This window comes from Grampus griseus (genome assembly GCF_964374135.1).
Source record: "Grampus griseus genome assembly, chromosome: 3".
NCBI lineage: Eukaryota > Metazoa > Chordata > Mammalia > Artiodactyla > Delphinidae > Grampus > Grampus griseus.
Window position 1 is genome coordinate 123,762,400 of NC_139019.1, and position 144,179 is coordinate 123,906,578.

Consider the following 144,179-nt stretch of genomic DNA (forward strand, 5'->3'; position numbering starts at 1 on the left):
CTTGATTACTGTAGCTTTGTAGTATAGTCTGAAGTCAGGGAGGCTGTTTCCTCCAGCTCCGTTTTTCATTCTCAAGACTGCTTTGGCTCTTCGGGGTCTTTTGTGTTTCCATACAAATTGCAAAATTTTTTGTTCTAGTTCTGTGAAAAATGCCAGTGGTAGTGTGATAGGGATTGCATTGAATCTGTAAATTGCTTTGGGTAGTAGAGTCATTTTCACAGTGTGGATTCTTCCAATTCAAGAACATGGTGTATCTCTCCATCTATTTGTATCATCTTTAATTTCTTTCATCAGTGTCTTATAATTTTCTGCATGCAGGTCTTTTGTCTCCTTAGGTAGGTTTATTCCTAGATATTTTATTCTTTTTGTTGCAATGGTAAATGGGAGTGTTTTCTTGATTTCACTTTCAGATTTTTCATCATAGTATATAGGAATGCCAGAGATTTCTGTGCATTAATTTTGTATCCTGCTACTTTACCAAATTCATTGATTAGCTCTAGTAGTTTTCTGGTAGCATCTTTAGGATTCTCTATGTATTGTATCACGTCATCTGCAAACAGTGACAGCTTTACTTCTTCTTTTCCAATTTGGATTCCGTTTACTTCCTTTTCTTCTCTGATTGCTGTGGCTAAAACTTCCAAAACTATGTTGAATAAGAGTGGTGAGAGTGGGCAACCTTGTCTTGTTCCTGATCTTAGTGGAAATGCTTTCAGTTTTTCACCATTGAGGATGATGTTCATTGTGGGTTTGTCATATATGGCCTTTATTATGTTGAGGAAAGTTCCCTCTATGCCTACTTTCTGCAGGGTTTTTATCATAAATGGATGTTGAATTTTGTCGAAAGCTTTCTCTGCCTCTATTGAGATGATCATATGGTTTTTATCCTTCAATGTGTTAATATGGTTTATCACATTGATTGATTTGCATATATCGAAGAATCCTTGTGTTCCTGGAATAAACCCCACTTGATCATGGTGTATGATCCTTTTAATGTGCTCTTGAATTCTGTTTGCTAGTATTTTGTTGAGGATTTTTGCATCTATGTTCATCAGTGATATTGGCCTGTAGTTTTCTTTCTTTGTGACATCCTTGTCTGGTTTTGGTATCAGGATGATGGTGGCCTCGTAGAATGAGTTTGGGAGTGTTTCTCCCTCTGTTATATTTTGCAAGAGTTTGAGAAGGATAGGTGTTAGCTCTTCTCTAAATGTTTGATAGAATTTGCCTGTGAAGCCATCTGGTCCTGGGCTTTTGTTTGTTGGAAGATTTTTAATCACAGTTTCAATTTCAGTGCTTGTGATTGGTGTGTTCGTATTTTCTCTTTCTTCCTGATTCAGTCTTGGCAGGTTGTGCTTTTCTAAGAATTTGTCCATTTCTTCCAGGTTGTCCATTTTATTGGCATACAGTTGCTTGTAGTAATCTCTCATGATCTTTTGTATTTCTGCAGTGTCAGTTGTTACTTCTCCTTTTTCATTTCTAATTCTATTGATTTGAGTCTTCTCCCTCTTTTTCTTGATGAGTCTGGCTAATGGTTTATCAATTTTGTTTATCTTCTCAAAGAACCAGCTTTTAGTTTTATTGATCTTTGCTATCATTTCCTTCATTTCTTTTTCATTTATTTTTGTTTTGATTTTTATGATTTCTTTCCTTCTGCTAACTTTGGAGTTTTTTTGTTCCTCTTTCTCTAATTCCTTTAGGTGCAATGTTAGGTTGCTTATTTGAGATGTTTCCTGTTTCTTGAGGTAGAATTGTATTGCTATAAACTTCCCTCTTAGAACTGCTTTTGCTGCATCCCATAGATTTTGGGTCGTCGTGTCTCCATTGTCATTTGTTTCTAGGTATTTCTTGATTTCCTCTGACTTCTTCAGTGATCACTGCGTCATTAAGTAGTGTATTGTTTAGCCTCCATGTGTTTGTATGTTTTACAGATCTTTTCCTGTAATTGATACCTAGTCTCATAGCGTTGTGGTCGGAAAAGATACTTGATACAATTTCAATTTTCTTAAATTTACCCAGGCTTGATTTGTGACCCAAGATATGATCTATCCTGGAGAATGTTCCATTAGCATTCGAGAAAAATGTGTATTCTGTTGTTTTTGGATGGAATGTCCTATAAATATCAATTAAGTCCATCTTGTTTAATGTATCATTTAAAGGTTGGGTTTCCTTATTTATTTTCATTTTGGATGATCTGTCCATTGGTGAAAGTGGGGTGTTAAAGCCCCCTACTATGAATATGTTACTGTCGATTTCCCCTTTTATGGCTGTTAGTATTTGCCTTATGTATTGAGGTGCTCCTATGTTGGGTGCATAAATATTTACAATTGTTATATCTTCTTCTTGGATCGATCCCTTGATCATTATGTAGTGTCCTTCTTTGTCTCTTCTAATAGTCTTTATTTTAAAGTCTATTTTGTCTGATATGAGTATTGCTACTCCAGCTTTCTTTTGGTTTCCATTTGCATGGAGTATCTTTTTCCATCCCCTTACTTTCAGTCTGTATGTGTCTCTAGGTCTGAAGTGGGTCTCTTGTAGACAGCAAATATATGGTTCTTGTTTTTGTATCCATTCAGCCAGTCTGTGTCTTTTGGTGGGAGCATTTAGTCCATTTACATTTAAGGTAATTATCAGTATGTATGTTCCTATTGCCATTTTATTAATTGTTTTGGGTTTGTTATTGTAGCTCTTTTCCTTCTCTCGTGTTTCTTGCCTAGAGAAGTTCCTTTAGCAGTTGTTGTAGAGCTGGTTTGGTGGTGCTGAACTCTCTCAGCTTTTGCTTGTCTGTAAAGGTTTAAATTTCTCCATCAAATCTGAATGAGATCCTTGCTGAATAGAGTAATCTTGGTTGTAGGTTTTTTCCCTTTCCTCACTTTAAGTATGTCCTGCCAGTCCCTTCTGGCTTGCATAGCTTCTGCTGAAAGATCAGGTGTTAACCTTATGGGGATTCCCTTGTGTGTTATTTGTTGTTTTTCTCTTGCTGCTTTTAATATGTTTTCTTTGTATTTAATTTCTGACAGTTTGATTAATATGTGTCTTGGCATATTTCTCCTTGGATTTATCCTGTATGGGACTATCTGTGCTTCCTGGACTTGATTTGCTATTTCCTTTCCCATGTTAGAGAAGTTTTCAACTGTAATCTCTTCAAATATTTTGTCAGTCCCTTTCTTTTTCTCTTCTTCTTCTGGAACCCCTATAATTCAAATGTTGGTGCGTTTAATGTTGTCCCAGAGGTCTCTGAGACTGTCCTCAGTTCTTTTCATTCTTTTTTCTTTATTCTGCTCTGCAGTAGTTATTTCCACTATTTTATCTTCCAGGTCACTTATCCGTTCTTCTGCCTTAGTTATTCTGCTATTGATACCATCTAGAGCATTTTAAATTTCATTTATTGTGTTGTTCATCATTGTTTGTTTCATCTTTAGTTCTTCTAGGTCCTTGTTAAATGTTTCTTGCATTTTTTCTCTTCTATTTCCAAGATTTTGGATCATCTTTACTATCATTATTCTGAATTCTTTTTCAGGTAGACTGTCTATTTCCTCTTCATTTGTTACATCTGGTGGATTTTTATCTTGCTCCTTCATCTGCGGTGTGTTTTTCTGTCTTCTCATTTTGCTTATCTTACTGTGTTTGGGGTCTCCTTTTTGCAGGCTGCAGGTTCGTAGTTCCCATTGTTTTTGGTGTCTGTCCGCAGTGGCTAAGGTTGGTTCAGTGGGTTGTGTAGGCCTCCTGGTGGCGGGGACTAGTGCCTGTGTTCTGGTGGATGAGGCTGGATCTTGTCTTTCTGGTGGGCAGGTCCACGTCTGGTGGTGTGTTTTGGGGTGTCCGTGGACTCATTATGATTTTCGGCAGCCTCTTTGCTAATGGGTAGGGTTGTGTTCCTGTTTAGCTAGTTGTTTGGCATAGGGTGTCCAGCACTGTAGCTTGCTTGTCCTTGAGTGAAGCTGGGTGGTGGCGTTCAGATGGAGATCTCTGGGAGATTTTTGCCGTTTGATATTATGTGGAGTTGGGAGGTCTCTTGTTGACCAGTGTCCTGAAGTTGGCTCTCCCACCTCGGAGGCACAGCACTGACTCCTGGCTGCAGCACCAAGAGCCTTTCATCCACATGGCTCAGAATAAAAGGGAGAAAAATTAGAAAGAAAGAAAGAAAAAGTAGAAAGAAAGAAAGAAAAAAGGGAGAAAAAGTGGAAAGAAAGTAGAAGTAGAAAGAAAGAAAGGAAGGAAGGAAGAAAGAAATGAAAGAAGGAAAGAAAGAAAGAAAGAAAGGAGTGAGGGAGGGAGGGACGGAGGGAACCAGGGAGGAAGGAAGGGAGGAAGGAGGAAAGGAAGGAAAAAAGAAATAAATAAAATAAAATAATATAAAGTAAAATATAATAGTTATTAAAATAAAAAAATAATTATTAAGGAAAAAAATTTTAAAAAACAGACGGATAGAACCCTAGGACAAATGGTGGAAGCAAAGCTATACAGACAAAATCTCACACAGAAGCATACACATACACACTCACATAAAGAGGAAAAGGGGAAAAAATCATAAAATCTTGCTCTCAAAGTCCACCTCCTCAATTTGGGATGATTCGTTGTGTGTTCATGTATTCCACAGATGCAGGGTACATCAAGTTGATTGTGGAGCTTTAATCTGCTGCTTCTGAGGCTGCTGGGAGAGATTTCCCTTTCTCTTCTTTGTTCTCACAGCTCCCAGTGGCTCAGCTTTGGATTTGGCCCCGCCTCTGCGTGTAGGTCGCTGGAGGGCGTCTGTTTTTTGCTCAGACAGGACGGGGTTAAAGAAGCCGCTGCTTTGGGGGCTCTGGGTCACTCAGGCCGGGGGGAGGGAGGTGCATGGAGTGCGGGGTGAGCCTGCAGCGGCAGAGGCCAGCGTGACGTTGCACCAGCCTGAGGCGAGCCGTGCGTTCTCACGGGGAAGTTGTCCCTGGATCCCGGGACCTTGGCAGTGGCGGGCTGCACAGGCTCCCCGGAAGGGAGTTGTGGAGAGTGACCTGTGCTCACACACAGGCTTCTTGGTGGCGGCAGCAGCAGCCCTAGCGTCTCCTGCCCGTCTCTGGGGTCCGCGCTTTTAGCCGCGGCTCGCGCCCATCTCTGGAGCTCCTTTAAGCAGCGCTCTTAATCCCCTCTCCTCGGCGCACCAGGAAAGAAAGAGGGAAGAAAAAGTCTCTTGCCTCTTCGGCAGGCCCAGACCTTTTCCCGGACTCACTCCCGGCTAGTGGTGCACTAACCCCTTCAGGCTGTGTTCACGCCGCCAACCCCAGTCCTCTCCCTGCGCTCCGACCGAAGCCCGAGCCTCAGCTCGCAGCCCCGCCCGCCCCGGCGGGTGACCAGACAAGCCTCTCGGGCTGGTGAGTGTCGGTCGGCACCGATCCTCTGTGCGGGAGTCTCCCCGCTTTGCCCTCCGCACCCCTGTTGCTGTGCTTTTCTCCGTGGCTCCGAAGCTTTCCCCCTCCGCCACCCGCAGTCTCTACCCACGAAGGGGCTTCCTAGTGTGTGGAAACCTTTCCTCCTGCACAGCTCCCTCCCAGAGGTGCATGTCCCGTCCCTATTCTTTTGTCTCTGTTTAGTTTTTTCTTTTGCCCTACCCAGGTACGTGGGGGAGTTTCTTGCCTTTTGGGAAGTCTGAGGTCTTCTGCCAGCGTTCAGTAGGTGTTCTGTAGGAGTTGTTCCACGTGTAGATGTATTTCTGGTGTATCTGTGGGGAGGAAGGTGATCTCCGCGTCTTACTCTTCCGCCATCTTCCTCCTCTGCAGCCTTTTGAACACTTAGGCTCTAGGCTTCCATCCAGAGAGTGCCCATCCCGGGTCCTGTTACTGTTTATGCATCTCTCCCTACCCCCGACCCTGCACTGGTTTTGGGAGGTGGCAGGCACTGAGGTGGCCCCCAGGTGAGACCCTGGTATCCGCAGGGGATCAGTGAGGGCCCGCGTCTGGGGGGATCTTAGAGGGTCTCTGAGTTCCACTTTTAAATTATTATTCTTTATAGAGAGTTGTCTGTAATATCTTTAGCAAATACATCTTGTAGTTAGTTAGCTGTCAGCCTGCTGGACTTGTTAGAACTGCACTTTGGAAAGTAGCCGTGCTACCTATCTATATCTGTATGCAATTTCATTTTTCAATTAGAATTAATACCTATAATACTTAGGGTCTATGTAACAGGGTCAACAATAAAGATACTCCATTCTGTTGCTACTAAGATGAAAGTATGCATATGCTTATTTATTATATTTATTATTTCTCATCGTATATGTATATACTTGACCCAGTGTATTGGACCATTTTTCCATTCTACTTTGTATAGAATAGGAAGAAAAATGTTGCATTGTGATAACTTACATGTTTGTCACCATTCCCCCCACCCCTAGACCACACACATTGATGAATTTATGTTGGTATACTCACTGTCTAGAACTCTATCCAGCATACAGCACTTGCTCAGTGACTGCTTGTTAAAGTAATGAACTTTGTGAATGAATGACAAAAAATAGCATGCCGTTACTTTAATTCTTACATCCTTCACAAATGATTATTTTCTGTCATTCAAGTTAATAAACCATGGAAATGTATTTATTGTATTGTCACTCTAAAATATCAGGTCTTCAATTTTAAGGGAATTTATGAAGCAAATGCTATCATCTAATCTTGGGACTGAAGCATTCCTTCAAGTGAGTCCTGTTGCCACACTGGAGATAAGCCCATGTATTGGCCTCTAGTGACCAGTGCTGTTTTCTACTCAGCATGTGTTCCACGCTTCTCCTAACAGAAGGCTGATTTTGTTCTCTATTCATTTATGTGTTCTTTTCCACATTGGCAGACACACCCTAGGCCTCATCATGACATGGAAATCCTCAGTCCCCAAGATGCAAAACTAAAGTCCCTTTTCTGATCAGATCACCTTCTTTCTTTCCCACTAACTACCACTTTCTGCATCTCTGCTCAGTGGCCAAAAACCCATCATCCTCATTATCACTACCGTTCCCAACTAGTGAGTGCCTACTCTGTGCCAGGTCCTGAGTTATAAGCACTATAGATATTATCAGCAGTCCTTATGTTACCATCACCTTTTCACAGATGGAGCTAGATTAAGTGAAATGTGTAGGGTCCCATGGATATGAAGTGGCAGAGCCTGAATTCAAACTCAGTCTGTGTCTAGCTTTAAAATTCTTACTCTTTCTGCAGTGCCAAGTGGAGGAATAAGAAGATATATTCACAAGCCAGGATGTTGTCAAAGTCCAAGAACTCACATAGATTCAACATATATTCCAATAGGTAAGTCATAGCTAAATTATGTGAACTTTGAAAGCAGAGATGAGTAGGAAGATTTTTATTCTGAAGCTGGGAGGAGTCATTGGAAGACTTTTGAGGCTGGAAGTCACAAGGTAAGATTAATTTAAAAATTTTTTTAAATTAAGACAGTTTTTTAGAGCAGTTTTAAAATAGCAGCAAAATTGAGGGGAAGATACAGATATTTCCCATATACCCCCTGCAACATCCATATGCATAGCCTCCCCGTTATCACCATCCCCTATGGGAGTGGCACATTTATTACAACTGATGAACCTGCATTGGCACATCATAATCACCCAAAGTCCATAGTTTATATTATAGTTTACTCTTTGTGTTGTACATCCTATGATGTACCTATGGGTCTGGACAAATGTGTAATGACACGTATCCTTCATTATGGTATCATACAAAGTATTTTCACTCCCCTAAATATCCTCTTTGCTTGTATTATTCATTCTAAACACCACCCCACACCCAACTCCTGGCAACCACTGACTTTTTTTACTATCTCTACAGTTTTGCCTTTTCAAGAGTGTCATATGTCAATAGTTAGGATCCTACAGTGTGTAGCCTTTTTAGATTGGCTTCTTTCATTTAGTAATATGCATTTAAGGTTTCTCTATATATCTTCATGGTTTGATAGCTCATTTCTATTGAGACTGATTAATATTCCTGCTTCTGGATGTACTACACTTTACTTATCCATTCACCTACTGAAGGACATCTTGGCTGCTTCCAAGTCTGGACAGTTATGAGTAAAGCTGCTATAAACATCCATTGGAGGTTTTTGTGTGGACATACATTTTAAACTCCTTTGGGTAAATACCAAGGACAGTATTGTTGGATTGTATTGTAAAAGTATGTTTAGTGTTGTAAGGAACTGCCCAACTCTCTTCCAAGGTGGCTGTACCATTTTGCATTCCCACCAGCGATGAATGAGAATTCTTGTTGCTTCACATTCTCACCAGCAGTTGGTGTTTCCAGTGTTCTGGATTTTGGCCATTCTGATAGCTGTGTAGTTTTAATATGTTTTTTTATTCATTGTTTTTATTCACTGTTGTTTTAATTTGCATTTCCCTGATGAAATATGATGTGGTGCATTTTTAAAATATGCTTATTTGTCATCTGTATATATTCTTTGGTAAGGTCTCTTTTAAGGTCTTCAGCCCATTTTTAAATCAGGTTTTCTTATTGTTGTTTTAAGAGTTTTTTGTATATTTAGGTTAGCAGCCCTTTATCAGATATCTTTTGCCAATATTTCACCCAGTCTGTGGCTTGTCTTCTCACTGTCTTGACATTGTCTTTTGCAGAGCAGAAGTTTTCAATTTTGGTTATCTACAGCTTATCAATTATTTCTTTCATGGATCATGCTTTTGGTATTGTATCTAAAAAGTCATCACTGTACCCAAAGTCATCTAGGTTTTCTCCTGCATTATCCTCTAGGAGTTTTATAGTTTTGCATTTTACATTTTAAGGTAATCTTTCTATTGAGTTAATCTTTGTGAAGGATGTAAAGTCTATGTCTGGATTTATTTATTTTTTGCTTGTGGATGTTCATTTGTTCCAGCATCATATATTTAAAAGACTGTCTTTGTGCCATTGTATGCCTTTGCTTCTTTGTCAAAGATCAATTGACTATATTCATGTGGGTCTATTTCTGGGCTCTCTGTTCTGTTCCATTGATCTTTTTGTCTTCTTTTGCCAATCCCACATTGTCTTGATTACTGTAGCTTTATAGTAAGTCTAAGCTTTATAGCATCTCTCTTCCAACTTTGTTTTACTTCTTCACCATCGTATTGACTATCCTGGGTCTTGTGTCTTCATACAAACTTTAGAATCAGTTTGTCAGTATCTACAAAATAACTTGCTGGACTTTGATTGGGATTGCATTGAATCTGTAGATCAAGTTTGGAAAAACTGACATCTTTTTTTTTTTTTTTTTTTGCGGTACGCGGGCCTCGCTGTTGTGGTCTCTCCCAGACGTGCAGGCTCAGCGGCCATGGCTCACGGGCCTAGCCGCTCCACGGCATGTGGGATCTTCCTGGGCCGGGGCACGAACCCGTGTCCCCTGCATCGGCAGGTGGATTCTCAACCACTGCGCCACCAGGGAAGCCCCTGACATCTTGATAATACTGAGTCCTCCTATCCATGACTATGGAATATAACTTCATTTATTAAGTTGTTTAAAAAATTTCATACATCATGGTTTTATAGTTTTCCACATATAGATCTTGTACGCATTTTGCTATATTTATACCTAAGTATTTCATTTTTATGGCTGCTGATGTAAATGATATTATGTTTTTAATTTTTTATAACTTCTTTACTGGAGTATAATTGCTTTACGATGTTGTGTTACTTTCTGCTGTATAACAAAGTGAATCAGCTATACGTATACATATATCCCCATATCTCCTCCCTCTTGCATCTCCCTCCCACCCTCCCTATCCCACCCCTCTAGGTGGTCATCAAGCACCGAGTTGATCTGCCTGTGCTATGCGGCTGATTCCCACTAGCTATCTCTTTTACATTTTGTAGTGTATATATGTCAATGCCACTCTCTAACTTCGTCCCAGCTTACCCTTCCCCCTCCCTGTGTCCTCAAGTCCATTCTCTACGTCTGCATCTTTAGTCTTTATTCCTGTCCTGCCTCTATGTTCTTCAGAACCTTTTTTTTTTTTTTAGATTCCATATATATGTGTTAGAATACATTATTTGTTTTTCTCTTTCTGATTTACTTCCCTCTGTATGACAGACTCTAGGTCCATCCACCTCACTACAAATAACTCAATTTTATTTCTTTTTATGGCTGAGTAATATTCCATTGTATATATGTGCCACACCTTCTTTATCCATTCATCTGTCAGTGGACACTTATGTTGCTTCCATGTCCTGGCTGTTGTAAATAGAGCTCCAATGAACATTTTGGTACAAGACTCTTTTTGAATTATGGTTTTCTCAAGTATAGCCCAGTAGTAGGATTGCTGGGTCATATGGTAGTTCAATTTTTAGTTTTATAAGGAACCTCCATACTGTTCTCCACAGTGGCTGTATCAATTTATATTCCCACCAACAGGGCAAGAGGGTTCCCTTTTCTCCACACACTCTCCAGCATTTACTGTTTACAGATTTTTTGATGATGGCCATTCTGACCAGTGTGATGTGATAGCTCATTGTAGTTTTGATTTGCATTTCTCTAATGATTAGTGATGTTGAGCATCCTTTCATGTGTTTGTTGGCAATCTGTATATCTTCTTTGGAGAAATGTCTATTTAGGTCTTCTGCCCATTTTTGGATTGGGTTGTTTGTTTTTTCAATATTGAGCTGCATGAGTTGCTTGCATATTTTGGAGATTAATCCTTTGTCAGTTGCTTCATTTGCAAATATATTCTCCCATTCTGAGGGTTGTCTTTTCATTTTGTTTATGGTTTCCTTTGCTGTGCAAAAGCTTTGAAGTTTCATTAGGTCCCATTTGTTTATTTTTGTTTTTATTTCCATTTCTCTAGGAGATGGGTCAAAAAGGATCTTGCTGTGATTTATGTCATAGAGTGTTCTGCCTATGTTTTCCTCTAAGAGTTTTATAGTGTCTGGCCTTACATTTAGGTCTTTAGTCCATATTGAGTTTATTTTTGTGTATGGTGTTAGGGAGTGTTCTAATTTCATTCTTTTACATGTAGCTGTCCAGTTTTCCCAGTACCACTTATTGAAGAGGCTGTCTTTCCTCCATTGTATATTCTTGCCTCCTTTATCAAAGATAAGGTGACCGTATGTGCGTGGGTTTATCTCTGGACTTTCTATTCTGTTCCATTTATCTATATCTCTATTTTGTGCCAGTACCATACTGTCATGATTACTGTAGCTTTGTAGTATAGTCTGAAGTCAGAGAGCCTGATTCCTCCAGCTCCATTTCTCTTTCTCAAGATTGCTTTGGCTATTTGGGGTCTTTTGTGTTTCCATGCAAATTGCACAATTTTTTGTTCTAGCTCTGTGAAAAATGCCAGTGGTTGTTTGACAGGGATTGCATTGAATCTGTAGATTGCGTTGGATAGTATAGTCATTGTCACAATATTGATTCTTCCAACCCAAGAACATGGTATATCTCTCCATCTGTCTGTATCGTCTTTAATTTCTTTCATCAGTGTCTTATGGTTTTCTGCATACAGGTCTTTTGTCTCCTTAGGTAGGTTTATCCTAGGTATTTTATTCTTTTTCTTGCAGTGGTAAATGGGAGTGTTTCCTTAATTTCTCTTTCAGATTTCTTATCATTAGTGTATAGGAATGCAAGAGATGTCTGTGCATTAATTTTGTATCCTGCCACTTTACCAAATTCATTGATTAGCTCTAGTAGTTTTCTGGTAGCATCTTTGGGATTCTCTGTGTATAGTATCATGTCATCTGAAAACAGTGACAGCTTTACTTCTTCTTTTCTGATTTGGATTCCTTTTATTTCTTTTTCTTCTCTGACTGCTGTGTTTAAAACTTCCAGCACTATGTTGGATAATAGTGGTGAGAGTGGGTAACCTTGTCTTGTTCCTGATCTTAGTGGAAATGCTTTCAGTTTTTCACCATTGAGAACGATGTTGGCTGTGGGTTGGTCATATATGGTCTTTATTATGTTGTGGTAAGTTCCTTCTACGCCTGCTTTCCAGAGGGTTTTTATCATAAATAGGTGTTGAATTTTGTTGAAAGCTTTTTCTGCATTTGTTGAGATAATCATATGGTTTTTATCCTTCAATTTGTTAATATGGTGTATCACATTGATTGATTTGTGTATATTGAAGAGTCCTTGCATCCCTGGGATAAATCCCAGTTGATAATGGTGTATGATCCTTTTAATGTACTGTTGGATTCTGTTTGCTAGTATTTTGTTGAGGATTTTTGCATCTATGTTCATCAGTGATATTGGCCTGTAGTTTTCTTTCTTTGTGACATCCTTGTCTGGTTTTGGTATCAGGGTGATGGTGGCCTCGTAGAATGAGTTTGGGAGTGTTTCTCCCTCTGTTATATTTTGGAAGAGTTTGAGAAGGATAGGTGTTAGCTCTTCTCAAAATGTTTGTTAGAATTCGCCTGTGAAGCCATCTGGTCCTGGGCTTTTGTTTGTTGTAAGATTTTTAATCACAGTTTCAATTTCAGTGCTTGTGATTGGTCTGTTTATAGTTTCTATTTCTTCCTGGTTCAGTCTTGGAAGGTTATGCTTTTCTAAGAATTTGTCCATTTCTTCCAGGTTGTCCATTTTGGTGGCATATAGTTGCTTGTAGTAATCCCTCCTGATCCTTTGTATTTCTGCAGTGTCAGTTGTTACTTTTCCTTTTTCATTTCTAATTCGGTTGATTTGAGTCTTATCTCTTTTTTTCTTCATGAGTCTGGCTAGTGCTTTATCAATTTTGTTTATCTTCTCAAAGAACCACCTTTTAATTTTATTGATCTTTGCTATTGTTTCCTTCATTTCTTTCATTTATTTCTGATCTGATCTTTATGATGTCTTTCCTTCTGCTAACTTTGGGTTTTCTTTGTTCTTCTTTCTCTAACTGATTTAGGTGTAAGGTTAATTTGTTTATTTGAGATGTTTCTTGTTCCTTGAGGTAGGCTTGTATTGCTCTATACTTCCTTCTTAGAACTGCTTTTGCTGCATCCCATAGGTATTGGGTTGTCATATTTTCATTGTCATTTGTTTCTAGGTATTTTTTGATTTCCTCTTTGATTTCTTCAGTGATCTCTTGGTTATTAAGTAGTATATTTTTTATCCTCCAGGTTTATGTATTTTTTACAGATTTTTTCCTGTAATTGATGTCTAGTCTCATGGCATTGTGGTCAGAAAAGATACTTGATACGATTTCAATTTTCTTAAATTTATCAAGGCTTGATTTGTGACCCAAGATATGGTCTATCCTGGAGAATACTCCGTGAGCACTTGAGAAGAAAGTGTATTCTGTTGTTTTCGGATGGAATGTCCTATACATATCAATTAAGTCCATCTTGTTTAATGTGTCTGAAAGCTTGTGTTTCCTTATTTATTTTCATTGTGGATGATCTGTCCATTGGTGAAAGTGGGGTGTTAACATCCCCTACTATTATTGTGTTAGTGTCGATTTCCCCTTTTATGGCTGTTAGCATTTGCCTTAGGTATTGAGGTGCTCCTATGTTGGGTGCATAAATATTTACAATTGTTATATCTTCTTCTTGGATCGATCCCTTGATCATTATGTAGTGTCCTTCTTTGTCTCTTGTAATAGTCTTTATTTTAAAGTCTATTTTGTCTGATATGAGTATTGCTACTCCAGCTTTCTTTTGATTTCCATTTGCATGGAATATCATTTTCCATCCCCTCACTTTCAGTCTGTATGTGTCCCTAGGTTTGAAGTGGGTCTCTTGTAGACAGCATATGTATGGCTCTTGTTTTTGTAGACATTCAGGCAGTCTGTGTCTTTTGGTTGGAGCATTTAATCCATTTACATTTAAGGTAGTTATCGATATGTACGTTCCTATTACCATTTTCTTAATTGTTCTGGGTTTGTTATTGTAGGTCTTTTCCTTCTGTTGTGTTTCCTGCCTAGAGAAGTCCCTTTAGCATTTGTTGTAAACCTGTTTTGTTGGTGCTGAATTCTCGTAACTTTTGCTTCTGTGTAAAATTTTTAATTTCTCTGTTGAATCTGAATGAGATCCTGGCTGGGCAGAGTAATCTTGGTTGTAGGTTTTTCCCTTTCATCACTTTAAATATATCCTGCCACTCCCTTCTGGCTTGCAGTTTCTGCTGAAAGATCAGCTGTTTACCTTATGGGGATTCCCTTGTATGTTATATGTTGCTTTTCCCTCAACCTCTTTTAATATTTTTTCTTTGTATTTAATTTTTGATAGTTTGCTTAATATGTGTCTTGGCGTATTTCTCCTTGGATTTATCCTGTATGGGACTCTATGCACTTCCTGCACTTGACTGACTATTTCCTTTCCCATATTAGGGAAGTTTTCAACTATAATCTCTTCAAATATTTTCTCAGCCCCTTTCTTTTTCTCTTCTTCTTCTGGGGCCCCTATAATTCGAACGTTGGCACATTTAATGTTGTCCCATAAGTCTCTGAGATTGTCCTCAATTCTTTTCAGTCTTATTTCTTTATTCTGCTCTCTGGTAGTTATTTCCACTCTTTTATCATCTAGGTCACTTCTCCGTTCTTCTGTCTCAGTTATTCTGCTATTGATTCCTTCTGAAGAATTTTTAATATCATTTATTGTGTTGTTCATCATTGTCTGTTTGCTCTTTAGTTCTTCTGTGTCCTTGTTAAATGTTTCTGGTAATTTCTCCATTCTGTTTCCAACATTTTGGATCATCTTTACTATCATTACTCTGAATTCTTTTTCAGGTAGACTGCCTATTTCCTCTTCATTTGTTTGGTCTGGTGGGTTTTTACCTTGTTGCTTCATCTGGTGCGTATTTTTCTGTCTTCTCATTTTGCTTAACTTACTGTGTTTGGGGTCTCCTTTTCTCAGGCTGAAGGTTTGTAATTCCCCTTGTTTTTGGTATTTGCCCCCAGTGGGTAACATTGGTTCAGTGGGTTGTGTAGGCTTCCTGCTTGAGGAGACTGGTGCCTGTGTTCTGGTGGATGAGGCTGGATCTTTTTTTCTGGTGGGCAGGACCGCGTCCGGTGGTGTATTTTAGGGTGTCTGTGAACTTAGTATGATTTTAGGCAACCTCTCCTCTAATGGGTGGGGTTGTGTTCCTGTCTTGCTAGTTATTTGGCATGGGATGTCCGGCACCACACCTTGATGGTCCTTGACTGGATCTGGGTCTTTGCGTTGAGATGGAGATCTCTGGGAGAGCTCTCGCCAACTGATATTACGTGGGGCCTGGAGGTGTCTGGTGGTCCAATGTCCTGAACTTGGCTCTCCCACCTGAGAGGCTCAGACCTGACCCCCTGCCGGAGCACTGAGACCCTGTCAGCCACATGGCTGGTTTTGTTACCACCCTCTGGAGTCAGTCCCTAACAACAGTCCTCCTGCCCAGTGTCTCTCAGGACAATAGAACAAAACTGAGCTCAGTTCAGAAACAAAGGAAAGCTTCATTCTTTGATTGAAGAATGGAGAGGCACAAGCTTATGCTCTAGAGCACAAGCTGCCCTGTGTTTTTAATTTTAAATTCAATTTTTCATTGCTAGAATATAGAAAAGTGATTGATTTTGTATATTAACCTTGTATCTTGCAACCTTGCCATAATCGCTTATTAATTCTGGGAGTCTTTTTATGATTGTTTTGGATTTTCTACATAGACGATCATGTCATCTGTGCACAAAGATAGTTTTATGTTTTCCTTCCCAATACCTTAATTTTTTATGGAACTGTTACCGTTTATTAAGTACCTACTAAATCCTAGGAATTTTCAAATATTTTCTAATTAATCCTCACAATAATTCTATGAAATAGTTTAATCTCAACCAAGTCTCAGAAATTTTAAGTAATTTTTTGGTTTTCATGGCTGGTAATGGTGGATTTAGGCCCCATAACCTAATCTGTATTTTTCTTTACTTGTCGTGCTTCCCTGCTTGTAAAATGTTCTAGAAATGTAGATCAGACAAAACTGTGCAAGATTTGAGGTTATTGGAGGCAACTAATGTAATAATTAAGGTGAAAGTGGTTTATAATGTCTGAGACCAATGTTAATGACAGAAAATGTTCTGCATGGACCAGGGAGTATTCATAATTGTAAACGGATTAAGGAATTTAAATTTTGGGCGAATGAAAAGTTTCCCTTATCAGCAGGCAGTCACTGTCTTTTGATACTTTATCATGTATTGTGGTTATGAAAATGTATAAGGTACTGTCTCTGTTCTGTTAGATATACAGCTATGAAAACAAAAGCAAGTCATAATTTAATCCTTAAAATAATGTGTCAAATGGGTGATCAAGTCAATATATATATGCTAGAGGAGGTTAGAGGAGGGAGTGTTTCCTGAAGCCAGGTGGACAGGGAAGGCTCTTTGTAGCAGCTGGCACTCTCCTGCAGTTCAATTTTAAGGTAGTGGGCAGACTCCATGATTGATGCTCTTCTTCCATAATGTCATTACATCATAAAATTGGGAAGAAAATGAAGGATCAACTAATCCCACTTTCTCATTTCACCAATGTGGAAATTAGGGCTCAGAGAAGGCAAATTTTTAGAATGTAGCTTTTTTTTTTTTTTTAAACATCTTTATTGGAGTATAATTGCTTTACAATGGTATGTTAGTTTCAGCTTCACAACAAAATGAATCAGTTATATATATACATCTGGTCCCATATCTCTTCCCGCTTGCGTCTCCCTCCCTCCCACCCTCCCTATCCCACCCCTCCAGGCGGTCACAAAGCACCGAGCTGATCTCCCTGTGCTATGCGGCTGCTTCCATCATCGGATGAATGGATAAAGAAGATGTGGCACATATATACAATGGAATATTACTCAGCCATAAAAAGAGACGAAATTGAGCTATTTGTAATGAGGTGGATAGACCTAAAGTCTGTCATACAGAGTGAAGTAAGTCAGAAAGAGAGAGACAAATACCGTATGCTAACACATATATATGGAATTTAAGAAAAAAAAATGTCATGAATGTAGCTTTTTTGATGATAAAGTCAGTACTCAATTCTAAATGTATGTGGCTTTCAGATCTTTGTGCCTTAACACGTCTTTCCTTTTCTATAGGCAATTGTTTCCTTGGAAGATCTCAGAAAGAATGAGCTCTTTCGTGTTTATGTCACTGTTTATATCTAGGAAATTTGATTTAGGAGTTGAGTTGTCTGCCTCAAATACTTTTTAGAAGAAGGTGGGGTGGAAATAAATTAGCAAGTAAGCATAAATAGACATGAGTAGTCCTGGATAAAATGACATTCTTTAAATCTAAGGAAATCCTATATGATGAATCATACTTCATGCATTTCACATTATAATTTGACCTTGAAGAGTTTTGTGGCTATTAAGGACAGTGTGATTTCGTTCTTAAAAAGAATTGGTGGGTGGGATCTGGAATGGAAGAGGAAGAGAACAGTCATTTATTGAACACCTTTTATTTGCCCATTATTGGGCTAGATTTCATTTAACTTTAATCCTCTCATTATTCTGTGAGATCAATGTCATTATTTCTCCTTCTCTACTAAAGAGGTACAGAAGTTCATATACTTGTTACGTGGAGCAGGTTGGCTCTAAAGCATGTGTCTTTTGCTCTGCAGTAGTTTACTTTATACAGTCTCCAAATTGGGTGGAATCTTAGGGTTCCTCATCTGTAAATGAGAATGTTATTACCTTTTTCATTTATATCCCATATAGGAACAAGTAAAACAGTCTTATTATCCAATTGGCTAAAGATATGAAAGTATTATGAAAAATATTACACTATTATTTTCAGTTAGAAGTGTGAGATCACAGCCTGCTGGCATTAAAAAATTTTTTTTATTGAAGTATAGCTGATTAACAACATTGTATTAATTTCTGGTGTACAGCAAAGTGATTCGGTTATACATGTATAAACATATTCTTTTTCATATTCTTTTCCATTACTGTTTATTACAGGGTATTGACTATAATATTTCCCTGTGCTATATAGTAGGACCTTGTTGTTTATCTATTTTATACATAGTACTTTGTATCTGCTAATCCCAAACTCCTAATTTGTCCCTCTCTCACCCCCTTTCCCCTTTGGGAACCATAAGTTTGTTTTCTATGTCTGTGAGTCTGTTTCTGTTTTGTAAATAAGTTGATTTGTATCTTTTTCTTAGATTCCACATATAAGTAATATCAATGTGTCTTTCTCTGTCTGACTTAGTTCACTGAGTATGATAATCTCTAGGTCCATCCATGTTGCCGCAAATGGCATTATTTCATTCTTTTTTATGGCTGAGTAATATTCCATCATATATATGTACCACATCTTCTTTATCCATTCATCTGTCGATGGACACTTAGGTTGTTTCCATGTCTTGGCTATTGTAAACAGTGCTGCTATGAACACTGGAGCGCATGTATCTTTTCAAATTATAGTTTTTTCTGGTTATATACACAGGAGTGGGATTGCTGGGTCATATGATAGCTCTATTTTTAGTTTTTTAAGGAACCTCCATACTGTTCTCCATAGTGGCTACACCAATTTACATTCCCAACTGTTGGCATTTTAAGTCTGAAAGACAGCACAATAGCATGGCCTCTGTGGTCACACATTTCTAGGTTTGAATCCAGTCTGTGCCACTCTCTAGTTTTGTGACTTAGGTTAAGATTCTTAGCCTCACTTTCTAAGTTTAAAATGGAGATAAAATATCACATAGGTCTATGGGGAACATTAAATCAGATGACAGGTGAAAAAGGTATTAGTTAGTTCTTTAGGCTCTGAGGAGAAGAGGTTTTACCCAAGCTACCTCTAGTAATGGGAATGAATTGTGAGGATATCATGTGGCAGTAAGAAAGAAGGATGATAGACAGAAAGTGTGGTATATACATACAGTGGGATGTTATTCAGCCACAGAAAAGAAAGCAGTCCTGTCACATGCTACAACATAGACAAATCTTGAGGAAATTATGCTAAGTGAGACAAGACAGACACACACGGACAAATACTACAGTTCCACTTTTTAAAAATATTTATTTATTTATTTAATTTATTTGGTTGCACCAGGTCTTAGTTGCAGCACATGGGCTCCTTTGTTGTGGCTGCAGGGCTCCTTAGTTGCAGCAGGTGGGCTCCTTTATTTGTGGCTTGCAGGCTCCTTAGTTGTGGCATGCGAACTCTTAGTTGTGGCATGCATGTGGGATCTAGTTCCCTGACCAGGGATCAGACCCAGGCCCCCTGCATTGGGACTGCAGAGTCTTATCCACTGTGCCACCAGGGAGTCCCTATATGATTGCACTTGTATGAGGTATTTACAGTAGTCAAACTCAGAAACAGAAAGTAGAATGATGGTTTCCAGGGGTTAGGGGGAGGGGGAAATGGGGAGTAATTGTTCAGTCATGCATGTTTTAGTCATGCAAGATGAAAAAAATCTTAAGAGATCTTCTGTACAACATTGTGCTTACAGTTAATACTGTACAGTACACTTAAGATTTTTTTAAGAGGATAAATCTCAAGTTATGTAGTTTCTACCCAATTTGAATACAAAAGAAGAAAGAAGGATCCTAGGGGAACCATCAAAAGGCTTTTGGAAGACCAAAAGTAGTTCAAATAAATGATCCGATTGGAAAACTGACAATGTACTTAAGGGACCTACAAAGCTGAGGTGCCAGAGTTTTATTTTTTAAGGTTTTAATATTACGTTACAATCAGTGCATAGTCATAAAGGTAAAACTCAAGTGTGTGAATTGCTATAGACATGTTTTGGTGTTAAGTAATTTTACAATTTTTTTCAATTGCAGTATAATTGCTTTACAATGTTGTGTTAGCTTCTGCTGCACAGTGAAGTGAATCAGCCATACACGTACACACACCCCCTTCCTCTTGGACCTCCCTCCCCACCACCATCCCACCCAACTAGGCCATCACACAGCACCAAGCTGAGCTCCCTGTGCTATACAGCAGGTTCCTACTGGCTATCTATTTTACACATGGTAGTGTATTTACGTCAAACCTAATCTCCCAATTCATCCCACCCTCCCCTTCCCCTACCATCCACACAACTGTTCTCTACATCTGCCTTTCTATTCCTGTCCTGCAAATTGGTTCATCTGTACCGTTTTTCTAGATTCCATATATATGCGTTAACATACGATATTTGTTTTTCTCTTTCTGACTTACTTCACTCTGTATGACAGTCTCTAGGTCCATCCACATCTCTACAAATTACCCAATTTCATTTCTTTTTAGGGCTAAGTAATATTCCATTATATATATATGTGCCACATCTTTATCCATTCATCTGTCAATGGACACTTAGGTTGCTTCCATGTCCTGGCTATTGTAAATAGTGCTGCAGTTAACATTGTGGTACATGTGTCTTTTTGAATTATGGTTTTCTCAGGGTTTACACCCAGTAGTGGGATTGCTGGGTCACATGGTAGTTCAATTTTTAGTTTTGTAAGGAACCTCCATACTGTTCTCCATAGTGGCTGTATCAATTTACATTCCCACCAACAGTGCAGAAGGCTTCCCTTTTCTCCACACTCTCTCCAGCATTTATTGTTTGTAGATTTTCTGATGATGGCCATTCTGACCTGTGTGAGGTGATGCCTCATTGTAGTTTTGATTTGCATTTCTCTAATAAGTAATTTTACAATTTTGAATTCCATATTTTGTAGACAACTGTGTCAATATAATTGCAATACTTCGAACCCCTGCCTTCATCTCTGGGAACAATAGATTTTCTTGCCAACCCTTTCATTAGATTTATAAGTATATTTTAAAACCACAAGCTTGCAGTATCCTTTTTAAACAAATTTGATAATTTTTCTTTTTACTTTTTTCAAAATATTACACATAAAGCTTGGCTTATTTCCAGTAGTATTACCTATTCAATTTCATTCTAAAATGTCATTTGTGTTACCTTTGGCCAAGTTTTTAAATAATATTTCCTTATTGATTATATGTAGGTGATAAGTTTCCAGTTATTATATTCTCTAACTTATGAAGGTATATCAGATTACTCTTCAATTTGGCATGCCAAAATTTGTCCATATCAGCAAATATTTAAAGCAGAATAGGTAACCAAGATTTTCTTTAATAGAACATTAATCCAGTATACAGACTTCCTATAAAATATGTGATGTTTAAAAAAATCATGTAGAAAGAGCCATGAGAGATAAAGCAGAATGAGACCCAAGATCCAGGTATTGTGCCTTTTACATTTTGGTCCCAATATCCTTTTATAATTGTATCTGTCAGTATTTTCAGTCACCTTTTGTCACAGTTGAATTAAGCGCTGCAATATTACTTTTCCTCCAAATATAGTTCTCCTGAGCCTCACCCATATACCTATGTGTTCAGACCATTCATCTCTCAAGGTTTTTTTTCAAATTTCATGTCTCCTATAATCCTTTTCTTAATATTTCAGCTGATAGTCATTTTTTCATTCTAAATTCCCATGCCGCTTTATCTTTCGGCAGTTATCACTTTTTATTTCAAAGTAAAGCTATATTGGGCATGTGCCTTGTCTACTCTATTACAAGACCCTTGAAGGCAAGACTTTTATCTGATTCATCTTCAGTAGCTTCCACTGACTTTGAAATTGATGCTCAGTAATAACTCAGCAAATCGATGGGTTTGACTGTGCGTGCTGCCGAAGCAAGCACAATGAATGAATAGTTTTGGTAGAGCTAATGGAAAATGAAAAGTGGTCTTTTTTTTTTCTTTTTTTTTGCGGTACGTGGGCCTCTCGCTGTTGTGGCCTCTCCCGTTGCGGGGCACAGGCTCCGGACGCACAGGCTCAGCGGCCATGGCTCACGGGCCCAGCCGCTCTGTGGCATGTGGGATACTCCCAGACCGGGGCACGAACCCGTGTCCCCTGCATCGGCAGGCGGACTCTCAACCACTGAGCCACCAGGGAAGCCTGAGAAGTGGTCTTTAAAAATGAAGAAAAGGGGCAGCAAATCTGAATAATGTGTTCAATGAGGATAATACAATTCTTCACAACATGAGGAATTTTCAACAGATACAAGATTTAGGATACCTCCGAGCAATTGAGATGCAGGGGGAAAATAGGGTGAAAAGTCCACACTTGGTATCGTTGTTATTTTCAAACTGTTTATACTTCTTCCTTCTTTCATTTTGATTAATAAAATAAGTACATACTTCTTTGCAGGTACCCCTCTCCAAGATTTTAAAACTTATGGTTTCTGCACTTGTAATAAAAGGGGAGGCTGGGTGAGGCATATTAGTCCTCCCATCTCTGGTTGAAAACAAAACACTTTTATGTATTATGTATGTTATGGTTATATTCAAGATCTTATTTTAACAAATTTTATTTTTTTTAAATTGAATTACATGTTGCAAAGACAGAAATGTTCCAATCTCCAAAGAAAGAACAGAAGACACTTAGGAAAGTTCTAAAGAATCAAGAAGAATGGAAGATAGGAAAGCATTCTCTGGAATGCAAATTTAAGGTCGACCATGGTTTTAACAGTGAAGAGAATCAGAAATAGAAATAAACCTTTAGTATGTGACCAGCTGTGAACTCCTAGGTAGCTTAGTGAAGTTTCACCAAAGGTGAAAAGTCACTGAAAAAAGATCCTTGGAAGGAAAGGGTCTTGAAGTTAGATCTAAGAGAAGTTCAGCTCTGGAAATGCTAATGACAAAATAATGATTGGAAAACATGGAGGAAACAGAAAGAAGGACAAAGTAAAATGTCGAGTATTCTACATCTTTTTTTTGAAAGTGGTCCTTTCTCTGGCAAAAACGGGTTATTGATGGATTCAACATTTGTTCATGTACTCTACACTCAGGTGAGGATTTGATTTTTAAAATAAGAAATAAGAAAGTTTCCAATCCTGTAAGACATTAAAAAATAAGTATCACTTGGCTTTTCTATCAGTACATTATACCCTCTGGGGGCATAGCAGAATCCCTTGTTCCAGAATCAGCTGTATAATCACCAAGATAATTAATGAAGCTTTGAAGCTAGTTCTGGATAATAATTCTAGAGTAGAGTCTCTGAACGCTCTGTTGGCATTTTAGAGTGGCTAATTCCTTGTTGGGGTGGGGAGTGTTGTCCTGTGCATCGCAGGATGTTTAACAGCATCCCTGGCCGCTATCCACTAGGGGCCGTAGAACATCCCTAAATGTGACAACCAAAAATGTCTCCAGACATTGCTGAGTGCCCCCTGGGGGACAAAATTGCCTTTATTTAAAATAGATTAAAACTAATAAAAATGTAAACTAGCGGTCAAACCCCATTATATAAAATACTATATATGAGTCTGAGTTTGTTCCCTGGAATACAGGGTGATTAAAAAAAAGAGTCAATCCCCAAATCAGGCATGAGTGAGTGATTGAAAAAGTTGTGGTTTGGGAAAAACACATGGGGCTAGGAGTCAGGAGAAGTGAAATGAGTTCCAGCTGGGCCAGTCTCTAATTTTTTGTCCTTGAATCTATGGCTTCCCCTTGTCAGGACTTACCGATAAAATGAAGATATTTGGGGGCTTCCCTGGTGGCGCAGTGGTTGGGGGTCCGCCTGCCGATGCAGGGGACGTGGGTTTGTACCCTGGTCCGGGAGGATCCTGCATGCCGCAGGGCGGCTGGGCCCATGAGCCATGGCCGCTGAGCCTGCGTGTCCGGAGCCTGTGCACCGTGACAGGAGAGACCACAGCGGTGAGAAGCCCGCGTACTGCAAAAAAAAAAAAAAAAAAAAAAAAGAAGATATTTGAATATACTAGAATACACCACAGCCATTCCTGTTCAAAGACTATGATAAGCTTGTGACTATTCATAAATGTACACACACCTGGTTCTTTGGGTATTGAACTCTCTCAAGGACTGGACACTCAACAGAGCTAAGTGTGTTTTCTTGCCAGAAAACCTGAAAGGTTTTCAGTCTTTCTTTCTTCCTTTTGCAACAGGATTCACCCCATGTCTACGCTCACTGTTTACTTCCACGAGAAATGGAAGGAAAGAAGTGTGCCCTGGCAACGGCATTATTTGGCCCTAAGATGATATTCACATTTTCCACCTCTGGAGAAGAGGCCTGGGGCTAGGCTGTTTGGGTTATGCAAGCACCTTTTGCTGAGCTCAGAAACATAAGCCAAGTGGGCAAGGAATCAAGAGTGAACTTCCACGGGAATTTCGGAGCCCATTTCTGTCCACTTGCCTCTCTTCCCAGAAAACCAACATCAGAGGATGTTCTGCATTTCTGCCCTAAGTAGGCTGCCATTTTCCCATTGCATCACAACTCTAAGAGGAGAGATTATTCTGACTCCCAAGAGTTGTTTTCAGAGCACAGCAGTTAATTGGGCAACAAGACAACAGGGTGGAGTGCTACTTTATTACTCCGGATGTCTCCACACCCACAATGGATTTGGCCTGGTGCCCCTGCCAGCCACCTTCACAGCAGTGGCATCTTATAATGCAGCCACACCCAGATGATGACAAATTGTATTTTTTAAGGACTAACTAATTTAAAAATTGCACAGTCATTAATCTAGGGGCAAAAAAATGTGTTAGCTCTTCCCTCTCTTCTTTCCCAAACCCCACATAATTGTTTGAAATTTTGAGATGTAATGAGCTAGCCTTTTAAGTGAATATTCCTGATAAAATAGGAGTTGAGGCAGCTTGAGGCACATAATACCAATCTACACCAAGAACAGCAACTAGCTTCTGCTCAGCACCTTATAGCTCATGAGTCCTTCCACTAGTACTGTTTAATTATATCTTTATATAATTCGCTCTTGATATTGTACATTCTATGGGTTTGGACAAATGTGTAAATGTATAATGACATGTTTCCACCATTATAGTATTATACAGAGTAGTTTCACTATCTTAAAAGTCCTCAGTGAAGATATCTTTATTATATTGGTTGATACACTTCATCAGTACAGTGTAACTGGCCTACCTTCTTTTCATTCCCTTTGTTCATTTCCCAATGTGCCTCACATCATGAGTAGTTTAGGAATGCAATCTGTCTCACTTCAGCTAAAAGTGAGGACTGGAATTAAAACACAGACTTCCTAATTCCACATCAAACACTATTTTGACTTCATTCATGAACTTGCAAATGAGCTAAAGGCATAAGAGGGACTGGTAATGGTAAGAAAAGGCATTCCCTCCAGTCTCATCCCCTGCTGGATAATAAGACATTTCCTCTCTTTTAAGGAGGGAAAATGTTTGAAAATTTAAGAGCTTAGAATGAGCTCTTTGATTTTCTGAACTATTTAAAAAGGTGTCACTTCTTTTTTTTTTTTTTGCGAGGACCTCTCACTGTTGTGGCCTCTCCCATTGCGGAGCACAGGCTCCGGACGCACAGGCTCAGCGGCCATGGCTCACGGGGCCCAGCCGCTCCACGGCATGTGGGATCTTCCCGGACCGGGGCACGACCCCGCGTCCCCTGCATTGGCAGGCGGACTCTCAACCACTGCGCCACCAGGGAAGCCCAGGTGTCACTTCTTGGTGGCTCAGATGACCTTTCAGTCCATCCAGCCATGTGTGGTTGTTGTTCACTGAGGGTGACCCAACTCCTTACAAATGCTGCACCACCTGAATGAAGTACAATATGTTGTCCAAAGGAAGGGGCACTAATGAGGAAATGACTCCTTCACCCTGGAGGCTATTAGTTGTACCCCTAAAATTAGCACTGGTTTTTAGCACTTCCCACAAAATATTCAATACTTTAAAAGACCCGGAAGTGGATTTCCCTATTGTGATCTCTAATTCAATGTAGCCAGCAGGCTAACAAGAAGACCTTTCTAACAACAGATAACACTGTGCACTCTCCATACGCCAGGTACTATCTAAAGGCTTTACATAAATTACCTCACGTAATCCTCATGGCAATCATGTTACCCTTCTCAGGTTAGTGGTGAAGAAATTGAGACAGAGTTTAGGTAAATTGTCCCTGGTTACACAGCAAAAAAGCCAGTTTTTAAATCCAGGTAGCATTGCTCCAAAGCCCAACACAGTTCTAAGTTACATCTCCTTTGCCTCTCAAGAAAGACTTCAGCATGTATAACTTGAACAGCTACCAATAATAATAGTTGCTTTAGCCTTTTCACACAATCATGTCAATCTGCTCAACAATTCTGTCAAGTGAATGATACTCTTATCATGATTTGTCTGAGATCAAAATGCTAGCAAGTCACACATTTCCAAAAACCGCTTGTCTCCTGTGGTGCAGATTGGAGAAGTAATCTTCTCTGTCCAGACACTGTTGGGATCCACCTCCAGGAGATGGTCCAGGAAAATCCTGAGACACTTTGCTTTAGCATTATGAAGTGGGGGTTTGGAAGGATGAAAATCTCCCCCACCCCATCAAAGTAAATCATGACATTTACAGTTAGATCATATCGCTTAGGGGATGAAGGTACTGAGGATGTGTGGTTTTAATTGAAATAATTAGGAAAAATCATTCTATTTGTCTTAGCCCTCATATCTTCATCTGTAAACTAAAGGGGGGAGTTGGATGACTTTCAGTGTTCTATCTAGCCCTAAAATTACCTAACGAATTTATAGAAATAGCATTTTCATTCTTAAAAATAATACCTACTTGGTACAAAAAACTTATCAGACAAGGAAAATGAAAGGAGAACATTAAAAAATCATAAGTAATTCCACCAGAGATAATAAATGTTAGGATTTTCTTGTAAATCCATTTCTATCTTCCTTAATACTTAAGTGTATAAATGTTTTTAAAATAGTATGATATTTAATGTCAGTTTTTTTCCAAAGTTAAGTTTATTGAAGTGAAATTTATAAAGGCAAAATTTAAACTTTTGGGTGTACAGTTACATAAGTTTTGACAATCACTTATGTAACTACCATCACCTCAAAATATTTTCATGTGCACCTTTGTGGTCAATCCTGTATCCTCTCCTTTGATTCATAGCCCCTCGCACCCTCTGATCTGATTTCTGCCCTTGTAATTTTGTCACTTTAAAAATGTCATATGGGGACTTCCCTGGTGGTCCAGTGGGTAAGACTCTGTGCTCCCAGTGCAGGGGGCCCGGGTTCGATCCCTGGTCGGGGAGCTAGATCCCGCATGCCACAACTGCAACTAAAGATCCTGCGTGCTGCAATTAAGACTTGGTGCAGCCAAATAAATAAATAAATATGTATTTATTTATTATGAATATTAATAAATATTTCATAATAAATATTTATCATTTCATACGAATGGAATTTTATATCTGGCTTCTTTCATTTAGAATAATGTTCTTGATGTTCACCCATGTTGGAGAAGGTTCATTTCTTTTTATTCTTGATTAGAAATCCACTGTAAGGATGTACAATAGTTTTTTTTTTAATCCATTCATCAATTGATGTACATTTGGGTCATGTCTGTTTCTCAGTGATTATGAACAAAGTTGCTATAAATATTCTTTTGTAAGTTTTGTGTGAACATATGTTTTAATTTTCTTTTGAGTAAATACTTAAGAGTGAGATTTCTGGGTCCTATCGTAAGTACATGGTAAACTTTATAGAAAGAACATAGGATTTTGTAATCTACATTTTTAAAAACTTTGTTTGGAATTTTGCAAAGATAGTACAAAGAAGTCCTGTGTACTCTTTACCCAATTTCTCCCAATAATTAAGTCTTACATAATTATACTACAAAATCAAAACTAGGAATTTGATTTTGATGAAATGTGTGTGTGTGTGGTTCGATATTATTTTATCGAATGTGTAGTTTTGTGTAATTAACACATCAATCAGGATATACAATTTTCCATCACCACGAAGACCTCCCCCATGCTACCTCATTATAGTCACATCTACACCCCCCACTCCCCATCCAACAGCCATCATTAACCCCCGGCCAATATTAATTTGTTTTCCATGTCTGTAATTTTGAATGTTATATAAATTGAATTACAGTATGTGCGTTTTGGAGATAGCCTTCCCTTACTTAGCATAATGCCCTTGAGATCCATCCAAGTGGTTACATGTATACATAATTCATTCCTTTTTATTGCTGAATAGCATTCCGTGGTGCTGTGTACTAAAGTTTGTTTAACCATTCACCTACTGAGGGACATTTTAGTTGTTTCCAATTTGGGGCTATTACAAATAAAGCTACTGTGAATGATTGTGTGCAGGTTTTTGTGTGGATATAAGTTTTCATTTGTCTGGGATAAATGCCAAGATGTGCAACTGCTGGGTAGTATAATTAGTACGTGTTTAGTTTTTTTAAGCAGCTGCCAACTTATTTTCCAGAGTGGTTGCACCATTTTACATTCTTACCAGGAACGTATGAGAGATCTGGTTTCTCCCAATACTTGCCAGCATTTGATGGTCACCATCGTTTATTTTAGCTACATTCTGACCTCCCACTCTTCTAAAATTACTTTCTACTCTTTACTTTCTCATATATTGATGCAGTCAAAAGGTATTACAGGGCTTCCCTGGTGGCACAGTGGTTGAGAGTCCGTCTGCTGATGCAGGGGACACGGGTTCGTGCCCTGGTCCGGGAAGATCCCACATGCCGCGGAGCAGCTGGGCCCGTGAGCCATGGCCGCTGAGCCTGTGCGTCCGGAGCCTGTGCTCCACAACGGGAGAGGCCACAACAGTGAGAGGCCCGTGTACCACACAAAAAAATAAATAAATAAAAGGTATTACATAGTCTTTCATGGAGACCCCACATTATTTTGCTCCTGGAACTTTGTGTATGTCATTGTGCTAAAATATCAGTTACATTCCCATCACCACATGTTCAAATATTCTCAAGCCTCAAGGCCCACCCAATCCAAAGTCCACATCGTTCAAAAAAATCATTACTATCTTCCAGATAGAAATACTGTATCTTTCCTGGACACTTCATTTGGACTTATTTTAGGACACTTTAATATTTTGTTTGGGACTTCCCCAGTGGCGCAGTGGTTAAGAATCTGCCTGCCAGTGCAGGGGACATGGGTTTGATCCCTGCTCCGGGAAGATCCCACATGCTGTGGAGCGCCTAAGCCCATGTGCCACAACCACTGAGCCTGCGCTCTAGAGCCTGGAGCCACAACTACTGAGCCCACGTGCCACAACTACTGAAGCCTGCATGCCTAGAGCCCGTGCTCCACAACAAGAGAAGCCACTGCAATGAGAAGCCCACGCACCACAACGAAGAGTAGCCCCTGCTTGCTGCAACTAGAGAAAGCCCACACACAGCAACGAAGACCCAACGCAGCCAAAAAATAAATAAATAATTAATTTAAAAATATTTATATTCTATTGAATTATTTCTGAGGCAAGTATTGTCTTCCTTACCAGGTTGCTAGATTCCTTAGCGTAGAAAAATTTTTTATTTTTTTCTCCTTACTTCCAGCACCTATGGTTTTCAAGCTTTCAACTACTGAAATTCAACATGACTCCTATAAATTGATATTGATCTAAATTTTTGATTGGCATTAATATCCTTATAGATAAGTATACAAGAGAAAAATGCTTAATTTCAAATCTCTGTGTTGAACATTTTCTTAATCCTATACCATCTTTATCTTCATTGCATCTAGTTAATTTCTACATAGCATTCAAATTTTATAGTTTAAAATCCACTTATTCTACCCTAGGCCCAGATAGTAGCAGCCCATGCATGTGATCTATTAAGTGTTACTTATGGTTTTTCTGCCATCCCCATAGGCATAAAAGACAATCTCTCCAAGGCAACCATGTGCTTTATATCTGGACAGATTTCATTGTTAGAGAGCTTTCCCTTTCAATGGAGTCATAACAGCCTCTTACTAACTTCAGTCAGGTTCTAGCTTTACTTTCTTGGGTTACATGGAGTAAAACTTTTTCTTTTCTGCTTGATCATAAAGAATTTCAAGACTTTCCTAAGTATTCAAAATGCCAATGAGTAACAATTCTGGCTTAAGGTGAGTTATAAACAGATACTATGATTTATAAACATATGAATGCTTGGTTTTCATCTAATGAAACAATAAGAAATATTCTCTCATGTAATTTCTATAACTCTTGACTACCTCTCCTTTGTTAGGTACAAACACTTTGAGTGGTAAAAATGTTCTCTTGGTGAACTGATATCTTTGTCATCATGAAATGATTCTCCTTATCTCTGGTAATATTCTTTGCTCTGAAATCTAGATTGTCTGATATTCATATAGCCAATCAAGCTTTCTTTTGATTAATGTTAGTATCATATATCTTTTCCCGTCCTTTTACTTTTAACCTATTTCTATCTTTACCTTAAGGTGTGTTTCTTGAAAGCTGCAAATAATTGGATTTTCCTTTTTTTATCTAATTTGACAATCTGTCTCTTAATTTACATATTGACATATAACACATATGTTTATGTCTAATACATTTATATAGAATATATTTACATTTAATATATATTTTACATAAAATATATAGGTTTAAATATAATACAGGTTATTGATATGGTCAGAGTTGAGTCTGCCATCTTTTTGTTTTCTATCTGTCCTTTCTGTTTTCTTGTTACCTTTTTCCTTTTTTCTGCTTTTGGATAAATCAAGTATTTTATGATTTCATTACATCTCCTTTGTTAATTTACTACCTATAGATCTTTAGTTCTTACTATTAAAGCAGTTATTTTTAAAAGAGATTTAAATAATAAGAAAAATTCTCATATATTTACCCATGTCGTTATCCTTTCTAATGATTTTCTTTCCTTTGTGTAGATCCATATTTTCATGTGGTATGTTTTTTTCTCTTGCCTGAAAATCTTCCTTTAATATTTTTTCCAGTAAATGTATGGAGTAAGGGATGAATTCTTTTAACTTTTATACATAAAAAAGTCTTTATTTCACCTTCACTTTTAAAAGATGTTTTTATTGGGCATAGAGTTCTAGATTGACAGAATTTTCTTTCAGTACTTTAAAGATGTTGCTTCACTGTGTTTTTACCTGTGTTATTTCCAAAGAGAAAATCTGCCGCTTTCCTAATCTTTATTATTCTGTATATAACAGAGCCTTCTCTCCCTGCCCCACTCACCCACCCCCTGCAACTGCTCTGAAGATTTTCTCTTTCTCACTATTTTTGAGCAACTTGATAATGATGTGCCTTGGTATAAGTTCTTCACGTTTCTTGTGCTTGGAGTTCATTGAGATTCTTGACCTCTTGGTTTATAGTGTGGAAAATTTGGGGCCATTACTACATCAAATATTTTTTTCTGCCTTCCCAGGCCTACCTTTGGGGGCTCCAATTACACTTATATCAGTCTTCTTATATTAGTTGTCCCACAGCTCACCGATGCTCTTGTCTTTAGTTTTTTTTTCCTCTGTGTTTTATTTTGTATCATTTATATCATATGTCTTCATATTCATTCATCTTTTTTTCTATGACATCCAATTTATCATTAATCATATTTAGTATATTTTTCATTTCATACTCCAAAGTCCAATTTGTATTTTGTTTTTATGTCTTCCATATCTCTACTTTATATTTTCGAATATATGGAACACATTTATAACTGTTTTAATGTCCTTGCATTCTAACATCCGTAACAGTTTTGAGTTAGTTTTAATTGATTGATTTTTCTCCTCACTATTTTCTTGCTCTTCATATTTTCTTGCTTCCTTAGCATGCTTGGTAATTTTTTATTGAATACCAGACATTGTTAATTTTATATTATTGAGTAGTGAATGATTTTGTATTTCTATAAATAATTTTTAATTTTGTCCTGGGACACAGTTCTGTTAGGAAAAGTGTATGTATCCTTTTGGATCTTGCTATTACCATTTGTTAGGTAGGACCAGAGAAATATTCAGGCTAGAACTAATTATCCCCTACTACTGAGACATAGCCCTTTTGAGTACTCTATCCAATGCCTTATGAATTTTGAGATTTTTCCAGTGTGGTTGATAGGAACAGGTACTAGTCCTGACCCTGTATGAACATAGGGTGCTATTCTCTCTAATTATTTCAGGTGGATCTTTCTTTGGTCTTGAATAGTTATGTCATGTGCCTTTGGTGATCCATACTGTGCTGAATGCTTAAGTGTTATTCATATTTTTAGGGTACCCACTCTGTTCCAGCTCTCTCATCTCCAGTATTCTGTTTTGGTAAATTCCAGCTGCCTTCATCTCTCTGGAATCTCAGCTGTCTCCTTAACAGAGTCTGTATGGCTGTGCCTGAGTTTCTCCTTCATTCTCTGTGACTTGGAAATTTTCTTAAGACAGTAAGCTGGGGCAGCTTACAAGTCGCAGCTTGTTTGTTTACTATCTCTCATGGATCACTTGTCTGCATTTCAAGAGACTGTTGTCCAGTATCTTGAAAACCATTGTTTCATGTATTTTATGTTTGTTTTTATTTGTTTGTTTACTTATTGCAGGCAGTAATATAACTCCAGTTCCTATTACTTTCTTTTGGCTAGAATCATGAGTCCAGTCAATTCTTTTGACTGATTTTTCTTCTTAACATAAATTCTATTTCCTGTTTCTTGGTTTGTCTGATAATTTTGGATTGTATGCTAGTCATTTTATGTTTACTTTGTTCAGTGATGAATATTTTTCTTTCCTCTAAATGTCCTTGAGGTTTGTGCTGGGACACAGTAAAGTTACTTGAAAATACTTTGATCCTTTCTAGCCTTGCTTTTAAGCTTTGTTAGGTGGAACCAGAGCAACTTTTTGTGGTTAATTTTTTCTCACTACTAGGGAAATACCATTCTCAGATCTCTAACTAAATGACAGGTTTTTCCCTTTGATTGGTGGGAACACAAGCCATCTCCTCTCCTGTTTTACTCTGGATATTATTCCCTCTACTTCTTAGCACCCTTTTTTCCATAGCCTTGAGTAGTTTTCTCACACACAGTTACTGACTATCACTCAGTTGAAGACTCTAGGTGGACAATTTGCTGCAAATCTCTCTTTGAAGTTCTCTCTTCTTGGTATCATGCCATGTAAATTTTACCTCCCTTGGTCTCCTCAACTCTTAGCTTTGTATCCTCATCTCGGGGAGACTGCTGTGCTCTACCTGTGTTTTCTCTCTCTATTCAACAGACTGGAAACTATAGACAGTAAGCTGTGGCAATGTAGAGCTAACTTGGGTTCTATTCCCACTCCCAAGGATCATGACCTGCATTATCTAATGTCCAGTGTCAGAAAACTCTTGTTTCATGTAGCTTTTTTTTTTTAACTAATTTTTTTCTTTTATTGTTTCAGGTGGGAGGAAATATTCTTTCCTTGTTACTGCATCTTGGCCAGAAGTGGAAATCTTATCATTAAAAATGAAACAAAACAAAACCTGGTATATCCTGGTAAACATATTTTTTTGTTTCTCTTTTCAGAAAATAACTCAGTTATTTTAGTTTTCTTATTTGCCTTCTCATCATTTTCTTCCTAATGAAATTATGAAAGCTTCAAGCATCTTTCACAGTGTTCCAGAAGGTTTATTCTATATAAACTACATGTTAGTCTTCAGTAGAGTATCTTTTCCTTTTCTTCTCTCCCCCTTTTTTCTTTCTTTTTTCCCATTTTTCTGTTATTATTATTATTTTTTTGATTTTGGTTGTTTGATGTGCAATATGTTTTTGTATGCAGGTAGTAAATAAACTTTGATCTTCAAAAAAAAAAAAAAACCAAAGGGCATAGGGAAAAGACAATGGAATCTTGATTGAGTAGACTTCAGTCTGAGTCCAGCTTTCACCACTTACTGTTTGTATCTTTGGGAACGATCTCTCTAAATTTTAGTAAAATGGGGATGCTAGCAATAATGTATGTCCAACCTACTCAGAAGGTTGTTCATGAGGCCCAAATGAGAATATTAAAAATTGTAATTTGTAAAGCATTTTACATGTTATTATTGCCCTTCATCACCAAGATTGGTTCAAACTTGATTTTTTCTCTCTTTCAGTATATTTGGTGTCCTTCTGTTCCTTTATTTTCTTTCTGAATACATGCCTCTCTTTTGTACTCTTTCCATGTTTTCTTCTTTCCTATCCTAATCTCACTGAATTTGTGTTTAGACCTCTGTTAAATATGGGAGAGTGTGAAAAAAATATATCAGAACAAATACATATATATATATATCAGGAAACTTGAATTCCTGTCACAGCTCTTCCACTTATGGCTAACAGACTTGAAGAAAATCATTCAACCATTGCTGATTTTCAGTTTTACTGACCATGAAATGGAAATAAGATATTATTTGCTTACCTCAAAGAGTTAATGTGAGGATCAAATATATAAAATATAGACAGTATATAAATATTTTTATATATACATATTGTGTACAAATTAGTATTGCATTCTATTATTATATAAATATCCTATTATAAAAATAAATTTTATATGCAATTGCTCTATAACTACAATAATAATAAGTATATTAATAGCCTTTATTAATGTTAGTAACTGCATAGAATTCTTAAATAATTTCCTATACAGTTTTACAATACTTCTCAGAAGCATAAGTAGTATTTTCTATCTAGAAGTGACAGAAAAAATAGACTAAAGCTGGTTATTGCATTTTCCAAGGTTGTGTATGTAGATAACAAATGTCCACTACTTACAGCTTCTTGCTCAGAAATATTAAAATTACTTTCTGGAAAAATACCTTCTTAAATAGAGGTGTTTTATAGTAAGGACGTGGTGATGAAGTGCGTTAATATCATGTGGGAGGTGTCACTCAAAATAAACAAAAAACCCACTAAATGCAAAATAATTTCTATATTCACTTTTAAATTTCTGTATTCACTTTTAAATTCACTTTTAAATAACTCCTGCCCCCATCCCCAGTAGTGTTAGTTAACTAACTAGTAATATAGTGGAAACTAAAATTCAGGTAAAAGAAATGACTACAACAAAATTTCATTCTCTGATTCATTTAAAATATATATTTTTAAATTTTTATTGGAGTATACTTGATTTACAATGTTGTTTCAGGTGTAGAGCAAAGTGAATCTGTTATACATACACATATATCTCTTCTTCTTCTTTTTTTTTTTTTTTGTGGTACACGGGCCTCTCACTGTTGTGGCCTCTCCTGTTGCGGAGCACAGGCTCTGGACGCGCAGGCTCAGCGGCCATGGCTCACGGGCCTAGCCGCTCCACGGCATGTGGGATCTTCCCGGACCGGGGCACGAACCTGTGTCCCCTGCATCGGCAGGCTGACTCTCAACCACCGTGCCACCAGGGAAGCCCCCATTCTTTTCTAGATTCGTTTCCCATATAGACCATTACAGAGTATTGAGTAGAGTTCCCTCTGCTATACAGTAGGTCCTTATGAGTTATCTATTTTATATACAGTAGTGTGTATGTGTCAATCCCAATCTTCCAATTTATCCCTTCTCCTGCTTTACCCCCCCCAGTAACTATAAGTTTATTTTCTACAAGGAATGATTCATTTGGATTAACTGAATTTTTCAGATGATTGAAGGCTATACACCTTTTTAACCCCAGCTTATTTTTTTAAGAATTGAGAGTATCATCAGGGAATTCCCTTCTAGAGGCCAAATATCTGTATTATATGCTAGTTTTACTCTATGGACATCGTTTTTAAAAGATTTTCACAGAGTCAGGTGAACAATGATTTGTATGATTATTTTCTGCTTCTTCCACTAGAGTATAATTTCTTAGAGATTAGAGACCACATCTATTTTATTCACAAGCTTAATGCTGGGCTCTCACATGATAACAGATAATTGTATGCATTCAGTAAATATTTGTTGTATTCATGTGGGGAGTATTATAGAATCTATTGGAATACCATAACATCTAACTTTGGACTTATATTTTTAACTTGTTAAATCACATTTTGGTAATTTGGTCCCATACCTGAGGATTCTCTGATTTATTATTCATTCTTACTGCTTTTTTCTGTCTAGTGAATCAGGATTGTTGTATGACACAATGGTTGGTGCTATTTAACTTGTTACTTGTTTGAATGAAATTTTTAAGTCTTAAAACCTAGATGTGAGCCACAGCTTGACTGCTTACAAACCATGTGGCCTGGTGTAAGTGACTGTGCACAGGCATCCCTGGTGTCTCTCTCTACATCCAAATTTCCTCCTATAAGGGCACCAGTCAGTTTGGGTTAGGGCTCAACCCTAACGGCCTCATTTTAACTTAATCACCTTTGTAAAGGCCCTCTCCTCGAACACAGTCACATTCTGCAATACTGGGGTTTAAGACTTAAAAATCTGAATTTTGGAGGGACACGGTTCAGTCTATAACAGGAAGTGTCTGAGATAAACTAGTTATAGGTGTAAATAATATGGTCACTACAGTGTGTGTTATTTTAGAGCTTGGACTCTGGATTTCACTGCCTTTATTTTCATTGAGTGTTATCATTTGCAAAGACCACTGCTTACAGGCTGTATGACCTTGGAAAAGTTATAGAATCTCACCAAACCTCCATTTTTTAACCTGTAAAAAAAGAGAAAAATGATACTCTTTATTGTTGTACCTGTCACTTAGTAAGTGTACCATAAATGATAGCAAATTTTCTATTTCTTTGCAAATAATTTAATAAAGATATATATGTACCACCTTTTTCTAATTTTGCTTACAAATCTAACAGTTTTCTTCTTATTGTATATACACACACATAAAAGTATTTCACTGTAAAATATGCGTTACTTTTTTGCCAAAACTCATTATACTAGCTACTTCAGAATTAATTCATTGTGATTTTTTTCCCAAAGGACTGTAGCTCCACAAACTTGTTTTCTACAGTCAGAATGAATCCTAGGAGACTTGAGAATGTACAGAATTTTCAAGTGATGGATAGTGTAGGGTCATGGAATAGGAGTTCCAGTAGCATCAGCTGTAGGGAGAAGCTGGATATTGTATTTAAGAACAAAATATAACCTGATACATAAAATTTAATACAGTTAAAAATTAGGTATTAAAACATTCCTGTTTTCTTAATCCTAATCTAACATAAGCAACAATTATATCTATAAATAGTAGGGTCTGTATGCTTAGTGATCAAAGAATGCCCATCTCATCCTGTTCTTAGATAAAATGACATGCTTATCTTTATAGTTTCTCAGCCTTTCTAGACAAACAGAAAGGAACTCCCAGAGAGGGAGTAAAGGTACCTGTTAATGGGACATTTCAAGATAAGAGGGGGGGTAAAATCTATTTTCCAGTTAGTGTCTTTTAAAAAAGGAGAATACAGACATGTTCAGTTAATGGGGGAAAACATGAGAATTTTAGGAAAGGAAATTAAAAATTAAGAAAATAAAAAAGAAATTAATTCATCTTCTAAGAACTGTTAGGACATATACTTTTTCAGTCATGGTCACAACGTAATTCTTTTTGTCATTATGGGTTTACGGTTGTGTGTGTGTGTATGAATGTGAGAGCAGCAGATAAACATAAAGGACTGCGTTAGCAGTAGAATGTTGAACCTAGTTTAAAGCACTGTTAACGTCCGGATTCTCTTTGAACTGTCTGAAATGCTATGCGATGGCCACATAGGGTGTAAAAGGTGAGAAAGTGGCAAGGCTGGTATTACCATCCAAGCTAGTTCCTACTCTGAGGTTTATTAATGGCGCCATTTTGGGCAGGTGAGGAAAGGACAATAACACCTACTCTGCTGCATCACTGCATTGCATAAACAAGTCATGGGAGCTAATGGATGACAGATTGTTTGGAAAGATGCGGAAGGCGATTTAATTGTAAGGGACTATAATTATTTATTATTGTGATCATCAAGGATATCTCAGCATAGAAAAAGAGAAGATCTGAACAATGATCTGCTAACTTTGGATTTTGGAAATAACCTTTGTCTTTAGTAATATTACTGATCTACAAAATCTTGTTTACTTTATATTTTTCTTATCTCTTCCCTCTGTGTCAATATCCTTGATGTGAATTCAGATTCTGGGCCACTCGATACATGTTTTGAATTGTAAAGCTTATACTTTTTACAACCTAACTCCATTCCTTTTTAATGAGAAGAAAAAGGGTTTTACACGTTTGATGAATAATTGAAAGAGCTGGCCACCCCCCCAAAAAAATAGAATTTAGAATTTCAGGAAAGTACTCTGATAACCTAATATAAAAGTACTCTATTAACCCAAAACTCAGTTCTCTAAAACCTCAGTCCCATTCATTTGAATTTGAAGTCCATGGTTTTCAAAAATAAGGAGTGATTAACAGAGTGTATGATTAATCACCTCTGGATTTACATTTCTAAAATGAAATGCAGAAGTAGGTCTGATGACAAGAGCCGGCTGACATGTACTTCCAGTATTGGGGGTGCTCACTGAATCTTCTCTTGGCCATCTTATTCTGCTGGAAGAGGTTATCAGTCTGAATCCTCTTATTCATCATTTCAGAAGGTTCTGGGTGTTAGTAAGGAACTCTTCTTCAGTAAGAAAGAAACCAACTCCTTCAACCTTCCCTCATAGCAGGGATACTTTAGAGATGCAATCATCTTTTGGTTCTTTTGTTACACCCTATCACTACTTCCACTCCTGGAAATACTGTCCATTTGGGCTAGATTTGGTGTTCATCAGAACATAGTACACAGTCACCAATTCTATTGTAAGGCATTAAACTTTTCTACCGTATGGTTGGGACACATTTCATATGGTCTAACAGAGCAAATGGAAGATTAAAAGATTAGTATTGGTATGTCATTATGCAGAGGAGGATTTTTATAGACATCAGTGATGACCGAAACCTAGCAATGACTTTGACAAAGTTTAGATGGTTAATACTTTGATCTATTTCAGGTGTCATGGTTTAGAACACAATGATAGGATGAAAAAGAGAACCTATATCCTGACTTTTTGATTTCACTTCAGAATGTTTGGGGATTGTTATTTCTATGCCGAGTAAACTTAAATCTGTCATTGTGGACCACGTTTAAGAGATGTTGACTTTTCTCGGAGTCTTAGAAATTACCTAGTAAATCACATCATTATAATGAGATAAAAATGCAAGGCCAGCTATCATTAACTGTAAAACTTACCACATATGCTTGGAATTGTTCTAAACAGTACACGCACACACGATTTACCTCTAACTCTTACAACAATTGTGCAATATAGTTTTACTCTCTCTATTTTACATATTAGGAAACTGAGGCTGAAAGCAAATAAGTGACTTGCCCAAGACAACATAGCTAGTAACTCATGAGTCAGGATTTGAACCCAGATCTATAAATGCATCAAAGCCAGGTTCATTTCCATTACACTGTGTAGTTGCAAAGACAGGAATAGAAACAAATTTTCTGACTCCCTGTCCCATTCTTTTTCCATTAAGCTAAGACAGTCAATTTTCTAACCTGTGATAGTCATGCAATTTGAACTTGTTTTCCATGGGCACTAATTTCACTAACCCACTGGAAAGAAATAAAGCTTATAGCACAGACCTTAAGACCAATGATTATATTTTATAGGAAAGAAATTAATTCATGAAAAAAAGAAAGGGAAATATTCTAGCTTTGATGGGATTCAGAATATTGACACAATCTCAGCGTTGGATAGCCTTAGATCAGTTTTCTGGAACAATATTTAAAAGGGCTTTGATCCCATCAATTCTAACTTATATATGTGTCTGTGACACTGAATTGAGACACTTTAGAACAGATGCAGATGGAAGCAAACGGAATCCTAGGTGCTCTTGCTATATGCCGCTTTCTTCAGATGTAGAAATCTTTAAATCTTTACTTGGCTTGTAGGACAACCCATCTGTCTTCTTTTTCCCTCCCCTCCCACTTATGAAGGGAGCTGAGTTAGAAACATGTTTGTCTATGAGGAAATGTGTCTGGTGTTGGTGAGGAATTCAGTTCTAATATAGGATTATGGAGTACTAAACTTTGAGCAGGGTCCTTGGACATTATCTGTTGCATTCTAGGGGAGGTATCATGAAGACACATTAGAACTACTTCAGAAATAATATCTGTTCAGATCTGCCACCTTGACAGGATCCTAAAAGATGGAAACTAAATTGATGTGGTATATTAAGTTTAGCATGACCTTGAACAACTGGTTTTACAGTTTGGCTGTTGTTGTGGGTGTCACCCATAGTATACTATAAAAATGAGCTGCATCTCCACAGGTTCAGTCTTAGAGCACCAGCTGGTGAGCAGTGCAAGGAGCAGTCGTGTAACCAACTTACATCGTCTTCAACATGAAGATAGCTGCAGTGCCAATGCTTCTGACCCTGGCTCTTTGCCTCATACAAGGTGAGCAATTTACCTGTAGTCTAAGCCTCTTGCCACACATCTTAAAGCTCTGGACAGGGACTTGTCTCTCTCCCTCCTTCTTCAGTGTGTGTGTGTATGTATGTATGTATGTATGTGTGTATATATATATATCCCTGAAATACCTTGCCAGATGTAGAGTTTTGAAGAATTACATATGTGGTTTTATAGCTATGTTATCTTTAGAAATGACAAGTAGTTTGAGATAATCTGAATTTTTATCCATCAGAAATCCTTCCATTAATTCAACATTAATTCTGAAAAGCTAATAGATTCTTTTCCATATTCCCCTCACCAAACATAAAAGTTCATAACAATATGAATTATATATATTATACATATGTAGGATATTAAGCCTATGAATTGATGCTGATATGAATTATGTGTATAACAGATATTTAAAACTTACATGTACTTAATATGTATATTTTAATACTATATTTGTAAATAAAACATTAAAAACTCAAATTCAGTCATCTGTTTTTATTTTAAAGCAGTAGTGCTTTCTAGCAAATTTTATTTTTGTGTTTTCAAATCCTAAATGGATTGAAAATATTTCATCTAATTGGTAAGGGACTTCTGTGGGAGCTAGGAAGTAGGTTTTTGCTTTTGCTATTTGAATTTGAAGGGAACACAAGATTGCCTAGACTTAACCTGCTATGAAGCATTTACATATTTTAAAAGGAAACCTCAGAGATGGAGAGTGAGGAGACCATTATACACAAATGATGCCCACTTTCCTAAAAAAGTGTATAGGTACAAAAAAAGTCTGTTAATGAGAGAGTATATTAGTCTGTGAGTTTAATCTTAATATTTACCAGATCTCTAATTTTTGTGGCTATAATGAGGAGGCGGAGCTGCCAGAATTCAGAAAATTTAATTTTATGTATATATATGATATAAACTTTATGCTACACTATACCTTAAAACTATAATTGATATATTTGATAGGTGTACTATGTTATAATTTTAAAAGAGGCCTGCAATACTTTGTTGTGAAAGGATCTTTTAGAAATTAGATATTTTGAGGGGGTAAGAAAGCATATGAGTAAGTATTATTTTTCAAAGTAATTGGAACTTTATGAGCGAGAGATCTCTGTGACTGTATATACTGCCTGGTGCAGTGCCCTCACTTCATTTGCCATGGTAAATTTTAATGTGTTTAAATCAATTTGTGGTTTTAAAATATACTGCCATTAAAATAAGCAAGATACTACACTCAGTAAATTGTTTTACTTATTAAATGTTTTACATTCCCTTAACTTTGGTTTCTGTATTTTTGTCCCAGATGCTGCCAGTGAAGGTGAAAATCAGGTTAGTCCTGCTTTTGCTCTTCATTGAATTCATTCCAAGATCCCTAAAGAAAAATGTTCTGTGGCCAACACCTTCATATTATAATACAGATATATTATACTCATGGGTACTAATAGCTTTTGTTAAAAACACAGAAACAGGTCTTTATGAATCAAGACATGAATCACACACACACACCAGTCAACGTCTTAATGATAATGGATATCTGCAAGAGGCAATCTACCACACTAAAGGAGTGCTTTAAAATTCCATAAACAAACACACTAGTGAATTACTATTGTTCAGTTTAACAGCTGAAAAGTCATGATACACATAGGAAGCTGAAATAACTTTTCTTGTGATCATTATGCAAAAAGGGGCTGTCTGTATCTTGTATATAGTCAGTGTATATATTTCATTCAATACATATTTACTGAGCATCTATTGTATGTCAGATCCTGTTTGAGATGCCAGGGATATAAAAACAAAAAAGAACGCTGCCGTCATGGAGCTTACATTTTAGTGGAAGAAAACAAACAAGTTAATAAGTAAATTAGTAAAATATATACAACATTAAATAATGATTAGTGCTAGAAGAAAAATAAAGCAGGATGGAAGACAGGAATTTCTGGGGATGGAGATGGTATCAGTTCTTATGAGATAGTCAGGTAAGTTCTCTCTGAGAAGATAGCATTAGAACATGGATCTAAAGGTGAGGTGGGAGTGAATCATGAAGTTACTTGTAACTCTCAGCAGACCAGGCAGAAGCACCTGTGATGGCAGAGGCCCTGACTCTGGAAGGGTCTGCACCAACTCTAAGGGATCTTTTGATTGAGAAATGAAGGAATCGTTTTCTATAGAAATTAAACATTTTTTAATCTATTTGAAAGACACGTTGAAAGAGCCAATTATACACACACACACACACACACACACACACACACACACACACACAACTGTGCCATTATTTCAGATTGAAAATATTTCTATTTATGTAGCAGATATTTGCTATGTTTCTCAAAGACCACGAACATTGAAAGAATAAAATAGTAAAAAGATTCTTTTCTACACCAAAACTCTTATAAATGTGGTTAAAATACTCTTGCTGTATTTTATTGTTACTTTTTTTTTTAAAGAAACTTACAGGAATATTCTAGAGAATTCCATTATAGTCTCTATTAGTTCATTTAAGTTTTTTTTTCATTTTAACATCTTTATTGGAGTATAATTGCTTTACAATGGTGTGTTAGTTTCAGCTTCACAACAAAATGAATCAGTTATATATATACATATGTTCCCATTTCTCTTCCCGCTTGCGTCTCCCTCCCTCCCACCCTCCCTATCCCACCCCTCCAGGCAGTCACAAAGCACCGAGCTGATCTCCCTGTGCTATGCGGCTGCTTCCCACTAGCTATCTACCTTACGTTTGGTAGTGTATATATGTCCATGCCTCTCTCTCGCTTTGTCACCGTTTACCCTTCCCCCTCCCCATAGCCTCAAGTCCATTCTCTAGTAGTAAGTCTGTGTCTTTATTCCTGTTTCACCCCTAGGTTTTTCATCACATTATTTTTCTCTTAAATTCCATATATATGTGTTAGCATACGGTATTTGTCTCTCTCTTTCTGACTTACTTCACTCTGTATGACAGACTCTAGGTCTATCCACCTCATTACAAATAGCTCAATTTCGTTTCTTTTTATGGCTGAGTAATATTCCATTGTATATATGTGCCACATCTTCTTTATCCATTCATCCAATGATGGACACTTAGGTTGTTTCCATCTCTGGGCTATTGTAAATAGAGCTGCAATGAACATTTTGGTACATGACTCTTTTTGGATTATGGTTTTCTCAGGGTATATGCCCAGTAGTGGGATTGCTGGGTCATATGGTAGTTCTATTTGTAGTTTTTTAAGGAACCTCCATACTGTTCTCCACAGTGGCTGTATCAATTTACATTCCCACCAACAGTGTAAGAGGGTTCCCTTTTCTCCACACCCTCTCCAGCATTTATTGTTTCTAGATTTTTTGATGATGGCCATTCTGACTGGTGTGAGATGATATCTCATTGTAGTTTTGATTTGCATTTCTCTAATGATTAGTGATGTTGAGCATTCTTTCATGTGTTTGTTGGCACTCTGTATATCTTCTTTGGAGAAATGTCTATTTAGGTCTTCTGCCCATTTTTGAATTGGGTTGTTTGTTTTTTTGTTATTAAGCTGCATGAGCTGCTTATAAATTTTGGAGATTAATCCTTTGTCAGTTGCTTCATTTGCAAATATTTTCTCCCATTCTGAGGGTTGTCTTTTGGTCTTCTTTATGGTTTCCTTTGCTGCGCAAAAGCTTTGAAGTTTCATTAGGTCCCATTTGTTTACTTTTGTTTTTATTTCCATTTCTCTAGGAGGTGGGTCAAAAAGGACCTTGCTGTGATTTATGTCATAGAGTGTCCTGCCTATGTTTTCCTCTAAGAGTTTGATAGTTTCTGGCCTTACATTTAAGTTTGCTGATTAAAGAGAGGTTCAGAAACTTCTATTGCCTAAGTAGAGTGGGATGGTAGGGTAGAAAAAAAGCCTGGATTTTTGAGAATCGAAGAGCATGCTCATTTGGATATTTCATACTGGAAAAAGAAGGGTATTGTGTAAATCTTACTGAGCATGAAGCCATGATTTTCTTTTTTCAGTGTCTATGATAATGGGTAGTAGTTTCGGTGGATATTTCAAATTTTGCACTGATATTTCTCATACTGTTGAACTCTATTTCACTGAAAAACATTTTAAAAACAAATTTAGCCACCTCTCGTGTTGGCATAAGCAAAAAAGAATATAAAACATAATTATTTATCTGGAAATATTTCTGATCATAGTCTTTGGATATTTTGTCAGAAATGAAAACTATTAATTTAGTCTTTCTTATAGTGCTGGAAATTTTATTTTCCAAGTTCAGTAGCTCAAGTTCTTTCTAGTACAACATAAAAACATGTTGAATTTTACAAACATGAGCCAGAATAGCACAGAAAAGCACTGGAGTAATCTGCAAGGATCTTTACCATATGCTTAAATTTGTCATCCCAGAAGAGTTAATACGAAGCCATGGCAACCTTGATGATGCTCTAACACAGAGCAGGGGTGATGCCAGCTCCTGAGGGGTTTATGGTGATGCCTGGGGAGGAAAAATGGAAAACACTGGGCAATATCACAGCCAGTGAAGGAAAACAGAAAGAGCTTGGCCCTACAGGGCTCCAGTTTCTCTGAGACAAGTGGAGAAAACACAAAGAGCAACTAAAGCAAACAAAACAAAACAAAAATGAGCCAAAGACTGGAAGTTAGATTGCAAGTAATCGGTTGCTGGGAAGTCATCTCACCAACTCAGGATTCCTTTACGGTCCAGACCTGTTCCTGTTTCAGCCCTCTCTATTATGGTCATTGGGAGGTTATTTCCTTTTTCTCAGAGAAAAACACAACTGCTGATTTCAATTTTTATGGCCTTTTCCTATTTCCCAAAAGAACACACTGGATAACCTCATAACTCAGAAAAATAGCATCGAGTTCCATCTTTACTAATTACAAACTGTGAACAAATTTCTTACCTGTTCTCTGGGACTCAGTTGTCCATTCATATAAAAATAAAAGTGTGTCTTTCTAGGATTTAGGTATTTTTCTAATTATGACGCAGGAGAAGTCCAATTCAGGAATTATCTTGATTGAGAATGTTCTTTTTCAGTTGACCACTAAAAACTATTTAAAGCTTTATTCTAGTGTTATCATGAATCTTTGTTTTCAGCACTTTCTTTAAGACCTACCTCACAAGGGATATATTTCTATTACAGAGTCACCAGGCTGTTCTCTGGTTCTATGACAATGTTTTTATCTGGACTTTATAGAATCAGTTATATCCAGCCAGCTAAGCAGTAACTTGCAATACTGGCATAAGATACTATAGAATCAGAGACCAGACACGGATCTCAAGAGGCCCAGTTGTCAGTCTGTTGCCAGAAATTATTGCTCTGCTACTCAGATAAGATCACTGGGTGGTGGTAATACTCTTAGAGATGTTTTAGTAGGTCACCCTTAGCGAAATTTCCTAGGGCTGGTCTCTGAAATTATTTATTCTTCTTCACCATTAATCATTTATTCTGCAAGTGCTACCAACTGCCTCCTGTTTATAGGATGCTAGGTTAGTTACATCATTATCCATTAGATGGTAAGCACCATTTAGGCAAGGATCCTTCCTGCCTTATTTATTGCTGTATCCATGACACCCAGGAAAGTATAGCATCCTCATAATAAGTGTTTGTTGATTAACTGAATGATTATTATGAAGATATAGGAGGCTGAATAGAATTCTATAATCTGTCCTTTGGAAGAGGTTGCCTATGTCAGAGTTGGAGCAAAGGCTTGATTGATTTACTTATATTTTCTGGTGCGAGGATCTTTATGCTTTGTATTTTCAAAGTCAAAACAAAACAAAAAACCAAAAGAAAAAAAAAAGAAAACATAGATTACAAAGGCTTTAAAGGACCAGTGGATTTCCTAAACTAATAGGTAGTATAACATTTTAAATCAGTACTTTACTAAGTAGTGCAAATGCACCATTAATGTTAAGCTCCTAGAAAAAAAGTGAGTGGCATATAGCAGGCCTTCATCAAATATATTGCAACATTTTCATATACCTTTTAATGGCCAATATTATTGAACTGTGTGCTAGGTATTTTATATGCATCATCTTAGCATATTCCAATAATAATGGCAATAGCAACAACAACTATAATAATAAAGCAGGAGGAAGAGGAGAGGTAGAGAATCTAATTATTGACTATCTGCTGTGTATCAGGCACTCTTTGAGGGATTTACATGCTTATGATATTTAATCCACACGAAACTTATGAAACACATATACTTATATCCTCTGTTTTTACAGATAGAGTAAATGAGCCTTTGAGAAGTTCATTTTCTATGGCTATTGGGCTTGTAAGTGAGAACCCTGGAAGATAAGCTCAGATCTTTTGACTCCAAGTCCCTTGTTCTTTCCATTTCACTAATGACTTTAGATGAATGCTTTTAGGTGAATTTTCAATCTCCAACAGACAATCCAGATTCATTACTTTTATTTGTATTATCTGTATCACCTGAGTGAATGTCTTCCATACAAAGCGGGTGGTGGTCATGAAATAATATTGTTCTTAGAAGGTAAAGTCTTGCTTTGATGAGATTTCTGTAAGCACTTTTTTCATATTTTCCTAAGGAAACATGCAATGAATATAGGGCACTGATGAAAAATGGAAAACTGTTCTGTTCCCGAGATAAAAACCTTTTTCAAAGCTCTGATGGAATAGTGTTCATCAACAAATGTGCCACATGCAAAATGATATTGTGAGTAAAGTTCAATCTTTCTTTCAAGTGTTTTGAGTTACAAGTTATTCTCTGAACTACTAAATGTATTATTTTTATTTTCTGTCAAATATACTTTTCTAAATCTAAGTGGGTAAATAAAAATGCTTAGCAGATCACTGTGATAGCTACCATCAAGTAAAGTTGGATAAATGCCACCCACTCTGAAAGATTTTAATAATAACTCATGGTATTCCAAAATATCCCAGAGGGCCTGGTATCAGTACCTCATGCAACACTTAATAGTTTTTTGAGGATGTACTTCCAAGTTGAGTTTTCTGACCCTGGGAGAAAAGAATTCTTGAGCCTGTTAAGACCTGACTCTGTTGTACCCCTGAGAATGATGCCAGACTCTTCTTGTGAGAGCCAACCAGGAGAATCAGGATACACCCTGACTCTGTGAGCTGCCAGTGTCTTCAGACATCTAGGATTATGCTAGCATGAGACGGACCCTAGGATTGACTGTGGCTTCCAACTCCCCACAACTCAGAAAGAATTAATATCCTGGAGGTTTACTGACATCTTTGCAATGCTTCTTAACTATTTCCTTCTCTCCAGTGACACTCCATAGGTGGTAAAGGCTTGAGTTATCAGTTGCAAGTCCTCAAATCAAAGGGACCGAATTTGGTTTTGAACAGGGAATTCATTCTCGGTTTCTGACCACCATCAAAACTTCAACTCTGGGGGCTTCCCTGGTGGTGCAGTGGTTGAGAGTCCGCCTGCCGATGCAGGGGACACGGGTTCGTGGCCCGGTCCGGGAAGATCCCACATGCCGTGGAGCGGCTAGGCCCGTGAGCCATGGCCACTGAGCCTGCGCGTCCGGAGCCTGTGCTCCACAACGGGAGAGGCCACAACAGTGAGAGGCCCGCGTACCGCAAAAAAAAAAAAAAAACCTTCAACTCTGGTACCAAGCCAACACAAAACTTACCCACTGAAGATAATTATATTATAATCAGCTTTTAAAATGCCAAGTTGGTAATGTGTCAAGGCATTTAATCTGACATAGTCATTGATATTGGGATAACAAAGCTCTGATCACATGTGCTGCTCCTAATGAAGACACTGTAGGAAGATGAAGGAAGGCAGGGCAAAATTTAGGGAGGAAGGACTCCCAGGGCAAGTTGAACAATCCTTTCTTAGCCTCTTGAAAGCTGAATGTAAACCAGCAGGTGTAATATTTACTAAAGAGTTTCCTCCTTGTTACATAGGATGTTTTGTTAGGAGACTGAAACTATAAATAGAATAAATTTATTGAAAAATAATTTAAAATAAAAATTAAATGCCTTTAGACATACAAGGCGGGTTATTTATCACTTTGAGGTCACTCACGCAATTATTATCTTTATTACTTATGTAAATTATATTGGGATAAACTTGGCTTCTTAACCTGGAAAGGAGGAGACTGTATGAGGCATTAAAGTTATCTTTAAATTGCTGAATTTGCTCTGTGGGTCCTTAGAGATTGGAACCTCAGACCAGGACAGGTGGGTAGATTTTGGATCAATCTGAATATGGTCTTTCAAAGAGAGCATTCCAAAAATGATATAAATGGCTTTTAGAGTTGGTGACCACCTGGATGATGGAAGTATTTAAGGTGGGTAATCAGTTATACAGTTAACAGTAAAGATTCTTGCCTTTAATAGAACCACATTTGAGATATATTTCAGCCCTGAGGAGAGATTTACAGTACCTGTGGTTATTTCCAGACATACCTCCACTTCTGACAAGCTAGATTAAGCTGAGAAGAATAGTCAAAATTAAGTTTACCATGTATGATGTTAGACCTAAAATTGGTCAAGCATATCTGAGCTATTCTGTTCTTTGCTATCTTCCAGAGAAAAAGAAGCAAAATCCCAGAGAAGGGCCAGGCATTTAGCAAGAGCCAGGGCTACTGCCCCAGCAAAGGTGAGACTATTTGGAGTCAACTTGTCATATTTGCTTTAGAGATTATGTTCAACTCTATTCAGATCTCTTTATTTCTTAATTACTAGGTCATACCTGTTGTGAGGCCAGCTACTTAGAAGGGAGGGAACATGGCGTAGTCCAGGGGTAGGCTAAATATCTGGTACAGCTTGTCCATAGGTCCAACCCATGACCCAGCTCTCTGAAAACATCTGGGGCACTGACAGATGCTAAGAGGTGGTGTAAGCCAGTGTGATGTCTGCCTTCCACGGCCGTTTCTCATTTCTACTGTCCTGTCTTAGCTCCAACAAGAGAATTCACGGGACTGTAGAACTTAAGTTCAAGTCTCAGAATTCGGACAATTTATGTATACCTGGGTCTCAGTTTTTTCACCTGTGAAATGGAATGTGGATCAAATGAGAAACTAACTTTTAAAAGCCAGCTACAATGTTTAACATGTGTTAGCAGACATTTGACTCATTTTATTTCCTTTCTCTTTTCCTCTTTCTCTTCTGACTGAACATATTTTCTAATACTTGGAGATTTCTCCTAATTCAAGTAGACTTGCTTATTTATATCTGTTTTGCAAATTGGGATTCAGGCTAATATTTGTTGGAGAAAACTGTTCTGTGGTAAAAAAAATTTTTAATTAAATAAAATGAAAGAAACTATACAGATGCAACCCAACACATAACCATTTCCCTTTATAAATAATTTTTTATTATACAAAAAAATAAAAGTTATAGGCCCAGACTTGTTGAACTCTCTGTCTACGATGTCTTACAATAAGTTATTGACAAAGCTGGGGCTATTGCCAGGTATTCTGACAACTACTCATATTATTCCAGGTCTCCTATGTAGCTTCTTCTCCAATATCTTCTTTCTCTTCCTCCTCTCCTGCTTCTGACACATAACTAAAATGATCAGTCAGGGAAGGCACACCCAAATTACATTAATATCCCTGGTCTAACCAAGCTACCATTCTCCTTGTCAGTGTTACTCAGGACTGTCTGAGCACCTCAGCCTCCGCAGTAGACCGAGTCAACCAAATCTTTGCCCGGGCTCAACCAGTCTCACTTTTAAAACAATAACATAGTCACCACACAATTGGTCAATAACTACAAACTCTTTGAGCAAAAGGGAGCTGCTTCTATGTTCCCCCAAATCTGTGAGGGTCAGAAAACTTTACTGATACTTTTCAAATCTGCCTTTCTTTGTGACATTTAGAGAGAGGCTTATGCTATAAAATCCATTCTCTTCCTCCTCCTCTTTTTTCTTCATGAAAAACTGATATATCATTGGTGTTTAAAAATATAAAATACAAGAAAGTGACAAACAAAAATCCCCCCAATACATACACACACACACATCATTCTTAAACCTACTGTTTTAAAACATTACTAGTGGTACGTTTTCATATGTAGACACACATTTACTGAATTTTAATGAAATAGGATTTTTAAGAAATAAAATGATAGAATATTAAGACATTATACTTCTCTGTTACCATTTTATGCCTGAATTATAATTTTGACCTCTAGATAAAGTTCCTATGGTTACATGTTTTGCTACCTAGGAAATTATTTACTTATAAATTAAGGCAGTTAATATTTAGCTGTTTGCCTTCAAGTAATTTCTGTCTAGATGTTTACTTGTCTGTGTGTGAATAGATTAATGCAATTATAGTATATTTTTATTGTTGTTATTTTCCTCTTAACTGTAAAAGAAAACAATCTACTTTCTCTGCTTAGATTTTTCCCATCAAAAATTAACCCTTTTCTCCACACCCTCTCCAGCATTTATTGTTTGTAGATTTTTTGATTATGGCCATTCTGACTGGTGTGAGGTGATACCTCATTGTAGTTTTTTTTTTTTTTTTTCTCATTGTAGTTTTGATTTGCATTCCTCTAATGATTAGTGATGCTGAACATTCTTTCATGTGTGTGTTGGCAATCTGTACATCTTCTTTGGAGAAATGTCTATTTGGTCTTCTGCCCATTTTTGGATTGGGTTGTTTGTTTTTTAGATATTAAGCTGCATGAACTGCTTGTAAATTGTGGAAATTAATCCTTTGTCAGTTGCTTCATTTGCAAATATTTTCTCCCATTCTGAGGGTTGTCTTTTCGTCTTGTATCCTCTTGCACTGTTGGTAGGAATGTAAATTGATACAGCCACTATGGAGAACAGTATGGCATTTCCTTAAAAAACTAAAAATAGAACTACCATACGACCCAGCAATCCCACTACTGGGCATATACCCTGAGAAAGCCATAATTCAAGAAGAGTCATGTACCACAGTGTTCATTGCAGCTCTCTTTACAATAGCCAGGACATGGAAGCAACCTAAGTGTCCATTGACAGCTGAATGGATAAAGAAGATGTGGCATATATATACAGTGGAATATTACTCAGCCATAAAAAGAAACGAAATTGAGTTATTTGTAGTGAGGTGGATGGACCTAGAGTCTGTCATACAGAGTGAAGTAAGTCAGAAAGAGAAAAACAAATACCGTATGCTGACACATATGTATGGAATCTAAGAAAAAATTGGTTCTGATGAACCTAGGGGCAGAACAGGAATAAAGATGCAGATGTAGAGAATGGACTTGTGGACACAGGGAGGGGGAAGGGTAAGCTGGGATGAAGTGAGAGAGTGGCATGGACTTATATATACTACCAAATGTAAAATAGATAGCTAGTGGGAAGCAGCCGCATAGCACAGGGAGATCAGCTCAGTGCTTTCTGACCACCTAGAGGGGTGGGATAGGGAAGGTGGGAGGGAGACTCAAGAGGAAGGAGATATGGGTATATATGTATATGTATAGCTGATTCATTGTTGTAAAGCAGAAACCAACACACCACTGTAAAGCAATTATACTCTAATAAAGATGTTAATAAAAAGAAAATTAACCCTGCTTCTTACTCTCAGAATAAGATGCTTTGTTCAAGAAGTTTCCTCCTATAGACATCCTCTCTCTCTTGCATCATCAATTTATTCTTCATTACTATGTATGTCATCCTTTAACCTTATGACTCTGATATGCAATCCATCAACAAGTCTTGGTTTTGCATCCAACGTATATTCCAATTTGACTCCTTTTCATGATTTCCATTCCTACCACCCAAGTTTTCTGAAATCCTCCATAATTTCTAATCACTAACATCTTTGGCCTATGTAGAAACTTTTGTTTTTTAATTGATCAATTCATTCATTCAGTGTTTCTCATTGATTTAAGTTGCCAACTTTGTAGGATATTAAATTCATAGGTGTGTATATGTTTCTAAGTTCCCTTTTTTGTTCATATTGTTCATTTCTTTAATAACTAATAAGACAAGTCCCCTTTCTTATCTCACTTTTTCCAAGTTGACTTACCTATGCACAGATATATTTTTTTCCACATATATATTTGAAATAAAAAATTTACTAAGTTTATTAAAAATCCAACTTGAGTTTGAGAACTCAATGTGGTAAAGGCTACAGAGAATTTATAAATTAATTTGGGTAAAATTGACTTTTTACAATAGTAACTTGCCCAAGTCAAAGGCATAGAATATCTTATTAATTCATATAACTTTTGTGTATCTTATGAAATCTATAAAATATTCTCCACAGGTATTTTTTGCCAATACCTAGAAAATTTGTAATTTTATTGCTCTTTTGAGTGGTATTTTGTTGTTTATGGTATTTATATCTGATTATTGTTGGCATAGACAAATTCTATTGATTTCTATAGGTTTATCTTCTGTTAAAAACCTTTATGATATCTTGTTAATTCTTATAATTTATCTTTTAATTCTGTTGTCTTTTTCTTGTAAGTTGATCACATCATCTGCAAATAATAGAAGCTTTATAACTTCCTTTTCAATCTTGTCACTTCTTTCTTTTTCTTTCCTTATATCATTGGTGAGGATCTAGAGTTCAATACAGTAGTTCAACAGTAGCAATGATAATGGACTTCAATCTGCCCTTTCTCTGCCTATATTAAATGCAATATAGCCAAAGTTTCTCCATTAAGTATATTGTTTACCATAGGTGTTTTTCTATAAACTTTAGTAAGTTTAGAAGTTCCTTTCTGTTTTTATTCTTCTGAATATGTTTTGATCATTATCACATGCCTTCTCTGCAACTATTGAAATAATTTTACAATTTTTCTCTTTCAGTCTATTAACATAATACATTTTTTGATAACCATGCTAAATGTTAAATCATTATTATTTTCTTAGGGTAAATCATAATCGTAATGCATTTTTTAATATACTGTTGAATTTGCATAGTTATTATTTAGAAAATTTGAAACTATTTTTGTAAGTAAAATGAGTCTATACTTTCCCCTTGTTAATTATTCTTATCTGGTTTGGGAATCAATATAAAATTACCCTGAGGGGGTGGCACTTCAGACTATTGCTGAATAAGGAGGTCAGCTAATTCCCTCCCCAAAGAACAACTATAAGGCTACACAAAATTGAGTATAAAACAACCATTTTAGCATTCTGGAAATTGACCAGCAGCCTATGTTAATCTGACAATCAGTTATGCTTGAAAAACTGTTGAACTCTGGGTAAGAGCAATGGGATTCTATGATGTTCTTGCTTAATGATAGTCCCATCTCACTCCCATGGCTTGGTTGATGTGGAGGGTCTACCAAAACAGAGCAGGCTATATGGATCAGCAACTGCACTGCAAATGTTGAAAGGGGGTTATTTAATTTTGAGTAGTGGGCAACTGACATATCCAGAGATATTTTTGGTTACTCCAGTAAGGAGAATGATCTTAGGTTATAGCAGTAAGCATATTTCTGGCTATGTCTTCATAACAGGGCAGCAGAGACAAAAAGGGACTAAGCAATTCATAAAGTCCTGGACAATCATAGGGATGCGTGCAAGCACTTAGAAGACACAAGAAAATCCCAGTGGAAAGCAAATGCTAGGGTAGACGTAAAAGTAGCCTGAAATTTGAATACCCTCTCCTACATACACAGGTCCATCTGTGGAGGATAGACACCTTACTAGCTTGAGCATAAACTCTGTCTAATCATTGGCCTACTGCTAAGTTACACAGATCCAGGGAGAAAAAACCTAAAAAGTCAGGCTTAAAAAAACCAAAAAACTACAGTCATCCCTCCATGTCTGTGGGTTCCACATTCATGGATTCAGGCAATCACAGACCAAAAATATTAAAAACAAACAAACTCCAGAAAGTTCCAAAAAGCAAATCTTGAATTTGCCCCATGCGGGCCACTATTTACATAGTATTTATATTGTACTTACAACTATTTACATAGCACTTAAATTGTGTTAGGTATTGTAAGTAATCTAGAGATAATTTGAAGTATACAGGAGGATGTGCATAGTTTATATAAGGGACTTTAGTATCTATGGATTTTGGTATCCATGGGGGTCTTGGAACCACTCCCCCAATGGATACAAAGGTATGACTGAATAAACATTTTCTTAGCATACACATCAACAGCTGCACACTATGGGAGAGCAAGAGATCAGAGATTTAGCTCAACCAAAGAAGCAAACAATAAAACAGCGAAAATCATCTTTGGAATAAATTGAGTTGCTAAACTATATTATCCATAATGTCCAGTTTTCAACAAAAATTATGAAATAGGCAAAGTAAATAGAATATATGAACCATAGTTGGCATGAAAAAATGTTAATGGAAACTGTCTGAGTGGTTCCAGATGTTAGTTTGACAGACAGAGACTTAAAGAAGCTATTTATAAGGTGTCCAACACTAAAGAAAACAATATTTGAAGAGTTAAAGGAAAATGTAATAACAATGAATAGAGATTTTCAGTGAAAAGTTATATATAACACCCTCATATACACTTGTATATGTGTATATATATATATATATACACATATATATGTATGTATATATATAACCAAATGAAAATTCTGGAGATGAAGGGCACAATAACTCAAGTTTTAAAAATTCAGTAGAAAGGCTCAAAAGCAGCTTTGAGATTGTATAGTAAAAGAAGAATTAGTAAACTTGAAGAAAGATTAATAAAGTTTAACAAAAGAAGTACAGAAGGAAAAAATATTGACAAAAATTGCACAGAGTCGCAGAGTCCTTGAGACATCAAGAATGCCAGTATATGTGAAATAGGAATGCCAGAAATAGAAGACAGAGACTGGATAGAAAAATTATTTGAACGAATAACAGCCTAAAATGTATCAAATTTGATGAAAGAATGAATCTTTATATTCAAGAATTTCAACAAACTCTAAATGGAACAAATCAAAGAGATCTACACTTGGGCTCATTATGATCAAAATGTTGAGATCAGGAGAAAGTTTTAAAAGTAGCAAAAGAAAAATAACCCATTATATATGACTGGCTTCTCATTTAAAATAATGAAGGTCAGAAGGCAATGGAAAGAGATGCTCAAAGGGCTGAAAGAAAAAAAATGTTAACCAATATTCTATATCCACAAAAATTACCCTATAAAATTAAGGCAAAATGAAGATATTCCCATATCAATGAAATCTGAGAGAATTTGTTGCTAACAGATCTGTCTTATAAGTAATAATAAAGTTCTTTAAAGGAATGACCACCAAATGGTAACTTGAAATTAGAAAAAGAAATAAAAAGCACCAGAAATGGTAAATATAGGGGTTAATATGAAGTACTCTATAAATATATGTCCCTTATTTTCACCTAGCTTCTTTTAAAGATATAATATTGTATATAGCAATGATTATAATGCTGTTTTATTGGGTGTACAAATATAACATGTATGATAGTTACAGTACGAAAGGAGACAGAGAAAATAGAGCTACAATTGGGGCCAAGTTTCTATATTTTACTAGAATTAAGTATTAATTGGTAGTAGATTGTGATAAATTAGGATGCTTATTGTAATCACTAGAGTAACCGATCAGAAAATGACATGTATAATAAATGCATAAAATCAGCAGGAGAATAAAAAAGACGCACTAGTAATATTTAACCCAAAAAGAAGGCAATAGTGGAAGAATAGAGAAGTAAAAAGAACAAGAGTATATTAAAAACAAATAGAAACATAGCATATGTAAATACAGTCCTATCGATAATTATATTAAATGTAAATGGTTTTAACATCCCAATCAAAAGGCTGAGACTATTATATGCTAAAAAAAAAAAAAACCCAACTATGTCTCCAGTACATACTCCTTAAATTCAAAGTTTTAGAAAAATGTATTTTAAGTCTATTAGAAATGGGGCATTTTGGGGAGAGAATATCTCAGACCAGTATATCAATTAGTTAATATACTTATTGATACGTTCAACTTTCCTCCTGCTTAGGACACCAGCGGAGGTATTTTCTACTTTTTTTGTAGCCATGTCTCCATTTTGGTTTTCAAATGCATTAGCATATGGATACTCACAATATGCTTTCATTGTATTATTTCTTAATGTTCAGTTATTTCCAATATCACTATATATATTTTAAATTGTCATCTTCTCTTTCTTTTTTTTATCAGTTGTACTAGAAAACTATAACATTAGCTTTTTTATTAATTTTCTCTGTAGTTTCTGTTCTTTATGTTATTCATTCCTATTTGCTCTGCTGCTCATTTTACAGTGAATTGAGCAATACTTAGTCTTTAAATTTTAACTTTCTAAATTTCATGACAAGTGTATTTGAAGGTATCAGTGTTCATCTGTCTCAGATTTGTACTTGAAGTGTTTTCATTTGTCATTCTTTGCCAAATATTTCTTAACTTTCCTCCCTCCCAAATTTATTTAGTAACACATTATTTGATTTACAAATATGTGGTATTTTTTTCCATTTTAAATTAACTTGTTTATTGAATTGTGGTCAAAGAACATGGGCCATATGACACTGATCCTTTGGAATTTCCTAAGACTTTCTTTGTGGCCTGATAAATATTCTACTTTTATAAATGTTTTATATCTTCTGAAAAAAGGTTTATTTTCTGTTTCTTGGATGTAGTTTTCTATTAAAATCTAATGACTTAAGTACCTTAATTTTTTCCTTTGATATATCAGCTTCTGAGAAGTGTGTGCTAAAAACTCTAACACCAGTTATTGATTTATTTAATTATATTGGTTATCACTTGACATATTTAGAGCCTGTATTATTGAATGTATGCTCATGATTATTATACCTTCTTGTTCTTTTCTTCCTTTTACTTTATGTAATGTCCTTCTTTGTTACTTATGATGCATTTGGGACTGAATTCTATATATTAATATTTTTGCTTCTGCTCTCTTCTTATTCACTTTTGCCTTGTATCTTTTCTTATCCTATTATAATATTTGTGGGCTTTTTAATTTTTCTGTAGTAAATTTTTTTCTGCTAAGGTGAGTTAGAAAATACTGAAGCCAAGCTTCAGCCTCTGCCTCTCCTGGTAAGTGTCAGGAGAGGACAAAGGATAAGACTCAGAGCTGAAGGTTCTAGAACCAGTGTTAACTCCAGTTTGCTGCCACTTCACCATGTCAAGAATCCATCTGTAAGCTCTCAGAAATTGTCAGCATCAGGAAGAATTGTTCACTGTAGGCTGTGATCCACCAGCCCTTGGGGTTTGGAGGAGGAGGAGGTGGAGTAGTAAACGCTTACACCTGTTTTCATCACCTCCCAGCTGGGCTTTTGATCTGTCCATCACCCTGCCAACATCTGTGACCTAGTAGGCTGCTGTTGGTTTCACTGGTGAAGCGGGAGAGGAGTGATGGCCCCAAGTTGATTGCTTGGATCCCTATCCCCATGCTTCTGCAATTTCTCCAGAAATGATTTTTGAGAGAAAATCAGCAGCTTTTCCTTACGCTCCTGCTTTTTCCTTATGCTCCAAACACACTTCTCTTCTTTCTGCCCCTTAAACAGGAGAATCTAGTTCCTATCACAAATCTTTTGCAACTGCAGTTCTCCATGTCTGGAATGTTCTTTCCACAAGTCTTTAATGCCCGGCTCCTCCTCATTAATGCCATCTCACCTCAAATGTTACCTTTGCAGAAAGATCTTTCTTGACACTATATTTAAAATAGCCCCTATTCTGGGTGCTGTCATATCGTGCAGTTTATTTTACATAGCACTTGTTATAATTTAAAGTTTTTGTATTTACTGTCTATCTCTTCCCCTATTTAACGAATGTAAATCCGTTAGAGTACATATTCCTTTTCTCTTTTTTTGCTGTGTCACAGTCTAGTGGAATGCCTAGAGCCTAGTAAATGGGTAATGGGTTTTGAGGAATAAATGAACAACCAAGTGAATGGGGTAGCACATATGGCCATGACTTAACCTGTTTTCACTCTATTTTTAACTTCTTCCTAAATATATGACATGAAGAGTGGGGTATGTTTCATAGATTTTCTTTTCTAGTTTAAATTCTTTTTCCTTTTTAATTGTCTTCTAGGAGAGTTCCTCAGTGTAATCTTCTGGTTCAAAAATTTATTTTACATTTGTGTCTATCCTACTTTATTCTTGATATTGTGTGCCATACTAAGTCACAGGTCCATATCCTAAGTTTTCCAAATCTATAATAAAGACATTTTTGTTATGACAATAATGACATCAAAAAAATTGTTTTGCAATGTTCTTTGGTTTTAGATAGAAATTAAGTTCTGAACCATATTCTTTGGTTTTAGATAGAAATTAAGTTCAAGTTAACTCTGAATCAGAATATCTAGCTTATGTCACAATGATGAGTTGCCAAATAACGTTTCAGTTGGGCTAACACCTTCTTTCTATGCTAAAATTCTGTGAGCCTGTGATAATAGGGGAAGTGAGTGAGGTTACCCCCATCAAGACATTTAGCACATTGTATTTTTTTCTTTAGATTTATTTAAACTATATTTTTTGTCTTTTTTAATTGAAGTATAGTTGATTTATAATGTTGTGTTAATTTCTGCTGTACAGCAAAGTGATTCAGTTATATATATGTACACACACACATTCTTCTTTATATTCTTTTCCATTATGGTTTATCATAGGATATTAGCACATTGTATTTTTTTTAGCTGTATAGCATTATTTTTATGAGAAAAAGATAAATATATGTGTGTAAATATGCTTTTGCTTTTATATGCTTAGGGAAAAAAGGGAGATACCTAAAAAATCACAAATACATTTATCCCTGGAAAGTAGGATTACTCTAGGATAGTGGTTTTCAATGTTTTTTGTCTTAGGACTCATTTAAACCCTTAAAAATTATTGAGGACCTCAAGGAGCTTTGTTTATGTGAGTTATATCTATAGATATTTATTGTATCAGGAGTAAAAACTGAGAACTTGAAAAATATGTTTATTTTTCATTTTAAATTACAATAAACCCCTTACATGTTAACATAAATAACCTATTTATATAAAAAGCCACATTTTCCATAATTAAAGAAAAACAGTGAGAAGGTAACATTGTTTTATCTTTTGTAACTCTCTCTTTTATTGAAGTATAGTTGATTTATAATGTTGTGCTCATTACTGCTGTACAGCAAAGTGATTGTTATAGATATACATTCTTTTTTTTAATATTCTTTTCCATTATGGTTTATCATAGGATATTGAATACAGTTCTCTGTAGCACGTTGTATTTTAAATGTCTCTTTGTATCACCCAGTAGATTGTGAGCAAGTTGAGGGCAAGGATTGTGTTCTACCTTTGTTCTAACACATCATAGGTTATCCACGTTTACTAATAAATGAATAAACAAGTAAACGAGTTCTATAGTTAACCATGTGAATTATACAGTACTTACTGACCTACTTTTACATGACTGGCATTGCTCTAGGTAGCTAGTGTGCACTAGGCAGAGGGGCACTGGGCTCTATAAAATTTCTGAAAATGGTGTTGTAAGCATACCATCCGGATGGTAAATGTGAAGTTTCTTTCCCTGTTCTTCAGGATATATGTAGTGATTTTCGGCCTTATGTGAAGGATGGAAGACTTGGATGCACAAGGGAAAATGAACCAGTTCTTGGTCTTGATGGAAGGACACATGTCAATAAGTGTGTGATGTGTGCTGAGCTATTGTAAGTATCATCACCCCCAAGCTGGCCAACAGGTGGACCTGATGAGAATGTACTTGGTTGCTATCCTGAGAACCACTCCACAGAGAGATAAAGTCCTTTTCCTCAAGCATGTTATCCTTTGTCTTTATAAGGTGAAATGGGCCTTGCTCCCAGAGTGGCTTCTTCTCTTTTTAATTCATATTATCTGATAAAGTTTCTTTTCTTTTTTTTTTTTTTTTTTTTTTTGCGGTACGCGGGCCTCTCACTGTAGATAGGGCTTCCCTGGTGGCGCAGTGGTTGAAAGTCCGCCTGCCGATGCGGGGGACATGGGTTCTGCCCCAGTCCGGGAAGATCCCACGTGCCGCGGAGTGGCTGGGCCCGTGAGCCATGGCCGCTGAGCCTGCGCATCCGGAGCCTATGCATCTGGAGCCTGTGCTCTGCAACGGGAGAGGCCACAACAGTGAGAGGCCTGCGTACCGCAAAAAAAAAGAAAAGAAAAGAAAAAAAAGGAGTAGATAAAGCGGTTATGCTAGTTATTTAATTTATTTAATTATAATGACTTGAAAATGCACAGTGTTTTATAAGGCATAATATTTCAAAATTTAAAAGGTGCTCTCTTGTGAAATAATCTAAGTCAGTCATTTGACATGTACTGCTTCATTCAGGCATGTATAGATACTCTCACTGAAGATGACAGTCTAATTTAAAATAATGTCATGTGGCTGGATTTATTAGTTGTATAAAAGGTGGGACTTTATGAAAGGGAAGAACTGTTGGGTTAATCTTTCTCTCAGTGCCTGACACTGCTCTGAGCACTGAGACACAGATATGAGTAAGATCCACAGAGTCTTTAATATTCTGACTGTTAAAGCATAGATTCTCTAATCCGTTTGTCAGCAAGCCTTAAAGTGCTCTATTTATATCACTGGATTTTTAAAATCAGGAGAGAGAAAGATTTAACAGATTAAAGGACTTCACATCTGTCTTTGAAAATTATAGTATGCTGTGTGGAATTCAAGGGCATGTCCTCTCAGGTTTAAAAATAGTTATTATAACTGGTTTCCAGACAGGAAATCATCCTCATTTCCACTTTCTTATTTAGGAGGCATGCACTTTTAGTGCTCAAACCTGCCCTAATTCTATGATTCTGTGTTTCTTTCCATGTGCTAGCTAAAAAAGAGAATCTGACCTCCCTGACTCCTGGTTGGTTTTTTCCTCTGTAGAACTAAGATAGTCTTGTCTATCTCCAAGTTGAACTGCAGTTAGATAATAGATCTGAAAGGACTTAGAAGCTCAGTTCAATGTAGCTTTTATTGACAAGGGTGCTTTTACATGAAGGCAAACAAGTACTTTACAAGGTTTAAAAAAGCTATACATAAGGGTGTGGATGACAACATGTACTTCAAATGCTTAGTTTGAAGTACATTGTTTTAGCATTGTTTTAAAGCTCTTGGTTCTTCCTGTTAGAGCAAGTTTTCCTGACAATCTTGTGTGTCATGTCAATCAAGGAGTCACACCCATCCAGTTTTACAGAACAAGGCTTCTAATTGATTGATTGTCAGTGAGTCAGTTTCACACCCATCCTTATCTTTGGCAATTTTCTGGCTCAAACATTCAAGACAGGCAAAGCTTGTCTCATGTAAGTGGATGGGTTGAGCAAGTTGAGCAAAGGATATGGAAGATATCTGTGTCCAGCACAGAACTGGACACTGAAGATATGATAAAGTCATAAACCGACCAACTATTTTCCTTTCTTAACAGCTTAAAAGAAGCTGAAGAAAATGCCAAGCGAGAAGGTGAAACCAGAATTCGACGAACTGCTGAAAAGGTAAATTTCTCATCAACACAATTTGGTTCTTGTGGACATAAATATTAACAATTTATACTTGAACCTTTAAGGTAATTCAATCATGTCATTGTTCTTCATTATTACATTGAACTTTTCTCCTTAATTTTAAAGTTTCCCAAGTTGAATTCCTAGTATAGTATTCCTAGTATAATATTCCTAAGTATATTAATCACTAGATTCAAAGTTAAAATAGCATTTCCCACCTAAAGCTCAAAATACTCTGCTTGCTTAAAAAAAACAAGAGAAGACAAAGTTTATGCAAATTAAATTCTGCTTAGTTTCCACCAGACTTCTCTTTGACTTAGTGTAAATTACTTTTGCTTTGAATAAATTAGTTAAAAAAGCAACTTAATATAAATTTGACAGGACTAACTTGAAAATAATTCCAGAATCTTTTAAACAGTATATCCACTGGTGTATTTTATGTATATTCCCACTGATGCAAATTAGTTATTCATTTTTCCATTATGGTTATTATGTTCAGAGAGGCATGCAATTATAAAGGTCATGCTTCTGATTAAACAAAAACCTCAAATAATTATTGATATTGTTTTTAAAATAACCTTAAAATTAAGGTTTTTCAAATTATTCGATGATTTAGTTTTTCAATCTAGTATAAAAAATTATTTCTTTCGTTAATTGAATATGCATTGTAGATAACACAGCCTGGATTTCTTAAATCACCAAGGTTATTAAACCCTACTTTCAATGAAAGTGATAGCAGCTACTTTGGTAATGAGTAGTCTTTTGTTGAAAAGTCAGAACACCTGAGTTTTAGTCCTTCTCTGGGTGTGTGAAACTGAGCAACTCATCTCTTCTGTCCAGGTCTCAATTTTCATTATTAGTAAAATAAGGAGGTTGGGTAAATGATCTCAATTTTACCCTCCTGTTGGATTCTGATTCTGTGTCCTGCACCCTTTGGTGCTAATAAAAAGATACTATTTTTGTGGATTGTAGGGCATATGTTTTCCTAAGGGGAGACACAGGTGCAATTTTTGGTATTTAAGAGCTGAACTTCCACTTCATAATGCCATTCAATGAAACAAATGTCCCACCCTAAATAGGGCATTCAGAATTTAAATTAAGAAACACAGAGCATTCATAATTATCCATAATGTGTTCAACACTCACTGAGATTTGAAAAGCAATTTTGTTGTGGTGGTTGTTAAATTTCAGTATAACACTTTGGGTCATCTCGTGATATTCAACATTTTATTACTTCATAAACAGGGAGTTTCTTTTCCCTTGTCTTTCATCATGCCTCAGCTACTTTTCCTTCTTTTTGTCTGTGGCTGGGATCATTGTTTTGGTGGGGTCATTGGACATGATTATGTTGAACAGGACTGCATTATTGTGATGGCTCAATATTTGCCCCATAATTAACCTGTCAGTGGGTTGATCACACAGCAGCATTTCTTTAGAATCTCCTTGGATGAATCACAACTTATAAACTGAAATTATCATTGTTTCTTTTATGGGAACCATTGAGCATCAATTTTATTACCACACTGTGATTATCAGGTGACTGTCTTCTGCGTCTGTATTCCTAGATTGTTACAACCAGGAAGTTCGGAACACACCCATTACTCCTCTAAAGACAAATATCTCCTCATTAGATTCTCTTTTAAAGTGTCCTAATGAAGTGTGAGTTATATATTTTTTAAAATCAGAGAATACTAGATCTAGAAAAGGTCCTAAAGAGCAGCTATTCTGAAAACTGCCTTTGTGTTGGTAGTGAGACTGAAGTCTCAAAGGTGATGTGACTTTGCTATGGTCTCCCAGTGAGTTAGAGCCACAGTTTAATTTCCCTTCTGACTCCAAACCACACTCTTTTTTAAAATAAAATTTTTAATTGAAGTATAATTGATATGCAATATGTTAGTTTCAGGTGTACATCACACTGATTTTGTATATATATATATATATATATATATATATATATATATACATTTCAAAACAGTCACCATGATAAGTCTAGATACCATTTGTCACCATACAAAGTTCTTATAATATTATTGACTATATTCCCTTTGCTGTACATTACATCTCCATGACTTATTTATTTTATAATGGGAAGTCTGTACCTCTTAATCCCCTTCACCTATTTCCCCTACCCCACCCCACTCCCCTCCCCACTGGCAACCACCAGTTTGTTCTCTGTATCTATGAGTCTGTTTTATTTGTTCCTTTGTTTTGTTTTTTTAGATTCCACATATAAGGAAAGTCATACAGTAATTACCATTCTCTGTCTCACTTATTTCACTTAGCATAATACCCTTTACAACCCATCCATACTGTCACATGGAAAGATTTCATTCTTTTTCATGACTGAATAATATTCCATCCATCCATACATACACATTGTATATATGTATATATCACATCTTCTTTATCCATTCATCTACTGATGAACACTTAGGTTGTTCCACGTCTTGGCTATTGTAAATAATACGGCAGTGAATAAACCATACTCTTTATGCTCACGTTTTTTTAGCTGAAATGGGAAGATGAGGGTCATACAGTTGAAAAAGGCCACAGAGAAGGAAGCATTTTTATAGATTATATTATAGTAATATATGCTATCAAGTAGTGTTTTGGTATAGTGTTTTAAAGTTTATATATATATTTATCATATATAATTAAATATAACTTTTGTATACACACATACCCACACACACATATATATGGCCCTTATCAAATAGAATTTTCAAAACACAGAGAGAAACTTGAAAATACTGAATTCAAGCATCAATCAGGAAATTTGTGTGTATAAACCTCTTCTGAATTTTGGGAGGAAGTCACAACATTTTTAGGTTTTCTAAATAAAGATTAGTCTTGATGGTCTGCATTTCTAAGTAGGTAATGAAGGAAAATTAGGTTCACTCCTGAGGTTTCCACCTGCAGTGTTAGAAATGAACATTGATAAAGGTGGCAGAGTATATATAAAAATGGTCCACAGATCCACAGAGGAAACAAATAGAGTAAGCATAATGCTGTTGGATACCATCTTATTCCTTTTTCCTTGCAAACTAAGGAAAATTGTTCTTGACTTGTTCCATATTAAGTAGCTCTTAAGTATCTCATCTTACAGATTCCATATTCTGCTCATTGGCGACACTTTTATTTTGTCTTGGCTGCTGTGTTTTGTTATGTCTTTGTTGGAACCTCATGACAGATCTTTTATTTATTATCTTTTTCCATAGATTTGAAAGTGAACAAAAACTATCTGATTTTAGAAAGTATTTGCTCAGCCTTATTCTTTCCTAGGATCTTTTACCTTTTAATAAATACACGACATAGTATATACAGGTACCGAGTAATTTGACAATGTAATTACTATTTCTCATTAATACGTTGTGTGTGTTCACCAACACTTTCTAGATATGACATTCTTTGACTATAAATCCATGATGCACATTTTCTAGATTAAAGAATAGAAAAGTGCTAAATGTAATTACTTGTCTTTTTAAAGGATTTCTGCAAGGAATATGAAAACCAAGTGAGGAATGGAAGACTTTTTTGTACACGGGAGAGTGAGCCAGTCCGTGGCCCTGATGGCAGGATGCATGGCAACAAATGTGCCCTGTGTGCTGAAATTTTGTAAGTATAGATGTGGTTTCTTTGGAGTTACTCAAAAGGTGAAGTGGAGAGTGACTAAAATGATGAATAAGAACAATGTTCATGGGAATATTTGTTGTTGAGAATTTTTGAGCTGTTTTATGTCCTCTACAAATCATAATACCACCTAATAAGTAGGCTCTAATGCTATACATTTCTTTTTTAATACAAATGGATTCTAATTTCCAGTAGGATGACTGGATTACAAAATACTTGTTTACATTTTCTCCCATGACCTTTGTAGGCCTTTTTATGAGCTAGTCATAGTACAGAATGAGGGTTAAAAGCAGGCACTAGGACTTTGATTCTTTTCCTTCAGTAATTACCCCATTGTGGCAGAATAGATGGGATGCCCACAAAAAAATCTATGTTCATATGTGAACTGGATTAACTCTATCTTTTCATCTTGGACATCTGACCCTGGGGGAAGAGCAAATCCCACAACATATAAATTATGGCACTTATAAAGATGGCTCAGGAAAGGTCTCATCACATTTTTTTTTAGATCCTTGAACTCTATGAGCTCTTTCCTACACTTTCTGACTGCCAGTTCTTGTTTTGGCCAGCTAATGTCTCTTCTATGGACATTTCAAGATTTCAAGATTATCCTTCCTTGGATGAAATCTCCTAAAATCACTAATTAAATTCAATCTTTATAACACTTGATAATTTTATTTTATACTAGTCATCATAGTTGGTATTTGTATAATTATTTCTAGTACTATTTGTTGACTGTCACTCTTCTCTACTGGTCTGTAAGTTCTAAGAAGATAGGGTATGTGTTTATATTGTAAACTACTGAACTATATGCCCAGAGTGCTTTCCAATGCTTGCTGAAAAATAATTACTAACCAAATGTTGAATAAATAAGTGAATGAATGAATGTATGGACAAAGATCCCTGCTCTCAAGAAGCTTAAGGCTAATAGCAAAAATAATCCTTGGATGTACACACACACACACACACACACACACACACACACACACATACATTGCAAGACAGAATGAAAACTGTCCTATAAGAGAAGAATATACAAGTATGAAAACACACTGAAAGATGTAGAACTCATTTCCACTTTGAGGTATGGGATGTCTTCTTAAAGAAGGTAGAATTTAAGCTGGGGAGGTTTAAAAGGGAAGATGACAAAAAAAAAAAGAAAAAGATTGTTACAGTGGAAGGAAATGGCAAACTTAAAGGCAAAATGCAAGGGGTTCTTTGGGGAAATGGTGAAGATTTCAATTTCATAAGGGGCTTTAGGGTGGTTTGAAAATGTTTGTTCTAAAACTCAGGAACACTAAGCTGTTTTTTTCCACTTGCATCTAAATGACCATTTTGTAGCTTGAAGATTCAAAACATCTATATTCACTTCCTTATTTTTGTTTCTTACTCCAGCAAACAGCATTTTTCAGAAGAAAAAAATAAAGCAGATGAACACCTGAGAAAGGCTAAAGAAAAAGTTAAAAGAGAAACTGAGGTGAGGATTAGTTTGATCAATTCAGTTACGACTTTTGTAGGGTGTGCATGTGTGTACTTTACTCTAGAATGCATTTTCAATATTTATTTATTTTTCCTCCACTACTAATGGGTTTCTGGAGACTAATTTTTAGTTACTATTTTATAAGATTTAGAATACTTATGACATTACAATTTTCAGCTCTATTTGGAGGAAATTAAGGCACATTAATAAAAACAGTTCTACACTCCTGAATGAAGGTGATATATCAAGGCTTATCTGAATTCAAAGCTGATATACATTCTTCAAATGTGTGACAGTTGTTTTGGGGTTTTCATTTTGAAAGCAATAGCAATGTAAAATTTTAATATGATCCTTTTAAAGTCATACGACATTCTACTTTTAAAACACCTCTTAACTAGTCATCTCCCTTTTTTCCACTGCTGTCATCTTAGCACAGATACCTAATAGCTTTCTTTTGCATTGATACATTAGCATCCTGCCTGTTCTCTATACTTCTAGCCAACATCTTCCTCAATCTTCAAGATTCAATTATTCTTCCATGTTGTTTTCACAGAGTAGGAAATACTTCCATGAACCAATGGCATTATGAAAATCTAATGTTTACAGGTATTCTAGAGTGTATTTGGACCATTTCACTCCATTAAAGAGACCCTATTTAACTTATTCCTTAGAGTTATCCCACCTTCTATGAAGTGTAGTTCAGTTTCATAAAATAGCTCATTCCCGTAGTCCACCTTCTGCCTTCATGTAACTATATCTTAATTGCTAAGGCCTGTTTCAACTGCTTTCTTTCCTTCAGTCCTAGGTTACACAGTCCTTTTAATTTTAGCTGTTAAATGTCCCTCAACTATCCTATCTTTCACTTTCAATTTCTTCCTTCCTTTCTCTCTTCCTTTTCTTTTTCTCCCTTCCTTCCTCCCTCCCTCCCTCCTTCCCTCCCTCCCCCCTTTCTCCCTTCCTTCCTTCTTCCCTCCTTCCTTCCTTCCTTCCCTCCTCCCTCTTTCCCTCTCTCCCTCCCTCCCTTCCTTCCTTCTCTTCTATAGTTTCCCTAGCTTCAGTCTTTAGTCACTTAAACCCTCCACACATCCGACTGGATAATCTTTCTAAAACAAAGATTTGATTAGGTCCTTCTCTGCTATAAATATTGTTTTCCATTTCCTAAGAATAAAGTCCAAAGTCCTTTCAAAGTTTAGTAGTCTGATTTTGACTTTCTTCAAGGTCTCCTTTTAACGAGTTCCCAAACCTTCCTCTTTGTGTCCTGCTAATTCTTTAGCCACTATACTCCTGACTGTAATAGATTATCTCAAAATAACATATTCTTTTACGCCTGTGTCTTTGCATATCATAATTCCTCCTGGAGGACTTTTTTGCCACATTGTTCTCCTAGGCACATTCTAAAGATACAACTCAAATATAAGCTCTTCTCTGAACTTCCTTGGATCATTCTTTCCTATATGCTAGTGCATACTTAATTTAGACATGTGTCATATCCCTTAGCTTTTTATATTGCAATTCCTTATCCTTTTCACTTGACATAAAAGCGCTAAATCACATTCATATTTAATCCCTTTAACTTAATATATTTGTTGAACACTTAAATGGATGAATCTTAATTTATTTTTTAAATTATTTTTGGTTGCACTGGGTCTTCGTTGCTGCGCACAGGCTTTCTCTAGCTGCAGCGAGCCGGGGCCACTCTTCATTGCAGTGCACGGGCTTCTCATCGTGGTGGCTTCTCATGTTGTGGAGCACGGGCTCTAGGCGTGCAGGCTTCAGTAGTTGCAGCATGTGGGCTCAGTATCTGTGGCTCGTGGGCTCTAGAGCGCAGGCTCAGTAGTTGTGGCTCATGGGCTTAGCTGCTCCACGGCATGTGGGATCTTCCCGGACCGGGGCACGAACCCGTGTCCCCTGCATTGGCAGGCAGATTCTTAACCACTGCGCCACCAGGGAAGCCCCAAATGGATGAATCTTACAAGCAGAGAAATATCACAAAACTTTTGGACAATTATACATCCTAAATGTTTTATTTTTTTGTCCTTAATTCCTCTTTTCCAATATCTTTGATAAAGAGTATCTAAAGTTTATAGAGAACCATATCTAAACTGTCTTATTTTCTTTATTCAGAAACTCTGCAGTGAGTATCAGGATCATGCAATGAATGGAATCCCTTTCTGTACCAAAGAAAATTACCCTATTCGTGGCCCAGATGGGAAAATGCATGGCAACTTGTGTTCCATGTGTCAAGACTTCTAGTGAGTACAGAGTTTTAGAATGTCGAAGAGAAAAGGGAACCTACAGTAATCTAATAGAACTAGCTTGTTTCATAGATGGGCAAACTGGGAAGGGAGTTCAGGAAATTACATGGAGAATGTAAGTAATAGAGCTGGGAATAAGTACCTAGAGCATTTATGCCAAGATGTCTGTTAGCCCCGACACTCATTCTCTTAGCACTGGAACATCCTGACTTATGCAAATATCAAATTCTCCCTACTGCTGAAGCTTCATATTGTGAACCCGTTGTACAAGTTTATAGGCATCTCATCTTCCAGAGAGGCAAAGACCCAAAGTTAACACTTACTGCAGAAACTGATTATTGAAGTTGCCCATGAAACAACCATGAACTCTTATTAAATTACAGTAAATGTTACTTCATATAATGTGACATTTCTCAGTAAGTTATAACTGAGTTTGGTTTCAAAATTTGGGACTGTACTCAGTTTATCTGATTGAGTTCAGATTAAGTAGTTGACTACATTTAGAATCTTTGGTCTTTTGTAATTTGATTGACAACCAGGTATGGTTGAAATACCATCAGTTAACTGTACATACCATGCAATTCCATTGTACAAAGCAAATTTGGCTCATTTGGTTTATCAATGTATGGAAATTATTATTTTTCCACCCATCCTACATTTTCTTACAGATAACACAGCCATGAGTAAGCAATACAGGTAAACTGAATTAATAAAGCTACGGCATACACGACGTGGTAGACAGAACATAGACTTGAGAGGAGAAATTTGGGTTAGTTGTTGTCATATCCTGAGATTATAAGCAAAGCCCTCACCACCTCACCTTGTCTCTGTGAAACAAGGGGACCAGTCAATGTGCTTTATTAAGGCCACTTTCAGGCTCCAGGTGTAATGTCACCGCAGTACTAGTTGTTTTTTTTGTTTTTTTTTTTGCGGTACGCGGGCCTCTCACTGTTGGGGCCTCTCACTGTTGTGGCCTCTCCCATTGCGGAGCACAGGCTCCGGACGCGCAGGCTCAGTGGCCATGGCTCACGGGCCTAGCCACTCTGCAGCACGTGGGATCTTCCCAGACCGGGGCACGAACCCGCGTCCCCTGCATCAGCAGGCGGACCCCCAGCCACTGCGCCACCAGGGAAGCCCACGGTACTAGTTTTGATATCTCCTTGATGAACACTGATGATGTTCCTTTTCTGACCACAGCCAAAAAAGGTAATTTACAGAAAGCAAGTCTCCCAAATCCACAAGTAACGCTATCTTTATTTCAGTGTTATGCAGAAACTACGAAGAAGTTCTGGTATCTTATACTGGAGGCTGTTTTGTTGCTTCTCATTAGTATGTAGTGATAAAGGGGCAAAGTTGCTCCTTCTTCAGGAGGGAGGACAGATTAGCAATGCAGAAATGTGGAGAAACCATTGACTGTGTTTGGTCCTATGGATCTGTCCTGTTTTTGTTTTGTTTTGTTTTTTCTAATTCAGCCAAGCAAAAGCTGAAGAAAAGAAAAAGGCTGAAGCAAAAGCAAGAAGTAAAAGAGAACCTGGAAGAGTAGACTCATATGCAGTGAGTAGACTGTAATTTGAACACACTTCAAAGAGCCTAAAGGCTGGAATATTGCCCTGCAAAAATCCCCAGAAAACCTTAACCTTTCAATCTGGAGATGACATTGAGATGAATGATATGGGAGTGGATCAATTCTTGCTGCTTCAGAGACTAACTCTGTACAGTAAAAAGAACTTATTTGCAGTCTGAAAAAAAATGATTTCTAGTTCTAGTTTCATCATTTACAGACTATGCTAGCTTTTGCTTACCACTTTCCTGAGACACTTAGTGTATATTTTCTACATGTGAATTTTTGAAATTTCACATCTGAGTTGGGTTCAAAATACATTGTACACACACAGAAAACATAGTTTTTACCTTTGAAATATTACAATATTCATTTTCATGGCTTTATATAAGTTACCGTTAACTTCTTCTTTAGATGATGAAAGTCTCCTAATCTTCCCTCTAAGTTCTATTCTTTTTCTTATCCAACCATCCTCCCTAACACAGCTGGAGTAGTTTCAAAATATTAACTAGATCATAATACTGCTCTTCTTAAAATGCACAAATAACTCATTATCAACTAAAGGATGCATTTCAGTCTCCTTAACTCTCTTATTTGGCTCCTTACCGTCATTCAGAAATTCATGTTCTGCTATAGGCCATGTAGTTTCTGACATGTGCTTCTCAGCTTATTTTAGCAATCTAAAATGTGTATTTCTGAATCCATTTCTTAACCAGGAAAATCCTATTTACTCTTCAAAGTCTCACTCAAAGTATCCTAGTTCCCTGACATCTTCCCTGATTTCCACAATCAGATTTCATGGTCCCAACCTCTGAGTTCTCAGATTTTCTTGTACCTGTATGTTTGCACTTATTTTATTCTATTTAGATTATAGTGGAGTTTACTTATCTACCTCTTTTATTATACATCCTATTATGTCTTATTTGTTTCCATCTCTTAGCAAATCACGAGGGTTTTTTTTGTTCAATTGAATTTTATATTTGAGAGAAAACACAACTAAAATCCTGGGCTCAAAGATTAGTTTCTACCAATGTAGATGCTTCAAACTTCTGCTCTGAATGGGAATAAAACGTGTGTCCAAATTACCTTCTCTATCTTGGCAAAAGCCGTGCAGACCATACCTCAAGTTTATGACAAATGGAACACTCCCCTGCACCAAAGAGATTAACCCCACCAAGGGCCCAGATGGGAAAATGTATAACAACCCCTGCTCCATGTGTGCGACTATGCTGTGAGTAGAGCTGCTGCTGGGAAAATGAGGGAGGGTTTTGTCCTTTCTGCTTCATTTCTCTTTTTTTGGAGCTTTATTCTATTTTGTTTCTTAAATTGTGTTTGTTTCTTATCAATGGCATTTTTTTGTGATACATTTTTGCACAGTGTCATAATTGTCAAAGAATGATTCCTGCATATCAATCACTGGTTGAGTTCCCGTGAAAGTGTAAATGACATGAAACAAGGATCATACCCTTGCAGAGTGGGATATGAAATCATCTGAAAACACGACAGATCACTAGCAAACATATCAATATGCCAAACAGTACATCAGTTCATACATGGTTCATAATATATATAACTGTAATAACTGAATGATATTTGAGTATTTTAGATCACTTTCAATCTGGAGATTCTATGATTCTTACTCATCTCTTTTTAAATCACTCTTTTTTAGCCAAGCAGAAAAAAAAGAAAAGAAAAACAGGGAAGATGAATCAAAAAATAAAAGGCAATCTGAGAATACATCTTCCTTTGAGGTGAGGGGACCTTCTTCAACAAGTCAGAGGCATATGGACCTGGGATCCATAGATGGCGTTCAGGGAACCCATAAATTCCCTTAAACTGTATGAAACATTGATACAGTTTGTGGTTTGTGTATTTGTTTATATGTGTGCATGTACACATGTGCATATGTGACTATTTCTCGGTTGAGGGTCTGTAACTTTTATCATTTAAAAATATTCACGTCTTCAAAGTTAAGAACTATTCTAAAATTTGCTAAGTGCTGACCGCCATTTAAGAAAAATGTATAAACTTGAGCAGTTTTTGCAATCTGATCCAACCCGTGTTCAACACCTCAAACTTCCCTCCTTGATTTCACAGGAGTTGTGCAGGGAATACCGCAAATCCATGAAGAATGGACATCTTCTTTGCACTAGAGAGAACGACCCCATCCAGGGCCCAGATGGGAAGGAGCACGTCAACCTCTGCTTCATGTGTGAGGCTCTCTTGTGAGTAGAGCTTGGGGCTTCTGAGGCAGTGGGGACAGGGAACTGCTAAGGGCAGTTTTCCAACAATTATGAATAATGCGTTTTCCTCTTCAGTGTAAAACTTCAGTGTAGTTTTCCTCTTCTTTTTTTTTTAATTTTTTTTATTTTTTGCGGTACGCAGGCCTCTCACTGTTGTGGCCTCTCCCGTTGCAGAGCACAGGCTCTGGACGCGCAGGCTCAGCGGCCATGGCTCACGGGCCCAGCCGCTCCGCGGCATGTGGGGTCTTCCCGGACTGGGGCACGAACCCGTGTCCCCTGCATCGGCAGGCGGACTCTCAACCACTGCGCCACCAGGGAAGCCCAGTTTTCCTCTTCTTGTGTGTCACATTTAAATGAACTAAAAAACAAACACACAAAAAACTCCAAAACCAAGTGGAGAGCTTTCAGATGATAACTACTGTGATATAAAAAATGCAGAATAATTTCAGGACATTTCAGAAAGAACTCTGAATCCTTTTTTCAGAGAAGAGAATACTCTATGACAACCATACTAATTGCTTTTAGTTTTCTGAAGGATTATCAGCTGAAAGAGGAAATGCATGAGATTACATGTAATATATTGATATCATTATGGTGCATGGCAAATTTTAGGAATTTTTGTTTTGTGTTGGTTCATGATTTTTATTTCTACTCGTTCTGTGTGACCTCAAGGAACAGAATTAAAATTGATGAGAGATATAGGGAGACAGATTTGGGCACAACATGAAGATGAACTCTGCAATAGTTAGAGAAAGGCTGCTTCAGGAATGATGATTTTGTTGTATAGGAGTTGAATACCTCATTTACAGGGGACTAAAGTATGACTTTAGAATAGACAACATGGTATGTCCTCTCAAACCAGAGTCTGCTGTATTCCTTAAGTCTTTGTCCCAAGGGATACTCTATTTTCTAGATGCCCAGAATCTCTGAAAGGATTCAGTCATTCCGTCTTCCCTAGTGGAGAGCAATACAACCCAGCAGATTTGTCCCATAGTATAAGTGAGCCATGGAAGCATTAAAAAATCTGTTAGATGGAAGTCATGACGATGACCATATAATTATCATAACCAACATTTATTGGCATATAATCGGCATATACTTGGGTTTTGCTACCCAATCTCATTTAATCTTCACAACAACCGTATGAAATGGGTTCTGTATTATCCCAAGTTATAGATGGAAAAAAATTAAGGCCCAGAGAAGATGAGAATGATGGAAATTTCGGCCCAGGAAAAATGAAGAAAATGATAAGATTTCTCAATGTAGGGTGTAGACAGGGTATAATTATTTAGCAAAGCCATTATCAACTTCTGGTAGTAACATCTGCCTGTTACGCTCATCTCAGTCTTTTTCTTTACCTTAATCTTTCATAGATAAGGAAGTAAGTCTGCCACCTAGTGGTCATCTCTGCTGTTTCCTCTGACAAGTTTCCATTATGAAAAGAAAATGCTTCTTAAATTTTATAGTCAACTTAGACTCACAGTAAAGTTTGGATCAGTATCCATATAAAGAAGTATAAGAAACCCCACAATTTTGGAGCTATTTTAGTTTGTTCCATCAATATAAAAATTCCTTATCCAATTAAAATTTTATTGCCTCATATTTTATGGATATGTTAGCAAAGGCTATTGCCTTTCTTAAGAACCATACTTCCCTCCACAGTCATTTCTTAAACACTTTAATATCATATACAAATAGTGTTTTCAACTTTTAAAAAAGTTTTAAGTTGATCAATGAGCAGTTTTTACGTTGACTGTAACGTATGAAAACGTTTTAGCAAATTATTTTTGTTTCTACAACATGATTGAATTATCTGCATTATAGATCTAATTATGCTGCATACTGAGTATATTAAACTTAATTTCTAACACTGTTACTCATCCAAAATGGTTAATAGCTATTACTCTCATTTCATTTTCATCATGTGCCTGTTTTTTTGTTGTTTTTATTTATTTATTTTATTTATATAAATAAAAGTTATTTATTCATTTTTGGCTGTGTTGGGTCCTCACTGCTGCACACGGGCTTTCTCAAGTTGTGGTGAGCAGGGGGCCACTCTTCCTTGCGGTGCACGGGCTTCTCATTGCGGTGGTCTCTCTTGTTGCAGAACACGGGCTCTAGGAGCACGGGCTTCAGTAGTTGTGGCACGTGGGCTGAGTAGTTGTGGCTTGGGGGCTCTAGGGTGCAGGCTCAGTAGTTATGGCACACGGACTTTTAGTTGCTCTGCGGTATGTGGGATCTTTCCAGACCAGGGCTCGAACCCGTGTCCCCTGCATTGGCAGGCGGATTCCTAACCACTGCGCCATCAGGGAAGACCAATATGCCTGTTTTTGGAGTGTTCACTTTCAATAATGCTTACAATGCTGATGATGACAATCACTTTTATCAGTCACTTTATTATGTACCGGATACTAATTCTAACTGTTTTACATGTATCAACTTATTTAATGCTCACAACAGTCCTATGAGAGAAGTATTCTTATGACCTCTTCTATCCCTCCACTCCATTTCCCCATTTAAAGATGAGGAAAACACAGAGAGGTTAAGACACTTTTTGTGTTCCTTATTCTATTTGGCTGCAGAGTCTTTCTTCTTAACTTTCTTCTTAATCACCATGCTATACTGCCTCCCAGAAGCTAAATATCACCACTTTATAAAGAGTTCTGCACCTTTTGCAGATGTAAAAGAATCAGCAAATAAGAAAGTCCTATTCCAGGATATTTGCTGGGAAGCTAAATAGGTTTACTCATTAATTAAGGGGTTTTCCCTTGAACACCATTCTCTTGAGGTGTGGTAAATCATTCTAATTATTACCCAATAAAATTACACCTACTATGAGTGGATCTTTGGAGTTGCTTGAGAATAATCAAAGCAATGAATGATCAACCTGTGAATGTTAAGAATCTATACTACTGTATTAAGATTCTTCTCTCTTTTTTCCTGTTTCTTACAGTCAACAAGAAGAAAGAGCAAGAGCAAAGGCTAAAAGAGAAACTGCAAAGGTAATCTTCTCACAAATTCTTATATTATACCCTGACATTTTTTCTCTGCAATAACATTCTAGATATCTCATTAGCATAAATGTTTTCCTGTTTTTGGGGGGACAGAGAAAGATAAATATCATATGATATCGCTTACATGTGGAATCTTAAAAAATGGTACAAATGAACCTATGAAACAGAAATAGAGTCACAGATGTAGAAAACAATCTTATGGTTACCAAAGGGGAAATGGCGGTGGATAAATTGGGAGACTGGAATTGACATATACATAGTACTATATGTAAAACAGATAACTAATAAGAACCTACTATATAGCACAGGGAACTCTACTCAATACTCTGTAATGACCTATATGGGAATAGAATCAAAAAAGAGTGGATATAGGTATATGTATAACTGATTCACTTTGCTGTATAGCAGAAACTAACAAACATTGTAAGTCAACTATACTCCAATAAAAATTAATTTAAAAAATGAATAAATATAACCTTTAACCTGGAAAAAAAAGTCTTAAGTACAAGTTTCCTGAGTATCAATTTTATTTCATGATAATTCAAAATTTAAGGTTTAGTTCATAAAAAATGGAGTTTAACTTATTTGGCTTTTCTTAAGATTTCTGTTGTCAGGCACAGGTTATTACTATCAATTTTTACAATTTACTAATTTCAGGTTACATAATTCCTACCTCTTAGCTATTTTAAAGAGAGCACAACATCCCTATCATTCACATTAGTTCAATTTACAAAACAAAGAGCACACATATTTTCATATTTGATCTTTGTCAGCACCCAGCTATGGAGGAATACTAGTATTTTCACTTTCAATTATGACTATTAATTAAATCCTTTGACTTTCTAATTATTTTTAATCTACTTCACATTTCTATAATTTTACAATTTTATAAGTAGCAGAGCAAAGTCTGTCTTTACATAGATGTAGGATTACTCTCACATAGCCTTACACAAGGTTTACCTTTATTTATTCTGTTTCCTAACAACAGCCTCAAAAGTATAAGCCTAATAATTTGGGGGGGGAAAGTTGACAGTTTAAAATGTTGCCTTTAAACTGATTCATTTTCTCAGTAACTTTGTTACCTGGAACCATCTTTTTATTAGTAATTCAGAATTGAAAATTTGTTTTATCCATAATGTTTGATCAGTTTCTAAATCCTATTAGATTTTTCAAATGTTCTTAACACATTCCTCCTCCTCTCCACTCCCATTGTTACTCTTCTGTTTCAAATATGCATCCCCCATCCCTGGACTTTATCAAGTAACTCCCAGAAAGGTGTCAGTTTCTCCAGGCATCATACTTTCATATTTGTTCTCTCCCCCATATCTTTGTTTCAGATATGTCTTTCTTTCTTTTCTTTTAATAGATCCTTATTGGAGTATAATTGCTTCACAATACTGTGTTAGTTTCTGTTGTACAACAAAGTGAATCAGCCATATGCATACATATGTCCCCGTATTCCCTCCCTCTTGAACCTCCCTCCCATCCTCCCTATCCCACCCCTATAGGTTATCACAAAGCACTGAGCTGATCTCCCTGTGCTATGCGGCTGCTTCACACTAGCTAACTATTTTACATTTGGTAGTGTATATATTGTCAATGCTACTTTCACTTCGCACCAGCTTCCCCCTTCCACCCTGTGTCCTCAAGTCCATTCTCTATGTCTACATCTTTATTCCTGCCCTGCAACGAAGTTCATCAGTACCATTTTTTTTTTTTAGATTCCATATATATGCGTTAGCATCAGTATTTGTTTTTCTCTTTCTAACTTGCTTCACTTGTATGACAGACTCTAGGTCCCTCCACCTCACTACAAATAACTCAATTTCGTTTATTTTTATGGCTGAGTAATATTCCATTGTATATATGTGCCACATCTTCTTTATCCATTCATCTGTCAATGGACACTTAAGTTGCTTCCATGTCCTGGTTATTGTAAATAGTGCTGCAGTGAGCATTGTGGTAAATGTCTCTTTTTGAATTGTGGTTTTCTCAGGGTATATGCCCAATAGTGGGATTGCTGGGTCGTATGATAGTTCTATTTTTAGTTTTTTAAAGAAACTCCATACTGTTCTCCATAGTGGTTGTATTAATTTACATTCCCACCGGCAGTGCACAAGTGTTCCCTTTTCACCACACCCTTTCCAGCATTTACTGTTTCTAGATTTTTTGATAATGGCCATTCTGACTGGCCTGAGGTGATACCTCATTGTAGTTTTGATTTGCATTTCTCTAATAATTACTGATGTTGAGCATCTTTTCAGGTGCCTCTTGGCCGTCTGCATGTCTTCCTTGGTGAAATGTCTATGTCTTCCACCCAGTTTTTAACTGGATTGTTTGTTTTTTTGATATTGAGCTCCATGAGCTCTTTGTATATTTTGGAGATTAACCCTTTGTCTGTTGTTTCATTTGCAAATACTTTCTCCCATTCTGAGGGTTGTCTTTTTGTCTTGTTTATGGTTTCCTTTGCTGTGCAAATGCTTTTAAGTTTAATTAAGTCCCGTTTGTTTATTTTTGTTTTTATTTCCAATACTCTAGGAGGTTGGTCAAAAAAGATCTTGCTATGGTTTATGTTATAGAGTGTTTTTTCTGTTTTCCTCTAACAGTTTTATAGTGTCTGGTCTTACATTTAAGTCTTTAATCCATTTGGAGTTTATTTTTGTGTAGAGTTAGGTAGTGTTCTAATTTCATTCTTTTACATGTAGCTGTCCAGTTTTCCCAGCACCACTTATTGAAGAGGCTGTCTTTCCTCCATTGTATGTTCTTGCCTCCACTGTTGTAAATTAGGTGCCCATATGTGTGTGGGTTTATCTCTGGGCATTTTATCCTGTACCACTGATCTATATTTCTATTTTTGTGCCAGTACCATACTGTCTTTATTACTGTAGCTTTGTGGTATAATTTGAAGCCAGGGAGCCCGATTCCTCCAACTCTGCTTTTCTTAAGATTGCTTTGGCTATTCGGGTTCTTTTGTGTTTCCATACAAATTGTAAAATTTTTTGTTCTAATTCTGTGAAGAATGCCACTGGTAGTTTGATAGCGATTGCACTGAATCTGTAGATTGCTTTGGGTAGTATAGTCATTTTCACAATATTGATTCTTCCAATCCAAGACCATGGTATATTTCTCCATCTGTTTTTGTCATCTTTGATATTTTTCATTAGTGTTCTATAGTTTTCTGAGTACAAGTCTTTTGCCTCCTTAGTCAGGTTTATTACTAGATAAGTTTATTCCTTTTGTTGCAATGGTAAATGGGAGTGTTTCCTTAATTTCTCTTTCTGATTTTTCATTGTTGGTGTATAGAAATGCAAGAGATTTCTGTGCATTAATTTTGTATCCTGCAACCTTATCAGATTCATTGCTTAGTTCTAATAGTTTTCTGGTGGCATTTTTAGGATTCTCTATGTATAGTATCATGTCATCTGCAAACAATGACAGTTTTATTTGTATTCCTTGTATCAGTTTTATTTGTATTCCTTTTAGTTATTTTTTTCCCTCTGATTGCCATGGCTAGGACTTCCAAAACTATGTTGAATAAGAGTGGCGAGAGTGGACATCCTTGTCTTGTTGCTGATCTTAGTGGAAATGTTTTCAGTTTTTCACCATTGAGTATGATGCTTGCTGTGGCTTTGTCATATATGGCCTTTATTATGTTGAGATAGGTTCCCTCTATGCCCATTTTCTGGAGAGTTTTTATCATAAATGGGTGTTGAACTTTGTCAAAAGCTTTTTCTGCACCTATTGAGATGATCATATGGTTTTTATTCCTTAATTTGTTAATGTGCTGTACCACACTGATTGATTTGCATATACTGAAGAATCCTTGCATCCCTGGGATAAATCCCACTGGATCATGGTGTATGATACTTTTAATGTGCTGTTGGATTCTGTTTGCTAGTATTTTGTTGAGGACTTTTGCATCTATGTTCCTCAGTGATATTGGTCTATAGTTTTCTTTTTTTGTGATATCTTTTTCTGGTTTTGGTATCAGGGTGATGGTGGCTTCATAGAATGAATTTGGGAGTTTCTCCCCCTGCAATTTTTTGGAAGAGTTTGAGAAGGATGGGTGTTAGCTCTTCTCTAAATGTTTGATAGAATACACCTGTGAAGCCATCGGGTCCTGGACTTTTGTTTGTTGGAAGATTTTTAATTATGATTTCAATTTCATTACTGTTTATATTGATAGGTCTGTTCATATTTTCTAATTCTTCCTGGTTCAGTCTTGAAAATTGTACCTTTCCAAGAATTTGTCCATTTCTTCGTGGTTGTCCATTTTATTGTCATATAGTTGTTTGTAGTAGTCTCTTATAATCCTTTGTATTTCTGCAGTGTCATTTGTGATTTCTCCTTTTTCATTTCTAATTTTACTGATTTGCATCCTCTCCCTTTTTTGCTTGATGAGTCTAGCTAAGGGTTTACCAATTTTGTTATCTTCTCAAAGAACCAGCTTTTAGTTTTATTGATCTTTCCTATTGCTTTCTTCATTTCTATTTCATTTATTTCTGCTCTGATCTTTATGATTTCTTTTCTTCTACTGACTTTGGGTTGTCTTTGTTCTTCTTTCTCTAGTTGTTTTTTTTTTTTTCCGCACGGTACGCGGGCCTCTCACTGTTGTGGCCTCTCCCCTTGCGAAGCACAGGCTCCAGACGCGCAGGCTCAGCGGCCATGGCTCACGGGCCCAGCCACTCCGCAGCATGCGAGATCTTCCTGGACCGGGGCACAAACCCGTGTCCCCTGCATCAGCAGGCAGACCCTCAACCACTGCACCACCAGGGAAGCCCTCTCTAGTTGTTTTAAGTGTAGGTTTAGATTGTTTACTTAAGATTTTTCTTGTTTCTTGAGGTGAGATTGAATGCTATAAAATTCCCTCTTAGAACTGCTTTTCCTGCATCCCATAGGTTTTGCGTTGTCGTGTTTTCCTTGTCATTTGTTTCTGTGTATTTTTTAATTTCTTTGATTTCTTCAGTGATCTCTTGGTTATTTAGTAGCACACTGTTTAGCCTCCATGTATTTGTGGTTTTTACAGTTTTTTTCCTTTAATTGACTTCCAGTCTCATAGCGTTATAGTCAGAAAAAATGCTTGATACGATTTCAATTTTCTTAAATTTTCTGAGGCTTGATTTGTGACCTAAGATGTGATCTATCCTGGAGAATGTTGTATGTGCACTTGAAAAGAAAATGTACTCTGCCACTTTCGGGTGGAATGTTCTATAAATATCAATTAAATCTATCTAGTCTATTGTGTCATTTAAAGTTTGTGCTTCCCTATTTATTTTCTGTTTGGATGATCTGTCCATTGGTGTAAGTGGGGTGTTAAAGTCCCCTACTATTATCATGTCACTGTCGATTTCTCTTTTCATGGTTGTTAGCATTTGCCTTATGTATTAAGGTGCTCCTATATTGGGTGCATAAACATTTGTAACTGTTATATCTTCTTCTTGGATTGATCCTTTGATCGTTATGTAGTGTCCCTCCTTATCTCTTGGAACAGTCTTCATTTTAAAGTCTATTTTATCTGGTACAAGTATTGCTACTCCAGCTTTCTTTTGATTTCCATTTGCATGGAATATCTTTTTCCATCCCTTCACTTTCAGTCTGTATGTGTCCCTAGGTCTGAAGTGGTGTCTTGTAGGCAGCATATATATGGGTCTTGTTTTTGTAAACATTCAGCTAGTCTGTGTCTTTTGGTTGGGGCATTTAATCCATTTACATTCAAGGTTATTATCAATATGTATGTTCCTATTACCATATTCTTAATTGTTTTGGGTTTGTTTTTGTGGGTCTTTTTCTTCTCTTGTGTTTCCCACCTAGAGAAGTTTCTGTAGCATTTGTTGTAAAGCTGGTTTGGTGGTGCTGAATTCTCTTAGTTTTTGCTTGTCTGAAAAGCTTTTGATTTCTCCATCAAATCTGAATGAGATCCTTGCTGGGTAGAGTAATCTTGGTTGTAGGTTTTTCTCTTTCATCACTTTAAGTATATCCGGCCACTCCCTTCTGGCTTGCAGAGTTTATGCTGAAAAATCAGCTGATAACCTTCTGGGGATTCCTTTGTATGTTATATTTTGGTTTTCCCTTGCTGTTTTTAATATTTTTTCTTTGAATTTAGTTTCTGTTAGTTTGATTGATTAATATGTGCCTTGGTGTGTTTTTCCTAGGGTTTATCCTGTATGTATACTCTCAGTTTTTCCAGGAAGCTTCCCCTTCCAGGCCTGTTGAATCTCCTCACCTTGATCTTTCCTAGCTTTTATAGACTGTGATGTGCAACACATCATAAACATATATATTTTATATTGCTCTCCACCAATTTTATCAGCCTTCTTCTGCACCAATATTTAAGCACCCTCAAAAGAATGCTGATGGTAAATATTTACAGATCCACTATAGTGACATCACAATTCTGAGTCTATGATAGAAGCCTTTTATTTTTTTATTTTTTTAAATTAATTTATTTATTTATTTTGGGCTGCATTGGGTCTTCGTTGCTGCACACGGGCTTTCTCTAGTTGCAGTGGGGGGAGGCTACTCTTCATTGTGGTTCGCAGGCTTCTCACTGCAGTGGCTTCTCTTGTTGCAGAGCACGAGCTCTAGGTGTGCAGGCTTCAGTAGTCGTGGCAGGCGGGCTCAGTAGTTGTGGCGCACGAGCTTAGTTGCTCTGTGGTATGTGGCATCTTCCCAGTCCAGGGCTCGAACCTGTGTCCCCTGCATTGGCAGGTGGATTCTTAACCACTGCACCACCAGGGAAGCCCCGATAGAAGACTTTTAAATGCTTACTGACTTACTGCTACATGTAATCACTTTTCTTTTTACTTCTTACTCTGCATTACTTGTCTTCATAATAGACAAAAGTGTAGGGAGGATAGGAAACCACTCTGAGAACATATTTTCTTCATTTTCCAGGAACTCTGCAATGAATGTCTCTGCTTTTTCTAGCTTCTAGAGGACGTTCATGTTCCTTGGCTCCTGGACTGTTTCCATCATCTTCAAGGCCAACAACATTGCATCTCTAATTGTTCTTCTGTAGTCATATCTCCCTCTCACTCTCTCCCGTCTTACTCTTCCAGTTTTAAGGACTGACCCTTTTGATTTCATTGGGCATACTAGGATAATCCAGGATAATATCCCTATCTCTAGGTCCTTAACTTAAACACATCTGCAAAGTCCCCCCTGCCCTGCAATATATTCACAGGTCCTGGATATCAGGACTTGGACAAATTTGGGGGCAGGAGCTATTATTCTGCCAACCACAAATTGCTTTACGAAAGGGACAATAAATCATTCTTTTTTGTATCTCTCACAGTGCCTAGCCCAGAATAATATTCGGGTAAATTGAAGGTTTTATAATTAGATAAGTGACAGCAATCTCATATTCCAAACAGTGTGTGACCTAGGCCTCTGAACAGCATCTGGCTAATACTAACCTTCTGCATCGTCTTCTTGATGCATCCATTATGTTTGGGACATTATATCATAGTTTTCAGAGGGGTAACGTGGAGGAAGCTTTCAATATTTAGTTACCTGATTCTATTTTTTTGTGTGTGTGTGGTACACGGGCCTCTCACTGCTGTGGCCTCTCCCGTTGTGGAGCACAGGCTCCGGACGTGCAGACTCAGCGGCCATGGCTCATGGGCCCAGCCACTGCGCAGCATGTGGGATCTTCCCGGACTGGGGCACGAACCCATGTCCCCTGCATCGGCAGGTGGACTCCCAACCACTGCCCCAGCAGGGAAGCCCTAGTTACCTGATTCTTAAACCCTCCCTCACTTGGCAGGAGCTGTGCCGTGAATACCGTAACTATGTGAGGAACGGACGTCTTCCCTGCACCACAGAGAATGACCCCATCGAGGGCCCAGATGGGAAAATCCACGGCAACACCTGCTTCATGTGTGCAGCCTTCTTGTGAGTAGACCTGCAGTCACTGCTCCTGCTGAGTGTCGGAGAAGACAGGCCTGTGGTGGGCAAGAGAGATGATATTGAAGGTTTTTTCTAGGAGGCAGATGGCTATCTTTGCACTGAGTTTGGGGATTTACTCTTACAAAGCCATATACTCGGTGCATTTCTTTGTAGTGTTCTCAGTGTTCTGAAAGGTACCTGAATTGCCATTAAGGGAGGACCATGTGCTAAGAGGAAACTCCTCCAGAGTTAATGGCATATAAGGATTGGAATTTTTGTTCTCTGCGTACATACTGTCATGAATAATCCAAAGATGTAATCACTGGGTGCTAGCAAATTAAAAATTTGCTAATATTTAGTCATTTTTTAAGTATCCTAGTTGCTTTCTGAGGAGAAGGCCGATACCTTTGTTTTCCAAAATAAACAGAGTAGTGAAAATTTATTTACTGTCTGGCCATGGCATATGTGCCTTACTCTTTAAGCAATACTAAAAACAAGAAGAACAATATGGAGAGATGTACATTTACCTTTCTACTCCCAAGCTAAGTTGGTATAGGTGTACAAGTAATGGAATATATCTATCAAGAGAGATTCCCCTTTAGGATAATATGTGTTGGGTACTAGGAATGATTGTTCCCCCTGCCTTTCTCTTATAGCCAGCAAGAAGCAAAAGAAAAAGAAGCTGAATCCAAAAGACCTAAGAGAGGAGCTGAAAAGGTAGTTATCTTGGAAGCTTCATACCACAATGCGGTTTGCAGTTTCTCTTTAAAAATAACTCATGGAATCACTGAAGGCCTATGTGAGAGAACTCAAGGTTTAGTTAGTCCAGGGGTTGATAAAATTTTCTTAAAGGGCCAGACAGTAGATATTTTAGGTTGTGACCATTCAGTCTCTGTCACAACTACTCAACTCTGCTATTGTAGCTCTAGAACAGCCATGGATGATATGCAGATAAATGGGCATGGCTGTGTTCCAATGAAACTTTACTTACACAAAAAAGGTGGTAGGCCAGATTTTGCTCATGGGCCATAGTTTGCAAACCTCTGATTTACTCCATGCCCTATTTTTAAATGAAGATTTAAAATCCAGAAGGAGGAAGAACTTGCTTACAAAGGTAGTGAGACTATTGGTATCAGAATCTTCATACTGTTTCAAAGTTCTCACAGCTGCAAAACAGAAACAATTCAAACTTAGACTTCCTGACACCAAATCTAGCATTATTCCTAACACACTATGTAGCTTTGGATGAGCACATTTGGTCAAACCAGGTGTGTTCCTTGCTTTAACTTTAATTATCTCTGGTGTCAGCAGTTGGCAGAAAAATAGAAGAGCAACTTTCCCCAATAATATTTTCTTGGTTTCAAAATGAATGACTCCAGGTAGATTTTTCCAGGTTTGTGGATATTTCCTTGCCCCCATCAAAAAACTATTGATATTAAAAATAATCTATAATGAAGTATCACTTGGAATTCTGTATGATTGGTTTGTTTACAGTTATTTTCCCCACAATTGTGAGCCTGAATTTAAAAATAATATGAGCTCATATGCTTCCCTTTTCAACATCAATAAGAAAATATTCTTCAGTATCAGACGATTTCTGATTTCACATTAGCTACTATCCATAAACTATCCTCTCATATCATATTTCTTTTGCTAAATATGACCAGTTAGGGAATCAGGCAGTGAACCTTGAAGGAAAGCTAGGAAAAAACTCACTCTTGTCCTCACTGAGTTTTGACTTGAACTAAAAGATACAGAAAAAAACACAAGTTCAGTCTTACTTGCCACCAGTAATTAATTATATGATCTTAAGTGATTTGCTTATTCTATCTCAATTCCTCATAACTCTGAAGCTAAAATTTACTGAGTACTTCCTAGATGTCAGTCATTGTAGATATAGTAGATATACATTATTTCACATTATTCTCATAACAATTCAGCACATATATTGAATACTTAATAGATATTGGCCATTATTATTTTAACTGTGTGAAACAGATACTATCATTATTTCCATTTTATAGAAGAGGTAACTGAGGCACAGAGAGGCAAGACCCCCTCATCCAAGGTCTCTTGGTGACAGAATGGAATTCTAACTAATGATATTATATAGCTGTCAACATATTGGGCTTGTCTGGACATACCTGGAATATTATGTTGAAAGGGAAGAATTAAGAATGCAAAATGGTGCAAATGACTGAAACAGATTGGAACAGAAAGACTGAAGTATCTGGGGATGCTTTGCTCTTGGAAAAGCACATAGGGAGCTATGGAGAAGGACAAGAAAGCTTTCTCCAAATATATGAAGGACTTTCTGCGTGCAGGAAGGAAAATATACTCAATTTTTCTGAGAGAAGTAAAATATGTTGACTTTGCTTACTGGTTTGAAAGAACGTATTCATCCCATGCAGTGACATCTTAGAAAAATAAAACTCTAAGGATAAGGATCCTATAGGATTGATTAGAGATATTTTCCAAGATCCTCCCAAAGTAGCACTATGGCTAATCTGTGGGAATGATTTAAGAAATTGTGGAATGAACTATCTGGAGGGTAACGAACTCATCACTGCAGGTATTCCAGTGCAAATTAGACCACTTTTTGGCAGGCATGACATAAAGGGGATTGAGACGTAGTACAGATGGTTGCACCAGGTGAACTTCAAAGTTCTACCTAAACCTTAATTCTTTAAACTTCTATGCCATGTGCAGTGTTTTTATTGCATTATAATATAATAGAGAGGGACAATAAAATCTTGACTAAGGACTGTGACCAGTCTGCAGAGAACCCAGTTTATTAAGAGGTTCTTGCTTGTGTGTGACTGCAGGTTCAGTCTGGATTTGGAGGCTATATCTCAAGGACAAAGAAACAGAAACCTCTTTTTAAGTCCTGTGTGCTTACTAGGATTTGAACAAAACAGTTGCCAGAAAGAAACATTCATAGGTCATTTTCTTTTTTTTTTTTTTTCCAGGAAGCACTTAGTAGGGACCCAACAAAGTAATTTCCAAGAAAATACCCAAGCTCTTGCCTTTTCTCCTCCTTTTAGGATACATGCAGTGAATTTCGGCGCCTTCTGAAGAATGGAAGTCTTTTCTGCACTCGAGAAAATGATCCTGTGCGTGGCCCAGATGGCAAGACCCATGGCAACAAGTGCGCCATGTGCAAAGAAGTCCTGTGAGTGCACAGATGAAGCCCATGCTGTGGGTGGCAGAGCCGGGAGGCAAAGAGCTGGGAAGATAATATAGATTGTGTTTGTCCTTTCCTTACATGTAAAAATGACAAATGATGATCTCTAAAGCATTTTGGGGTGAATCTCTCTTTACAGAGGCTAAGATTCACAATTCTAGAAATAGGCAATAGGTGACTAAGTTATTACACTACATTCTCCATTAGTTCTGAGGTAGCACCTTACAATGATCACACCATCTTTCTTGGTAAAATCTTAAGCCCTTTGCTGTCAGGTGGATCTCTTTTCTGGATTATTTTGTAATCCCCATCGGGAAGAACATACACAGATTTTACTATCAGTCTAACGCCTCTACCTGCATTTTTGCAAAAAAAAACAGTCACACTTCTAGGAAACTAAAAATAGCTTTACACAAAGTTTGGAAGTACACCTAAAATATTTGTCATTAACAGTCATTTGCTGAACATGTACAATGTATAATGTGTATAACAGTTGGTTATACAAAGTTGAATGAAACAGTATTACCAAAAATCATATAGTTCAGTAAGGTTTAGACATGGGCATAAATTAATATAACACAAAGGAGGAATTGCTAAGTGAAAAATGATATATACAGTGTGTTATGGTAGTTTAGGAAAGGGAGCGTTAATAGAAAGTTTTATGGAAGAATAGAACTAGATCTGGTAATTTGGATCATATGTGAACAGTATGGGAAGGAATGAGAGGAAGAAGGAACAGTGTAGGTAAAATCTAAAATTAAAGAAACTGTACTATATGTACATAAAGAGAGCAAGTCATTTTAGTTTAGTTAGAGCTTACCCACTTCACCAACTGTGAATGCCAGATCATGGATTTTGAAGTCAATTCTATATACAGTGGCAAGCTGCTAAAATTTTTCAGCTAGGAGAGTAAGTGGCGTAAATGTGGTTCCTTTCGGAAGATTCATATGTCAGCAGTAAAAAGGAGAAAAGAGGAAGGGACTAAAATTCAGAATACCGCTGGCGGTAGTAGGGGATTACAATAATCCAGTGAGAGGTAACTAGAGCAAGGGAGCTAGAATAGAAGGTGAGTGGGTCAACATAGGAGACACTGTGAAAGTGAAACCAACGTCCTGTGGCAACAGCTATGCGAGCTGAAGGAGAGGGACCGGTTAGGGATGGCTCCAATGTTTTGTTCTTTGTGAAAGAGAATCCAGGAGGAAGAACACATTTGGCAGAGAAGATAATTATTTTGGGACCTTTTGAACATGAGGTATTTAAGAGAAATCCAGCTGGAGGTTCACATGAGCATTTACAAAATGCTAATTAATTGCTCACCTAGTCTTGCTTGAGGTTAAGTAAACGCTGGTTTTCTTCTACTGCAATTAGAGCTCTTCCAGGCAAAAGGATGTGACATAATTCATCTTTCTATTGATATTTTCAAAGAAGAGGGCCTGCAATGTAATAGGTGTTCAATAAATGCCGGTGAATTCCATACAAATCTAATCTGGTCATATGATGAGAAACTCACAGAAATGCATTCCACTCTCTGTAATCTATTATTCCCTACCTCCCACTTTCCAATTTCCAGCCAGAAAGAAGATGAAGCAAGAAAGAGAAAAGAAAAGGAGAGAAAAGAAAAGGAAAATCAGAGAAAAGCTGTACGGAGTGGTTGCAAACGTGGCAGAAGAGGGAAAGCTCAGGTGAGAGCAGCCTCTAATTTCCATAACCAGAGTGGGCTCAACTCAATGGCACTGGGACCCCGGCAGACCCTATGGTCAAAGGCTATGAATGTGTGTAGTGCTGAGTTGGAAAGCATCCTTGGAAGGACAGGGGATTTTCCCCTTAAGACTGTAGAGTAATATCTGAGCAATTTTTAGTTTCCCTAGGGCTCACTTTGACTTCTTTAAACTTGGAAATAATTAACATGAATACCAGACCCCAGTCTCTTGACTCCTCTTTATATCATCTAGCTTTCAGGCCAATAAATGATCCTAGGAGAGTAAGTGGTATAAATGTGGAGATGTTCCACATCAGCATCACATGCTCTTCATTTCCTTTCATTATTCTCTCTTTCCCTGAATGGAGCCACTTTTTGGAAGTATATTTTCTATTGTTCCTAGGCAGAATAATATGGTGAAAGAGCACAGGTTTTCGAGTCAGATAGTTTGAGGTATCATCCTACCCATGCCACTTGGACTTGCAAAGCACTGAATAAATCACTTCATCTCACTCAACTCTAGTTTTTCTTACTTAGCACTACTCTTATAGGGATACAATAAAATAATTTAGGCAAGTGTTTAGCACATTTCCTGAGACTTTTTTTTTAAGTGTCAGCATAACAGTGTTGCATGTAAGCTCACTCCTCGTGCATGTGAACACAACTGCCTGAGATCACAGCCACCTTATTTCTATTCTTATGACCTGGGGATGTCAAGACCATCTCTTTGCCTCCAGATCTGACACAGGCCCAATATCTGCCTTTGATAAATTTTGGCTTTTCTGTTTTTCCATATTTTCTCCTGTAGGAACCTGAGTTCTCACTCTCAAATGATAGACTTGTTAAGACCCTTTCTCTATCTTCATAATTTGCTCAAGCCTGTCTTCCTTGGCATTTTGCATGATTCTGTGCTTTCTCCCAGCACTTCTTTCTCCCTTCTATCTACATTAGAGGTCAGCAAATTTTTTTTTTTCTGTAAAAGGCCAGATAGCAAATATTTTAGGCATTACGGGTCACACGGTCTCTGTCGCAACTATTCAACTCTGTTGAATAGCCACTGTTGTGGGAAAGCAGCCATAAATAATATTTAAATGAATGAGGGTGCGCTTCAAGTTTTATATATGAAACTTCTTATGTAAGAACAGACAGCAGGACAGATTAGTCCTGTAGGCTATAGTCTGCTTACCCTTGATTTGTGCGATTAAATCCCAACCAGCTTTATCATTTCCCTTTGTAGAACCTTAAAAGCAACATTACCCATGACAACAGATGTCTTAGAATATGGATGATTCCAGCCCCTCCTCTTCTGTAGACAGCAATCCTAGATGTTACATGCCTTATAAGAGAACATAGACAAGAACTTCTTACTCAAATTATTTAACAAACTTAATAACAATACAACAGACCAAGTCATCCAAGAGGCCTGCTCTCTTCTTCCCTTTCAGGACCAATGTGCTGAGTATCGGAAACAAATGAAAAATGGACCACTCAGCTGTACTCGGGAGATTGATCCTGTACGCAATGAAAATGGCAAATCATACAACAATAAGTGTGCCATGTGTAAAGAGAAACTGTAAGTAATTCTCTCAACCTGCATGTTTAAAAGATAGCCACCTGTTCCTCCTGAATTAATGGTTATTTCTCATTTGCCTATAGCTCCTTTCGTGAACACTACCCTTTTTGTTAATTCTCAAATATTATCTCTTTCTCTTGCATCCCCTAAGGAACAGTGAGCCCTAGTAAGGGCAGCTAATCAGTGGCTGATTCCTACTCTATTTTCTATCATAATTCTGTGAACTGTGTCATCATGGTAGATAATTGCTCTTTAGAACACATCATGGCTAAATCCTAAGGATGGTTTGCAACGGTCATTGGAATAGTTAACCAACATAGTTTAAGAGGGTGGCTTCATGTCGTATGTATGGGACACATTTATTGCACAATCCAGGGTTTGTTCCTTCTATTTATTTTCTTTTGGTGAATGGTACTGATTGGAGTGGTTAATGATCCAGCTCAGCCACTCTTGATTTGTGTTACTGCAGCAAGTAACATAACCACTATTGGTCCCATCTGTATACTGAGGTAGTTTTCTAGGTAACCTTGATGGGTACTTATAGTTCTAAAATTTGATGCATATATCACAGTGTTATTAATTATGGTATTTAATTGATATGCATTTAATGAGCACTTAATGCTTCTCCACACACATTTTTTTTCTCCTTGAAAAAAAATCACAATCTTGTGATTGTGGTACTACAGGCCATGTGATAAAATCTAGTTATTCCAAGTGCTGCATTTTACAGATGAGAAAAACTGAATTTTTTTTCTTCAAGTACAAGGTCTCATGGGGGAGTGACTTCAGAGCTGAAACTAGAATCCAGTTCTTCTGAATACCAGCCTAGTATTTATTCCATGTCATAATATTCTTTAATAGAAGCAGGGTGGCAGAATGGGGCAGTGCTAGGGTATTAGCATCATATGGTTATTTCAGCTCCATGTTCTTGGACAGGTTATTTCACGTCCCTAGGCTTTAATCTGCTCATATTTATAGTGGGGGTGGGGCAGCCATAATCATAGTAGCCACATGATGTTTCTTTTGAAAGTTAAATGAGAAAAACTATGTAAAACTCTTAGCACAGTGCCTAGCACAAAGGAGGTGCACAAAAAATGTGAATGGTCACTATTAGCACTGTCATTAGTGTTCAGCAAATAACAGGTGTCGCCATTAATAGCAATAAAAGAATGACTATTATGATCTCTTATGCTACCCTATGTTGCCCCTTTGCACACCTCATACTTCGTAGGTATGATGTACATAATTGAGATAGCTCTTCACATATGACTATTTCTTTCTGCATCACATATTAATAGTGGGTAATTTTGTGAAGGAACAAATGATGACTCTCAGATGCAAACAATTATTAAGATAAAACTTTGCTGATACAATCCATGTCATCTATGTTATAAGATACTTAACTGGGGCTTCCCTGGTGGCGCAGTGGTTGAGAGTCCGCCTGCTGATGCAGGGGACATGGGTTCGTGCCCCGGTCCGGGAAGATCCCACATGCCGCGGAGTGGCTGGGCCCGTGAGCCATGGCCGCTGAGCCTGCGCGTCCGGAACCTGTGCTCCGCAACGGGAGAGGCCACAACAGTGAGAGGCCTGCATACCACAAAAAACAAAACAAAAAGATACTTACCTGGTACTCCAGGTAACAAAATATTTAACAACATAACAAAGTATTTAACAACATAAATCAAATAATTTTACAATCTTTGGAACCCATGCATCTGACAATAAATGGTTTTTGATGGCCTACTATATAATAGGCACTCTTCACGGACAGGTGCTCTTCAAGTGAACAAGACAAAATTCCTGCCATATGGAACTATAATATAGGAAAGACAGATTATAAACAAAGAAGTAAAAAGCTACATAACAAGACCAGGTGTTGATAAGTAAAGCAGAGTAAGGCAACAGAAAGGGATTGGAGGTGCTACTTTATGGTGTTTGGGGAAAGCCTGACAGTAAGGGAGACCTGAAAAAGGGAGTGAAATGAGCCAGCTGGCCATCTGAAGGAAGAAAGTTTCAGGCAGAGCAGGAGCCACTGCAAGTTTCTGTATATATATATGAAATTCACAAGCTCAGGAAAGAGAGAGGAGGTCATTGTGTCTCAAGATTACTGCGTGGAAAATTGCAGAAATTAATTTGGAAAGATCATGTAAGGCTTTTTTGGGCCAAGAGAAGGACATTGGATTTTATTCTATGTGTGATCAGAAGCCACTGGAGATTTTTGAGCAGAGCTGCAATTGTAGATTGAATTCCACCAGACTGAATCATTACAGGTGGTCTCTTTTTCCTAGTATTTGATTAAGATGTCATGACTTTATTATATTTGTTTGAATCCTCAGGATACATTTACTACCACTTCCCTATTTCTTATATATGAAAAGGGAGCTCCGTAAAATACACACACACACACACATATTCATGTTATATACATTCATACACGTTTCTTTTAAGCATAAAGCCAAAAGAAACTTTTTTTTTTACATCTTTATTGGAGTATAATTGCTTTACAATGGTGTGTTAGTTTCTGCTTTATAACAAAGTGAATCAGTTATACATATACATATGTTCCCATGTCTCTTCCCTCTTGCATCTCCCTCCTTCCCACCCTCCCTATCCCACCCCTCTAGGTGGTCACAAAGCACCGAGCTGATCTCCCTGTGCTATGCGGCTGCTTCCCACTAGCTATCTATTTTACGTTTGGTACACAGACCTACTAGAGAATGGACTTGAGGATACGGGGAGGGGGAAGGGTAAGCTGTGACAAAGTGAGAGAGTGGCATGGACATATATACACTACCAAATGAAACTTTGAAGGAGAAATACGTGTACTAGAGTTCTGCAGTATTTGGATCTTGGGTCAACTGCATCAGAATCACCTGGCTTGCTTGTTAAAAATCAGGTTACTGAATCCCAATGTAGATCTTGTCAGTAAAATTGTTGGGATTGACGGTGAATCTGATTTTAAAAATCTCGTAGCTGATTCTTAATGTACATGAAAACTTAGGAACCACTGGCATAAATATTTTATCAGAAAGGTGAAAGCTTAAAAAAAAAAACCATGATCCTAAGGTACTTCCTATATCACTTGTCTTCTTTCTATCTTGGGCTCCAATGATATTATAATGAATTGAAATAGTACTATAATAGATTGACCTACAAATTGAGGAATAAGAATGGTGAATTGGTAAAGAATTAAAACCACAGCTTATGATAAAAAGGTGAAAGAACTGAGGAAGGCGGACTTGGAGACCTGAAACTTGCCTTTAGATATCTAAAGGATTAATATCAGGAAGAGGTAATGGATTCAGCAGGCTTGTTCTGTGTTTTCCTGAGAATGTGAAGTAAAACTAAAGGATGAAAGCTATAGGGAGATGAATTTGGATACAAATAAAGGAGACTCTGAGATTAATTTGACTTGATCTGCCTAGAATATCTACCCTGTAATGAGGGAGCTTCTTAATAACCAAAGTCACTGTCCATCTGTGAGAGGTGCAGAGAGGTTCTCTGTGAAGGAGGTGGTTTAGTATACATAAACTCTAAGGCCCCTTCCAAATCTGAGTATGTGTCTGCAAGATGACTACTGACTCTTTTCTTTTCCAGGCAAAAAGAAGCAGAGGAAAACAAAAAGAATTCTCGGAACAGATCAAATGGGAATGAATCAGCATTAGGAAAGGTGAATCATTAACTAGGTTTTGGCAAGAATGGTCTTTCTGTAAGTCATTACTTAACTATCAAAAATGTGGAAAGAGGTTGTCAATGTTACCAGTCAGGATATTGCCCTTAGAACATCAGAAGTCATCATTAATGGGAATATCTATCCCTGATAACTTTTTCAGTGTAGAAATTTAACACCAGATGGAAATCTTTCGGTCTAACACTTTATAAAACAGTTTTATAAATAGTAGTTTAAGTATCTCAATAGCCTGGTCAACTAAGTTTTTTTTCAACCTCATTTTATAGATGGGGAAAATGAGGTTCGGCTGCTGTAACAGATTACTACCAACAGTGGTAAAGCAACCCAAATTCATCATCATACATTTCTGGAGTTCAGAAGTCCTAAATGGGTCTCACTGTGTTACAGCCGAGGTGTCAGTAGGGCTGCTTTCCTTTTTTGAGGTTCTGGGGAAGATCTATTTCTTTGCCTTTTTAAAAAATTTCTAGAAGTGCCTGCATTCCTTGGCTTGTGGCCATCTTTAAAATCAGCAGAGGCCAGCTGATTTTTTTTTTTAAGCTGCATCATTCTGACACTGATTTTCCTGCCTTCCTATTTCACTCATAGGAATCTTTGTGATTACCCTGGGCCCACCCAGATAATCCAGGATAATCTCTCCATTCTAAGGTCACCTGGTTAGCAACCTGAATTCCATCTTCAACTTTAATTCCTGCTTGCCATGTGAGGCTACATATTTTCAGGTTCCAGGAATTATAACTTGGACACCTTTGTGGTCCGTTATAGAGCCTCCCACAGCAAGGTTAAGTGGCTGCCCAACTCCTGAGTCAAAATCTTCCAATTTTCAAGCTCAAATACTATGTGAAAATAGCCATTTCCAATGTAATCCTTCCTTCTTTTCAGGATGTATGTGATCAGTTTAGAAGTCAAATGGAAAATGGACAACTTACTTGCACCCAAGAAAGTGACCCTGTCCAGGGTCCAGATGGCAGGACACATGGCAACATATGTGCTATGTGTAAGGAAAAACTGTGAGTTATTTTTCAAAAATGGGCCTTTAGTTGTGAGTCTTAAAGGAAAGAATCATTTCTCATCAGCTTGAGAAAATGACAATTATTTTTAAAGCACACCTGAGGTGTTTGTTCACTTTAGTTGAAGCGTTTCTTCTCATGTTTTTCTTCAAGGGGAAGGGAAGCAGCCAAAAGAAAAACGAAAGAGCAGGACTACATGACAAACACAGTTGAAAAGAACAATGGAAAAGAGGTAATATATGTTAGATGTGCTTATACTTAAATTTGGATGATTGGTTGCAAGATTGATTCATTCAACAAATACTTATGGAATGCCTACTCTGTCCCAGTCGTTGTGGATATAATGATAAACAAGAAAGACACGGCCAGAACTTCAAAGCAACAGCATGGAATTCAATGCCCTAAGAGCAACTCTGATGCAATTACCACACATTTGCAGGAACAGTGGTAATTGTAAAATTATTGTTATTATCAAGTGGATTTTTTTTCTGAAGTTTTAAAACAATTAAGCAAATAGATGCCAAAATTACACACAAGAAAAAGAAGTATCAAAAGCTTGGAGCTCCAGATGATAAATTCTTGACTTGGCATTCTAGTGCCATCTTGTATTCAATTGGGGGTTTTAAAAATAAGGTTCAATGCTTTATGATAGCAGCACATAGAATATGACAACAGCACAATCTCTTCTAATCCATCTATGGACTTCAATTAGAAAAGTGAAATAGTGAAATTTCCCCAGGAAAGTTTTCCCATTAATGAGGCAACTTTTCATTAGTTCTATACTGACTACACAAAATGAAACATTAATAGTAATGTTCATTTTTGAAAAGCATGTTGGGAATTATGCATTTTGGTAGATGAATAGCTTTGAGAAAAGACTATTGTACAACTTCCAATGATCTCTACTGGATATCTATTCTATTTCTAATATTGATCACTTTTTTTCAAGTTTTAAAATATCTATTTTAGCAATTTCAAACAAGAAGAAATACTCTTTCAGCAGACCAGAAAGGCTCTTCACCCAACTTCCTCCCACTCCCCGTCCAAACCAAGTCCTTTTCCCAACAGCCTGGAATGCGATGCTGAACTTACTTATACTGATTATATACGTATGTAAATATAAATATGTAATTTTATACTTATTATATTTACATTGAGCCTAATGGGATTGCTTTTTTAGAGCTTTGCCAAGGTCAGGAGTAGAAAGAAGTAAAGAAGATATGAGAGCATGAAGTATATTCATTCACAAAGTGCAATCTTGAATTGGGTCCTAGAAGGGAGACTTTAGCACCTAATCTGATGACCCAAAAAAAGAAGAAAGAAAGGTATCAAACATGAATTTTATCTAATTATTTTCCCAAATCAAGTAGAATAATAGATGAGTTACACTAGTGAAATACATAGTAATTACATATTTCTAGTAAATTAGGCACTATACTAGGGATCCCTAAGCATGGAGAAGAGCTGTTCACAAAATCTGCTATTTTCCCCCCAGCTTTATTAAGCTATAGTTGACATAAAACATTATGTAAATTTGTGTACAACACATTGATTTGATAGACTTAAAGAATGTAAAATGATTACCATTATAGTGTTAGCTAACACCTCCATCACCTCACATAATTACCATTCCTTTTTTGTGGTGAGAATATTTAAGATCTACTCACCAACTTTGAGTATATAACACAGTATTATTAGCTATAATCACCATACCATATATTAGAGCCCCAGAACTTATCTTTTAACTAAAAGCTTGTACCCTTTGACCAATGTCTCCCATTTTCTCCAGTACCATCCCCTGGTTAACGACCCTTCTATTCTCTGTTTCTATGAGTTCAGCTTTTTTAGATTCCACATATAAGTGATGTCATACAGTATTTGACTTTCTTTGTCTGACTTATTTAACTTAGCACAGTGCCCTCAGGATTCATCCAAGTTGTCACTAATGGAAGGATTTCCTTTTCTCATGACTGAATAATAGTCCATTGTCTGTGTGTGTGTGTGTGTGTGTGTGTCTCTTGGCTCTTGTGAATAATAAAATCTGTTTTTTTTTCAGATTTTTATTGGAGTATAGTTGATTTACAATGTTGTATTAGTTTCAGGTATGCGGCAAAGTGAACGAGTTATACATATATCCACTCTTTGTTTTTAGATTCTTTTCCCATATAGGCCATTACAGAGTAGTGAGTAGAGTTCCCTGTGCTATACAGCAGGTTCTTATTAGTTATCTATTTTATATATAGTAGTGTGTATATGTCAATCCCAATCTCCCAATTTATCCCTCCCAAAATGTGTTATTTAAAAAAAAACATTTTACTGAAGTATAATAGTCATATAGAAAAAGTGTATATATCATAAGTGTACAGCTATTACTAAGTGATCATATCTGTGATATTAACACCAGATCAAGAAATAAGATATCACCAGCAGACCAGAAACCCGATCATGCTTCCTCCTGAATAACCTGGTTTTGAGCTGAGCTTTCTCTTGGGGAAGAAAACAACATTCATTATTCATTTTGTCATTTATTTAGCTATCATTTATGCATTCTACAAATAATTATTAAGCACCTACTATTTTCCAAGCATTACTGTGCATATGAGAACAATAGCCATAAACAAAACAGATACAACTCTCTACACTTATGGAGTTTATACTGGAAGAACACAGATCATAGATGATGCGAATAAATAAAATGTAATAGCAAGGGGGAAATAAAGTAGAAAAATGCTATAGTAAATGCTGGGATACAATTTTAAGTAGCTTGTACAGGAAAGAGCTCTCTGAGAAGGTGACATTTGCACCTCCTAAAGGGATCAATTCCATACATGTAAGTGAGGGGAGAACATTCCAAGAAGAGGAACAGCAAAGCCTTGAGGCAGGGATCACAGTACAGCAAGGAGCCCAGTACAGTTGACAGAGTGACCACAGAGACAGTTATAAAGGAGGCAATCATTAAAGTAACAGGAGGCCATCTTATGTAGGATTTTGTAGATCATTTTAAAGGCGTTAGCGATTATTCTGAATGAAGGTTTTGAAAAGAGCAGTGACGTGATGTGATTTATGTTTTGAAAGAATGCCTCTGCCTGCTGAATTGAAAATACACTGCAGAAGGACAAGAGAAAAAGCTAGACAGCTAGTTAGCCACAGCAGTAATCCACAGAGGCTGGTTTATACTATGGTGGTAGTGGTGGAGGTCATGAGAAGTGGATGAATCCTAGGTCTGTTTTGGAGGTGGAGAATTTGTTCAGAGTTGATGTGCTATGTAAGAAAAGAGAAGCATAATTCTGTCTTTGTTGCTTCTTTATAATCCTTTATTTTAGTAGTTCAATCTTGGGGCAGCAGATACCTGAAAAATACTAAGGATATACCTGGTTCAGTGCTACCTTTACCAGTGATTCTTAGAAGGGGCTTGTCTAAACTCTCCCTGAATTATCTCTATTGATAAGGAACTCACCAGAGTCTAAAACAGTCCCTTTAGATGTTTGAATTATTTAACAAAACAAATTAGAAAATACTTCTTTATGCCTCTGAAATAATTATCAACAGACTACTATTACATTTTCTATTTCTTCTCAGAAAGTGGTTTTCAAGGAATTTGTTAATTCCATCTAAGTGGTCAAATTTATTGGCACACAGTTATTAATAACATTTCCACATTATCCTTTTAATATCTATATTTATATAGTGTACCACTTTTTATTTTTAATATTGCTAATGTGTGTTTCTTGCATTTTGTCAATTTTGTAAATAGTTTATCGATTTATTAATCTTTTCACACAACCAATGTTTGGCTTTGTTCTGTTTTCTATTTCATAAATTTCTTTTCTTTATTATTTGTTTTCTTCTATTTCCTCTGAGCTTAATTTGCTTATTATTTGCTAGTTTCTTGAAATGGAGGTTTATTGATTTTAAAACTTTTTATGTATTTACTTACTTAAAACTCTCCTTCAAATCACTGAGTTAGCTACTGAGTTTTGATATTTTGTATTTTCATTATCATTCAGTTCAAAACACTTCTACATTCCATTATGATTAGAGTCATGAGTTCTTTAGAAGTGTGTTGCTTAATTTCTAAATACTGAGGAATTTTATAGCTATCGTATTTATTACTATAATTATTCCACTGTGATCCTAAAACTTACATTTTATGACTTCAATTTTGAAATTTATCAACACTGGCTTAATGACCCAGAATATGGTCTATTTTGGCAACAACTTCATGTCCACTTGAAAGGAATGTATAGTCTGCAGCTGTCAGATACAGAGGTCTATAAATGTCATTTAGGTCAAGCTGGTTAATTTTGTTTTTCAAATATTATACATTAATATTTTTTGTCTGGGGTATCAGTTATAAAAAGAAGTATGTTAATATTTCCATTTATGTTTGCAAATTTGCCTATTTCTCCCTCAGTCAGTCAATTTTTGCCTCAGATATTTTGAAACTATAGGTACATAAATGTTTGGGATTGTTAATTACTGAACTTATTATTTTATAATTAGAAATTCTCTTCTTTATCTCTGCTATTACTTCTTGTCCTAAATTCTACTTTGTGGGATATTAATATAGATATACCACCTTTTGTATGATGAGTGTTTGCATGTATATATTTTCCATCCTTTTACTTTTAACCTACTGGTTGAAATATAAAGATATAGTTAAAGAATCATTAGAGAAATGCAAATCAAAACTACAATGAGGTATCACCTCACACCGATCAGAATGGCCATCATCAAAATATCTACAAATAATAAATGCTGGAGAGGGTGTGGAGAAAAGGGAACCCTCTTGCACTGTTGGTGGGAATGTAAATTGATACAGCCACTATGGAGAACAGTATGGAGGTTCCTTAAAAAACTAAAAATAGCACTACCATATGACCCAGCAATCCCACTACTGGGCATATACCCCGAGAAAACCATAATTCAAAAAGAGTCATGTACCACTATGTTCATTGCAGCTCTATTTACAATAGCCAGGACATGGAGCAACCTAAGTGCCCATTGACAGATGAATGCATAAAGATGTGGCACATATATACATTGGAATATTACTCAGCCATAAAAAGAAATGAAATTGAGTTATTTGTAGTGAGGTGGATGGACCTAGAGTCTGTCATACAGAGTGAAGTAAGTCAGAAAGGGAAAAGCAAATACTGTATGCTAACACATATACACATATATATGGAATGTAAAAAAAAAAGGTTCTGAAGAACCTAGGGGAGGGACAGGAATAAAGACGCAGACGTAGAGAATGGACTTGAGGACACGGGGAGGGGGAAGGGTAAGCTGGGACGAAGTGAGAGTGTGGCATGGACATATATACACTACCAAATGTAAAATAGATAGCTAGTGGGAAGCAGCCACATAGCACAGGGAGATCAGCTCGGTGCTTTGCAACCACCTAGAGGGGTGAGATAGGGAGGGTGGGAGGGAGATGCAGAGGGAGGAGAAATGGAGATATACATATAAGTATAGCTGATTCACTTTGTTATATAGCAGAAACTAACACACCATTGTAAAGCAATTATACTCCAATAAAGATGTTAAAAATAGTTATTATTAAAAAAAGATATAAAGTATACTTCTTGTAAATATTATAAGTTGAGTCATTTTGTTTCTCCAGTCTGATAATGTCTGTTCTTTAACTGAAGTACTTGGTCCTATTAATATTTAATGTAATTATTGACACCACTGAATTTTAGTCTTTCATAATCCTATTTTTAAAATTTCTCTGTGTTTTTTTCCCTTTGGTCCTACTTTAAGATTAATAAAGTTGTTGTTATTATTATTATCATCATCATCATTATTAAACTCACACTTCCAAAAGACTAGCAACAACAAATAATCTTCCTTCTTCTACATGAAAAATCTATGTATTTTTCACCTTGGGAAACATACTGACAACTAACATATACTGAGCACTTAGTGTGTGCCAAACACTGTATTATGTATGCATATAAATGCATTATCTGATTTGATTCCCTAAAACAAATGAGGCAAGAGCTATAATTATTTATGTTTTTCAGATGAGAAACTAAGGCTCAGAGAAGTCAGATAAATCACTTCTCTAATTAGTGGCAGAGCTGGGACTCAAAAACCCATATGGTTACCCAGCATTTACCTCTGAGTCTCTCCTTTCTAGATTGTATATAACCAGTGTCTTCATTTAAGAAAAAAAAAAGGGATATTATTTCTTGCATGGTAGTTTTTGTCCTATGGGCATACCTCAGTTTATCTGTGCCCAGTATCATGTAGGATTTCTGTTTTCTTATTGCTTTGTTTTTCCTTGTATCTTGGTTTAGCTACTTAACTTCCCTAGTAAAAAGAAGCCAAATCTAGGAGGTTAAATCTACCTAACAGTGGTGTGAAACGAATATGTGAGTTTGTATAACCTATGTTACAGTTCCTTTACTAACCATTTATTCATACATGATTGAGGAAATCAAGAGGTTTTCCCCAAGCTCATATCTCTTGAGTGCCATTGAGCAAATGTACTTTATGTTTTGCTTGTTCAGAACTCTGAGATGTGCAAACACTACCGAGTATTACCCAGGATGGGTTACCTTTGTCCAGTGGATTTACAGCCTGTCTGTGGTGATGATGGCCAGACATACGGCAATCCTTGCAGGCTCTGTCATGAAAATCTGTAAGTATACAAGTCCAATGAGTCCATCTTCCAGTGTAGAGGCTCTTGATGACAGTGCTGACCCACAGCAGTGTACTGATATGAATGTGAGGTGTGTTGCAAACAATTTACTAATCGTAGCAGTTAAAATTCAAATGTTGTGAATGATCTTATTCATGCATAAAATAGAGAGGATTTAAGGTTATCCCTTTAATAAAACTGTTCATATAGTTTACTGAGTGGAAGAGAAAGGAAAAAGTGGTGGGGTTACAATAATTAGAGAAAATCTAAGCCCATGTGCACTCATGGGAGCGTGAACATCATCTACCCTTCGTGTAAAGAGAAAAAAGTTGAAAATCATTGCGATACAGAGTCAGCCCAGCCTCTAATCTCTAATGGCCTTATGACTACCTGATAGTCACAGATTTCCCATCCTCTCCAAGTCTTCTTGGAGCAGGAAGTGCTATCGTGCAGAAGAAAGCACACTGGAGCAACCGGCAGACCTATTCTCAATTTATCACAATCTATCTGCAGGCATATTATCTCATCCTGAGATTCACTTTCTTCCCTGGAAAACTTGAGATAGTTCTCTGGGCCAGCTGACTTCACAGGATTATTGAGAAGAATAGCGATTTTTATTTTAGTTAAATACAAGGAATTTGTTTTAATACTTTAATTATTGGTTGTAGATTTGTTGTTGCTTTTCTGCTCGAATGCTATTTACTCTCACCTCCATTCACATTCTTCACCTGTTCCCAGCCTTCATTTGACCAGCTTTAAATAAGGGCATGGTGGCAAATCTTGACTTTTCTACCCCACCCCACCTCAGACTTACATTGCAGTCCATATATGTTCATTCTCTCCTTCTTAGAACACTGTAAGCAAGGCCCAGAATTTGAGGATGGGACTGATATCCTGCTTTTCAATCCCAGGAAAATATCTGAATTTACATTTATTTCCTTTTAAATCAACTCACTCACAAAAGCAAGAGCCATTCTGCAGTTCATATACATAGACTAAAATCTGAATATGAGTGCTTTATGTGTTATATCTGTAAGTCAGTCACTTTCATATTCACAGTTTCACTGAATCCTCACTGCTCACTACAGAGTGGTATCATCTTCATTGCACAGATGGTTAATCTGAGGCTCAGAGTCCAGGTAATTTGTTTAAAATGACAAAGCTAGGAAGTAGATCAGACTGGATTTTAATCTTGTTGATTTGGGTCTAAACACAGTTTTCTTTTCTCTCCACTACACTACTGTTATATCCAAGGCAGTAGTTCCTTAAACATTTGGGGAGCAAAGATTCCTTTGATAATATAGAGAAAGTTACCTCTTTCCACAAAGGAAAAGAAAATGCTGAAACATTAAAAATCTGTATGCATAATATCTGTGGGCACATAAATCTCTTGAGATCTATCCATGGATCTTACAGAGTTTTAATAATTAAGGAATCTTAATTCTTAAATGTCTTAAATGTTTAAGGAATGAGTACAACCATTCATGAATCTGTTGCTATATATGTCTTATTTTCACCCCAGAAATCCTTCAACTTCTCTTTATTGTAAATGTCAGGCCCTAAGTTATCCATCCAGTGCTCTACAAGCATTCCATTCACTGTATAAACCCACAGTAAGTTTACTCAAGGGAGCTTCAGAAATTACAGAAATGCCCATAATAAAAATATTGATAAAGGCTTGTTTAGCTAAAGAACTGTGAGTATACATTAGGAAGAGAAGATTCAGGCTAACCCAGGCAAGATGGAACATTATTGGTTTCCATGGTCTTAGAGGAAGTTATAGGGAAGCAGTTTCAACTTGCACAATGTTCAAAGACAAAATGAACTGTCTTGATAGACAGTGAGTTTCCTATCACCAGAGCAAACAAGTAGATGTTTGCTATATAATATTTCTTACGAGAAAGGCATTAAAATTCATCTTTTAAGATTCTTTCCAACTATTGATATAAAATTCATACTCTATGATCATATATTGTTATATTTTATAACATACATATAGAATTTATATATATTTATATAAAGTACATTTTACAAAATATATTCTATTTTATAATCTCCAAGTCACATTATAGGTATCCAATAAAGTCAAACTTTTCTCTGGGATCCGGTTTTCCCATCTATAAAATAATGGCTTTTGCTCTAGATGATCTCCAAGTTTATTTCTGACATTCAACAATTCCATGACTGTATAGTGTACAGGAGAATGAAATGTGATGAAATAGATCCAGGCCTGGAGCACAAATCTGGGGCTCAATCAGGAGAGAGAGAATAAACCTGAATGATGCCTACTGGAAAATAGTTGAATGCAGATCCCGGCCCCTACCCCTAATTTCAGTTCTGGTTTGATGCCCAAATGTCATATTGATCCTTGGTTGTGTTTTGTCTTTTTTTTTCATTATAACTTTGACTTTTCCCATCTTTGAAACTTCCTCTTCTGTTTTAGAATACGCCAAACTAATATACGCATACGCAGTGAAGGAAGGTGTGAGGAGAGCAACCCAGAAACAACACCTCTCAGCATGCCAGCATCTGTAAGTACACCGGTGTTCATGATTACAGTGTCAGAACCAGGTGGTTCTGCTTCTGTTCTCTTGAACTGAGTGATGGACAGTTCTCTGGCCAGGGAAATGATACTAGGTTAGATAACCCCAGAATTGGTCAAATCTTCGTTGTGAAGATAAGTGATTACTGAAATATGTGGAAATAAAAATATAGTAGTTAACATTTTTAAATGTTTACAGTTTACTGGGATCAATGACAGACTATGAGGAATGTACATAATGTAACACTTCTGCAGAGTTGATTTTATTTTCTGTGATCTGCAATACAAAGATGAGACAGAGACCAAGCGAGGTCAGATACTGAAAGAAGTGGACTTAAACCTTATATCCTCGTATCAATACTTTGCATTAAGCTGTTTACCAACATGAAAAGTTGCCTTTTTCATTTAAATCCCTACAAGGATGTTATGACACACATTATAGTACTTTCACCTTATCTGAGGTTTTGCTTTCCATGGTTGTAGTTACCCAAGGTCCAAAAATACTAAATGGAAAATTCCAAAAATAAACAACTCACAAGTTTTAAATTATGTGCTGTTCTGAGTAGCATGATGAGATCCTGTACCGTCCTGCTCCATCTCACCTTTTTCCAGCATAGCCCACCTCTTAGTCACTTACTAGCCATCTAGGTTATCAGATCAACGGTCATGACATCACAGTCTTTTGTTCAAATAACCCTTATTTGAAGGAATAATGCCCCCAGAGTGCAAGAGTAGTGACACTGGCAATTTGTATATGCCAAAGAAAAGCCCAAAAGTTCTTCTTCTATGTGCAAAGTAAAAGTTCTCACCTTAATAAGGGGGAAAAAAAATATTGTGTGCTGAGGTGCTCAGACCTTTGGTAAGAATGAATCTTCTATCCACGAAATTGTGAAGAAGGAAAAAGAAATTTGTTAGTTTTGCTGCTCCACCTCAAAGTGCACAAGTTACAGCCACATTGTGTGATAAGTGCTTAGTTAAGATGGAAAAGGCATTAGATTTGTGGGTGGAAGACATGAATAGAAAATGTGTTCTGACTGGTGGCAAGGTGCTGGGCCAGAAAGCATCAAGCCTCTACCAAGACTTCAGCAAGGGATGCCGTGAAATCAGTGACACCAAGCCATTTACTACAAGTAAAGTATGGTTACAGAGATTCAGGAATAGATTTGGACTGAAAAATATAAAAATTACTGGAGTGGCTGCGTCTGCCAGTGAAGAAGCTGTGCCACATTTCTGACAGTTGAAAAGGTTGATTAAAGAGAAAGGATGTCATACAAAACAAGTCTTCAATTACAATGAGGCTCCTCTGAAAGAAGATACCCAACAGAACCTGCATTCATAAAAGTGCAAAGGAGGCACCAAGGCATAAAACATGGAAAGCCAGATTAACTCTGGTACATACCACAGGGCATATGATTAAGCCAGGCATAGTATACAGAGTGAAGAACCCACTTGCTCTCAAAAACAAAAATTATCTGCCTGTGTTCTGATACCATAATCAGAAAGCATGGGTGACAGCCATCTTGTTTATGGAATGATACCACCAATGCTTCAACCCAGAAGTGAAAAAATACTTGGAAGAGGAAGGCTTGGAATTTAAAGTCCTCCTAATAACAGACAATGCACCTGACCATCCTGAATCTATTTGCTATGAAAATGAAAATTTCAAGGTTGTATTTTTGCTTCTATATATAACCTCATGACTTCAGCCCCTTGACCAGGGCATCATTCAATTTGTCAAGGTCACATACACCCGCCTGGTATTTGATTACATTTGATCAGCAATTGATGCAGACCCTAATCTGGACAAAATGCACTGCTGGAAACCATTCACTATTGCTGACACAATAACATTCCTCGAAGCTGCAATGGATAAATTAGACCTAGAAACTGTAAATGCCTGCTGGAAAAATGTATGAAATCATGAATGATTTTAAAGGCTTCCTGGGGATCAATGGAGAAGTTAGGAAAATCATTCACAGGGCAAGACAAGTTGACGGAGAAGGATATTCTGACATGCTCGATGAAGTGGAAGAACATATTGAAGGCCACTGAGAAGTGTTAAAGACTGAGGAATTGGAAGAACTTACTGAGTCATCTACAGAGGGAGAGGAAGATGAAGAAATTGAAGCAGAACCAGCAATGTGAACATTACCAAAATTTGCCAAAGTGTTTCAAATTGCACAGATATTAAAGGAAAAAATTATGGAATACGATCCTTGGATGGAACACAGCATTAAAGTCACCCGTATGATCACCAAAGGATTACAACCTTTGCAGCAACACTTTGATGAGTTAGAAAAAAAGAGTGACACCTTCCGATTACAATGTCCTTCCAAAAGTTTTTGGCAAAAAAACCCTTAAGCTATCAAAGATTCCCAACCATTGACATTATCTGCTCCTGTCATCCAGACATCAACATCGTCATAGTTTGATGGATTACCTGAAGCAGATGATCCTCCTTGTGACCTATTCAGAAGGTCAATGGTAGCCTAATGCTATGTCACAGTACCTATGTCATTCACCTCAATCTCATCACACAGGCACTGTATTATCTCATATCACCACAAGAAGGGGTGAGTACAGTGCAATAAGATATTTGAGAGAGAGAGAGAGAGAGAGAGAGAGGACCACATTCACATAACTTTATAATTGTTTATTTTATTATTGTTGTTGTTAATCTCTAACTGTGCCTAATTTATAAATTAAACTTTATCAGAGGTATGTATGTATAGGAAAAAAGCATAGTATATATGGGGTTGGGTGCTATCTGTGGTTTCAGGCATCCACTGGGGATCTTGGAACATATATCCCGAGGGTAAGGAAGACCAATGTGTTGAGTTTAACATTCTCCCTGGTGATGGCATTTGAGGAATCTCTTCCTCAGGCAAGATGATATGTGACCTGGGGAAAAAACTAGGAATTTTCAAATAAGAGAAAACTTTTTGTCACCAGATAAATATGGGTTCAGAGTTTTTGATGTTTTTCATATGTGAGACCTTTGGCAAATCACATAAATACGTAAACCAAAGCTCTCACTGAGTTATTGAAAATATTTAATAAATACTTTTAAGCATTTGGCCCAGTGTTTAAAAAGCAATGGCATTTATTATTATTATCAGGCCTAGGAGCCTAAAGTATGAATGTAGAGAAACAGACCCTGGCACAATGCTTATTTCTTTTAAATAATTTTAATAAATTTATATTTGGTATTAAAATATACTTATCTTTAATAAAACAATATTTTAGTAAGATTTGATAGCTAGTTATTATTATTCACAACTGTTTTTACTCTATTCCACTGGCACAGAAAGCTTTGGCAATAATGGAATTAAAAACAGTTCTGCCAGACGTGAGGATCTTAAGCAATACTAGATGAGACCATATTCAGAAGAACTCAGCGAGCCTTGATATGGGAAAGTGGAAAAACAAGAGCTATAAGCTAGGTGTTTCTGGTTTCACACTGGCAGCTGGAACGCAGGGTAGGAGGCAGGGTACTGGAATGAAGTCAGGAGACCTTCACTGTTTTCTCATGTGGGTTAAAAAAGTCATATATCTACTCTGGGCATTACACATATATAAAGAGAGGTTTTAAACTTTTGCTCTAGTCCCTATGTTGTGTTGGCTATCTTCTTAATCTTATTAGATATAAACTGTTAGTGGTCTGCTTCTCATTTTATTGCCAGAATATCCTGTCTCCCCATCTTAAAAACATACCTGGTCACGTACATCTCAAACAGGGAGGTAAAAATAATCTTTATGCAAGTCTTATAGACCACACCTTAGACTATGCCTTGCTGTAATCTCATGTAGACAACATGATGCAAACTACTTTATGAGGAATCTGCCATAGAATAATACTAATAAGATGTATTTATTCAAATAATGAAGCATCTTGCCAGAGCTAAGAACAAAAGGTTTTGCAACTTCCTTCCTTTCATTTTGGGGTGTTTTTTTTCTCGCTAGAGTTATATAACAGGCATTATTAATGACAGGAATTATTTATGGTTTTATCTGATGGAACAAATCATTAGAGCAAGAGGTGTCCTGGGCATGGGTTCAATTCCTGCTGTATGATTCAATTATGTGATATTGGATACCCCAAGGTGATATGGGTGGGTCATGGCTCAGGACTGCTCTGAAAACCATTATGGGTGTAAATCCTGGAGGCTGGAAACTATTGCCTAAACCTTGTTCCTCTGTAGAAGATTCTCTAAGAGAGTCTGGAATCCCAAGAATGAATAAAAGGCCTGGCAGTCACAACTTTCCTGGAAAAATAGACTGAAAATCCTACTTTTACTTCCTATTCTACGAGGTACTTTTCATTATCCAGTAACTACTAAGATTAATTTAATATAGAGCTTTATCTGCTCTTTCCTTCTGCGTCCTCACAGTAAATCTGTATTTAGGGCAGGGATCATTATCTTTCCCACTTTACAGAAAATCAGCCTGGGAGAAATCCTGCAATTTACCAAAGTTAATCAGTATTTGTTCGGGGTCCACTGTAGCCCTGACTTCATTTCTTGTGCTCTGCCACCATCCTTTAGTTGTCAGGAGATTCTGAAAACCAAGGGCTCTAGAAAAGGCATTACCTCAATTAAATAAAGATTAGCTACACTGGAAGGAAATTCCTATGTTAAGAAAAATACCAGTACTATTTTCTGAGATGAATAAATGACTATTCTCAATTCCATGACAAAGATTTTCCAGGATTCAACAAGACCATAGCTTGCCAACTCAAATCAAAGGAAGCCTGATGGGGTTAATGTGAGAACTAAAGTGGAGGTTTGAGTTTGGAATAATAATGCTGCTAGTGTTCCAGGTAGTACCAGCAGACAAGATGCAGTTACCTTTTTTAAAAATTTAAACGTTGATTTAATGTTTTAAATGTTGATTTCAAGAATATACAACTACATGGATGAGTCAGGCAGGAAGACAGCTGATTAAAATCTCATGGCCTAAAACAAACTATAATAGTAAAGCATTAACTGTTAGAGGAATTAGACTTAAGTCCTGACCAAATGTGACATCTTGGCAAGTCAGTGAACTTCTCTGAAGTTTAATTTATTCCTTTGTGAAAAGAGGTGAATGACACCTTCCTTTTTTCATTACCATGACGGTCTCATGTAATCAAGAGCAGAGTTCATTTTTGTATCCACCTCAACAGGTAGTATATACTAGATACTCAATAAATACTCACTGAATCAACGGAATAAAATGTGAAAGTGATTTGAAATTGTGCATTCTTAGCAGAATGCAGGAATCTATGGATTTCTTTGACTATGTTATTACCATCATAAATGTATAGCCTGCATTTCTACAATGTCTTTGAGTTTCTAACATCTAACCTACCCATCTTCTCTTGTAGGTCAAATGATGAAAGAGTTGGTGAAAGCCATGAGGGAAAATGTGTATTCCAATTCTGAATTGCCTACCTTCACCATCTGTATATACAAAGAATTCTTCAGAGCTCGTCTTATTTACTATAGAAAAAAATACAGAACTGTTGGGGGAATGGACTCACTGACTTTCAGTTTTTTCCATCTCTTTCGTCCTAGATTCTGTGATCTGAGGGCACAGAGACATCTTCACCCAGTCTGTGCTGTAGAAACCTCCTGATCACAATGCTGTCTGTCCAACTGCTTGTTCAATAAAAGTAAACCCCGCAGAACGCCATTTCTGGGATTTCTTTGTCACTGCCTGGAAAATAGGAACTTGTTTTTGCAGAAGCTGAATGAACTCTACCTTTTTGTTTTTCTAAGCCTATAGGTGGATGGAGAATGCTTTCTTCAAATTCAAGTTGCTGTCACGGCTGGGAAGGAATGTCTAGAAGAGAGGTGGGGATGTAGGGGTTCCCAGGCAGCCAACAGCTATATAAAGCCAAACCAGATATGAATCAATAATTCATAATTTCCTGTATCAGGGCCTTGGACCCATACATAGTCTGGGGGAAGACCAAGGCAACAAGAGTTACCAAGCCCTATGTCAAGTGCTCAAGAGCTACATGTATTATAGCTAGAGGCTACTAAACTAGACAACGACCTAATACACATGAGAAATCCACCAGAGAATATAAGCACTAGATAGCAGATGGAACACGTATAAGCTCCTGCCTCAGTGCTGAAACACTCTCATGCTCAGAACCTTGCTACCGGTGTCCTGTGACAGTATCTAGTTACATTGTTCACTTGCAGATTCCAGGCTAATGCTGAACACACTGTAGATGGAGGAAGCTGTGGGGAATCCACCATGCTTCTAGTTGTTCTCAGCTCTAGAACTGTGCTGGGAATGGCAGGCCTTCTTGGATTTGGGGAGTTAATTTTGTATTGATTCCTCTGCCCTTTTTCTTTTAGATAAGTTGCCACTAGGCCCATTATAGTAGGATTTTATGATCTTTGTCCTCTTTAACTGAGTGAAGATAAATCATTCCCTATGTTTTTTTTTTCTTTTTATGTTATCATTAAGAAAAAAGAAAGAAGACTTGTAAATCATTTTTCAAGCAGGAAAACACAGAGCCATTTTAGAAAAAAAAAAAAAAATGAGAAAACAATGTTGCTATTTTCTTTGGTAATTCCAGGACATACAGAATGGGTTTACAGATACTATAACATCTGAGATTGTATCTCCTTCTTGGTTATTTCTAGGAAATCCAGAAATACCATTTTCCTGGCCAAGACATATGATTTTTGAGAAGTAGTCACTTTATGTCATTTTGAATATTTTATTGAGATAACAACAACAAGCCCCCTGTACTGCCTTCCTCATTATTATTTTGATTATGATTATCAGGTAATATGCACAGAAGACTATGTTCTCTCACACTCAAGGCTTAAGCAACCCTTGATAATAATTCTGAGCACTAGGGAGAAAGTATGGCTCAGGGATATGGTGAGGTGAAGGATAGGGTGGTCTAGAACAGGATGAGACACAGGAATGGAGAAAATTCCAGGGACCCAGTCAAAGTCAAGGGTGAAGAGGGGGACAGAGGTCAGGGATGAAATGAGAATCAAGGAAAATAAAGCAGGGAATGGACTGAGGCTCTGGGATTGGGGTTAAGAGTGTGAATGTGTTGAACACATTACTTGAGATTAAAAAAAAAAACAACTGAAAGTTGTTTATTTTGGAGACACAATCTGGAGGCAAATATAAAATGTCATCTGTGTCAAAATGGTCACAACAAAATAGCTTTATTAACTATCAAGTAAACTGATTTTTGAGTTGCTTCCTGAGTTATATCTTGACATCCGAATGGGAGGTAAATGAAAACCAGACCCATCTTACTGACGTTTCACAAACCAGCCCTAAAATTCTAAACCGGGAAGTGACAAATGATCCTGAGATGGACCTAAAGAAGGCCAGACTATTTCTATCACCTCTTCCTGGTCACTACCACAGACTTATGCATTTCTCTATAACTATACTTCAGATTCCACTTTCAGAATGTGGGTTTTCATAGAAGTACCACTGTCAAACTCCTTATTTTTTCATGTCAGGAACTCACCTGAAGTCTCCCTCTCTCTCTCAAGGCTTCAGAAACAAGTACAGAGAGCACTTGTATAGACTACAGGTCAGAAAACTTTTTCACTAAAGAGCCAGATAGACTTTGTGGGATAAACAACCTCTGTCACAACCACTCAATGCTGCTGTTGTGTTAATATAATGAATTTACATTATGTAAATTCATATGCATAGCTATGTTCCAATAAAACTGTATTTATAAAAACAGGTGGTGGGCCAAGTTTGACCTGTAGGCTGTAACTCAGTTATAGTTAAGAATCTGTCTCTTTAGCTACATGTAAATCAATGAAATTAGAACATTCCCTCATACCATACACAAAAATAAACTCACAAAGACATGACACCATAAAACTCCTAGAGGAGAACATAGGCAAAACATTTTCTGACATAAATCGTAGAAATAGTTTCTTAGATTAGACTTCCAAGGAAAAGAAATAAAATTTTAAAAAAATCAAATGAGACCTAATCAAACTTAAAAGCTTTTGCACAGCAAAGGAAATCATCGACAAAACAAAAAGACAACCTACGGACTGGGAGAAAATATTTGCAAACGATGCAACTGACAAGGGATTAACTTCCAAAACATACAAACACCTCATACAACTCAATATAAAAAAAAACTCAATCAAAAAAAGGGCAAAAGATCTAAGCACACATTTTTCCAAAGAAGACACACAGATGGCCAACAGGCACATGAAAAGATGCTCAACACATCACTAATTATTAGGGAAATGCAAATCAAAACCACGATGAATTATTACCTCACACCAGCCAGGATGGCTATTATCAAAAAGAACACAAACGTCGGCAAGGATGTGAAGAAAAGAGAACCCTTGTACACTGTTGGTTGGAATGTAAATTGGTACAGCCGCTACAGACAACAGTATGCAGGTTCCTTAAAAACTAAAAATAGAACTACCATATGATCCAGTAAATCCACTCCTGGACATATATCCAGAAAAGATGAAAACCCTAATTCAAAAAGATAGATGCATCCCAATGTTCATAGCAGCACTATTTACAATTGCCAAGACATAGAAGCAAACTAAGTGTTCATCAACAGATGACTGGTTTAAGATGTGGTATATATAGGCAGTGGAATATCAGCCATAAAAAGAATGAAATACTGCAATTTTCAGCAACATGGATGGACCTATGGAATAGCATACTAAGTGAAGTCAGACAGAGAAAGAAATATTACATGATATCACTTACATGTGGGATCTAAAAGAGAATATAAATGAATCTATATACAAAACATAAACAGACTCACAGACATAGAAAACAAATTTATGATTACCAAAGAGGAATGGGAGGGGTGGAGGGATAAATGAGGAGTATGGGATTAACAGATACAAACCACTATACATAAAACAGATAAGCAACAGGGATTTACTGTATAGCACAGGGAACTATATTCAATATCTTACAATAACCTATAATGGAAAATAACCTGAAAAAATATATCTCTATATACATAGATATAGATGTAGATAGATAATGACTGAATCACTTTGCTTTACACCTGAAACTAAGACAATATTGTAAATTAACTATATTTCAATTTAAAAAAAAAGAATCTCCCTTATCCTTCTTCTTTGTAACTTAATTGTCTTCTTTGCTCCCTTCTGTACACTTAAACACCAACCACACTTCTTATTCTATGATAATAATAGAAGATAATAAATGTTGACATTTCTAAACATTTAATATGTGCTTACAAATGAGAAAAGCACATTCAAAATGCACATTTGTACTCCAATCCAATACTCTTCGTGGCCTTGCTGGTTGACTTTGTCCAAGGCCAGTCTCATATATAGCACAGTTAGATCATGGTAAATGAAGGGAATGTGCCCTCAAATAGCACTCCCTGTGGCCTTTACCAATGATGGATAATACTTGTTTCCCTCATAGTAAAAAGCATAACAAGACATCTTGTTCTTTCTCTGATACCATCCTGGCACACAAGTCCCTTTTTCTTTCCAGTATTGAAATTAAAGTTAAATATAAATAATATGTGACTATAAATCATTCTTCAAGCATGAAGGGAGAATAGAAAGAAAGACTTGGTCATTTGAAAATCAGTCCCAAGAAAAAAAACCTCATAAAACATTCATCATCCTTGATGGACTTTTCACTTGACAGTAGTTCCTTCTGGACTATTTTGAGGGATGATGAGCTGTCTTCCTCCAGGCTATTCCATGCACTCTCTCCTTGTCTGTTACAGTCCTTGTAAATATCTTTCTAGCCTAAAGACATTTACCTTATTTTTTTCTTTAATGAATTTTAGATCCTCTTTTTCATTTCAGTGGACTTTTCAATGGCCTAACAGACTTGCCTGTCTCTATCCTTTACAGCTTTCTTGTTTTTTAATCTCCAAATGACCTCTTCAAAACACAGATCTGTATAATTCCCCATTTTAATTTTTTTTTGAAAACTCCTACTAAGCAGCCACACTGCACTAAAACACAGTAAAACGAGAAAAACCTGAAACCCAGGCATTATCTTCCCAGATACCTTTTATCCTCTGTACAGTTAATCACTAAATCTATTAAATCTTTGGTTTAAACCATCATCAATCATTCATGATTGACCGAAACAGCCTTATACATGATTTCCCTGCTTCAGCCTTCTCCCATCCATTGCATTCTCCACTGCAGAGTGATGATCTGAAATCCAAATTTGATAGTAATATGCATGAAACTTTTAAGTGGCTTCTCTAGCCCCCAAGATGAACACCAAACTCCTCCTGACATGCAAGGCCTCTCTGTCCACCTCTTCAGGCTCAGCTCTTACACTCTCCTCTTTCCCTTCTACCCTTGAATAATTTCCTTAAACTTGTTCCTTTATGTCCTCTCCTCTTAACATATCCTCCTTATCCACCCCTGGTCCTTCTCCCACTTTTTCCTTCCATCTCACAAGGTTCATTCCTTCAAACTCTAGAATAATTTTTTCTCACCTCATTAAAGGTGTAGCTTTTTTCTGGAAGCCTTCCATGACTTCTTTCCCCTCTGTGAATTAGTTATTCCTTTCTTATGCTCCCATAACACCCTGTCCTTTCACCTATATTACCAGCTGTCACTGTTTCCTAGTTGCTTATTTACAAGTCCATTTCTCTCACTAGACTGTGAATTCTTTAAGAGAAGAGATGGTTTAATGTTCTTGTTTTTATTTCCAGTGCCTAGCAAAATACCTAGCATGGAGTGTTGCTTATTAAAAGTTGTTGACTAAAGCTAGACCCTTAAGAGACTTAAAAGAAAATTTAAAATAGGCACTCTCAGTTATGGTCAATGACATAAAGCCTACAAGGACTTTTGTTTTCAAAGAACTTAGAGATTCTGCATTCCCTTCCTGGTACAAATTTAAAATTGCTGGCACTGATGGTTGGAAACAAGCTAAAATTACCTGAAAATATGAACTTATAAAATGTATCTCCTCCCCAGATGAAGGCTAGATTCATGAGATGTTTCTCAGAAATATTAGAAAAGGCTGCAGCTAAAGAGGAATGCAAAAGCAGTAGGAGCCCAGAAAAAAATATGCTGTGAAGTGTATTGTTATAATTAGCCTTATTGTAACTTTCAACTAATTAATTTGCTCTTTATCAGCTAAATATATGATATGTAGTTATAAAGAAAATCTCAATCAGGGAAAGGTTATTTTACTTCAGACTGATAAACTCCCAGGCTGACAGAGCTAGAAGAAAATTAGAGATGATTTATCCAGCATGTTTAGTATATGGGAATCCTGAAGCCAAAAGAGGGGAAGTGATTTTTCTAAGCCTACCCAGATGAGTGCAAAGGAGAAATACAAATTCAAGTAAATGGTTTTTAATCTCATGTCCCTTACACCACTCCCTCTGGCCTCATGAACCACAGTTCCATGCTTTTCATGTAAATAAAATTATCTATCTGATTATGTTTTCAGACAAAAGGGTGGATTTTGTATCAAATGATCCTAGAAAACTTCATTATCTACAGAAACAGTCACGTCTGTTAATCTGTGGAATACTTCACTTCCAAATCTATGGATCATGTGGCAGGAGACAGTACACATGCAGATTTTTTAGCATAGAGTAATGGGATTAGCAATGAAAAGTGAATTCTAATGGCTTGACTTAACACGAAAGAAGTCCTGGGAGCAGTAATAAAATGGAAAGTTGCCAGCTATTATATTCTCATCTCTGGATCCACTTTGCTCCTTAAATTTTAAGTTAGAAAGTTGCCAGAACTCCTACTGCCAAGGTCTCTAAAAATGAGCTCTGACAAGTTGTGTTCACAAAGGATATTTGCTTAGGTCCTGGCCTCTGGTCACAAGACAGACATGGATGATTCACGAAGGAAATGCCCCATCCGTCTCTACCCAGAGGCTCTTCCCAGGCACCCAGGAGATGTGTAGGTAGTTGGAGAACCTCCAGTTATAAGTACCCACTGAAGAATTTCTGGTGGAGCTGTTTACCCCCAGGTTAGCACTTATCTGGAAGCACAAGGTAGGTTTCTAAAGATGAATGGAATTTTGACATAGTCATTTTAATGTCAATATGTCAAACAAGAAGTAATAACACAGCATCAACAACTAAGGCAGTAGTTAAAAGCTATTAACTAGTTTTCTTTTTATCTTTCCTTCACTCTCTATCACAAAGCTTGAAGAAAAAGGTATGTATTTTTACTTTACAGGATATTTGAAATAAACTGGACAAAAACATAAAAAGGGGCAAAAAATTACTCTTAATGGCTTGAGTACATTAGAAAGTAACCAAAGCAGAAGAAATTAAATTTTCAAAAGAAATCAAAGGGACGGAGTATTGACCAAGACTGCTGCCCGGCAGCTTCCTGAAGAGGAAGAGTCTGCTGAGTGTATGACTATACAAAGTATCTGCTGAACCCTAGATTCATGGGGTTCTCAATCTCAGTCAAAAATCACCCTGTCTCATGGGTGGTACAGAATCATGGAGCAGCCTCAGTGAGGGGAACCATTTAAGGCTGGCTTGCACTGCTGAGATGCAGGCAGCAACCATGCCTGTTCAGAGATAATAGGGCCTGTTCTCATTTTCTGTGCACTGCTTAAGCACCTCAGATCCTCATAAACTCCTATAATGAATGAGACCAAATCTCCCCAAATCTAGGCAGAATGAAGACCTCAGAGTCAGACATAATTTTATTTAGAGAAAAAGAAACAGATAATGTTTTACATATACATTTATTGATGGAAACTGACATCTACTCTGTGTGGGACCCATGTTGGGGATTGCTAGGAATTCCTGTGCAGTGCATGTCCACATTAAAGGCTGGCTGCCCCAGAATCACACCTAATCAATTAGTTTTGGAAAAAAAAACTGAGCCTGTTAAGGAACTGGTAATAGAGATGAGCGTGGATTTGTTGAAGGGTTTTTTGATTTGGGCAATGTATTGTGATGATGTTGAGTTTCAGGTAATTGTATATACTGTTTTTAAATCCTTAGTTACTGAGTAGATGGTGAAAGGAAAACGCAGTCATGTTGGTTGTTGACCAGATTAATTCTTCGTATAAGTATTTCCAGAAAGAGAAGAACATGGATAGTGAATTTTTAGATCATTATTCTTGAACCCTGAATTTTTTAACATCTTTATTGGAGTATAATTGCTTTCCAGTGTTGTGTTAGTTTCTGCTGTAAAACAAAGTGAATCAGCTATATGTATACATATATTCCCATATCCCCTCCCTCTTGCATCTCCCTCCCGCCCTCCCTATCCCACCCCTGTAGGCGGTCACAAAGCACTGAGCTGATCTCCCTATGCTCTACAGCTGCTTCCCACTAGCTATCTATTTTACATTTGGTAGTGTATATATGTCCATGCCACTCTCTCACTTCGTGCCATCTTACACTTCCCCTTTCCATTCCTCAAGTCCACTCTCTACATCTGTGTCTTTATTCCTGTCCTGCCTCTAGGTTCATCAAAACCATTTTTTTTTTTAGATTTCATATATGTGTGTTAGCATACAGTATTTGTTTTTCGGTTTCTGACTTACTTCACTCTGTATGACAGACTCTAGGTCCATCCACCTCACTACAAATAACTCAATATCGTTGCTTTTTATGGCTGAGTAGTATTGCATTGTATATATGTGCCACATCTTTATCCATTCATCTGTCGATGGACACTTAGCTTGCTTCCATGTCCTGGCTATTGTAAACAGAGCAGCAATGAACATTGTGGTACATGTCTGTTTTTGAATTATGGCTTACTCAGGGTATATGCCCAGTACTGAGATTGCTGGATTATATGGTAGTTCTATTTTTAGTTTTTTAAGGAACCTCCATACTGTTCTCCACAGTGGCTGTATCAATTTACATTCCCATCAACAGTGCAAGAGGGTTCCCTTTTCTCCACACCCTCTCCAGCATTTACTGTTTGTAGATTTTTTGATGATGGCAATTCTGACTGGTGTGAGGTGATAATCACTGTAGTTTTGATTTGCATTTCTCTAATGATTAGTGATGTTGAGCATCCTTTCGAGTTTTTGTTGGCAATCTGTATATCTTCTTTGGAGAAATGTCGATTTAGACCTTCTGCCCATTTGTGGATTGGGTTGCTTGTTTTTTTTGATATTGAGCTGCGTAAGCTGTTTGTATATTTTGGAGATTAATCCTTTGTCAGTTGCTTCATTTGCAAATATTTTCTCCCATTCTGAGGGTTGTCTTTTCATCTTCTTTATGGTTTCCTTTGCTGTGCAAAAGCTTTTAACTTTCATTAGGTCCCATTTGTTTATTTTTGTTTTTATTTCCATTTCTCTAGGAGGTGGCTCAAAAAGGAACTTGCTGTGATTTATGTCATAGAGTATTCTGCCTATGTTTTCCTCTAAGAGTTTTATAGTGTCTGGCCTTACACTTAGGTCTTTAATGCATTTTGAGTTTATTTTTGTGTATGGTGTTAGGGAGTGTTCTAATTTCATTCTTTTACATGTAGCTGTCCAGTTTTCCCAGCACCACTTACTGAAGAGGCTGTCTTTTCTCCATTGTATATTCTTGCCTCCTTTATCAAAGATAAGGTGATCATATTGTGTGGGTTTATCCCTGGGCTTTCTATCCTATTCCCTTGATCTATATTTCTGTTTTTGTGCCATTATCACACTGTCTTGATTACTAGCTTTGTAGTATAGTCTGAAGTATAGTCTGATTCCTCCAGCTCCGTTTTTCTTTCTCAAGATTTCTTTTGCTATTCGGGGTCTTTTGTGTTTCCATACAAATTGTGAAATTTTTTGTTCTAGTTCTCTGAAAAATGCCATTGGTAGTTTGATAGGGATTGCATTGAATCTGAAGATTGCTTTGGGTAGTACAGTCCTTTTCAAAATGTTGATTCTTCCAATCCCATAACATGGTGTATCTCTCCATCTGTTTGTATCATCTTTAATTTCTTTCATCAGTGTCTTATAGTTTTCTGCATAGAGCTCTTTTGTCTCCTTAGGTAGGTTTATTCCTAGGTATTTTATTCTTTTTGTTGCAATGGTAAATGGCAGTGTTTCCTTAATTTCTCTTCCAGATTTTTCATCATTAATGTATAGGAATGCAAAAGATTCCTGAGCATTCATTTTGTATCCTGCAAGTTTACCAAATTCATTGATTAGCTCTAGTAGTTTTCTGGTATCATCTTTAGGATTCTCTACGTATAGTATCATGTCATCTGCAAAGAGTGACAGTTTTTGTTCTTCTTTTCCAATTTGGATTCATTATATTTCCTTTTCTTCTCTGATTGCTGTGGCTAAAACTTCCAACATACTACTATGTTGAGTAATAGTGGTGAGAATGGGCAAACTTGTCTTGTTCCTGATCTTAGAAGAAATGGTTTCAGTTTTTCACCATTAAGAACGATATTGGCTGTGGGTTTGTCATTTATGGGCTTTATTACGTTGAGGTAAGTTCCCTCTATGTCTACTTTCTGGAGAGTTTTTATCATAAATAGGTGTTGAATTTTGTCAAAAGCTTTTTTTGCATCTATCGAGATGATCATGTGGTGTTTCTCCTTCAATTTTTTAATATGGTGTATCACATTGATTGATTTGCATATACTGAAGAATCCTTGCATTCCTGGGATAAACCCCACTAGGTCATGGTGTATGATCCTTTTAATGTGCTGTTGGGATTCTGTTTCCTAGTATTTTGTTGAGGATTTTTGCATCTATGTGTGTCAGTGATATGGGCCTATATTTTCTTTTTTTGTGACATCTTTGTCTGGTTTAGGTATCAGGGTGATGTTGGCCTTGTAGAATGACTTTGAGAGTGTCTTCCCTCTGCTATATTATGGAAGAGTTTGAGAAGGATAAGTGTTAGCTCTTCTCTAAATGTTTGATAGAATTTGCCAGTGAAGCCTTCTAGTCCTGGGCTTTTGTTTGTTGGAAGATTTTTAATCACAGTTTCAATTTCAATGCTTGTGATTGGTCTGTTTATATTTTCTATCTCTTCCTGGTTCAGCCTCGGAAGGTTGTGCTTTTCTAACAATTATCCATTTCTTCCAGATTGTCCATTTTATTGGCATATAGTTGCTTGTAGTAATCCCTCATGATCCTTTGTATTTCTGCAGTGTCAGCTGTTACTTCTCCTTTTTCATTTATAATTCTGTTGATTTGAGTTTTCTCCCTTTTTTTATTGATGAGTCTGGCTAATGGTTTATCAATTTTGTTTATCTTCTCAAAGAACCAGCTTTTAGTTTTATTGATCTTGCTATTGTTTCCTTCATTTCTTTTTCATTTATTTCTTTATGATTTCTTTCCTTCTGTTAACTTTGGGTTTTTTTTTTTGTTCTTCTTTCTCTAATTGCTTTAGGTGTAAGGTTAGATTGTTTATTTGAGATGTTTCTTGTTTCCTTGAGGTAGGATTTTATTGCTATAACTTCCCTCTTAGAACTGCTTTTGCTGCATCCCATAAGTTTTCGGCTGTCGTGTTTTTATTGTCATTTGTTTCTAGGTATTTTTTGATTTCCTCTTTGATTTCTTCAGTGATCTCTCGGATTTTTAGTAGTGTATTGTTTAGCCTCCATGTGTTTGTATGTTTTACAGATTTTTTCCCTGTAATTGATATCTAGTCTCATAGCATTGTGGTCGGAAAAGATACTTGATACAATTTCAGTTTTCTTAAATTTACCAAGGCTTGATTTGTGACCCAAGATATGATCTATCCTGGAGAATGTTCCATGAGCACTTGAGAAGAAAGTGTGTTCTGTTGTTTTTGGATGGAATGTCCTATAAGTATCAATTAAGTCCATCTTGTTTAATGTATCATTTAAAGCTTGTGTTTCCTTATTTAGTTTCCTTTTGGATGATCTGTCCATTGGTGAAAGTGGGGTGTTAAAGTCCCCTACTACGATTTTGTTATTGTCAATTTCCCATTTTATGGCTGTTAGCATTTGCCTTATGTATTGAGGTGCTCCTATGTTGGGTGCATAAATATTTACAACTGTTATATATTCTTCTTGGATTGATCCCTTGATCATTATGTACTGTCCTTCTTTGTCTCTTGTAATAGTCTTTATTTTAAAGTCTATTTTGTCTGATATGAGAATTGCTACTCCAGCTTTTTTTTTTTTTTTTTTGCAGTACACGGGCCTCTCACTGTTGTGGCCTCTCCTGTTGCGGAGCACAGGCTCCGGACATGCAGGCTCAGCGGCCATGGCTCACAGGTCCCACCACTCTGCGGCATGTGGGATCTTCCCGGACCAGGGCACAAACCCGCGTCCCATGCATCAGCAGGTGGACTCTCAACCACTGTGCCACCAGGGAAGCCCTCCAGCTTTCTTTTGATTTCCATTTGCATGGAATATCTTTTTCCATCCCCTCACTTTCAGTCTGTATGTGTCCCTAGTTCTGAAGTGGGTCTCTTGTAGACAGTAATATATACAGGTCTTGTTTTTGTATCCATTCAGCCAGTCTAATGTCTTTTGATTGGAGCATTTAATCCATTTACATTTAAGGTAGTTATTGATATGTATGCCCCTATTACCATTTTCTTAATTGTTTTGGGTTTGTTTTTGTAGGTCTTTTCTTTCTCTTGTGTTTCCTGTCTAGAGAAGTTCCTTTAGCATTTGTTGTAAAGCTTGTTTCATGGTGCTGAATTCTTTTAACTTTTGCTTGTCTGTAAAGGTTTTAATTTCTCCGTCGAATCTGAATGAGATCCTTGCTGGGTAGAATAATCTTGATTGTAGGTTCTTCCTTTTCATCACTTTGAATATGTCCTGCCAATCCCTTCTGGCTTGCAGAATGTCTGCTGAAAAATCAGCTATTAACCTTATGGGGATTCCCTTGTATGTTATTTGTTGCTTTTCCCTTGCTGTTTTTAGTATTTTTTCTTTGTATTTAATTTTTGATAGTTTGATTAATATGTGTTTCTCCTTGGATTTATCCTGTATGAGATTCTTTACACTTCTGGGATTTGATTGACTATTTCCTTTCCCATGTTAGGGAAGTTTTCAACTATAATCTCTTCAAATATTTTCACAGACTCTTTCTTTTTCTCTTCTTCTGGGACCTCTATAATTCAAATGTTGGTGCATTTAATGTCCCTGGGTTCTCTGAGACTGTCCTCAATTCTTTTCATTCTTTTTTCTTTATTCTGCTCTGTAGTAATTATTTCCACTATTTTATCTTCCAGGTCACTTATCTGTTCTGCCTCAGTTATTCTGCTATTGATTCCTTCTAGAGAATTTTTAATTTCATTTATTGTATGTTTACCATTGTTCGCTTGCTCTTTAATTCTTCTAGGTCCTTGTCAAACGTTTCTTGTACTCTCTCCATTCTATTTCCAAGATTTTGGATCAGCTTTACTCTCATTATTCTGAATTCTTTTTCAGGTAGACTGCCTGTTTCCTCTTCATTTGTTTGGTCTCGTGGGTTTTCACCTTGCTCCTTCATTTGCTGCATATTTCTCTGTCTTCTCATTTTGTTTAACTTACTGTGTTTGGGATCTCCTTTTTGCAGGCTGCAGGTTCGTAGTTCCCGTTGTTTTTTGTGTCTGTTCCCAGTAGGTGAGATTGGTTTAGTACCTTGTGTAGTCTTCCTTGTGGAAGGGACCGGTGCCTGTGTTCTGGTGGGTGGGGCTTCCCAGACCAGGGCTCGAACCCACATGTCCTGCATTGGCAGGTGGATTCTTAACCACTGCACCACAAAGAAAGCCCAAAAGAATATACTTAATTTTTTTGTTTTTGTTGTTTCATCTGCAGAATAGCAATAATACTGCTCTTCTTGTTTCATAAGGTTAATCATTTAACAAGCCTTCATAAAATGTTGTAAAGTGTGTTCATGCTCTAGATAAGCAAGGTTTACAGTGCTATTAATGTTGTCTACTACAGTACATTTTAAAGAAATGTGCTTCTATGATCCTTTTCAACTTTCCTGCATCTAATATAATCTTAATGCCCTTTACACGTCATTTAAATGTCTATTTGCTCTTTACTACACCTATGATTTTATTTGTTCTCAAATATAGCCACACCATTATATTTGCTGAGTGATCAAAGGGATCTTCTGGTAGATGAGTTTCAGGATGTAACTATTCCAAATGTCTGTAGCTCAAGATAATAAGGAAGCATTCCTTGACACATGAAATAAATACCCTAGCTTGGATTAATGCCAATCATCATTGCAAAGGCCAATTTTAATGAGGATGGGACCCTGCCCTGAGTATATATATGTGTATTTGGCAGACTGCTTTTTCTCTCTTTCTCTCTGAACTTCTTGCCTCAGAACAGCATCTCTCTACTACCCTCATTCATCATCACTATGAAGAGCATCACTGCTTTTGTCATCCTTGCTCCGGCAGCCACTACATGGGTTGTCACTCCACCTGGTAAGTTAGGATTCCTTTTTAATATTCATACAACGTTAACTGCAACATATTCAGCCTTCAGTAATTATAGAATGTTAAAGTCAAAAGAAAATTTAGAAGACATCTATTTTGATTGGTCTAATCAACAGAGTGGGGGTGAATCAGACTTTGAGGAAGAGGAAGAGGAAGAGAGACTGAGAAGAATAAAAGGATTGTGAGCTTTCTGCTCAGTTCCTCATCGGGATCTCTCAGGTTTCTGACTTGGCCTTTCAGAAACCACCTATACAACTTTGAGACCATAACTCCAACTCTACCCTGGGCATGCCCACAGGATCTCCTGGACAGCCCTTTCTCCAATGACCAGAGATTCCCCCTACCACCTCATTTTTTTTTTGTTTTTGGTCAGAATCATATATCTCTGACTTCCCCCCGAGTTGGCCCTGAGTAAAGAAGTGACCTCTTTTAGGTCTGGCCTGGGCAAGGGATGTTGGGAAATGGGTTTTAGTTACTGTGAACAATGAATTCAGCTTTGCATTTCTAACTGTGGAATTTTCTATTTCTCCAATTCCTTCTCTCGAAATGAATCTCATCCTACTCTCTTCTGGCCATCAAGCAATAGGGACAGAGGTGAGTACCTTTTTGGCATGCTCTTGGCAAAAATGAAATCAGAGCTAATGTGTAAATGAGTCATGAAAGTAGCTAAACTGACTCACAGTGGGCTGAAATAATTCCCTAGGATATAAAACTGTTCCTACTGTACTTTCCTGGTGGTGTTTCTTTCTTTAAAGGTTACAAAATGAATCTCCTTGCAAAAGGAGAAGAGCAGATAAAGTAAAGTTTTACCTTTTGGTAGCATTTTAAACTTTTCTCAGTATTTTTCACATTCATTATCCCACTGGACTCTCATTATAACCCTAAAAAGAGAGATTAATATTTCCTTCTTAAACTGCTAATTCTCATTTAAGGACTATTCTAGGTCTGATTTATTTTTGCAGCACAGCACCTGGTCCATAAAAGATCTTCTAGACATGTTTGCTGAAAAGTTAAAGAGACTAGTACTCTTTCCACTCTCTTCTCCCTCTTTACCATCTCAATATGAGAATGACGCAGAATTGAAGGAAGAGAATGTAGGGTATTATTTTTCTTCCAATTACAGGTGGACTGCACCAAATACAACAGAAAAAGTGCCAGGATTGCATGCACAAGGGAATGGAGACCATTATGTGACATAGATCAGAAAACTCACAGTAATTAATGCATGTTTTGTATGCTAAATCAGTAAGTACAGTACTCAATTTGGAGCCCTGTTTTGCTTTTGTTTTATGATCACAAAATTCACATTGGCCAAAATCTGCTTGGTTTTTAAAAACATGGTTTTACAAACCTTACCTTTTGTCATGATCCTCCAGTACTCTTTGGACATTGCTTTGTTTTGAAAAAATAGCTATATGTAAGGATATATATGTGTATATATTTCTTTGCTATCCAGCCAAATTCTCATTTATAGTCTACAATGTCCCTCAGATTAGCTGCTACATATAGACATTTTTATTCCCACATTACATTTAAGGAAACTGGGTCTCAGGTGGGAAATATATTCTTGGTCAAAGTTTCATGAATCTCCTGTGTTACATCTTTCTTACCACTTAGTGGAAACTCAGAAGACAGCTGTCTGTATTTGGGCTGTTAGCCATGGACACTGTTATAAGACTGATCTATCCTTCATACCCCAGAGGAGAATCATGTTGCTTCTCTGATTGTCTGGAGAGGTCTAGGGAAGAGAATGAAAGCCCAAACGCAGAGTTGGAATTAGTTGGAATCCTCACCACCACCAGCCCCATCCATTAAATATTAAGTCCTCACTATAAACAACATCTCAGCTTCTAGGAGATTTTAAGAATGTTTATTACCAGCCATTCCAACAACTTTCTTTTTTTTTTCATTCCAACAACTTGAATTCACTCCTTTCTGATTAGTAGTTAAAATCATGGGCTTTTTATGCTAAAAACCCTGCAGAAAGTAGGCATAGAGGGAACTTTCCTCAACATAATAAAGGCCATATATGACAAACCCACAGCCAACATCGTCCCCAATGGTGAAAAACTGAAAGCATTTCCACTAAGATCAGGAACAAGACAAGGTTGCCCACTCTCACCACTCTTATTCAACATAGTTTTGGAAGTTTTAGCCACAGCAATCAGAGACAAAAAAGAAATAAAAGGAATCCAAATCGGAAAAGAAGTAAAGCTGTCACTGTTTGCAGATGACATGATACTACACATAGAGAATCCTAAAGACGTTACCAGAAAACTACTAGAGCTAATCAATGAATTTGGTAAAGTAGCAGGATACAAAATTAATGCACAGAAATCTCTGGCATTCCTATACACTAATGATGAAAAATCTGAAAGTGAAATCAAGAAAACACTCCCATTTACCACTGCAACAAAAAGAATAAAATATCTAGGAATAAACCTACTTAAGGAGACAACAGACCTGTATGCAGAAAATTATAAGACACTGATGAAAGAAATTAAAGATGATACAAATAGATGGAGAGATATACTATGTTCTTGGATTGGAAGAATCAATACTGTGAAAATGGCTATACTACCCAAAGCAATCTACAGATACAATGCAATCCCTATCAAACTACCACTGGCATTTTTCACAGAGCTAGAACAAAAAATTTCACAATTTGTATGGAAACACAAAAGACCCAAAATAGCCAAAGCAATCTTGAGAACGAAAAATGGAGCTGGAGGAATCAGGCTCCCTGACTTCAGACTATACTACAAAGCTACAGTAATCAAGACAGTATGGTACTGGCACAAAAACAGATTGATAGATCAATGGAACAGGATAGAAAGCCCAGAGATAAACCCACACACATAGGGTCACCTTATCTTTGATAAAGGAGGCAGGAATGTACAGTGGAGAAAGGACAGCCTCTTCAATAAGTGGTGCTGGGAAAACTGGACAGGTACATGTAAAAGTATGAGATTAGATCACTCCCTAACACCATACACAAAAATAAGCTCAAAATGGATTAAAGACCTAAATGTAAGGCCAGAAACTATCAAACTCTTAGAGGAAAACATAGGCAGAACACTCTATGACATAAATCACAGCAAGATCATTTTTGACCCACGTCCTAGAGAAATGGAAATAAAAACAAAAATAAACAAATGGGACCTAATGAAACTTAAAAGCTTTTGCACAGCAAAGGAAACCATAAACAAGACCAAAAGACAACCCTCAGAATGGGAGAAAATATTTGCAAATGAAGCAACTGACAAAGGATTAATCTCCAAAATTTATAAGCAGCTCATGTAGCTCAATAACAAAAAAAAAACAACCCAATCCAAAAATGGGCAGAAGACCTAAATAGACATTTCTCCAAAGAAGATATACAGACTGCCAACAAACACATGAAAGAATGCTCAACATCATTAATCATTAGAGAAATGCAATGAAATATCATCTCACACCATTCAGAATGGCCATCATCAAAAAATCTAGAAACAATAAATGCTGGAGAGGGTGTGGAGAAAAGGGAACACTCTTGCACTGCTGGTAGGAATGTGAATTGGTACAGCCACTATGGAGAACAGTATGGAGGTTCCTTAAAAAACTACAAATAGAACTACCATATGACCCAGCAATCCCACTACTGGGCATAGACCCTGAGAAAACCATAATTCAAAAAGAGTCATGTACCAAAATCTTCATTGCAGCTCTATTTACAATAGCCCAGACATGGAAACAACCTAAGTGTCCATCATTGGATGAATGGATAAAGAAGATGTGGCACATACATACGATGGAATATTACTCAGCCATAAAAAGAAATGAAATTGAGCTATTTGTAATGAGGTGGATAGACCTAGAGTCTGTCATACAGAGTGATGTAAGTCAGAAAGAGAAAGACAAATACCGTATGCTAACACATATATATGGAATTTAAGAAAAAAAATGTCATGAAGAACCTAGGGGTAAGACAGAAATAAAGACACAGACCTACTAGAGAATGGACTTGAGGATATGGGGAGCAGGAAGGGGAAGCTGTGACAAAGCAAGAGAGAGTCATGGACATATATACACTGCTAAACGTAAGGTAGATAGCTAGTGGGAAGCAGCCGCATAGCGCAGAGAGATCAGCTCGGTGCTTTGTGACCGCCTGGAGGGGTGGGATAGGGAGGGTGGGAGGGAGGGAGACGCAAGAGGGAAGAGATATGGGAACATATGTATATGTATAACTGATTCACCCTGTTATGAAGCAGAAACTAACACACCATTGTAAAGCAATTATACTCCAATAAAGATGTAAAAAAAAAAAAAAAAAAATCATGGGCTTTGGTGTCATACATCTGGATTAGAATCCAGGCTGCAGTTTGTAGATCTGTGACATTAGGCAAATACCCAATTCGCTGCACAATTCTGTATTCAGTAAGACAGAAATTATAATAATGTTTAGGATTCACTGTGATAAAACATGTCAAACCTTAGCTAAGCAGCTGACAAAGAGTGAATACTCAAAGAAATAAACTCTTCTTCCTTTTTATAATTTTCCTCCTTCTTTTCTAGACCTTCTGAAAATTTACAAATATAATAGCAAGTGTTATCCAAAATAAAGTCTCTCAGGATATGCAAATTCATGCCCTAATAAAACCATCAGAGACTGAAGACTGAGATGGTATTGATTATATTATCTCATATCTTCTTTTTAGAAGGAAGAAATCTAATACTCAGAAAGGAGAAATGACTATAACAAAATTACATAAACTGTAAATGCCAGAGATGTATGTGTGCATATTTTCTTTTAAAACTGCAGAAATGTTTGCACACTATATTATGCTTTTGATTTCCATCTGAATATTCATGGACTATTTTAAAAGTGCCCAATCTCCTTTTAATGTTGGTCTTATTTTTTATATTTTTATTTGTTTGCAAAATGATCATCTATCAAGGATGTTAATGGTAAATATCAGCTAACTAGGGTAGAATATTAACCAGCACTCTTCATTCTTAGTTCAGGTCAGACAACACAAAATGATATATGACTATGTTTTACTCTGTAGATTATGAAATATCAAATAACTGTATGACCCATTCAATAAAATCTACTTTTCCAGACAGAAAGGATCTCAACTCAGGAAACTTCATGATGATGAAGTGTAAGTAAGTATAGTATATATACTATATATATACTATATATATATATAGTATATATACTATATATATATGTATATATATAGTAAGTATACACAGAAATTTTATTTATTCTTAATATAAAATGTTTTAACAATTTCTCACTTTCATCGAGAAAAAGTGTTTTCAGATATGTATTCTAGAAATGATCTATGACTATGACTATGATCTATGAGTAGTCATAGATAAGACACCTGACCAGCCTAAACACAAAACCTGAAGTATAATTTATTTACCCAGAGGAAGACTCCACAAACTTTATTCGTAGCCCTTAACTGGAGCAGATTGATATACATGTGGTTATTTTCTAATACTGCAACTAATTAGCAGGTTAAGAAAAGAACATTAGGGACTTAAGAACACTAATAACAGTAAAAAAGTTATTTAAAAAGCACAAAAAAAATTCAAGAACACAAAAGTAGAGATAATTTAGGGGTAAAGAGCTATGTGAGTGGAAAGTCAATAATTTTAATAGAGTTTGAAATGTGATACTATAAGAGAACGGCAAACATGGGGTTGTGGTAGTAACGACAGTTCATTTTAAGGATGGGCACCTAACCCATTGTGGTGGGTGAGGGAGAGAAATGCGGCCATGAAACTGTTACAAAAGTAAAATGATATTTGAAGGAGAAGTAGCGGTCAGTCTGATGGATGAAGTGGGTAAGGGCATGCAAAGTAGGATAAATATGAGAAGCAAAGGCACAGGGATGTTCAGGAGCAGGAAACACTGGGAATTCAGTCCTTAAATTCAGCTGGGATAAAAGGCAGAGCAGATGAGACTGGAGAGATAAGCATGGGTCATGAGGGGGCTTTCTGTTGATGGAATCAGTTAAATATTTGAACAAGATCAGATTTGGTTTCTAAAAATATCACTCTGGCAACAATGTGGAGGGTGAGTGAGGGTGCTGTTAGTCATATAATGAGCTAGTGTATTAGTATGCCAGGCTGCCATAACAAAATTCAGATCTTCCTCCATTTAGGATGGGGTTATATCCCGATAAACCCATCATAAATTGAAAATATCATACATGCACCTAACGTACCAGCCTCGCCTACCTTAAATGTGCTCAGAACACTTACATTAGCCTACAGTTGGGCAAAATCATATAACACACAGCCTATTTTATAAAATAATAAGGTGTTGAATATCTCATGTAATTTATTGAATACTGAAAAAGTGAAAAACAGAATGGTTGTATGGGTACAGAATGGTTGTCAACATACGGATTGTTTACCCTGGTGACTGTATGGCTGACTTGGGTGCTATGGCTCACTGCTCAGCATCACAAGAGAGTATTGTACTGCTTATCACTAGCTCAGGGAAAGATCAAATTTCAAAGTACAGTTTCTACTAAATGCATATTGCTTTCACATCACCATAAAGTCAAAAAATTGTTATTTGAACCATCATAAGTAGGGAACTGTCTATACCACAGATTGGGTGACTTAAACAATAGGAATTTATATTCTCACAGTTCTAGAAGTCCAAGATCAAGGCACCAGAAGATCTGGTGCTAGGTAAGAGCCCACTTTCAGGTTCACAGTCTACTATCTTCTTGCTGTGTCTTCCCATGGTAGAAGGGGCAAGGTTGCTCTCCGGACACTGTTTCATAAGGGCACTAATGCCATTCATGAGGGCTATGCCTTCACGACCTAATCATCTCTGAAGAGTTCTACCTCCTAATACCATCACATTGAGGATTGACTACAACATATGAATTCTGGGGGATTATAAATATTCAGGCAGTAACACATACGAGACCTTTAGGATGATGGTCATGCTAGCTCATGACTGGAATGGTGGGCACATGGGTGTTGACCCTGTAATAATAAATAATTTGCTTAACTATAAACAACAACAATGACAAAGTCTACATATTGTAGAGTGGATATATTGTAGAGTACATTATATAACCTATGTTTTAAAAATATATGTAATTATACAATAATTACATAATTTTCTTTTTTAACCTATAAATTGAAAAAGTGAGTTTACTTACATAAACTCTGCTTTTGTCTAAACAAAATTTTCCTAGGCAGATATGCAAGTCTGGACAATGTTGTCCTGTGGCTTCAATAAAAAACCCTGAGAAGGGAAAGACTTTCCCCTATGGTCCAGGGTGGGACCGATCACTTGTATGGTGGCTTTCCTGTGATGGAGAAACAGCTCTGAGGACCTAAAGAATGGCAGACTAGTACTGTGGTGGAGTGATAATTGGTTAAAGAATGGACTAGACTGTGAAAGTTCTATGGTTTGGGCAGTGGAATTGACTTTCCTTTCTACTGGAGAACATGCAGTCTTAGGTAAAATCCTGTGAAGGATTTCCACATCCCTAATGGTGGTAAGAATCTGCTTTGGCCACACACCTATGGTCAATTAACCTTCAGCAAATGAATCAAGAATGTACAATGGAGAAAAGACAGTCTCTTCACTGAGTGACACTGGGAAAATTGGACAGCTACATGTAAAAGAAAAAAATTAGAACATTCTCTAACATCATATACAAAAATAAACTCAACATGGATTAAAGACCTAAATGTAAGACTGGATACTATAAAACTCTTGGAGGAAAACATAGGCAGAACACACTTTGACATAAATTGCAGTAATATGTTTTTGGACCCATCTCCTAGAGTAATGAAAATAAAAGTAAAAATAAACGAATGGGACCTAATTAAACTTAAAAGCTTCTGCATGGCAAAGAAAACTATAAACAAAATGAAAAGACAACCTGCAAAATGGGAGAAAATATTTGCAAATGATGCTACTGACAAGGGATTAATTTCCAAAATACACAAACAGCTCATACAGCTTAATATCAAAAACAAAACAAAAAAAGAAAACAACTCAATCAAAAGATGGGCAGATGACCTAAACAGACATTTCTCCAAAGAAGACGTAGAGATAACCAACAGGCACGTGAAAAGATGCTCAACATTGCTAATTATTAGCGAAATGCAAATCAAAACTACAATGAGCTATCACCTCACACAAGTCAGAATGGCCATCATTAAAATGCTGGAGAGGGTGTGGAGAAAAGAGAACCCTCCTACACTGTTGGTGGGGATGCAAATTGGTGCAGCGACTACAGAGAACAGTATGGAGGGTCCTTAAAAAACTAAAAATAGAGCTACCATATGATCCAGCAATCCTACTTCTGGGCATATATCTGGACAAAACTACAATTCAAAAAGATACATGCACTCCTAAGTTCACAGTAGCACTATTCACAATAGCCAAAATATGGAAACAATCTAAAGGTCCATTGACAGATGAATGGATAAAGAAAATGTGGTATATGTGTACAATGGAATACTACTCAGCCATAAAAATTAATAAAGTAATACCATTTGCAGCAACATGGATGTACCTAGAGATTATCATATTAAGTGAAGTCAGGTAGAGAAAGATAAATATCACATAATATCACTTGCACATGGAATCTAAAAAAAAAAATGATACAAATGAACTTGTTTAAAAAACAGAAACAGACAGACACAGAAAACAAACTTACGGTTACCAAAGGGGAAAGGGTGGGGGAGGGATAAATTAGGAGTTTCAGATTAACAGATACACACTGCTGTATACGAAACAGATAAACAACAAGGACCCACTGTATAGCACAGGGAACAATATTCAATAATTTGTAATAACCTATAATGGAAAAGAACCTGAAAAAGAATATATATATGTATTATTATATATATATATATATATATATATATATATATAACTGAATCACTTTGCTGTACACCTGAAACTAACACAACATTGTAAATTAACTATACTTCAATAAAAAAATAAACTTAAAAAAAAAGAATCTGCTTTGGACTGTACAGTGAGGAATTGGCTTTTTAAAATATTCGTTTGAGGTGACACTGGAACATACAAACTGAATTATTTCATAGCTAGGAATAGGGCCTGACATCTAGGAACAAAGCCCCAAATTGTAGCTTCTGGAATTCAACCATGGGTATGAGAGATGATGAAGAAGTCAAAGACTAAGGATTCTTTGAGGAAGATGGGATCCCTCAGTCTTATTTACTCTCCTCTCCCAATATTAGTTCAACTGGAATTTGGAAAAGCTAAAACTATTTTAGCTTGATTTTTTCCTATGTTTTTCTTTTTCTTCTATGTATTTTCCTCTATGTATTTAATCTACAGGATTAAATACTGTTTGTAGACCTCTCTCTGTTATCTTATTTTTGCAGCTATTAAACAGGGTCACATATTGATAATATGCAATTCCTTTTATCTTAGGAAGGTCTGCTTCACTTTTACCGAGTCAAGATATTGGATCTGTGGAAATTATTGTTTTATTTCTCATTGCTGTTATGGATGGGTATCAGAGGGGCCATGATTCATACTGGAATGTCACAAGAGTCAGGAAACTCAAATGTTAAAATCTGCTTCTTCAAGTCTGCCTTCCACGAGTAATTATTTGTTTAATAATATTCTCCTGCCAAGGTATAAGCTCCATTAAGGTCAAGAATATGCCATTCTTTTTCACAGCTGTATTTCCAGTGCCCACACAACTCCTGACAAACCAGAATCCCAAACAGTAGAAGGCCTACGGGAACTCATTTAACCAGTGATACCCTGCTAATAACAAAATTTGTGACAAAGCAAAGTTGAGAAAAATGTAAATTATTTATTATCAGGTGGGAAGTAATTTCACGCTCATTATTACCTTTGAATACTCATACAATGCAATCAATCTGTGGCTCTGAGCCTATAAAGCCCATATCAGTAGCGGAGGCAGGCAGTTTTCCAAGCTGTTTAAATGTTAGCTCACTTAAACCTCCAAAGAGTTCCTTAAGGAAGGTTTGATTACCCCATTGTGAAAATGGGAAAATTCCGTCCAGAGAGGAAAAATTACTTTTCAAGTTGACAAAAATATTGTAACTTGATCTTTTGCTTTTATGTCCAGAATCCTTCCTAAACAATGGGATGCCTCTACCTCTCTGAACTGGGAGATGACTGATTTACTTAGGAAGATGACAGGGTATTTTCAAATTGTTCCATATTAGACTTACAGAGCCCACAGGTTGGATGAAAACCACTTCTTTCATATTCTAAGTGACCCAGGTCCTTTCTGGAAGTTTCCAGTAGGTCTGTTTTTAGGCTTTTATTGAAATGAAGTAATGAGACAAATTAACTGAGGTAAATAAAAATTTGTTCATTCCAGTATTGTTAAGAATAATGAAATTGAAATCAGCCTAATTGAGCAACTATGGAAGAATATTAATATAATAAAAATCCATATATGTGATAGAATATGACACTAGGCATCTAAATTCATGTTCTATATGACTATATTTAAAGATCAAGAAAATGTCACAGTACATTTCTAAGTCAAAAAAGTGTAAAACAATATATACTACAAAAATGTGATCAAATATGACAAGAACATGTATATGTGTTCATTTCTGTGTATGTATATATAGATTTTTTTTAAAAAAACTGGAATGATATAATTCAATACAGTTTATGTTTCACAGTTATCTATGGGTTTTGAGGTTTCTTGTCTTTTTATTTCTTTTCTAATATTTCTACTTTTTGAATTTTCTAAACTTGTATTTCCTTGACATAAGAAGAATTGCTTTTTAAAAAATGTAACATAGAGGCAGGAAGTTCAGAAATTAGGAGGAAACCCAGCTCTGATAAGGTATCTTCCTTGTTACAAAGCTGCAAAGGTTTGGATTGCTACAGGACAAGGCTGGACCCACTGCAAATGGCATCCACAGACTTCATCTGTCACTGCAACCTCCTCTCTTCCTCAGCTGTTTCCACATTTTTCATTCTGGCCAAAGGCACTAATTATTGTTGCGGAACATTCGATACTTCTATGCTCTTTCCTACTGTGGTATGTTTCTTCTGCTATTGCCTCTTTGGATTGCCCACCCAGGGCTGCCCTGGCCAGCGATCTGTTCCCACCACCCAAGTCTTGTAGGCATCTCTGTACTCCCTTCCCCAACACCTCCTGCTGAGTTTGTCTTTGACTCATCCTAAATGTTTGGCCTCCCAGGGCCTGCTCAGCCCAGCACACAATGCATCAGTGTCTTCCCTCTCCTACACAGCTATTCTATCCCCTCTTGAGGCTCTAACACATGCTCCTTAAAGGAGAGGCACCAGCCACAAAGAATTACATTACATCTCACTTCCTTTCTGAGGTGAGTCAACCTGGGTACACGTGGTAGGGAGAGTGGGCATCTGGCATTGTGTTCTGATACAGCTGGATCTTCCACTGTTGAAGCTCCATTCCTAAAGTAATCCAGGGAAGATGCCAGGAAGAGATGGGGATGTATTTAGAAAAACATGGAGTCATAGACTGTCTCAGGAGCGGGCCGAGCAGACAGCTCTGGACATTGTGCCAGGAGCCTCCAGACATCCTGGAGAGTGGAGCACTGTGGAAACATCTCAGTGTCTCAGATAACAAATATCACACCATAGCATAAAGGCAAGTTCATGTACATTACCTATCAACATATGCTACAGAGCAGAGAAAAAGGTCTCTAGGACATAGGGAGGACCAGGTCACTTTTGCAGGAACAGGAAGACAGGGAGAGTTCAATGTGGTCCTTGGTCAGGACCTGGAACCTCCATATACCATTCTTTAGGGTCAGAAAGGCTGCTACAAGGAAAGGCAATCCCAAGGGAGGATCTGCTCACTGAATTTGCTCACTGAATTCTGGATGAAATACCTTGGGAACTCCTGTGAGATAGAGTATTTCTTTTTTTCTCCCTATGCAGTCTCTCAGAATGCTCCAAGAGGGTTTAGCTTTCCGAGTCAGAAGATTCTCAGCACAGCCAAGTAGGCCTGGAGTATTAGAAATCTTTGTCTTAATCTCAAGAGGCAATCTCTGCTTCATGACCAAGTACAGACCTGCTTCCTCTATTGAGAAGCCCTTGTTGTCTAGAAGCCTCTAGCAGCCTCATCATTTTCTTTGTATCCCTTCAAATAAAAAAATTTTGAGAGAATCATCAGGTAAGGTGCCTTTTCAAGACACTTAAAATATCTCCATCCTAACATAATACAGTTATTCCCAAACAGTAACCTCTGATTTACTTCTGTCTTCTAAGTAGTCACAGGTCTGTCACTGAGATCTATACATTTATTTATAACTAACCAAAGTTTATTCCTGAGCATTTGTTCTCGGAGAAGGAGCATACAATACGTATACTGGAGATGAATATTCACTTCAGAAGTGGTCTTAATATCCTGATAACCTCTTCTTTTGTGATTGTATCAAAAGGCAACATCCTGAAGCAGTATCTCAGAGAATTATTCTAAGGACACGCCAGGAGGAAAAGTGGCCAAATCCTTCCCAGTACTCTGCTCACTTCTGTTCTTTATCGTGATACATTTGACGTTACCTTCTGGTGAGTAATGTAGCTGTTTTGCGCAGGGATGTAAGGTTGATTGCTGGGCTGTGACATGATAATCTAGAAGAGAATGCTTTGAGATTTTTGTGTATATATATTTTATTAAGTGTATCATTTTACTATATTATATATCTGTATATATAGAGAGACAGACAATGGAGTGTGATCAAAAAAAAAAAAAAAAAGGCTCTGGGCCAATGGGCAGGGGCCTTAGCTTTCCCATCTATTAATGCAGACTAAGACCTAACTCGTGGGGACCAGGGGCTTGGGTGACTGGGTGAGGTAACGTGTGAAAGTGACTGGCAATATGCCTCCAAGACAGTGCATCACAAAAATTCAGAACTTTTGAAAATGCTCTGCCATATATTTGACTGGGTCATTATCTTTTGTGTCCTTTTTTAGAGAAGTCATGTAGAGCGACCTAGCTTCAAAGACTGAAGAGCTTAGTTTTCTTACATATCTGCCATGAATTCTTGGGCATTTCATAAGATATGGGGATTGGGTTAAAAGATCTCTTTAAAGTTCTAGCATTTCTTAATTTCTTTCATATATTGGCTGTCAGCTCTGAATCCTCTCAAGCCCAGGCTAATTACTGTTAATCAAAAAATTATTTGGTACACTGGACTGGCAGTGATGCACCTATATAGTCTTCTGTTGATTATCTACCAGGAGTAAAAGAGTTACCCCACATTTAAAAAAATGAATGAATATACGTATAAATGAAATAATGTTTTCAATTATTGCAAGCTTTCTGGGTACTACATAAAACTCTTTTATTCTGTCAACAAATTAAGCTATGACTTACCAGATACTAGATTCTTTAACTATTTTCATTTGTTATGGTTTCAGGCCCTCCACACTGGTGGCCACCACATGGAAATATTAAGGTAATTTTCCTCTAAATTTCCTGGGAACGAGACTCTGAGTTTTCTTTGGAATTACTATTTTAGAACCTTACTGAGGCAAGTGATGTTCTTCAATGTCACATGAATGTGGCAGGTACACTGTAGGTATAGGAGCTCAGAGGAGAGTAATCCAAACTGGGACCCAAGCTGAGATTTGGTCATAGGTATACCACAGAGCCCTCGGTAGTGCCTGGAAAATGTTTATGGACACTGGCGGTTGCCGGGGGCAGGGCAGGTTCTTATATGCCCACAGACTTGGGCATAACATGGTTTCTGCTCTGGAGGGGCTCACAGTTTGGTGGAAAGAATGCTCCTAACTGCCCTGTGATACGCAGAGAATGCCTATGGGAGTTGTGAATGGCAAACGCCAACTCTAAGTTATAGACTGAGGAAATGTGAAGGAACAGGAAATCTCTGAACAGAGCCTCAAAGTCTGTTTCCAACTTGTATGAGGGCAAAGTGACAGAGACACCTTTTTCATTTTCAGCTATACCTCTGAGCACTGAATATATTGTGGGGTAAAATAAATGTTTAATAAATGGGGCAAATAGTGAAATGAAAGATTGTTTTGGTTTTTTGATGTGGATTTGCATCACTGTACTCCTTCACTTCAGGAGCACTTGCACTTTAAGCTTTTGTCTCATTAGTAAATTTTAAATTTTACTTCTTAAAAAAATATATTCATGAGTTGACTGGTGAGAAAGATGTTTTGAGGGCAGCTTGGCCTTCAAGGGACGCAGAGATCAGAGTGTAGAACCTGTCAGAGGCTATAGCTCCAGCAAAAAAGTCTATAGAATTTGTCCAGGATTTATACTCTAGTCTCATAGAGTTGAGTCCTAGAGTTTTCCTCTTAAGAAGGTTGCCTGCAAGAGTAGTCCTCCACTTGTCCATAAATTTATAAACAAAAATAACCTTACTCATTCTTATTTTCTCATGAAGCTTACAAAAATAGCCAGAAAAAACGAAGAGAGTGACTGTTTTTATAGTAAATTCTATAAATAATTCTATAAATAAAAGAAATAGGATGGTACAATAGAGAATATCTTTTGAAAGTAGAGATACTACTATCAACAATGTGGTCAGTGAAGGCTTCTTGGGCATGGGGATATCTGAGATGTGAAGGGTGAGAAGGAGCCACCCAGATGGAGAGCAGTGAGGAAGATTTACCTACTTGAGTCACTGATTAAAGACCTGTGTGACTGGAACACAGAGAGGGAGGGAGGGGGCGCAGCAGATGTTATAGTTACACAGCAGATGAATACATAGCCTACTCACCCGATGAATATACATCCTACTCTAAAGAGAAAGAAAAGCTATATTTAAAGATGATACTAATTACTCTTGCTATTATTTGACTATATTCATTCAGTTTGAACTATTTAAAATCTTATTCATTTTGCACATATTTATAGAGCAAGACTAAGTGCCAATATATGTGCTGGACACACAAAGGTTAGTCTAATCAGAAACAGACCTTACCCTTATGGGCTTATAATTCTTTGGAGTGTGGAATTAGTCAAATAATTGTATAAATGCTTTATTACACACTGATTAGAGATACTAAAAAAGGAATGGAAAGTTGAGATTGTATTTTGGGAACTCTCTGAGAAAGTAGGTCATAACTTGAGCTCTGAAGGCAGAATGAGTTTAGGTTCCAGAAAAAGACAATACATTTGATGGGGGGGTCGTGACAAACCACAAGACTCTGAGATGGAGGGACTATGGAGCACTTGAAGCAAAAACAAAACAAAATTTTTAAAAAGACAAAAAAAAAACCATGGAAAATGGCAAAGAGCAAGGTGGTATAAGACAAGGTTGGAAAAGTCAGAAGGGTACAGATCACATAGGGTCTTTTAGCTTATACTAAGAAGAAATTTTTTATGTGCAGTGAAATGCAATTAAAAGAGCATAAGTACAGGAATAATATGATTCAATGGACATTTAAATTACAGAAATTAGAGGCTACAGAGGAAAGGAGAAAGTGGAGGGAGTAGTTGGGTGACAGACAGATGGTGGTGACCTGGCCATGGTGCTGGTGTTGGATAAGGGAAGAAGGGAGAAGAGCTCAAATATGATCCCTCTTTCTCTAAATAGCCCAAACTCCTACCCACCTTGTATTAGAGGTACTTTATCTACCTATCGTATGGTAATCATAGAGCCCCTGAGACTATCATCGTCAAGCTCAATCATCCCAGAGTCACTGCTCTCAAGCCATCACTGATACCAACATTGCAAGCAGACATGGGTTCTGGTCCCACTGAGACATGCCCCTTCCTTTGTTTTCAGTTTTCCCTACAAAATCAGGGAGTTACTCTAAATGATCTCATGTTTCACACCTTCAAGATAAGAGTTAGCCTGGAGATATTTTTAGTAGATAAGATGTGATAAATATTTTAAGTCCAGGCACATAGATTTCAGTGAAACATCTTTTCCAATTATGGGGCTTCAGTTTCCTTAGCTGAGTTACCACAGAAAATCTCTAAGACTAATTCCAGGTCAAATAGTCTGAGAATAAAGGAGATTGAGAGAGAAGCTAAATTTCCCAAATCTGTCCTGTTAACGCACTCTTCCTTTTCCCACTATAGCATAGCAGGCCTCCTTTCTCTCTTCCTGTCAGGAGGTCCTGACAACAAGAGCATCACGTACGTTGTTAGCTGATGGACATACGTGGGTTCCGGTTCCCTTGCTTTGTGGAGGGGGAAGCTAGAGAGCTTTTGTCAGACTAGGATATGATTCTATGTTTAGATTTTCCTAGTAAAGTCCAGGGGTGTGAGTGTAATTCTAATCATATCATTCTTTTCAACTCAATTTCAGGTGAAATGTCCATATAAGAAAGTAGATTGAGTTGGTTCAATGGAACAGTGAACCCCTGCCCTGGTATATATCAACCCATCTGTGGCAACAATTTGGTAACCTATGAAAATCCCTGCATCTTGTGTGTTGAGAGCATGTGAGTAATACTGGGAGAAAAGAAGAGAACAATGAAAAAGCTTAGTGCAAGGTGATTACCTCTTCTACCAAGTACAACAGCCTTGAAGCCAGGAATTTGCTCCAGTTTGCTCAGATAATAATCAGTCCCTGCTCAGGAGAACATGTGGCAATACAAAGCCCACTGGAGTAGAAAGCAGACTCGCTGTACTCAGTAGTGTTTGCTAGGCCCTTTCTTCTCTCAGCCTTCTCATTCCCATATGCCAATTGATAGATTTTTTTTCACTTGAAGCTTTAAATATCTCTTTGAGTCCTTAAAATTCTTTGATTTTAAAACAAACTATACTTTTGCCTTCTCTCAGATATCTTCAACTTCATATGTGTCTGAAACTCTGAGCTAGGGTAGGTGACTATAAAGTTTGGGTCCTCTGGCTAGTTTAGTTTTTGGATTTATGTGACATGATTATCAGTGATTAGACACTAAGTCTCACTAAACTGTGGCTTCAGGGTTGATCTCTGTATAAGACAGTGAAGTTCACAGGGAGAAAAACTCTCCCCGTGGCACCAGACTGAAGCCCTCCACCCAATGATCATTTTGTAATTTTCACAAAGAGCAATGAGACAGGAATGTGTAAACCTCAGGCCACCCCCACTAATGAGGAATTCAGCCAAAGTGTAAGAGTATTGACACAGTAAGATGAGGACTGATATGCCTCATATATCATAAGCTGAGGCCTGATTAAGTAACTTATTTTCAAAGAGCTTATAATATAGGTCATAATATCTTCAGTGGCATCTTGGAATCATGGAAGGATAACAGGGTAGGAAATCCAATAACCTGGCTTTTGTCTGTAATCAATGTCCTTTATGCTCTTAGTTTCCTCAAATATAAAATAAGGGTGATAGATAATTTTGCAAGTATTTTTGTAGCTCTGACATTATATTAATGAAATATTTATTCTGATTCTTCCTTCAGGAAATCTCAGGGAAAAATTAATTTCTGCATGATGGAAAATGCTGAGTGGACTCAGACATGAAAGAAGTACCTTTTTTTTATCTTTCCATTGAGAAAATCCTTCTCTTGCAACTCACCCCTCCTTAGATGTGTTCTTAGTGACAGAGAGCTACCCCTAGTGAACTTGTAGACCTCTCCCCTCATTGATTCGCTGCCTTCCATATTCTCCCTAATAAATAAACTTTTCTGAAAGTCTCATTTAACATGGGTCTCAGATCCGTATCTCAAGCCTCAGAAGTAGAACAAAATGAACATTTGAGCCAAAGGTCAGAGACAAACACAGGGCTTAATCAGGTCTCTGATACTGTAAACTGTGGAATAACCTATCAATATGTAAAGGCTCCTGGTTGTCTTCCAAAGAACACAACAGAAATTTCTTCCATATTCCTTCAGAATTAAAAATAAATATATATTAATAGGAAATGTGCCTAAAATAACCAGCTGAGCTTCCCCTCGCAGCTGTAACCAGAGTAGTCATCCATCTACCAGCTCTAGTTTGTCTAAGACAGACTTGGAATAGAAAAAGTACACCCTGGGAGAGTGCTCTAAGCTTTCACAGCTCTTGTCTGAGAGGAAATTGCTATCTAGAAATTAAATGAAGGTATAAGAGCATTCTCAGAACTACCAGTCTTGCCTGAACCAAGATGGCAGAGTAGAAGGACGTACTCTCACTCCCTCTTGTGAGAACACCAGAATCACAACTAGCTGCTGGACAATCATCGGCAGGAAGACACTGGAACTCACCAAAAAGATACCCCACATCCAAAAACAAAGGAGAAGCCACAGTGAGACGGTAGGAGGGGCGCAATCACAGTAAAATCAAATCCCATAAATGCTGGTGGGTGACTCACAGACTGGAGAACACTTATACCACAGAAGTCCACCCAGTGGAGTGAAGGTTCTGAGCCCCACATCAGGCTTCCCAACCTGGGGGTCCGGCAACAGGAGGAGGAATACCTAGAGAATCACACTTTGAAGGCTAGTGGAATATGATTGCAGGACTTCAACAGGACTGGGAGAAACAGAGACTCCACTCTTGGAGGGCACACACAAAGTAGTGTGTGCATCGGGACCCAGGGGAAGGAGCAGTGACCTCGGAGGAGACTGAACCAGACCTACCTGCTAGGGTTGGAGGGTCTCCTGCAGAGGCAGGGGAGGCTGTGGCTCACCATGGGGACAAGGACACTGGCAGCAGAAATTCTGGGAAGTACTCCTTGGTGTGAGCCCTCCCAGAGTTTTCCATTAGCCCCACCAAAGAGCCCAGGTAGGCTCCAGTGTTGGGTGGCCTCAGGCCAAACAACCAACAGTGAGGGTACCCAGGCCCACCCATCAGCAGTCAAACGGATTAAAGTTTTACTGAGCTCTGCCCACCACAGCAACACTCAGCTCTACCCATCACCAGTCCCTCCCATCAGGAAACTTGCACAAGCCTCTTAGATAGCCTCATCCACCAGAGGGCAGACAGCAGAAGCAAGAAGAACTACAATCCTGCAGCCTGTGTAACAAAAACCACATCCACAGAAAGATAGACAAGATGAAAAGGCAGAGGGCTATGTACCAGATGAAGGAACAAGATAAAACCTCAGAAAAATAACTAAATGAAGTGGAGATAGGCAACCTTCTAGAAAAAGAATTCAGAGTAATGATAGTGAAGATGATCCAGGACCCTGGAAAAAAGAATGGAGGCAAAGATCGAGAAGATGCAAGAAATGTTTAACAAAGACTTAGAAGAATTAAAGAACAAATAAACAGAGATGAACAATACAATAAATGAAATGAAAACTACACTAGAAGGAATCAATAGCAGAATAACTGAGGCAGAAGAATGGATAAGTGACCTGGAAGACAGAAGGGTGGAATTCACTGCTGCGAAACAGACTAAAGAAAAAAGAATGAAAAGAAATGAAGACAGCCTAGGAGACCTCTGGGACAACATTAAATGCAAAAACATTCGCATTATAGGGGTCCCAGAAGGAGAAGAAAGAACCCGACAAAATATTTGAAGACATTATAGTCGAAAACTTCCCTAACATATGAAAGGAAATAGCCACCCAAGTCCAGGAAGCGCAGAGAGTCCCATACAGGATAAACCCAAGGAGAAACACACCGAGACACACAGTAATCAAATTGGAAAAAATCAAAGACAAAGAAAAATTATTGAAAGCAGCAAGAGAAAAACGACAAATAACATACAAGGGAACTCCCCATAAGGTTAACAGCTGAGTTCTCAGCAGAAACTCTACAAGCCAGAAAGGAGTGGCATGATATACTTAAAGTGATGAAAGGGAAGCACCTACAACCAAGATTACTCTACCCAGCAAGGATCTCATTCAGATTCAATGGAGAAATCAAAAGCTTTACAGACAAGCAACAGCTAAGAGAATTCAGCACCACAAAACCAGCTCTACAACAAATGCTAAAGGAACTTCTCTAAGTGGGAAACACAAGTGAAGAAAAGAACCTACAAAAACAAACCCAAAACAATTAAGAAAATGGTAACAGGAACATACATATTGATAATTACCTTAAACGTGAATGGATTAAATGCTCCAACCAAAAGACACAGGCTCGCTGAATGGATACAAAAACAAGACCCATGTATATGCTGGCTACAAGAGACCCACGTCAGACCTAGGGACACATACAGACTGAAAGTGAGGGGATGGAAAAAGATATTCCATGCAAATGGAAATCAAAAGAAAGCTGGAGTAGCAATACTCATATCAGATAAAATAGACTTTAAAATAAAGGAAGTTTATAAATAAAGAGACAAAGAAGGACACTACAAAATGATCAAGGGATCAATCCAAGAAGAAGATATAACAATTATAAATATATATGCACCCAACATAGGAGCACCTGAATACATATGGCAACTGCTAACAGCTATAAAAGAGGAAATCGACAGTAACACAATAATAGTGGGGCACCTTAACTCCTCACTTACACCAATGGACAGATAATACAAAATGAAAATAAATAAGGAAACAGAAGCTTTAAATGACACAATAGACCAGATAGATTTAATTGATATTTATAGGACACTCCATCCAAAACCAGATTACACTTTCTTCTCAAGAGCGCACAGAACATTCTCCAAGATAGATCACATCTTGGGTCACAAATCAAGCGTGAGTAAATTTAAGAAAATTGAAATCATATCAAGCATCTTTTCGGACCACAAGGCTATGAGATTAGAAATGAATTACAGGGAAAAAAACGTAAAAAACACGAACACATGGAGGCTAACAATACATTACTAAATAACCAAGAGATCACTGAAGAAATCAAAGAGGAAATCAAAAACTACCTAGAGACAAATGACAATTAAAACACTACGATCTAAAAGCTATGGGATGCAGCAAAAGCAGTTCTAAGAGGGAAGTTTATAGCTATACAAGCCTACCTCAAGAAACAAGAAAAATCTCAAGTAAACAATCTAAACTTTCACCTAAAGGAACTAGAGAAAGAACAAACAAAACCCAAAGTTAGCGGAAGGAAAGAAATCATAAAGATCAAAGCAGAAATAAATGAAATAGAAACAAAGAAAACAAGAGCAAAGATCAATAAAACTAAAAGCTGGTTCTTTTTTTTTTTTTTTTTTGAGGTACACGGGCCTCTCACTGCTGTGGCCTCTCCCATT

General features: G+C 37.1%; 1 protein-coding gene across 1 annotated transcript; it reads left to right on the plus strand.

The window, feature by feature from the left end:
- Positions 1 to 39,921: 39,921 nt before the first annotated feature.
- On the plus strand, positions 39,922 to 109,251 carry SPINK5 (serine peptidase inhibitor Kazal type 5; the record flags this gene model as incomplete). Its single annotated transcript, XM_082650338.1, has 24 exons — positions 39,922 to 39,976; positions 41,283 to 41,308; positions 46,529 to 46,656; positions 48,510 to 48,579; positions 59,429 to 59,556; positions 61,297 to 61,363; positions 64,857 to 64,984; positions 66,395 to 66,476; positions 68,604 to 68,731; positions 70,207 to 70,299; positions 71,965 to 72,046; positions 72,393 to 72,520; positions 75,492 to 75,540; positions 83,318 to 83,445; positions 84,096 to 84,156; positions 86,484 to 86,611; positions 88,194 to 88,305; positions 89,768 to 89,895; positions 93,493 to 93,565; positions 94,466 to 94,593; positions 94,747 to 94,825; positions 101,112 to 101,242; positions 103,686 to 103,773; positions 109,150 to 109,251. The coding sequence occupies 24 exons, from the start codon at positions 39,922 to 39,924 to the stop codon at positions 109,156 to 109,158; spliced, it is 2,229 nt and encodes a 742-aa protein (XP_082506464.1). The 3' UTR covers positions 109,159 to 109,251.
- Positions 109,252 to 144,179: the final 34,928 nt, after the last annotated feature.